This window comes from Antechinus flavipes, chromosome 1, assembly GCF_016432865.1.
Source record: "Antechinus flavipes isolate AdamAnt ecotype Samford, QLD, Australia chromosome 1, AdamAnt_v2, whole genome shotgun sequence".
In the NCBI taxonomy this organism is placed as follows: domain Eukaryota; kingdom Metazoa; phylum Chordata; class Mammalia; order Dasyuromorphia; family Dasyuridae; genus Antechinus; species Antechinus flavipes.
In genome coordinates this window covers 407,606,943-407,751,121 of record NC_067398.1, presented here as the reverse complement: position 1 = coordinate 407,751,121, position 144,179 = coordinate 407,606,943, and positions in this window count along the sequence as shown.

The window sequence follows — 144,179 nt, the reverse complement described above, 5'->3', positions numbered from 1 at the left end:
CAAGAGAAAGGCAAAATTTTTCATTAATAATAACCTATTCAATAATAACATTTTCCCATTGAACTTCATGGATCCCTCTCTCTCTCTCTCTCTCTCTCTCTCTCTCTCTCTCTCTCTCTCTCTGTCTCTCTCTCTGTCTTTCTCTTCCTACCTCTCCTACACACAGTTCCATGTCCTAGCAATGACTTCTTTTTGTTACACACAGGCACATAGACACAGATATACATAGACACAGGCAAAATTATCTAGACAAGATAATGCAAAGATAAAATTTGATATTAATACTACCCTGCAACCATTTGAAACAAATATCTACAATTATAATTGTCGTCTTCCTTGAATATGTTTTTGGCTTTGCTTTTCCTTTGCTTTTTTCTTTGTTTGTTTGACTGTTTACATATGAGGATCAAAATAGAACAAGAAAGAATTGGAAGAAGTTATTCAGGGTATTAATGAGTATTTTTCCCATCTAAATCTAGCTTATAGAATCATTTGTAAAATAAAATGAAGATAACTCATGTCATGCATGCTGTCTATTGACAGCCAAGTTATTAAGTAAAGTGAGGCTATGTTTTCTCACTTTGTTTTATAAAAGCTCAGGAAACTAAAATTCATCAAGACTAAATATCTTGCCTAAAAATATTGTCAAAGGATACATAGACACACACACATATACATTCTAGAACACATACATATATGTCTGTATATAACATATATTTTAATATAAACATTAGAATCTAATTTTTCTAGACTTTTACTTAGAAGTCATTGAGCCAAACTAATACTTCACCAAGTATCCTTTTGATAACTGAATACAAACTAGTTAAATGGCCTTTGGACTAAAGATTTCCAGTAAAAGAAAAGACATTAATTTCTGAAAATAGGTATTCTAATTTTTACTAGCACATATTCATACCCTCTATTGGGTTACAATCTTTCTCTGAACATTATACTGAGTGTTACTAGTTCTACCACCTGCTGTCTGGGAAAAATAAACAAACAAAGGAAGGAGGCAAAATAGGAAAAGAAATTATATCTATCTTCTGGAACTAACACCAATAAACCTAACAGGGTAAAAACCTAGTGAATCAATAACAGAAAAGTGTGAACTCTAATCCTTAATGTACTCATTGTACAACCCCCTCTGGCATCAGCTCCTAGTACTCTATCAGGGTTATATAACCTTCTTCCATTTACTTACCCCACCTGCTTTGTATTATCAACCTGTTCAGTAATTCCATTTCTTATTTCTTAACTTAAGTCGCTGCTAGGGCATTGCCTTAGGCCTGCCCTCATCTTATAGTTGAGCTTCCTTGTAAAATAAGTATCTTTCAAGACTCTATTTGGGTGCAACTGGAGAGTGATTTTTCAAAGCCCACCCCAACTTAAATCCAATTCACTTGGCATGTCATGGCATCTCCTCCCTGAGGTCAGTGTTCTCTTGGAGAATTATTTTTCCTGGAACAGCTGAAATTTGAATTAAAAAATCCAAAGATTTTTGGAACAAGAGTTTGGCCCTTTTTTTAGCTGATAAGGTTCCCCTAGAATTGATAGTACTTCACAAAAACCCAGCTAGAAAACAGTCATACATTTAATGGGAAAGCCCCATATTCCCTAGGCACAGGTGTGATCTTTATTGTTAAGACATTTATTTTTATGTTGTTGTCATATTGATATTGGAAGCCAAGAAGCTAGAGAAATTTAAGGAAATATCTGAAGCTGGTAGAAAGATATAAGATAAATAGGATTTAGAGTTAGGAAGATATGAGTTAAGGAATCACTTAAACACCCTGGATCTTAGTTTCTTTAATTGTAATATGAGTGACTGGATTCTAGGATTACTAAAATTCTTTACAACTATAGCAGAGTGCTGTTAAAAAAAAAAAAAAGTGTTAGCTGTTAGTTAGACATAGCTCAGCAGATTACTGTTTTATACAAGAGGATAAGAGATAGGAACTGGATCAGTGATTTCATCAGTACAGGGAATTCCCAAAGAATAAATATCTTTCCTTCTGTTGAGTAGCTAAGTGGGATAGTAGTCAAAGCTTTAAGATAAGATTAACAGGCATCAATAGGGTGGGCTCAGCCTTACATTCCCACCCACTGTGGATACCTTATTTTAACCAAGCAGATAGCTAAATTATGATGTCCAACACCTGAGGTTAAATTTCCAGCATAAATCTGCCAGTGGCCTATATACACCTTTTTTTGCTGAATCCTTATAAGGGATCAGCCTTCATAAGGTCCTGTCTTATGGTATGTCTTCTCTCCATACCTTATTCTCCATTTGCTTCATGGTGTGTTTTCTTTGTTATAGCTGACTCTTTTAGGGTGCTAAATATAACTCCCTTTATTTGCTAGCTGTAATATTATTCCTATTGCCCTCCCAAATCTATTTCATATTTACCTCTCCTGGTGTCTATTTTACCTCTTTATTTTGTTTATTACCTCTTATTATAAATAAAGATATGTTTCTCTTCAGTATGAATTCTCTCATGTGCACGAAGGCTCTCCCACATTCACTATATTATAGGGTTTCCCCTCAGTATGAAGTTTTTATTTGAATTAAGGCCTCCTTTCTGTCTAGATACATCTCCACATTCATAACATTTATAGGGTTTCAAGCCAGCATATATTTTCTTATGTGTATTATTCCTTAGAACTGAAGGCTTTTCCACATGATTTTTACATTTATAGGGCTTCTTTTCAGTATGAATTCTTTTATGTTGACTAGATACCTCCTCTGACTAAAAATTTTCCTACATATATTATATTATTTAAAAGGGTTTTCTTTTTGATGATTTTTCTGATGTACACTAAAATATGAATTGTAGCTGGGAGTTTTGTGACATTCGCTAAATTTATGAGATTTCTCTACAGTATGGATTCTTCCATGTATGGCAAAGCATGAATTACTGTGGAAGATTTTGCCACATCCATTACTTCCATGAGTTTCTCCTTGAGAAGGCACTCTGCAATAATGATTAAGCTTTAATTGTTAATTGAAAGCTTTCTTGTATTTATTAAATTTACAAAGCTTATTCACTATGGAAATTGTTATGTTTGATTAAGTCTGAAAACCATTCAAAGCATTTTCCAACTTTCAACTTTGTCATTCTTATGAAAACATTTTTTAATAGAAATTCTTCAGTGGAAAGTAGTTTTGTTTTGTTTTTTTCTATAATTGATTATTACTTCCTTAGAATGTTTTTGCAGGGTATCTGCCTTTCTAATCCAATGTCAAAATGCCAGAAACCATACTTTTTGAGTCTGTGTGGACAGCTCTCTTGCAGAAATGCATTGCTATGGAGTTGCCTCCTTAATTTCACATTCTATTTTCTCAATAGGAAAAGCCACTCAAAAGTTCTGAAGTCATTTTTACCTCAATTCTCTTTTCTGGGTAATGGGCAGAATCTTTAGATGTTAGCTCTTTCTTTGGAAGGTCATGACCTTTCTTTGGTGTTTTCTTTGAGATTCTGACCTTTCCTAAATCTTATCTCCCTGAAATAGATCTTTATACTGTGAACTTTGAGGGCAGGGCCTCTTTTAGCCTTAATCAGTTCCTATTGTCTAGTTATTTACATCTTCCTTGCTGGCACACTGTAGATAATTAATTAATGTTGGTTGCAGCTAGCCCTCTGGTAGCCCTCTTTAACAACTAAGGAAAAAAGTTGGGCTTAAAGGATTTGCTGAAGTCACTCAGCCAGATAGCCTCAGGACTCTTAGCCACTTTTCTCTCTCCCCCAACTTGAGACCCAGTCTCTTCTGCAGGGTTGCCCCAAACAAAAAGGCTCCCACTCACAAATATTTACCCATAGGGCCAGGACAGCTTTTTTTGAAAAGATTAAATTATTTAACTGAATTAAGGATTCTTTCATCTATAATAAAGATTAAACATTAAATCATTAAAAGCAAGGGAGCTAATACAATAATATTATAGTGATTCTATATTTTAGATTTTTGCTAGTGTTCCACTGTGACAAAAATCAAAGCTAACTTTATCTAAAATATTAATAAAGTCATTTGTGCTGTGTGGTTATACTAAAAGTAATCATAATATATCACTGTTCAGATGTAGTTTTCTCCATTTTTAAAATGTAAGGGTCAAATAATAGCAAGAAAAAATAAATCATAAATGTAATTATGGATAAATGTTTGCTGAAATTAAATCTACCTTCCCACTTCAAATATTATTTAGAAATTCAATGGGTGCATTGAGATTTTCTTCTAGCCATGATTCTAACTTGTTTGAGAAAACTGCATTTTAAAATTGATCTCAAGAGGAGATATTAAATTCTTTATTCATTGTGCAAATGTTTGAGTACTTCCTTGGATACAAAGGATTTGTGGACATTAGATTGAGGAATTTGGACTTTATTCTATGGACAGATATTTTCAGCTTTTCCATATGAAAATAATATGACAAGCTTGATATTGAGCTCAGGTAATAATCCTGCAAAGTTTATGGGGAGTGTAATTAGTGGTTGGGGCAACTAGACCAGCTAGGAGGCAGCTCCAGAAGAGGAAGAAGCAGGAATTCACTGGGGTGGGTACAGAGGTTATCACCATGGGATCAAACACTTGGAACTGAGATGAAAAGAAGTTCGGTCTATATAGAGGTGAAGGACCTTGTTTCTATCATAATGTTTAAGCAAGCTGCTTTGTAGCCCATAAAATGATTCAGGATTGCAGCTTAAGTGAGTTTTAGAGATTTATGACCCAGTTTAGGAACGATATACACAGAGATGATAAGCAAACTCATGGGATTATGCATGTGTGATTATTTATAGATGTATGTTCATATGCTAATGCATACATACATACATCATACATATATTTACATATATGCTTATGCACACACATATATATATATAGCACTTATATAATATGTAATGAATATACATCACATAAATTTATACATAACATGCAGACTATGTATATGTATACATATATATACATATGCATAATATATAATATATACAAATATATACTTATAAAAATTTCAATTAAATAATCCACCATAAAGAATATGCTCTCATTGTCTTTTTATCCTTGAGGTTGCAAAAGAACAATGATAAAATGCTTTAAAAGAAATGTAAATACCTTTTTCCAACTTAATAATTTCATCTTGAACAATTTCTCAGTGACATGACTTCCAATTATATTTTCATACCCTTTCTATCCCATTCCAGAAATACATATATTTCTTATAATCTATATCAATATTTATATCATTAGCTTTATCTCTCTCTATATATGCATATATACACTTATTTATCTATTTCTGTATCCAGTGGTAAGAAAGAATAAAATAATTAAATTGGAATATACATCTATACACTCATGTCTATTTTTTAATTTGTTTACTTATTTTAGTACTGACCTGTGATTTTTATTGTATTTAAGGATTTCAAATGAATTTACTTCTTCAGAGAGAGACCTGTATATTTTAAATAATTTCTTGTTTGAATGCATAATCTCAAGGCACTAAGAAGTTTATTGACTTGACCAGAAACACATAGCCAGTATTAGTCATGGCCAAAACTAGAATTAGGTATTCTTGTTTTCTAAGCCAGCTATCTATCTTTAGATTCGTACTGCTTCTGGCCCTAATTTACTTCCTTGCAGGTTTTATGTTCCAAATTACTTGCCATCTAGGTTTGTGTGGCAGAGGTATTCACTACCATATAGTTATCTCTTAATTACAATTATGATAATTTATCTCCTTCTCACCCTCCCCCCCCACTACCTATCTTGTGAATAGGATAATCTGAGTCAAAGAAAACTTAAAATATGCAGTTTGGATTATATTTACATCAGGATACCAGGAAGGCCATGTTAAAAGAATTTATTAACCAATTCAGTCAAACAGTTGGCTCTTCCTCTCCTAATGAATTAGCCATTTTGAATATAATTTGATGATTGAAGACAGAGGGCATAGTGTGCATTTTTATTGCGAATCAAATCATTAATATATGTGTGTTTTATGTACTTTATTCAATTATAAAATATGGCATTTAAAATGAGAGGCTTTCCACTTATATAAATTATACCACTTGTTTTTGTCAAAATAAGTCTTAGAATTTTCCTATGAGAGATTTTATCATATTTTCACATTTCTAAAAATTTTAATTTGAAAAAGATTGAGAGATACTGTAGTCTAAGATCTTATTTCTAAAAACATGGAAAACAAGATACAAAGGAGTTAAGGAAATTTTTCAGTCTCACAAAGCCAAATAACTGCAATCAGCCCGCTTTTCTGAACTTACATATCCTTCAGTGCCCAAGCAGTGTTCCTTACATCATAACATACTTCATCTCCTGAAAAATTTCCAAAGCTTGTATTACCATTACATACTATCCTAAATCAAGGAGGAGGGATTATCCAAAGAACCAAGAGCAAAAGACTACCATATTTCCTATTTGTTATATTTTCCCATCAGGATTAGAAGTAATATTTCCACATTTGATTAGGAAATGTTCTTTATATCATGAGTATACATGTTTGTGATTTTGAGTATAGAACTAGATTATTTTGATTTGTTTTATTATTAATGAGAGAATATTATTTTCTAAAAGTACCATTGTATGGAATGAATAACAAGGAGTTTTGTTTCTATCCAAAGGGACTATAGATAAAATTTGGATCAAATTCTTGAATAAATGGGGAATAATACTAGTATTAAACAGGTTAACCCTTGGGATAGTTATTCTTTTAAGAAGGAAGCTTGAGACATCTGTTAGCATGATTTCAGAAAAGCATCTGTCCATAAGAGAAGTGTAAGTTTTATCTTGTCAAGTAAATATTTTTGCCCAGTAAGGAGCTCAGAGTAACTACTCCACAGGGATACATGAAATGAATTTCCCTTCTGTCTTCCATGATCAAGGTACAATAAAAAGTTTCCTGTAGTGTTTGGAGAGGTTTAAACAGAAACACGTTCTTGAATTTCTATCATGTAAGAGAAGCTCCATGGAGTTGAAGCAGGAAACTACCATAAACCCAAAGTCTCATATCTATGTTTGCTATTGCTTTTGTTCTCAAATAGCAACAATGAGCACTTTCTCTACATGAATAAAACATTTTCTTAAATAAAATAAACTTTTTTTTTCTTTCTTTCTTTTTTCCCTCCTTTTCTCTTTCCCCTTTCTTTTCTCTGTCTCTGTCTCTGTCTCTTTTCTCTTCTTTCTTTCCCTCCCTCCTTTCTTCCTTCCTTCCTTCCTTCCTTCCTTCCTTCCTTCCTTCTTTCCTTCCTTCCTTCCTTCCTTCCTTCCTTCCTTCCTTCCTTCCTTCCTTCCTTCCTTCCTTCTTTCTTTCTTATTTTTTAGTGATACATCCACAGCACATTGCCATTTCTTTCATGGAAATGTTGATAATTAGTCTAGAAAAACTAAATGTGATAAATCACTTAATTTTTCTTACATGGTAAGATCCACCAATGAATAATTTTACATTTTCACATCTATGTGTGACTTATATTTTGCATATATTTATTTTTAAGCCAATGTAGATTTTAAAACTAATATCACATAATTCTAAAGATTTTAGAAAACGTTTTTTTGTTCATAAATGTTGAGTACTCTGATATTGACAGATGTGACTAAAGTGCTAGAAACTGTTCAGGCATTGTATTTGTATGATGAATCATGCAACGTTCCTCTTCAGAGTAGCCTCAGCAGAATCTTCAGTTCTTATCTGTAATTGTATTTCTAAATAACTCTAGCGAGAATAAAAATAGGTAGTCACAAAGACAATTAGTTGTCTTTTTAAATACATTCAAAATCTATGACTTCATGAATACAATTGCTTAATCTTAAATAACATGTCTTAATAAACTCTATGAATTACTAAATCCCTCTCATACCTTTCTTGTTGCCTACTTCCCAAAAAGTTATTAGGTGAAACACCTATTGATTATGATCCTTGGGTGATATAAACAGTCAATTAATAGATCATATTTAAAACCTTTCCAGGTTGAGAGAACTGGCTAGGTATCATGGACATTGTCAAATTGCATAATCAAAACATATAGAGTGTAGGGTTCTCATACCTCTTACCTAGACCTGTCAAAGACCATTTTTGGTTTTTCTGACTTCAGCCAACAATCATTCATCTTAGTATTTCTAGGATCCCAAATATAAATGACCATCACTCAAGAGCCCTTAGGATTTAAAGGATAATACTGAAGAGAAGAAATGTACTTACTCTACTCATTATTTCTTTCTAATCCTAGAAACTTTAATTGAGGTATTTTCTCATTTATGTTTTTATGCCTCCATAGAGTGTATGATAGTTGCTTTCCAAGCTATTTTAAATTACAGTACTTAAGGAACTGAAACATAAGCATTTACTTAACAAAAGAGAAAAATAAATAAAATGGTATTTATACTAATAAATTAAAATCAATGCATAAGTAGTAACATGAATCACTAGATAGATAGATAGATAGATAGATAGATAGATAGATAGCCTAGATTACATTCATTCACAAATCACAAATCTACCAATAGTCTGGTAACATACTTACCAGAATATAGCATTCAAGCAAATGAGAGAAAAACCCAGCTGCTCAGCTGCTCAGTGTAATTTATAGCTCTGGACTGCAGATGTTAATGCCATTGATCCATTCGGGAACATCTGCCTCACATTCAAACTGCTTCCCTGCTTACTACTTGCATACTGGTCCTTACTCTGCCTGTTGGGCAGATACTCTTCTCTACTTAAACATAATATTTACAAGATCTTTTGAAAAAGCCAAGTAGAGCAGTGCATAGAGCTTAAAGCCTAAAATCAAGAACACTTGAATTCAAAAACAGCTGTAGACATATACTATCTATATGACTGTAGAAAAGTCTTCTAATTTCTGCCTATTTAAATTTCTTCATCTCCAAAAGGAGGATAATCTTAGTATCTACTTTACAAGTGTGTTGTGAGGATCAAAGGAAATAATATTCATAAGGACTTAGCACAGTGCTTGGCATATCCTACACAGTATATACCTGTTAATTATCATTGTTTTATTATAATAAGAATAGTTGTTATTTTCAATATTCCATCACTCTTAAAGGGTTATTTAAAAATTGCTAGATATTAATGTAAAGAGTAGTTCTCTTGAAGAAAAAAACTACAAAATTCATCAAACTGTCTATCTCTGGTTTAAACAAATCAGCTCTTCCAGTTGATCACATGACTAATGTATTTTCTAATCAGAAAGGAGTTTAAAGAAGTTCGGGATGAATTTTTAAACCTGCTCACCAAGATAACAATGCAGGTACAAAGCTTCCTGTGCTTTTCCTTCTCAATGAAAAGATGGCATCAGAGAGAGCAATTAACATTTAGTAGAATCATTACCTCTTTCCACAACCAAAAGGGGCTGTAGGGAAAAAAAAAATGTCATTGAAACTCTTGGTATATGAAGTAAATTCTCTAACCAGCGAACAAGAATCATTCAGTTGAAGATTTCTCAAAGCAAACTACTTCCAACATTCATAATTCCAGGAAAGCAGGTCTTTATTTATGCTCTTACACACACACAGATTCTTATTTGCCTTCCTACCCAAACACACACACACACACACAGATTTTTTTTTTTATTCTCTTGCCCAAACACACTCATAAGAGCACACTGATCTGTTATCTCTCCCTCTCTCTCTCTCTCTCTCTTCTCTCTGCCTTCCTTGAGTTTTTCCTTATCCTCTCCATTTATCTTTTCTCTCCCCCTTCTCCTTCTCCCCTCATTACCCTTCCTCCATAATTCAGTCTTTATCTATCTGTTCCTCTCTATCTCTCCCTTCCCCCTTCTTCTTTCTCCCTCCCTTCTATTCTTTATTCTTAGGTTCTGATGCCAGCTTCCTCACTCAGATTCCCCTCCCCAGTTCTTTTACTTTAAGGAACTATATTTCCTCCTCAGCAACTTAACTGAGAACCTGGAGATTCTCAGCAAGAGAGACTTATCATTTAAAAAGTCACTGTTACCTAAATATCCTCTATAAAATTAATTGGATTCAGTAAATAAGTGCCAGACCTGGAGTCGGGATGACTCATTTTCTTGAATTCAAATATGGCCTTGATGAGAGTAAAACTTTGCTTGATCTGAGTGAGTCCTCTAAAATTATGTAGTATCACCAATAAAATATCTCCTTTGATCTACAAACCCAAATTATCTCGCATCCTCTTGGAGCAAGATAAGCTATCTTGGAGGAAGTTACTACCCCCATTTGAGACTTCCCTTAGACTCATGCATAAAATGGGTCATTCAGAAAATGACTCATTGTAGATCACTTCTCTCTTGAAAATGATGTACCCACCAAAAGAATCCCTCTTGGTGTTTCTATAACAATAAAGCTTTTTTTTTACCATAGCCTTTGGATTCAGCAAAATTCCTTCACCAGAACCCTGGCCTTGGAGAGCTGAACCTCACCCATTCCTGCCTAACTCTTCTTCAGTACCCTCATCCCTCATCAGCCTCAGACACTTTTTACCTCTGTGATCCTAGGCAAGTCATTTAACCCAGTCTGCCTTTAATTTCCTTATCTGTAAAATTAGTTGAAGAAGAAAATAGCAAATCTTTCCAGTATCTTTGCCAATGAAATCTCAAATAGGATCTTGGAAGTTAATTGGAAATGAATAATAGTAACAAGGTTATTAATCTCTATTTGATCCACTTACCATTTTTTCGTTTCTTTTGTTCTTTTTAGTCATAAAAAATATTTACAAATGAGATAGCATGGTACTTCGTGATATTGAAGGCTTCAATATATTTTCAATATACTCAAAACTAATTTTTTTTCAGTTGTACTTCTCCATTTTTTGATAAGTAAAATATCTTTCTCTGATTCTTTAAAAAAAAAAAAAAAGACTATTCCAATTAAGTTTGGCTTTATCCTCCATTATTTATTGTAGAGGATCACAGATAGTGGGGGAAATCTGGGTGAGGTATAGGACCCTCCAGCTCAGCCAGGGAACCTGCTGACATGGCTGATTTGTCTCCCCCATCCCCTCTGGGGCATCTTAGCTTTCCTGAGAAGTCAGGAGGCCTGATATCCTATGTTGTGATTAAAGCAGTTGCACTAAGTGGCAAACAGACATTGTTACACAATAGCAAGTGTATATGTGGTCCTGCTTGCACAGTATATAGTTAGCACATGAGCAGTGTGCTGTAGTTATGTAAGTGTGTCAGGGTATATAAGGCTGAAAGAATTTTGGATTAATGATTTCCTGTTTTGACCATCTTCAAGAGTTCCACCTCTTCACTCGTCACCCATGATCAGGTTTCAGGCTGGTACCACTCCAGTGAGCAGGTCTTGTCAATTCATAAAACAGCTTTAGTCTATATATTTTACTACCATTGATTTTCTTTCCAAATTCTTTCTGAAATTTTGTGAACTTGTATGCACATGTGTTTGTGTTTGTGTTTTAAAACAATGCTCTTATCATACTGAGGATATAAAAATATTTATAAATGAGACAGTATCATGAATTACTTTATAATATAAAAATTTTCAATCCCAAAAATATTTTAAAAATATTTTTAAACTGCTCCACATAGAAAGGGTGTTAAATTAAACTTTCTATCTTATATCACCATTAATTATTAAAATATAATATTTTTCTAGAGGTTTATTTTATCAAGTCCTTAGGATTGAACAGAATGGGGTTGAAATGAATGATAACAAATAAAACTATGGGTTGGAATAAAAATTCTTTGACTTTCTTTTCAATTATAAAATTTTGTATTCTGAGTTTTACTTGACTATATTTGTGATCTCAGAGTTTTTGTTGAATACATGTATCACAATTGTTTTCAATTTAATTTTTAGCAATTTTGTAAATATTTAATACTGTTCAAGTTTTATTTTTGCAAATTTGTTTACACATAAGCAAACCAAAAAAATCTGTTATTTAGATTATTGAATTAATCAAATCACATAAATAGTCCATTTTTAATTCTTTTCTTATCTCAACCACTTTAAATCAAACAAATCCAAACATAAACCTCAAATTTCTTTTATTAAGATAAATTTTCTTTAGTCTGATTAAATGAAAAAATATCATTCTGATCTTTTGAACTTTTTCTGAATTATTAAGAAAATCATTCAAATTTTGCCACTGCGTTTTTTCCTATTCACCATTTTTTTTTGTAGAAGAAAATGATATTTATATCCAAAAGGATTTGTAAGCAAAATATAAAATATGTATGTAAAATTTGATATCTATTTGAAAAAAAGCTAGTGGAATGACCTAAGGATCTATGCTTGTGACTAGTATTTAACAGTTTTTTTTAGTAATTTGAATAAAAACAAGTGATATGATTATTAAATTTGCAAAAGAACCCACACATTCAAGGACATAGCTTATAAATTATAAAACAATCAGGATTCCAGAAGACCTGAGAAGATTAGAACATTGGCTAAATCTAATAAAATGAAATCTAATAAGGATAAATGTGAATCTCTACAGATGGGTTAAAAAAAATCAAAATCTCAAATATTAAATACAGGAAATGTTGCTAGAACCATGAATCTAAAAGGGTTTTTTAAGGTTTTAGTTTTCTGTAAAAATAATCTAAATTAACATGGGATGAGATAGACAAAACTGTTTATGTGATCTTGGACTGCATGCCTTAAGAGGAAGAATTTCCATATGATAATCCTATCATATCATCCTGTTCAGAATAGATCAAGATCGTCTTTTGGCACATTTTAGAAAAGATAGATTAGCAAAATATTGCCCAGATGAGTGATAGAAGGGAGGATCAGTTGAAACATCTGGACAATTTAATCCTATAGAAAATTTATGAGGGGCATAATTACTGTTTTCAAGTTTTTGAAATGGTGTCAACATAGCTTTGTCGTATTTCTTTTTAGGATGGGAGCTCTAATTTAAATCCACGAAAGAATAAATACAGGCTTGATATAAAGATTTTTTTCTTTTTTTTTTGCTTAGTAGAAATAAACAAAATTATGTTGAGATGAGTCAGATTTACTTTTAATGGGGGAATCTTTTTTCCCACAGGGAGGTGTCTACTTATTAAGTGTTATAAGGAAATTGTAAAGGAAGGAAAAGTGCATATTTATGCATACTGTGGCTGCTCTTTTTGTGATAATATAGAATTGGAAAATGAACCAATGTCCATCAATTGGGGAATGGCTGAATAACCCTGGAGCATATGAAGATAACAGCATATTATTGTTCTATAAAAATGATGAACAAGCTTATGTTACCGTGTTTCCCCGATAATAAGACCTATCCCGAAAATAAGCCTTCCCCTTACTGTGTAATATTCCTCTAAAATAAGCCCTCCCCAGAAATAAGCCCTATTGAGATTGCTGCTGTAGTGAAGGTGATCCCCTGCACTACACGCTACATTACGGTACCCTCTGTATGCACCTTCCCCCCCTCCCCGGGGTGAAACGCAGGCTGCACTCCGAGCTGCATCCCATCAGAGCTGCAGCAGTGAGAGCGTCATCCTGTTCTTCCCCAGTGATTTGCTTGCTGGCACCATTGAGAGCAGTGCCGCGGAGGAGAGCTGAGGCAGGACAACATAAAAACCCGGTATGTAAGCGGGAGTGAGGGGGCATGATGGAGGATAAAAGAAGAACTCAGGGGGCATGATGGAGGATAAAAGAAGAACTCAGCCAGCACTCACCGTGCTAAAGAAATGAAGAACTTCCTTGCAGAGGGAAGAATAGATCAAGTAATGATCCCTGCAGGAATGACTGCCTATCTCCAGACCCTTGATATTGCAATAAACAAGCCATTCAAGAACCATTTGCGCATGGAAATCAATGACTACATTGAAAATAGAATGGAAAGAAATCAGCGTGGAAACTTTGTGAAGCCCTGTCTGCAAGAAGTCGTGACTTGGGTAAAGAATTGTGGAATAAAATTACTGACAGCTGTGTCGCCAAGGCATTACGAACAGGTTACCTGGACAATACATGTTCATTTAAAGAGAGCTATATTGCTGGACATGACAGATTGGGTCCACTTCTTCTGAAGGAAATAGAGGCGCAAGACATCCAGGATGGAATTCAGGGTATGGACACTTATGATGATGTTGTTGAAGAAGATGACATAATCATTATTGAATAAAGGTACTTTTTTTTGTTCACATTTACCTGTTTATTAAAATTGCTGTCATAAGCCCTCCCCTGAAAATAAGCCCTCTGGTGTTTTTCTGTACAAAAAAATAATAAGACAGTATCTGAAAATAAGCCCTCTGGTGTTTTTCTGTCCAAAAAAAAAAATAAGACAGTGTTTTATTATCGGGGAAACACGGTAGAAAGGTCTAGAAACATTTATATGAATTGATGCTGAGTAAAATCAGCAGAACCAGCAATATATTATATACAATAATAGCAAGAATATGTGATGATCAACTGTAATATTCTCTTTAAAATGTAATGTTTTCTGTTGAAGTTTTCTTGGGGTCTCTGGAAGCAGCCTTCATTTCAGTTCAGTAATCACCACACAAGTAGCCAAGGGTTAAAGTCCAAACCCTATAGTGTCTCCTTCAAAGTCTTGTCTCCTTCACTTGGATATCTTGGAGTTGGGCCCTCCTCTCATTTCCCAAGGTCAGTCTACATTCTGAGGCCCAGTGGAAGCCCTTTTGGCATTTTGGACATGGGGTTGTGGGTCTTCTCACTCTATCTCTTTGCTCTCAGATGTCATTGATTCCACATTGAAAGCATCAACAAGTGTCTCTAGAAGTCCGTTGCCAAGGGAGATCCTGTCTTCCCATGTTCATCACAGTCTGGGTATAAAAGGCATTTGTGCCTACTATGGCACAGTGTCTTATGATCTCCTCTAAAGGAGCATCTTTGTGTAGTCCCCATATAATTCTTCTGCAAACCTCATTGGCATTTTCCTTAGTCAGTTGTCTTATCATTATTTCTGTAGCTGCATTTTCTCCAATAGTTCTTGTGACAGCTGTTTGCAAATGTCCCACAAAATCAGCAAAGGTTTCATTGGGACCTTGCTCTATTTTTGTGAAGGCTTCCCCATGATCTTTTCCTGGGAGGGAACCCCAATCTTTTATTGCAGCAGTAGCAATTTGTTCATAAGCTCTTATGGGGTAATTAATCTGTGCTGAATTCTGTGCATACTGACCTTTACCTACTAGTTGGTCAAAAGTGATTTGTATGTTAACTCTGGTTTGCTTATTGCATTGGGCTTGAATCTTGCATAATTCACTATACTCCAAAAACCACAACAAGTTTTATCCAGGTTCTAAACATGTCCTTGCTATAGATTTCCAATCACTAGGGATTAAGATTTCATAAGCCAAATTCTCTAGTAACATCTTAACATAAGATGATATAACCCCATAAAGAGTGCAACCCTTTTTTAAATCCTTAATTTTTTTTCCAGATCAAAAGGAGTATATCTTCTCCTTTGTTGACCTAAAGAGTTAAGCTCTTCAATCACAGGGTATAGATTTATTTAATCAGATATATCCTGCCCTTCTTTTTAGCCTTTTGTAAACTTGTCATAAGCTGCTTCATAGATGGTGCTGATTGTGTTACTGCCTCTCCCCTCCTCCTTCTCCCTCCACCCATGAAGGCTTAATTGAGGAATGTAGGTCAGGGGATGGGGAATGCCCTAATGGCTTCTGCTGTGAACTACAACACTCAGAATTGTACGTAACCCCATTCTTCTCTGATTCTTCATCCTTTTCACCTAGTTTGTCTGGATCCTCCCTCTCCTGCTCTTTCTTCTTTTTTCTTATTCTAATGCTTACATAATTTCTTAAAGCCAGTTGTATTAAATAATATGTATAAAGTGTTTCTTTGGAAATTGAGTCAGGTCCATAATCATTGTAGTATTGACATAGTTGCTCTCCTACTAATTTCCATTCCTTTAGATCCATTTTTTTTCTTTAGAAAACCAAGGAAATGTTTCTAAAAGTTCAATGATCTGCTCCCAAGTTGTAATTAAACCTTGATTTTTTATCAGTCTGATCAAGCTTCCTTGAAGAGGAAAAGAAGGCTGTTTTCTAAACATCTGTCCCATTTTAGCTGAAGTACTACTTTAGTCCTTTATCAAAGTTTCCTTGTCTATTTTTGTACTCCCCCTAATTTCTGAGTCACAGACGAAGGTTCTTGGCCCCACATTGGGTGCCAAAAATATAATGTTTCTTTCAGAATTTAATATTCTCTGTTGAGGTTTTCTTGGGGTCTCTGTAAGCAGCCTTCATTTCATTTCAGTAATCACCACATGAGTAGCCAGGGGTTAAAGTCCAAATCCTTTATTGTTTCTTTCAAAGTCCTATCTCCTTCACTTGGGGATTGGCTGGTTTTCTGGAGCTCTTCTGGAGTCTTAATTTCAGTGGAGAAGTGAAGGAGGAGAGCCTGCCATCAAGGTTGTGTGAGATGGGATAAATCTGTCTTTGGCTTGTGCTCCAGCCCTCAGCCTCCAGCATCTTCTTGTCTCTGAATCTCTCCAAATGTCAAGGATTTGTGCTTCAGCTTCCAGTCACAACAAAGATAGAATATGGAATGTATCTGTCTTCAATTTGTTTGTCCTCTTTGCCCCTGAAAGCTTCTAGCTTATATGCTCCACACAGAGTATACACCAATCATTATATCGCTAGGAAATCATTATTTGTTGTAGTATTAAACCAATGCTAAACTAGATTTAACCATTGTCTCCTCAATTCCACTTAGTATCTTGTTTCAAGTTCTGGCCCATAACATCTCCTTGTAGGATGAAATCAATCATATTGAACCATGCTAAATTAGATAATTACTGTCTCTATCAGTTCTACTGAGTTAGTACCTTGTAAGATTCCTTTGTTTCAAGTTCAGAGTTCTGGCCCATAACAATCAACTATGAAAGACTTGTTTCTTCTCAATGGTACAGTGAACTGAAGCAATCCAATAGACTTTGGACAGAAAATGCCTTCTATATCCAGAAAAAGATTTAATCTTCTAATTATATTGAAGTTGGAGAGAGGAAGAACAAGCAAATGATTTCTTATTTTACTGAGTTTAAAATAAAAAGGGGGGGGAATATTATTTGATTATTTTAGAGGCTTTTCTTTGAGGAATTGTTCATAATTAATTAGATTTGTATCTATTAGTCAATTAATGTTTTCTTCATAATGTCTTCTGATACAGATGTTTGGGGAAAGGTGCAGATTATTCACAGACATATGTACCCTGGGTTTCGAAATGGCTGAACAGAATACTAATATGAAAAATGTTGATGTCGTGCATTCCTTTGATAATTATCTTTAATAATCAGTTCAAAAGAGAGGACACTGGAATTACTCTTTGGAGGTGTTTTTATTTCTGGGGAAGTTTTATGAAACTTTCAAGAATTCTCCTCACTTGAAGAGCTATGTTTGCAAATGATTTGTTTCTAATTTTTGTTAATTAGAACAAACATATTGCCTGCAGGGTATCTGCACTTGTGTGGATTTCAAAAGGGCTCATCTTCTCTAAGGGAAAATTAAGAAAAAGGAGACATTTGTTTTTATTAGTCTCAGAACCACAAATAACAACATTTGGTCCAATTTATTGAGGGGACTCAGTAGTATAGTTAAAAATCTTTGGGGTCTTTGATGCAGGAAACACTTCTGCATGATAAGTAGAAAGAATTATGGACTGAGACTTTATTTTACTTGCACACTAATATGAGCTTCTAAGAGAGATGGAGGTAGAATTTTCTATGTAAAACAACTTTCATGAAATATTCATCTTTTACTTTAGCATTTTTAAATAAATTCATCTTAAGATTAAATAAATGGTTTTAACACATGAGGCACTAACAAGAATTTGTTTCTATATAGTACTTCATATTTAATATGGTATATCTTTCACAACAATGGTGTGGGATATGTAGTAATTATTTTTTCTATTTTAAACATGAGCAAACTGAGGTTTAAAGAGGTCCATTAGTTTATCATTACCATATAACTAGTAAATGGTGGAACCCCAGTCTTCTTACTCCAAAATTTATGTCTTTCATATTCTTCTTTCTTATGTGAAGAAGTCCATAATCAATAATTATTATGTATTCTTACATAGCCTACATATTTGTTCCTCTGGTTTTGCTTTGTTTTGTGTAGGAGGAATCTCCCATGTGGAAACTCTATCCACTAATATAGAGTGTTGGAATCTTTACAAACTGCTAGCTCATTAGAGTTGATAGATTATTGATCTGATCTTACAAGAAGATTACTAAGTAGAACTAATTGATACAATGCTTGTGTTCACACCTTTACTCATTGGAGTTCACACATTTGGGAGATTTCAGGATTTAGTATGAGATATCTGAATTCACACCTCCCTTGAAGCTCTTAGGGCCAGAGAGCACTATGGGAGAAAATCCATAATCCCTCTCTGTGATATATAAGAAGAAAGCAGAGGCCCAGTGAAGGGAGTTCAGCTGAATTACATTGGAGAGGAACACTCTGGGCCAGACATAGAGCACTCTGGGAGAGACAGAAGCCCTCTCTCGGAGGCAAGAAAGATTCATTACAACTTTTACCTTGGTGCTGGCTGGAGGCAGAAGCAGAAGCAAAGGACAAAGCTTCAAGAGCTCTTGGGACCAAGAGGCTGAAGGACAAACCTTTGGATTTGGAGACATTCGGAGGGGTGTCTTGGAACCAAGCAGAGAGATAGGCCTCTAAGCTAACCGGAATATATTGGAGACAATAAAAGATCTGAACTTTTATCACCTGGCTATGTTTTGAGCTGATTAGTACTTTCAACTGCAACTAAGGCTGCCCCCAAAAAATATCCCCCAGAAACCTGCTCTCCCCCAGAGAGAACCATTATATTATTTATTTTAAAAGAAGAAAAACACCAACAACAGAGCATTGTAAAATTAGTAATCTATAATTACAAATTCAAATTTGTTAACTTTTTACTTGGCAGTGACAATCCATATCCAAAATAACATACTTTTCCATATATACTAAAAATACAAATCAGTTCTATACTGTAGAAAACCCAAATATCTATGGAATGTCCCTAGTGATTATTTTTAACATTAAATTCTATACCTATTTTATACTTGTATTTCTCTCACATCTTAATAATTTGGGATAAGAATTCATGGCTGATATTGCATAGATGATTTTACTGTATTGTAAACATGTACTTTATTTCTTTTACAAAAGAGAACCTTAAAATTTTATATTTTTTTTTTATTAAGATATTCTCTGATTGCAAGATTCATGTTCTAATCAAGTCTGGCTCTTATTCCCATCTCCTCCCCTCTCCCCCCCCCATTCCTGCTGAAACCACACTAGTAGAGTCCTTCATTATGACTTTTCTAGTTTACTGCAATAGCTTACTAACAGATGTTCTATTTTTCCACTTTTTCTTCTCTAATAGAGGGATTTTTAACTCTGGGTATGTCATGAAAACTTTTGCAGTCTGGTATAAACAATAAACTCCAGTTCATAATATTCTTAAATATATGAAAAATATATATATTAAAAGTAAACAATTTGTATTGAAATAGTTATATATACATATATACACACATGTACATATATCTATATACAAGCATATATGTGTATAAATATATAGCCAGGTATCTAGGTATCTATACATAGCTACATATAGGTATATAGGTTACAGGTTCAAAATCACTGCTGCACTTCCACACCTGTATTTTGCTCAAATTATTCTCAGTTCCTAGAATGTTCTTCCCCCTTTCCTTCTCTACCTGTGTGATTTTTTCTATCCTTTAAAGCTCAAATGAAATGTCATCTTTTAAAGGAAATTATCCTAATTACTATGGTTGAAATGAAATATGGGCCCTTGGAACTCACCTAGTACATTCTTTTCTTGTTTGTTAACTTATGAATTAAGCATTGCTTTGTACAATTCTATAGTTATTTATGTTGACAATAACATGCTCCATGATGGTAAGATAGTACATGTTTATTAAATCTTGGATGAATCAAACTGAATTTAATGGAAAAGGAAATAATATTAAAATATTCATATTTTCAGATCAAAAAAGTCTGTGACATGCTATGATCAAATCAAAATTCAACTGACAAATTTCAATCTATCTTTCCAGGTATCATACATTATTCCAATTTGCATATTCTATGTTCTTGTCATTTTTGTTTTTTGTCCATTTTTCACACATGATGCTCATTATCAAAATAATAATAACTATTATTCTGGTGAAAGAAAGTCTAACTTTTTTATATTTCCACTTTTTTGTTCCTACTTGTGCTAATAGTTATCAAAATAAAAGTACAGTAGGATCTTATTGTCTCTTTACCTTTCAATCAACTGAATGATTTTTAAAGATATAGTCCATTGTAATATATCATTTACTAAAGTCTATTTATTACTCTCTCATACTTTCATATGGCTGCAAATGACAGAATATTTTTATTGACTTTTTTTTTTTCAAAACATATGCAAGGATAGTTTTTCAACATTGACCCTTGAAAAACCTTGTCTTCCCATTTTCTATCCTTTTCCCCCACTCCGATACCTAGATGGTATGTAATCCAATATATAATAAACATGGTAAAATATATATTGAATCTGATACAGGCATACATATTTGTACAATTATCTTGCTGCACAAGAAAAATCAGAACAAGAAGTAAAAAAAAAAAATGAGAAAGAAAATAAAATTTAAACAAACCCACAACAAAAAAGAATGAAAATGCTATATTGTGATCCATCCTTAGTTCCCACTGTCCTCTCTCTGGGTGTAGATGATTCTCATCATCACAATATCAATGGTACTGTTCTGAATTATTTCATTGTTGAAGAGTTCCATGTCCATCAGAATTGATCATCATATAAGCTTCCTGTTGTATACAATGTTTCCCTTGTTCTGCTCATTTCACTCAGCATCAGTTCATGTAAATCTCTTTAGGCCTCTCTGAAATCATCCTGCTGGTGATTTCTTACATAACAATAGTATTCCATAATATTCATATACCACAATTTATTCAGCCATTCTCCAATTGATGGGCATCCACTCAGTTTCCACTTTCTTGCCACTACAAAAAAGGGCTGCCACAAATATTTTTGCACATGTGGGTCTTTTCCCCTCCTTTAAGATCTCTTGGGAAACAAGGCCAGTAGAAACACTCAAAGGATATGCACAGTTTGATAAGTCTTTGGGCATAGTTCCAAATTGCTCTCCAGAATGGCTGGATTAATTCACAGTTCCAACAACAATGTATTAATGTCCCAGTTTTCCCACATCCCTTCCAACATTTGTCTTTGTCTTTTCCTGTCATTTTAGCCAATCTGAGAGGTGTGTAGTGGTATCTCAGAGTTATCTTAATTTGCATTTCTCTGATCAATAATGATTCGGAGCACTTTTTCATATGACTACAAATGGTTTCAATTTCTTCATCATAGAATATTTCAAACTTCAAAAAAATTCAAGTTGCTGATCACCAAAGGCCACTAATAACAGCCATGATAATGACAGATTTTCTAAATGGCATATCTACTAAAAAGAATTAAAAAGAGATATGATATAATGTCTATCATTAGAGAAATAAGTAATACATAATTAAGCTGGACAAATCATGTAATGAGGGATAACTGTTAAAAAAAATCTGACATTTTGTTAGGAACCATGAAATATCAAGAGATTTTTGAGGGAAATCCCCAACATTTTTAATGTATCTTTTGGGAATGATGGAAGGACAAAGCCAAGGTATAAAAAGACAGGACAAAAATAATGAATATATTTCATTGTATATTGTTGGAGGGAAAAACTATATTCTTGAAGTTACAGATTTATAGAAATATGGCAATTTAAATTATTGAAACATATTGAATATTATTAAATTTCGGTCTTAATAGAAACCAATGGTATCTTTATCACTGAGAAAAAATTCATATTTGCTCATTTGACAGACTACCATACTCAGACAAATAGAGAATAACATTTAGAATTACATAAAATGAAAAAAAAAAGAGATATATGCACCACTCATTTTATTAGGTACTTAAAAAAAAATTCAGTCAATATAAGGCAAAAAATAGCTGTGGTGACCTCTGAGTTCTTGCTGTTTTAGTATTATATGATTTTGAATTATTTCATCTTTCAGATATATATTTTCAGAGGAAGCAAAAGTATGTTTCTTTAATGGAGCCTGAAATAGAACTTTGATTTTATCCTCTATAGAGGCAGGCTATTTCATTAAAGCATATCCTTCTCTATGATGATTTATAAAATAACAGGTATTTCTTTCTTATATTGATTTTTTCCATTCATAAATCCTTCTATAATTCTATAAAACATAATATCTTTGAATAGGTTTGATATAGGTTATCATTAAAGGATAAAAATGAACTTTATTGTATATATCCCAAATGATGCCTTATGGGCCACATTTATACTATTATTTCAAATAAAATCTGAATGCACCTTAATGACAAGAGAGTGTGCATAAAAAACACTGAAAACACTTCATTTGAAATAAGAATTTCAGGAAGTAGCAAATAGACATTTCTTTGAACCAGTTTTCCAAACAATTGCCTCATAAATAAAGGATTATATTTAAAAAGTGGTGAGGACTTTGAGACAAGTCCTAAGTAAACAGAATTCTGTTTCTTGTTAGGCATTGAAAAGGAAGATTAGAAACATATAATTACTATAAATTTTGTTTTCTTATTTTGATGAATAATTATTTTTGCTTACATAATTGTTTTTCACTGTCATGTGCTCAAGAGAAAAAAGATAACAATTAGGAACAAATGATGGACCAGTGACTAGACCATATTTTTCCACCTCTTATCACTAGAAAAATCAAGATGCTCACCCTATACCCAAAATCTGACAGTATTGATCTTGAAACTGTAAAAGAAAAGAATAATTACTAAGTGGTACACAAACACACTAAATTGTATCTTTTCTCATGGACTAATTTTTCTGGAGATCAAATCCTTTTTTTCCATGACACACAAAGGGGAGGCCCCCTTTCCCACTGTCTGATGAAACTGGATAAGCTGACTTCCAGATGGAATAGTGAAACTGACTTTGGATTATAGGAAACCACCACTGAAGAGGTAGTTAAAGTTGTACTATTTGGGCCATGACAGACAAAACATTGGAGCAACTTCTGTGAACTGAATTTTTTCTATGATGACAAAGAATATTGACTAATGAATTGGATCCGACTCAAAGCCAGAGCAGCCAATCAATGATTAGTATTTGGAGAACAGTCTATCTAGTTTGAGCCCCTCATTTCTGAGAATTGTAATCAATGACAGTTGAAGCTCATTCTGTTTGGGTCAATGGTCAGGCTTTCCTTTAATATGTATACTATTCATATCTACTATTCAATCAGAATCCTAGCAACGATTGTCCCACTAGATCACTCCTTTCTTCCGCTATTTGTTTGATACTTGGCTTAAAGTTTTTTGCTCTTTTCCAACTCCTGATCTCATACTAGAGAACAATAAATATTGATTTTCTCTTAAATAGGCTAACCACTCAGTTTTTCAAACTATTCATCTCTTATGATTTACTACTCTATCCCACCTCAGCACATACACAAATACACACTCACATAGACACACACACACACACACACACACACACACATACACACACACAAATGATTATATTTTCCATCTCACCATTAGCCACAAATGTGTCACTTACATTTTTAAGATTTCAAAAATCCTCTTATCCTACCCAATGTATTACCCTGTAACATTTTCCCCTGCCATTCCTTATAAAACCCTACTCTTCATTCTTATAATGACCCCCACACCTTGTTATCTCAATTTTCTTCCAGAATATCACTTTATGGTTTTTATTCTCTGCTCTTCCCCTCCTCTGTATTGCTTGATGACATTTCAACTCTACATTGTCCTCCTCCTTTGAATTTCTAGCCTCCCTATTATCTTTCTGATAATGCTCAATGAAATCTCAGTCTTGCATTATTTTCACCATATGTCATCTTGTGCCTACACATGTGGTGCTGAATAATGAAGAAGAAAATCATATAAGTGTTCTAACTGGGGCCACTGGAAATTTATTTTACATAACCACAATAAAGTACTCCCTGTAAGTAGTTTCCCAGTAATCACCCAATCACCCAGTAGTTTCCTTTTCAACTCACTGTCACATTTTACACAGAAACTGTTCAAAATCGTGTCATCCCTTCTCAGACTTCACATTCTTCACTCACTGCACAGCTCAGCTGAGTAGTTGGTCTCATATTTTACAGGGAAAAAAATTACTGTATGTTCAAAAACATTTCTAGCACCTCTTTTGTGATGGTGAAGAATTAGAAATTAGGGGAATGCTTCTCAGTTGGGAAATAGGAAAAGTTATGGTACATAATTATGATTGTGATATATCACTATTGTGCTTTAGGGAATGATCAAGATGCCTTAAGAAAATCTAGAAAGACTTACATAAACTGATGCAAAATGAAGTGAGCAGAGCCAGAGAACACTGTCCACAGTAGTAGCAATTTTGCACAATGATCCACTGTGAATGAGAATCATTCTCAGAAAGATCTAAGAAAATTATGAAGAACTTATTTTTGATACAAATTCTATCTCTAGAAAATGAATAGACAGCATCTGGATCCAGATCAAAGAACACTATTTTTACTTTATTTTTATGGTGGGTTGTTTTGTTTGTTTTCTTTCACAATATGACTTATGTGGAAATACAGAAGGGAGAGAAAGGATGGAAGAAGAGAATTTGAAGTCCAAATATTTTTTAAATGATGTTAAGTTTTTACTTGTATTTGGAAAAAAATAAAATAATTTTTAAAAGAAAAAATATTGAAGCAATCTGCCGTGAACTCTCTTTTTCACTGCACTGACTTATCTTTTGCCATTTTCTCTTCCTTACTGCTCTTTCACATGATGAAGTGGCTTTGTTATTTACTAAAAGTAACTTTTCTACTTAGTTGAGTGATCCTATTCTATCCTCTCTCCAAAAACATGCTCCCCACTGTCACCCATAGCCTTTCATTTTTTCTTTACTGACTCATTTCCTACTGTCTACAAACATCCCTGTGTTTTCCCTGTCCTGAGAAAATCCTCACTTACTCATTTCATCCCTGCTACCTATCATTCTTCATCTCATCTGGACTTGATGGCTAAACTCCTTAAAAAAATCATCTTCATAAAGCCCCTTCAGCTTTTCTTTTGTCTTCTTACCCCCTTACCACTTCTGATTTATCATTCTATGGAAATTGATCTCTCCAAAGTTACCAAAGTTACTTAGTTGCCAAAGTCAATGGCCCATTCTTCTCATTCTCCTTGACCTCCTTGCTGTCTTTGATTTTGTTGATCACTCTGTCTCTAAGTTTTTAGGGTACTATTGTCTCCTGGTTCTCCAGTAACATTTCTGATGATTCTTCCTTTGTCTTGTTTACTAGATCTTCCTACAAATCATGTTTTGTTGCTGTAGGTCACTATTAGAGCTCTGTCATACGTCCCTTTTAGGATCTCTCTTTTTGGATCTACTTCATGTAGTGATCTCATCAACTCTCATGCATTTAATTATTGTTTCTATGCTATTAATTATCAAATCTATCTTTTCATGCCCTAATCTCTCTGCTGCTCCAATTTTGCATCTTCAACTGCTTTTCACTCATCTCAAGCTGTATGTCTTGTAGATAGCTTAAACTCTATGTTCAAAAGAGAATTCATTAACTTTTCTCCTATATCCTCTCCCAATTCTATTTTCCTTAGTAAGAAAGAAGGCAAAATTATAGTTCTTATTGCTTAAATTTGTAACCTAAGAATTATTATGGATTTCTTATTATCTCTCATCTTCTATATCCAAGGTATTTTTAAATTCTGACAATTTCACTTTTGTAATGTCTCTCAAATATGTATGACCTCTTCTGTCCCTTGACACTGATATCTCTCTAGTCCTAGGTCTTCATCACCTCACTATTATTGCAATAGTCTCTGATGAGTGTGTCTGCCTTACCTATCCCCACTTTAATTCATTCTCCATTCAGTCACTAAAATGATTTTCCTAAAACAGAGGTTGATCATGTCATCTCTTTATTCAATAAATTTCTGTGACTTCGTATTGCCTTCAGAAGCAAAAACTCTTGTTAGATTTTCAAAACTCTTCATAGGCTAGGCACTAGCTACTTATATTTTCCTTCCCATCCCATATCCTAAGATCCAGTGACTGGTCCCTTGGCTGTTCTATGAAAAAAGACACTCCAATACTCTCAGTTCTCATCATTATCTGTCTGATCCATGTGATTGGAATGATTTCTCTTGTTCTCCTTTTTCTTCTTCAATTACTGACCTCACTGACTTCTTTTAAATCTGAACTAAAATTCCATTTTTCTTAATATTTTTGACTGCTTTCTTTATTTTAATTATTATCTATTTATCAACACATAGCTTGCTTTGCATGTGGTAGTTTGCATGTTGTTGTACCCTAATAGACGGCAAACTTCTTGAGAGCAGGAATTGTCTTTTGTCTCTTTTTATATCTTTAGTCATTTGCATAGTACCTGGCAAGTAACTGTAGTTGTTGCTTATCCTTCATTCTTGAAGAGAATCAAGATAATAGGGAGGTAATGTCATGAAGGCTATGCAAGGTCAATTGCCTCACTTTCCCCTCTAGAATTATTTGGGTCCAATGGACAGATATAGATCAAGACAAGTGGAGGTGGCCCTGGGTAAAATGGGAGATGGGACTTTTTAAACTAAGGTCTTTAACTGGTCTCAGTCTGACTGTGATTGCGCACATTTAATGAATAAGGCTACGTAATAGACATTTAATGGATGTTTATTTATTGACTGGTTAAACTGGGCCCTGGTCCCCAACAGTAATTTTCTCTTGTACTTTTGATATGTTAAATAAACTCTATTACAGCCAAATAGCATTTCCTTGAGTTTTAGGGATAAGGTGGTTCATTAACAGAGAATAAGAGACTTCCGGTTAAGATGGCGGAGAGGAGGCTCACTTCTGCATAAGCTCCACGCTTACTCTCATTCTCCACTTCATTACAAGCCTCTGAATTAATGCTTGACTGAAAAAAAACCCACATATAGTTACCAAGAGAAGCCATCCTTGAGATCCACCAAGAAAGGTCTGTCTTTACTGGAGGGCTGGGGCGGTTTTAGATCGGGCGCAGGCGGAGGGCAGCGGCAGTGAGAGCACGGGAGCAGACTGGAGAGGGGGTGGGGAGTGATCGCAGCCGTCTCTGCAGGGAGAGCTTCGCTACAGGTTTGGATACTTTGCTCTGGCAGCAAGTCAGCAGCCCAGCAGAGAAGCTAAAAACACCGGGGTTGAAGAATACAACCCCAAATAGCTGGAGTCTCTCAGGACCTGGCCGCCCCCCTTCTTTCCCCCCCACAGTGACTCAGCACGCTCTGGGATCTCAGAGTGCAGGCGCAACAGAGTCCTGCTAGTGCCTCACTGCTGCCTCCTGCAGTCTGTAGAGGAAGCTCGATAACATACCCAGCCCCTCCCCCAAAGAAAGACTCCAGTTTTTTCTGTTTTTCTTTGGTAGTTTGTCTCTGATTATTAGACAGAATGAGCAAGAAGCTGAAGAGGACTTTAACCCTTGACAGCTTCTATACAGATAGAGAGCAGACCCTAAATCCTGAGGAGACTAAAAACAGACAATCCCCAGGTGAATCCCCAAAAGAGGAGATCATCTGTTCCTCAGCACAGATGAACCTCATAGAAGTGATTAAAAAGGCTCTCACAAGGGAGCTAGAAGAAAAATGGGGAAAGCAGAGTGAGGCTTGGGAAAAGGAGAGGGAGGCTTGGCAAAAGAGCCTGGAGAAAGTTAAAGAGAGAGTGGATAAAGAAGTAAAATCCTTGAAAAATAGGATTAGTGAACTGGAAACAGAAAACAGCTCTCTAAAAAACAAAATTGGCGAAATGGAAAAAAATTCCACAGAACAAAAGAACTCAAATGGACAATTAGAAAAAGATTTTAAAAAATTGAGTGAAGAAAATACTTCACTGAAAATCAGAATGGAACAAGTGGAATTGAATGACTCAAGGAGACAAGAAGAATCAGTCAAGCAAATCCAAAAAAATCAAACAATGGAGAAAAATGTGAAATACCTTCTGGGGAAGACAACAGACCTGGAAAACAGATCCAGGAGAGACAATCTGAGAATCATTGGAATTCCAGAAAAACATGATGAAAAAAAGAGCCTGGACACTATTTTCCAGGAAATTATCAAAGAGAACTGCCCAGAAGTCATAGGAACAGAGGAAAAAATAAACATTGAAAGGATTCATCGATCACCCACTGAAAGGGATCCTAAAATCAAAACACCAAGGAATATAGTGGCCAAATGCCAGGACCCTCAGATGAAGGAAAAAATATTGCAAGCGGCTAGAAAAACCCAATTCAAGTATCAAGGAGCCACAATAAGGATCACCCAGGATCTGGCAGCATCCACATTAAAAGATCAAAGGGCCTGGAATATGATATTCCAAAAGGCTAAGGAACTTGTTATGCAACCAAAAATAACTTACCCAGCTAGAATGAGCATCTTTTTCCAGGGAAGAAGATGGACATTCAACGAAGTAAGCGAATTTCATCTATTTCTGATGAAAAAACGAGAACTTAACAAAAAGTTTGATCTACAAATATAGAACTCAAGAGAAATCTAAAAAGGTAAAGATTAATCTTGGGAACTATATTTTGACTATATATATGTATAAAGAATACATATATACCTTATTCTAGAAATTGATGTGGAAAGGACATTGTATCAGAAAAAGGGTAAAGTGGGGGTAGTACATCTCATGAAGAGGCATAGGAAACCTATTATATCTGAGAGAAAGAATGGAGGGGGATGAATATAGTGGGTATCTTACTGCCTTCAGAATTGGCTTTAAGTGAAAAATCTTAAGACATATTCAATCTATGGTGAAACTTCTCCCACCTCATTGAAAAGTGAGAAGGGAAAAGTGAAAAGGGAAGGAATAAGCTAAGCGGAAGGGAATACGGGAACTGGGAGGGAAAGGGGTAAGATAGGGGGAGGAACTCTAAGGCGGGGGAGGGATACTAAAAAGGGAGGGCTGTGAGAAGCAAGTGGTGCTCACAAGCTTAATACTGGGAAGGGGGGGAAAGGGGAAAGAAGGGAGAAAAGCATAAACCGGGGTTAACAAGATGGCAAGTAATACAGAATTGGTCATTCTAACCATAAACGTGAACGGGGTAAACTCCCCCATAAAGAGGAAGCGGTTAGCAGAATGGATTAAAAGCCAGAATCCTACAATATGTTGTTTACAGGAAACACACCTGAAGCGGGGAGATACATGCAGGTTAAAGGTAAAAGGTTGGAGCAAAATCTAGTATGCTTCAGGTGAAGTCAAAAAAGCAGTGGTAGCCATCCTGATCTCAGATCAAGCTAAAGCAAAAATTGATCTAATTAAAAGAGATAAGGAAGGGCACTATATCTTGCTAAAGGGTAGCATGGATAATGAAGCACTATCTATATTAAACATATATGCACCAAGTGGGGTAGCATCTAAATTCTTAAAAGAGAAACTAAGAGAGCTGCAAGAAGAAATAAACAGTAAAACTATAATAGTGGGAGATCTTAACCTTGCACTCTCAGAATTAGATAAATCAAACCACAAAATAAATAAGAAAGAAGTCAAAGAGGTAAATAGAATACTAGAAAAGTTAGATATGATAGATCTCTGGAGAAAATGTAATGGAGACAGAAAGGAATACACTTTCTTTTCAGCAGTTCATGGAACCTATACAAAAATTGACCATATATTAGGACATAAAAACCTCAAACTCAAATGCAGTAAGGCAGAAATAGTAAATGCATCCTTTTCAGACCACGATGCAATGAAAATTACATTCAACAAAAAAGCAGGGGAAGTAGACCAAAAAATAATTGGAAACTAAATAATCTCATACTAAAGAATGATTGGGTGAAACAGCAAATCATAGACATAATTAATAATTTCACCCAAGAAAACGATAAAAATGAGACATCATACCAAAATGTATGGGATGCAGCCAAAGCGGTAATAAGGGGAAATTTCATATCTCTAGAGGCCTATTTGTATAAAATAGAGAAAGAGAAGGTCAATGAATTGGGTTTGCAACTAAAAATGCTAGAAAAGGAACAAATTAAAAACCCCCAGTCAAACACTAAAGTTGAAATTCTAAAAATAAAAGGAGAGATCAATAAAATTGAAAGTAAAAATACTATTGAATTAATTAATAAAACTAAGAGTTGGTTCTATGAAAAAAACAACAAAATAGACAAACCCTTAGTAAATCTGATTAAAAAAAGGAAAGAGGAAAATCAAATTGTTAGTCTTAAAAATGAAAAGGGAGAGCTCGCCACTAACGAAGAGGAAATTAGAGTAATAATTAGGAGTTACTTTGCCCAACTTTATGCCAATAAATTCGACAACTTAAATGAAATAGAAAAATACCTCCAAAAATATAGCTTGCCCAAACCAACAGAGGAAGAAGTAAATATCCTAAACAGTCCCATCTCAGAAAAGGAAATAGAACAAACTATCAATCAACTCCCTAAGAAAAAATCCCCAGGACCAGATGGATTTACATGTGAATTCTACCAAACATTTAAAGAACAATTAATTCCAATGTTATATAAACTATTTGAAAAAATAGGGATTGAAGGAGTCCTACCAAACTCCTTTTATGACACTGACATGGTACTGATACCTAAACCAGGTAGGCTGAAAACAGAGAAAGAAAATTATAGACCAATCTCCCTAATGAATATTGATGCTAAAATCTTAAATAAAATATTAGCAAAAAGATTACAGAAAATCATCCCCAGGATAATACACTATGACCAAGTAGGATTTATACCAGGAATGCAGGGCTGGTTCAATATTAGGAAAACTATTAGCATAATTGACTATATCAATAACCAAACAAACAAAAACCATATGATCATCTCAATAGATGCAGAAAAAGCATTTGATAAAATCCAACATCCATTCCTAATAAAAACACTTGAGAGCATAGGAATAAATGGACTTTTCCTTAAAATAGTCAGGAGCATATATTTAAAACCATCAGTAAGCATCATATGCAATGGGGAAAAACTGGAACCTTTCCCAGTAAGATCTGGAGTGAATCAAGGTTGCCCACTATCACCATTATTATTTAATATCGTATTAGAAACACTAGCCTCGGCAATAAGAGTCGAGAAAGATATTAAAGGAATTAGAGTAGGCAATGAGGAAACCAAACTATCACTCTTTGCAGATGATATGATGGTATACCTAGAGAACCCCAGAGATTCTACTAAAAAGCTATTGGAAATAATTCATAATTTTAGCAAAGTAGCTGGCTACAAAATAAATCCCCATAAATCCTCAGTATTTTTATACATCACCAACAAAATCCAACAGCAAGAGATACAAAGAGAAATTCCATTCAGAATAACTGTTGATACCATAAAATATTTGGGAATCTATCTACCAAAAGAAAGTCAGGAATTATATGAGCAAAATTATAAAAAAGTCTCCACACAAATAAAGTCAGACTTAAATAATTGGAAAAATATTAAGTGCTCTTGGATCGGCCAAGCGAACATAATAAAGATGACAATACTCCCTAAACTAATCTATTTATTTACTGCTATACCAATCAGACTTCCAAGAAAATATTTTATTGATCTAGAAAAAATAACAACAAAATTCATATGGAACAATAAAAAGTCGAGAATCTCAAGGGAATTAATGAAAAAAAAAATCAAATGAAGGTGGCCTAGCTGTACCTGATCTAAAATTATATTATAAAGCAGCAGTCACCAAAACCATTTGGTATTGGCTAAGAAATAGATTAGTGGATCAGTGGAAAAGGCTAGGTTCACAAGACAGAATAGTCAACTATAGCAATCTAGTGTTTGACAAACCCAAAGCCCCTAACTTCTGGGAAAAGAATTCATTATTTGATAAAAAACTGCTGGGATAATTGGAAATTAGTATGGCAGAAATTAGGCATGGACCCACACTTAACACCATATACCAAGATAAGATCAAAATGGGTCTATGACCTAGGCATAAAGAACGAGATTATAAATAAATTAGAGGAACATAGAATAGTTTATCTCTCAGACTTGTGGAGGAGAAAGAAATTTGTGACCAAAGATGAACTAGAGACCATTACTGATCACAAAATAGAAAATTTTGATTACATCAAATTAAAAACCTTTGTATAAACAAAACTAATGCAAGCAAGATTAGAAGGAAAGCAACAAACTGGGAAAACATTTTCACAGTTAAAGATTCTGATAAAGGCCTCATTTCCAAAATATATAGAGAATTGACTCAAATTTATAAGAAATCAAGCCATTCTCCAATTGATAAATGGTCAAAGGATATGAACAGACAATTTTCAGAGGATGAAATTGAAACTATTGCCACTCATATGAAAGAGTGTTCCAAATCATTATTGATCAGAGAAATGCAAATTAAGACAACTCTGAGATACCATTACACACCTGTCAGATTGGCTAAGATGACAGGAAAAAATAATGATGAATGTTGGAGGGGATGTGGGAAAACTGGGACAGTAATGCATTGTTGGTGGAGTTGTGAACGAATCCAACCATTCTGGAGAGCAATCTGGAATTATGCCCAAAAAATTATCAAATTGTGCATACCCTTTGATCCAGCAGTGTTTCTATTGGGCTTATATCCCAAAGAAATACTAAAGAAGGGAAAGGGACCTGTATGTGCCAAAATGTTTGTAGCAGCCCTGTTTGTAGTGGCTAGAAACTGGAAAATGAATGGATGCCTATCAATTGGAGAATGGCTGGGTAAATTGTGGTATATGAATGTTATGGAATATTATTGTTCTGTAAGAAATGACCAGCAGGATGAATACAGAGAGGACTGGCGAGACTTACATGAACTGATGCTAAGTGAAATGAGCAGAACCAGGAGATCATTATACACTTCGACAATGATATTGTATGAGGACATATTTTGATGGAAGTGGATTTCTTTGACAAAGAGACCTTAGTTTCAATTGATAAATGATGGACAAAAGCAGCTATACCCAAAGAAAGAACACTGGGAAACGAATGTGAACTATCTGCATTTTTGTTTTTCTTCCCGGGTTATTTATACCTTCTGAATCCAATTCTCCCTATGCAACAAGAGAACTGTTCGGTTCTGCAAACATATATTGTATCTAGGATATACTGCAACATATCCAACATATAAAGGACTGCTTGCCATTTAGGGGAGGGGGCGGAGGGAGGGAGGGAGGGAAAAAAAAATCGGAACAGAAACGAGTGTCAATATAAAGTAATTATTAAATAAAAATTAAATTAAAAAAAAAAAAAACAGAGAATAAGAAACTCCCCAAAGGTTGTAAGGAGTCTGGTATCACCGATTCTATATCCTTAATCTGTTAATTTTGCCCGGGTCAACCATTTCTTAAATTTAAAATCTAGTCAGTGAGTACTTCTTTGCCTGGAAATTTGCCATGTTGGGCTGCTAGTGCATTTACATAGAATCATTTGCATCTGAATCAATAGTTCTTGAAAGGACCATGACCTAGTCACTGGGGTAGGATTGCATCTGCTGGTCAAATGTTTAAAATATGCTTCAATTTAGGCAAATGCTATTGAAGTATCTTTTCTTTCTATAAGCTTATGGAACAACTTGTGTTGGTTGTTTTCCCTACAGTAGCATCTCAAGTTCACTCACCAAGTGGACAAATAGCCTTTACTATATCACTCTCAGGTTTTATACTGCTTCCCAGTTTACATATTCTGGCTTTTTTTTTTTTCTTTTTTGCTATATCTTAATGTTAACCATTTTATTAAATAATGATTCTCTGATTCCAGTACAGGGAAAATCAAAATAAGTTTTGGGGATATATGTTCTTATTTCCACTTTTTGAGTCATGTAATCTTTTGAGAAAATGTGGGTTTTCAATTTTAGAAAATTGAAGTTATATTTATAGCTTTGTCCTGTTTCAACCTTTAATTTCCTTTAAGCTCAGTACTAAAATAGTACTGAAAGAAAAAAAAAAAAAAAGAGTACTCGATCTCATGGAAAACATTACACACACACACACACACACACACACACACACATACACACACAGGAACACTTGTGTATATGTATATATGTATATGTGTGTTTGTACATATTCATGTATATGCAATATATATGTGTGTGTAAATATATATATAGAGAGAGAGATACAGAGTAAATTTATTATATATGTATGTGTGTAAGATACAGAAATAAAAGTTTTAATTTTCAAATTAACTGATCTTTCTATTATATAATTTTACATATAGTATGTATATTAGTAAATGTGTATCTATATACATACCACACACATATCTCTGCTTATCTGTATATGAGTATATAACTATATGTTTTTTATATACATATACACATATATTTAAATATCCATATGTATCCCATATCCATATATATCCATACTGTGTTTGTATATATCTCTTACCTCTTCTTCCCACCCTCGCAACTATGGCCCTCACCTCATAATTTACTGAGGAAATAGAGGCTTTACCTTGGAGTTCTCTTTTTCTACTTTTTGCATACCCCTAAATATTATGAGATTCTCCCCTATGTTGTTCTCCATAATTTCAGCTCTGGACTAAAAGTTGTCCTGTTCTGCTCATTAGGGCCATCCGAATTTAGCCTACATTCTATTCTATCTCAGAAGTTTGCTTCTAAATCATACCTCCCCTCTACTGATCTTTACTCTACCAGAAAATATTAGCATTATAGATTTAAACTTGAAGTTACTTTTGAGGTCACCTAGTTCATCTTCCCCGTTTTACAGGAAGCTGATAGGAAAAAAGATTTGGGGCCTTGTATAAGGTACCATACGTAGAGAATACTTGATCTTTGGTTTTATTTTCATTGTACCCTACAGTATTTTCCTCCAAATTTGTTCTTTTCTTCTTTGTTGCCTGTAAACACACCTTCTCCATCTAAAAACAAGCAATTAAAGAATGAAAAAGTGAAAATAAATAAGCCAAAAGGAGAATTCTCACTTGCCTCTACTATTTTCTAAAGCTTTCATCCTCTGGATTGATGACCAAGTACTTCCAGAGCATAAAGTTATCCTTAATTCCTCTCCATTCATTCAGTTCTCAATCTTTTATAAAATGATATCATTTTTATAGTTCTTTAAACTGAGCAATGAAAACAAATATTAAATCTGATAGTGTTTTCTCGATTTTCATTCTTCTTGTCCTTTCAGCAGCATTTGTCAGTTTTTTTGACTCTCCTTTTTCTTGATTTTTTTTGACATTTCTCATTTGCATCTTTTTTTTTTTTTTTTTTTTTTTTTTTTTACCTGAATGACATCTTCTTTTCAACATGTTTTGTTTGGCCAACAACCAAATTGCACTTTATTACTGTTGAAAATATTCATCATACTAAGTATTACTAGAATTTATAGGACTTTCCAAAACATTTTACAGATACGATCTCATTTTACCATGACAGCAACCCTATGATGTAGGTACTATTATTATTATCAGAGGTTAAGTGATGTCCTGAGTCACAAAGTCCAAAATTGAAATTGATATCTTTCTCACAAACTTCACTCCAAATTTTGATCTTCTTTGTTTCTGTCAAGTGTACCATCTTCTAAATTACTCAGGTTCCCTATCTCAGAGCAATTCTTAATTCTGTTTTTTCTTACTCCATGTATCCATGAATTGTTCTGTCTTGTCAACTTTACCTGAACATCATTTGACATTTGGTTACCATTCTCTCTTAAAAAAGAGCAACAATCCTAAATCAGACCTTCACTATCTCTTATATGTAATATTACAATGCCCTCTTAATAGTCTTACCTATCTTAATTCTCTTCCCTTCCTAATCCAATCCCTATATAATCTGTCAAAGTTATGTTTTTTTTAATCTCAGGGGTGCCTTAGTTATTCTTCTGCTCAATAAATTATAGTGACTTCCTACTGTATTTAGGTTTTACTTCAAATGTTAAAATGATCATCACATTCTATTTGATTTATTCCTGATCTTAAAGAAATTATGTATGTATGTAAGATTATGTACAGAAAAAAGATGGGAGGATATAAAGCAAAGAAGAAATAAACATTATCAGTAAAACAATATACACAATTTCTGTAAAAATACAAAAAGGTAGAACAAAGATAAGTCAATCAAAACTGAACGCTGTAAAATTATAAAGACACAATTTTGTCTAAAGAAGTAACATTTATATTATTTTACTCTTTGTAGAAGTGATGAACTATGAGTGTAAAACAGTAAATATAATATTATACTTGATTTTCATTTTAGTTATTTTTTTATGAATGGTCTTTTTCCCCTGATCCTTTATTTGTTGTTATCATTAATGGCTAAAATTAGCCATTTCAGAATAGAATAGGCCAGATATATATTGGAAATTATAGTCAAAAATGTTTTAAAAATATTTTATAGAAGAAATAAACTAGAGCAGCAATTATAACAAGAGGTTGCATTGAAATTATGAGGTTTTTAAAAATCATTTGGAGATAGGAGATGAGAGCAATAAAATAATTAAACATAATAGAAAGGATTAAATATAATAGAAAAGTAAAGTTAGAAAAAGAATTAGGTTTAGGAAGATGAAAAATTGTGGATATTTTGACAAGTTGTAAAAACCTGTGAAAAAATGCTCCAAATCATCATCATCACCACTACTATCACTAACAACAATTATAATAACAAGACAATTCAAAACAATTCTGAAATTTAACCTCACATCAAACTGAAAAAGATGATGAAAGACTTAAATGTAAAATCAATTTGGAGTAGTTCCATAGAAAGAGGTACATTTTCTGTGATTGTTGGTGGATTTCACAGAACTGGATTCATAATGCCTTTAGGTAGGCCTTTGCTTAAAGCATATGTGTATTCACATAAAAAAATGAGAAAAATCATGGCATAACAAAAAAAAATATTATATGTTTAATCCAAAAGCCTGATTTTTAGTCCTATTTCCTCTACTTAGTTATCCACTTTCAGTCTGTTTCATCTCAATAGTAATTGAAACAAATAGTAGTATTCCAAATAAGTAGCTATAAAAACAATCAAATAATATGATATTTGTGAAAGTTATCTAATATTAAACACTGAAATAGAAATTATGATCATTCAAAATCTTATTTAAATTTTTCTGACAATGCAATTTTTATCCTTTTTTTTTTTAACTCTCTAAGGAGGGAAAAAAAAACATTATGGATCACCATTTTCATAACATTTTAAAGACTATTAAATATTTCCCCAGGCTTCTTTTGTAGGACAATAAGTATAATTTGTATGATCAGACATGTATAACTGGATGAGCTCTCAGAAGCTTTCTGTTATAATACCTTTCATTTTTCAAATGAAGAATAATAGGTTAAATGACTTGTTCAAGACTGCACAGGTAGTAACATCTGAAATAGGATTTGAATATGTTTTCTGATTGTAAAAGTAAAACTCTTTCTATTCCACCATGCCTTGACATCTTCCAAAAAGTAATGTCAACTAGTGCTTTAATTATTGGTTATAGAATCAAGAAGAATGATGTCCAAGTATTGTTTCCAGCATGAAATATGCAACTAGCAAATCACTTAATCTCTGTATGTCTCAGTTTCTTTATGTGAAATTGAGGATTACTATGCCAGTAATATTTACTTGGCAGGGTTGCTGTCACGTTCTCATGGTACAATTCTTGCAAAGTACTAGGCAAACATTTACAAAGTGCTGTATAAATGTCATTCATTTACATTAATATATAAAGAAAAATGGGAATAAGTATAGAGCAATTTACATAAGGAGAGAGAAAAAGAAAATTGCCATAATTATCAGGTGGAGAGTGACCAGCTAATTGTCATAATGGATGGAAGGTCCCCCAGGATTACTGTGAACTTAAATATAGGAGTATTAATTTAATGTCAAAAGTAACTCAGAATTTATAATGAACTCAGTAGGATAGGAAAAAAAAAAAAAACTGTAGGAACCAGATAATCTTCTCACCATTTTGATATTCCATTGTCATGTTTCAGGCATCATAAGTGAAGAAAGCTATAAAGAGATAATGTTTTATTCTATTTATTCCTGTGAACTTCTTACAAGTTTTCACCTTGAAAGAAAGCTTGAAAAACGACAACCTTTTGGGGGGCCTTTCTTATAAAAATAGTAAATTGTTCCTGTCTCACTTCAAATAAGCTCATACAATTTTCAAAATTGCTCCCATATAAAAAGCAATTTATTGAGTTCTCACTGAAATCATTGTCATAATAGAATTTTAGAATTTAAAAGTGAAAACATGAATTTTAAAACCAAAAACATATTTACTATTTGAAACTTTTTTGCTATTTCCTATCACAAGTATTGACTGTTCAATGATATTAAAGTAGCATTAGTGATTTTATAAAAACAGTCACATCCCCATAAAGAAAGAGTCATTTTGGTTAAATACATGAATTTTTTTTTTATTTTTTATTAAAGCTTTTTATTTACAAAGCATATGCATGGGTACTTTTTCCAACATTGACCCTTGCAAAACCTTTGGTTCCAAATTTTCTCCTCTTTCCCCTCACCCCCTTCCCTAGCTGGCAGATAGTCTAATATATGTCAAATGTGTTGAAATATACATTAAATCCTGTATATGTACACATATTTATACAGTTATCTTCTTACACAAGAAAAACCAGACAAGAAGGAAGAAAAAGGAAAACTGAGAAAGAAAACAAAATGCAAGCAAATAACAACAGAAAGAGTAAAAACCCTATGTTGTGTTCCATACTCTGTTCCCATGGTTCTCTTTTTGGGTATAGATGGCTCACTGAATCATCTCAATGCTGAAGAGAGCCATGTCCATCAGAAGTGATCTTTTTTATAGTCTTGTTGTTGCCATGTATAATGATCCTCCTGGTTCTGCTCATTTCACTTAGCATCAGTTCATATTACATGAAATTCTTAAGTTTCATTGCCTCTTCCAGAGGACAATGTTATGTGTATGAAATTTGTAACCAAAGATAGAATTTACTTATTTACATTTTACTTCCAGTTCATAATATTGTTTGTATCAGATCTCCACACATGAGTAATTTTCCTAAATGACCTTTCCTCATTGATTGTGGTTGGCATCTGTACTTTCCATTGACCTGATATATTGAATTTAAAAAAATCTTCCCACAAATACTTTGCATAACTCCCTTTAATAAAACTACATTAAGCAGACATGGGCTGAACTAATTTTGTTTTGTCTGTGCTTGCACTTAAAACCATTCTAAAGGGAATGCACAAGCCCATGCATATGGCTCAAGTGCAGTAAGGTACTGAGTTTGCATGTAAATTAGAATGCATAGGCAGTATAGCCATCTGTCCACAAAGTCCTTCCTGATTTGCTTGTCGAAAATGTTACAGGCTTAGTTTGAGCAGGCAACACCAGGGGGAAAGCTAAGCAAGACAACTGCCTCTTCTCTGTAACTGAACAAGACAACATTCTCTAACAGAAGGTTAGATATGTCTTACCTAATCTTAGAATCCTCAAATGGTTGCTCAGCAGTCTACCCATCTATCATTGACATGACTGAATTCCTGAATTTTTATCATGCATGAGTAATAACTAATCCTTTAACTACATTCCAGATGAGATTTCTTGCCTTTTTATAGTTCATGAACAGCTTCAATGAAAAAAGTAAACAGGCCTCGGGTGCAATTGACTTTAGATGACAGTAATAAAATATGAACACAGCACACTGAATATGATTTTTAAATAAAGATCTATAAGGGATGTCTCATTTCTGCATCATGGATTTAGATCACACAAACTTCAGTAATATGTCACTAGGCTGTGTATATGATCTTTTAGAGCACTATAAATGTGGAGGGAGAAATTGGAAACAGGAAATTTGCTGTCATAGTCCCCACTACTTTTTTTTTAATTTGGTCTCTTCTATCTACAACTGAATGACTTAAGTATAATACAAACCAGTTTTGTCAGGATATTTATCTCTAATTTGTTCTCTTGCTAAGAAATTTTAGTTCAGAATAAATGGCTTACTAATTATGAGAATAATTAAAATTGTTGAAGTAGGTAAGCTGTGAGGTCTCCAGCCCCAGCACAGAAGGCAACTTTCAATCCCGGGAATCTCAGCACAACAGGCAAGAGAAGACTGGCTTACTCTCACACAGTGGGCAAGTCCAAAACATCCGAGGCCCCAACATAGAAACCTAGGAACAAAACCCTGGTCTGCAGTGCAAAAATGTTGGGATTTTGCCCCCTGTTGTCCAGGAGAGGAGCTCAACTTTAACATTTATGAAATAAGCTAAAAAATGAGTAAGAAACAGAAAAAAGACCCTGATCATAGCAAGATAGTATGGCAAAATGAAAGATCAAAACACAAACTCAGAAAAGAAAAATGGTGTCAAAATGCCTACATGTGAAGCCTCAAAGGAAAATATGAATTGGTCTCAATCCCAAATAGTCCTCTTGGAAGAGTTCAAAACAGATTTTAAAAATTAAAGGAGGCAGAAGAAAAACTGAGAAGAGGAATGAGAGTTACGTGGGAGAATTATTTTTTTTAAAGTTAACAACTAGGAAAAGGAAAAGCAAAAATTGAAAATATTACTCCTTAAAAATAGAATTGATCAATTTTTTTTTTTAATTCACTGAAGAAAATAACTCCTTTAAAAATAAAATTGGCTGAATGGAAAAGGAGGGGCAAAAGCTAACTGAAGAAAATAGTCTGTCAAAATGCCTACATGTAAAGCCTCAAAGGGAAATATGAATTGGTCTCAAGCCTAAATAGGCCTCTTGGAAAAGTTCAAAAAAGATTTTAAAAATTTAGAGAGGCAAAAAAAAAAAAAAAAAAAAAAAAAAGCGAGAAGAGTGAGTTATGTGGAAGAGTTAACAGCTTGGAAGAGGAAATGCAAAAATTAACAGAATATTACCCCTTTAAAAACAGAATTGGTCAAATAGTTGGCTTTTTTTTTTAATCCACTGGAGAAAATTTCTTCAAAAATAAAATTGGCTAAATGGAAAAGGAAGGGCAAAAGCTTACTAAAGAAAATAGGTCCTTAAAAATTTGATGGGCAACTAGAAACTAATGAATCTATGAGACATCAAGAATCAGTCAAATAAAATCAAAAGAATGACAAAAGAAGAACAAAATGTAAAATATGACATTAGAAAAACAAACGAACTGGAAACTAAGTCCTAGAGAGTTAATGTTAGAATTATTGGATTACATGAAAACCATGATCAAAATAAGAGCCTGAACATTTTTTGAAGAAATTATCACGGACAATTTCTATAATATACTAGTCTAAAGGTAAAATATTGAAAGAATCCACTGATCATCTCCTAAAAGGATATTCCAAGGATTAACACAGCTGGATTTCAGAATCATAAATTCAAAGAGAAAATACTGCAGAAAGAAATAATTCAAATATGGAGGGAGCCATGGCCAGTTATGCACAGGACTTCCACATGAAAGAATCAGAGGGTGTAAAGATGATCTTCTGGATTACAACCAAGAATCAACTCTCCAGCAAAGTTGAACATAACCTTTTAGGGGAAAAGATGGATTTTCAATGAAATAAGGATTTTCAAATGTTGCCAATGAAAAGAACAGAAGTGAACAAAAAAAATTGTTCTTTAAATACAAGATTCAAAAAAGCATAGAAATGTAAACAGGAAAAAAAGAAAAAAAAAACTCACATGTTATTCAATAAGATTACCACTTACATGGTAAAATGGTACTTGTAACATTTGAAAGTTGTATTAGGATAAGAGAGAGTATACAAGTTCACTTTGATGTTATAATATGTAAAAAAAAATAATGTAAATAAGGATTTTACTAAGAAAAGAGGGAAGAGAGACAGAAAGGAGTAAATTATATTACATAACGAGGCATAGAACATCTGTTACACTAGAGAGAAAGAGAGGAGGGGTGAGCATTATTTGAACCTTAAAATCATCTGATTTTTCTCAACGAGAGAATACCTTTCAGAACATATAGAAAATTTCCCTTACTTCTTAGGATTTTATATATAGTAGGGTAAAAAGGAGAATAAAGGTGAGAGCTTAATAGAAAAGCAAATTGAGGGAGGTGATGGTCAAAAGTAAAACACTAATGGGGAGGGAAAGGGTGAAAGGAGAGAAAAAAAGTACAATTGGGAGAAAATAAAAGGGAAGGAGTTATAGTAATGTTAACTGAGAACATAAATGGGAAGAATACACCTATAAAATGGAAGTAAATAGTAGAGTGGATTAAAAGCCAGAACCCTACAATATATTGTTTAAAAGAAACAATTTGAAGCATACACACACACACACACACACACACACACAGTAAAGGTAAAAGAAACAGAACATATTATGTTTCAGCTTAAGTTAAAAAAAAAACTTAAAATTAAAAAAAAATAGTAGTAGCAATTCTGATTTCTGAAAAAGCATGGAACTTATTAAAGTAAATAAAGAAGGAAATTACATCTTGCTCAAAGGTACCATAGACAAGTACCATTGTAATATTAATACTAAATGTAGATGCACCAAGTATTTCATCATTCATATCTTAGAGAAGTTAAGTGAATTATAAAAATAGACAACAAAACAATATTAATGGAGGACTATAAGCTCCCTTCCCTTCCTAGGAACCTAGTAAATAAATCTAATAAAAAAAAAAGTTAAGAAGCCATTTTTAAAAATTTAAATATGACAGTCTTCTAAAATCAAAGTTTATTGACAATAAAGAGATAACATGTAATATAAAAGACAATTCTGCCTAAATTAATTAACTTATTCAAAATAATACCAATTACACTACCAAATTTTTTATTGATTTAGAAAAAATAATTAATTCATCTGGAACGACAAAAGTCCAATAATAGCAAGTAAATTCATGAAAAAAGCCCAAAAAAGATGGCTTAGCTATACCAGATCTAATACTAAAATAGCAATCATCAAAACTATTTGGTATTAGCTAAGAAATAGAATCATAGATCATTGGAGTTGGTTGTGTACACAAGAAAAAATAATAAATGATTATAGTAACTTATTATTTGATAAATCCAAGACTCCAGTTTTTAGGATAAGTATTCACTTCATCAAAAACTTCCAGGAAAACTGGAAAGTAGTGTTGCATAAACTAGACATAAACCATCATCTCATGTCTTATACCAAGATAAATTTGAAATGGGTGAATGATTTGAACAAAAAGGTTGATACCATAAGCAAATTAGGAGAGGAATAAATAACTTGTCAGATCTATGGGAGGGGGAAGGATTAATGGACAAATAAAACATGGAGAACATCATGGAATCCAAAATGGATAATTTAAATTTCATTAAATTGAAAAAAAAAGATTTTGCCAAAACAAAATCAAAGTAACTAAGATTAGAAGCTAAGCAGAAAGCTATGAAGCAAAGTTTAAAGCCTATTGAAAAATCTTGCCATGAAAACCCTAGTTATGCCTAAATTCAGAATTTAAACTACAGATGATTGGACCACAGATGGTGAGAAGGTTGAAAATACTATAATGATAATAGGTTGCTGGATTATCCAGAAAGGAACCAGAATGACCTAGAACACCATGAGCTGAACTGGAATTAAATGAGGATATTGCTTATACTATTATGCTACATGCCATCTTTAGGCAAGAATAGTATCTATAGATATATTACCTTCCTAAAAAGAACATTGTGTTTGGGTCAGGAAGACATCATGTTTTGTTTTGGATACTTAACTAGTTCTATGTTTCTTTATCTGTGAAATGGGGATAGTAATGGAACCTACTGCACATGGTTATTGCAAGAATCAAATGAAGATATGAAAACTACTTCATTAACTATATTTAAGTGCTCTACAAGAGTAGAGTGCTTTGCAATCTTAAAACACTATATAAAATATAGATATGATTGCTATTGTTTATTACCATGTGTATGTGATTCTTACTTGTGACTGAATCAGATATGTGGAATTATGTATCATGCATTTGTGATTCTTGAACAAATAATAGCTCTAGAACTTGAAAGTGTTTTATTTATTATCTAGTCCAATTTCTCCAGGTTACAATTGGAGAAAGTGAGTTTTGGAAAGATTAAATGGTTTGCCCAAATTTAACCAATAAGAAGCAGAATTGATTTTTGAAAGCATATCCTGACTACATTATGTCACTACTGTCTGATGGACTTTTAATGCAATTTTACTACTTGGTAAATAATATAAATTATTTTTAAATGCATGTGACGTAGCTGGGTGATTGGTATTTCAGCATCATATGTACAATGATGCACTTTTCTGGAGTTATGTGAGACTCACATCATTATTGATTTTCCTGAGAAGAGAATTTCTGGGTGAGGTGTTTTCACTCTTAATTAAACTGTTCTCTGAGGATTGGCTTTAAACTTTTATTAAATAGAATTGCCCATCAAAAAAACAGTTATGACTAGTATTGGGCAAGCATTAAATTGAATATTGTCCTGATGTTATAACAATTAAACTAAAATATACAACTCACAGAGAAATCATCTGAATTGACATATATGTTTAACAGGTGAAAGAGAAGGATTTTTTTTGAAACTTCATTCATCATACTATTACCCACTTTGTAACAATACTCCAAGTATTTCAAAAAACTATGTTTTCAGAGATTAGAGAGTTCAGACTACTCAATATCACTGTGGAAAAAATGTTGGCTATAAGAGTCAGGAAGACCCGAATTCCAATATTGACACATTAGTAATGACACTGAACAAGGCTTTGACAGTCTTAGTTTCATTATCTATAAAAAGAAGATAATTTCAGAGTCTACCCCAATGGGTTGTTGTAAAAATTAAAGGGATAACATATAAGCTGCTCAGTAATGTTTAAATCATTATATAAATGTCTGCTGTTATTATTTTGCATTTTTCCTTCATCTATATCTTCATATCATTAGTCTAAGGATTTAAATAACTGTTGCTGCTGGGACAGAAGGCAAATTAAGAAGAAAGAAGGCACAAATTGGGACTAAGGAGGATGGGGGATAATACACATATAATATAGATAATCAGGACAAATAAAACTGTGTGAGTTGGCAATGATTTTTTATAGATTTTATAAAGTCCCTTCTATCTAGGCAGGAAGGTACTGAAAAGAACTAAGGAAAACAAAAGGCATTCTTATTCTTGAATTTCTCATCTAGTAGTGAAAGCACTTTATTCTGTTGTGACCCTTTTCAGTTTCTATTAACCTATACAGTTAGGGCATTTTGCTCTATGTCCATCTAAATTGTTCTGCTTGTTCTATCTTCCAAATTGGGGAGAGTAACTGATTTCCACGCACTCTGATAAACTTACTTGGACACTAAATTGCTCTCATCCATTTTTGCTGCAAATAAAAATCATTTTGTATGTTTTACATAATCACACATTTATAGCCTATATTTGATTGCATACTATCTCAGGGAATGGGAAGTAAAAGGAGAGACAAAATTTGGAACTAAAAGCTTTAAATAAAAATGGAAAAAAAGTTGAAAAAATCATTTTGTCTAATCCTACTTCTAAATTTCTCACTTTCTATGCTAGTATTTCTGCTTCCTCTGCATAAAATCATGGAATCTCAGAATTGAATGATTTCCTAAGGCTCATATAGTTCAACTCTTATCCATGAATCCTCTTACCCTACATTTCCCATAAAGTTTCCCCAGTGAATATATTTGCTGAGAGTAAAGTGTTAATTGGTTTTGAGATTGGAATACTGGATATGGGCTTTAAAAAGATATGAGTTTGAATTCTGTGTTAGGTATTTCTTAACTTTGTATCCCTAAGCTAGTTATTTAATGTAGTCATCTTCAGCTTCATCATTTTTTTAAAAATGAGAATAATAATAAAGCCTACTTTGTAGGATTTTATGAGGATCAAGTAAGATGATTTATATAAAGTGCTTTAGAAATCTTAAAGCATGATATACATGCTATCAAGCTACTATTAACTAACATTATACTAATTAACTAATATTATTAACTAACTGAATTTCAGTGTTCCTATTTTGGAAAAAAAAAAAAAACTAAACTAAAAAGCAAGGGATATATTTGCCTAAGATGAGGAAATAACATTCCAGAGAGAGAGAGAGTGTGACACTCAAATACCCAAATTAATAACAATTCTGTCAATTTCCATTAAGTCACTATTGGATACTTTTGATAAATCCTGTTTTGTTTTTGCACAGATTGGCTTTTGTTTATAAGTAATAACAAGTATGGCCTCTAGTTATTTTTTTAAATAATAACATTTCTAAGTGATTTTTCAAACCAGCAAATATCTGCATTATTTGCCAAAAATGGTAACCTCAATTCATTTATTTATATTGAATATGAAGAAGTTACTGTGCTTATTTATAATTAATTTTAGTTATCATGGACTTATTAAAAAACATTCTATTTATAGTCTCTTTTTGTGCATGAAGAGGATTTTTGAAGTATGACTTAGGTTTTTGTAAATAGCAAATGAGCAACATAAGGACTAGACCTGTGACTTAATTGGAATAATAAATGCCTGGGTAAAGAAATTTATTTTACTAATTCAAATTGGAACCATCTTTGTAATTTATCTTAAACATTGTTTAGACAGTGAGAAGTTTTATAACTTGCCCATGGTTCCAATAGCTAGCATATGCTACAGAGCTGGAACTTGAAGCCAAGTCTTTCTGGTTCTGTGGCTACTTTTCTATCCATTATAGTATAATCAAAATTATTATCATTATTATCATTATCCTAATAATAATAATAATGAAATGAGAAGCTCAGTTTCTTTCTCTGTTCCCCTTCTCTTTCCATTCTCATTGCAATTATGTAGATTATGTTACTCTTCTTCTTACTTTTTTTAAAATTATAACTTTTTATTGAAAGAGCCCATTCCTGGGTAATTTTTTACATTATCCCTTGCACTCACTTCTGTTCCGACTTTTCCCCTCCCCCAGATGGCAAGCAGTCCTAAACATGTTAAATATGGCACAGTATATCCTGGATACAATATTTGTGTGTGGAACCGAACAGTTCTCTTGTTGCACAGGAAGAATTGGATTCAGAAGGTAAAAATAACCCAGGAAGAAAAAAATTGCAAACAGTTTACATTCATTTGCCAGTGTTCTTTCTTTGGGTGTAGCTGCTTCTGTCCATCATTGATCGATTGAAACTGAGTTAGATCTCTTTGTCAAAGAAATCCACTTCTTTCAGAATACATCCTCATACAGTATCATTGTTAAAGTATATAATGATCTCCTGGTTCTGCTCATTACACTTAGCATCAGTTCATGTAAGTCTCTCCAATCTCTCTGTATTCATCCTGCTGGTCATTTCTTACAGAACTATAATATTCCATAACATTCATGTACCACAATTTACCCAACCATTCTCCAATTGATGGGCATCCATTCATTTTCCAGTTTCTAGCCACTACAAACAGGGCTGCCACAAACATTTTGGCACATACAAGTCTCTTTCCCTTCTTTAGTATTTCTTTGGAGTATAAGCCCAGTAGTAGCACTGCTGGATCAAAGGGTATGCACAGTTTGATAACTTTGGGGTCATAATTCCAGATTGCTCTCCAAAATGGTTGTATTCATTCACAACTTCACCAATAATGCATCAGTGTCCCAATTTTCCCACATCCCCTCCATCATTCATCATTATTTTTTCCTGTCATCTTAGCCAATCTGACAGGTGTGTAGTGATATCTCACAGTTGTCTTAATTTGCATTTCTCTGATTAATAATGATTTGGAGCATATTTTCATATGTCTTTAAATAGTTTCAATTTCTTCATCTGAGAATTGTCTGTTCATATCCTTTGACCATTTATCAATTGGAGAATGGCTTAATTTCTTATATGTTAGAGTCAATTCCCTATATATTTTGGAAATGCGGCCTTTATCAGAACCTTTGACTGTAAAAATGTTTTCCCATTTTATTGCTTCTCTTCTAATTTTGTCTGCATTAGTTTTGTTTGTACAAAAATTTTTCAATTTGATATAATCAAAATTTTCTATTTTATAATCAATAATGATCTCTAGTTCTTCTTTGGTCATAAATTCCTCCCTCTTCCACAGCTCTGAGAGGTAAACTATCCTATGCTCTTCCAATTTATTTATAATCTCATTCTTTATTCCTAGGTCATGAACCCATTTTGAACTTATCTTGATGTACAGTGTTAAGTGTGGGTCAATGCTTAGTTTCTGCCATACTAATTTCCAATTTTCCCAGTAATTTTTGTCAAATATTGAGTTCTTATCCCCAATATTGGGGTCTTTGGGTTGGTCAAACACAAGATTATTAAAGTCATTGGCTGTTTTGCCTTTGAACCTAACCTATTCCACTGATCAACTAATCTATTTCTTAGCCAATAACAGATGGTTTTAGTAACTGCTGCTTTATAATATAATTTTAGATCTGGTACAGCTAGGCCACCTTCATTTGATTTTTTTTCATTAATTCCCTTGAAATTCTTGACCTTTTGTTTTTCCATATGAATTTTGTTGTTATTTTTTTTCTAGGTCATTAAAATAATTTTTGGGAGTCTGATTGGTAAATGAATAGATAAATAAATAGATTAGTTTAGATAGTATTGTCATCTTTATTATATTTGCTCACCCAATCCAAGAGCATTTAATATTTTTCCATTTGGTTAGATCAGACTTAATTTGTGTGGAAAGTGTTTTGTAGTTTTGCTCATAACGTTTCTGATTGTCTCTTGGCTGGTAGATTTCTAAATATTTTATGCAATCAGTAATTACTTTAAATGGAATTTCTCTTTGCAACTCTAACTGTTGGGTTTTGTTAGTGATATATAAGAATGCTGATGACTTATGTGGATTTATTTTGTATCCTGCAACTTTGCTAAAGGTGTGGATTATTTCTAATAACTTTTTAGTAGACTCTCTGGGATTCTCTAAGTATACCATCTTATCATCAGTGAAGAGTGATAATTTGGTTTCCTCATTGCCTGCTTTAATTCCTTTAATCTCTTTCTCAACTCTTATTGCCAAAGCTAGCATTTCTAATACAATATTGAATAGTAATGGTGATAATGGGCAATCTTGTTTCACTCCTGATCTTATTGGGAATGGTTGCAGTTTGTTCCCATTACATATGATGCTTTCTGATGGTTTTAAATAGATGCTACTGATTATTTTAAGGAAAAGTCCATTTATTTTAATAGTGTTTTTAATAGGAATGGATGTTGAATTTTATCAAATGCTTTTTCTGTATCTATTGAGATGTTCATATGGTTTTCGTTAATTTGGTTATTAATATGGCTCATTATACTGATAGTTTTCCTAATATTGAATCAGCCCTGCATTCCTGGTATAAATCATACTTGATTATGTTGTATTATCCTGGGAATGATTTTCTGTAGTCGTTTTGCTAATATTTTATTTAGGATTTTAGCATCAATATTCATTAGGGAGATTGGTCTATAATTTTCTTTCTCTGTTTTCAACCTGCCTGGTTTAGGTATCAGTACTATGTCTGTGTCATAAAAGAAATTTAGTAGGACTCCTTCATTCCCTATTTTTTCAAATAGCTTATGTAGCATTGGGGCTAATTTTTCTTTAAATGTTTGGTAGAATTCTATGTGTTACTCTTCTTGAAATATTTACTCTTTTCATAGGTTATTTCTCTTAGCCAAAAATGGTATATCACTTCTACATTAATGTATATATAGTCATGGTGCATTTCATTGTATTTAATCCAAGTCTATTGGGATTTCATTTAGTGAAAAATAAAGGAAAATAAAATAATTGATAGCATCTTACACCCAGGATGGGAGGAGGGAAGATAATTATAGTGGTTATATATATATATATATATATATATATATATATATACACATACACACACACACACACACACACACACACACACACACCTATGGTGACAGAGAGGTTGATAATTATAGTAACATTTATGTATCACCTTAATGTTTGTAAAGTACACATATGGCTTCATTTGATCCTCATACAAAACTGTTTTTAGGTACTATGGTTATTAAAACTTCATTTTATAGATTTGAAATAAGATTGAGGGAAGTTAAATGTCCAAACCAGGATCACATACCACTTGTAGCTAAGAGAAAGAAGTGTGGTTCCATTCTAAGTTTTCATTTTCTTAAGTTTCACTTAAAGGATGAACTGTATCTACTATATGAATCTGTCTTACAAGTCATGAGGATGAAAAAAAAATAACATTCTAGTGCATTTTTTTGTTCTCAATTAGATATTCTGGAATCATTTGCAAATAATTTTTGAAAGATATAGAATAAAACATTGGATTAAATACTGGAAAATAGGAAAAGCTAAAAACTCTAAAATACTATTCCCATAAAGTACAAACACACATAAATATAGGTATAGGTATATTTGCATTATGTATATGGAAATGTGTAGACATAGATACACACATGTTTGTGTATACATACATAATATAAATTTATGTAATGCATATAAATATATACATGTATATACATTTTACTCAATGCAAGAATATGATTAAGTTTCAACTAAACTAATTCTAATTCACCAATGTGATAAAAATTATTCATTTGAATACAAATCCAATTAACTATTTAATGATCTTAGGTAAGTATCACTTATGGGCTTTGATATTTTCCCCATAATTGATTCAAGTTGAGAAAAGCATAGATTCCCCTGGTGGAGTTAATAGATTTAATTTTAACTTACTTATGTACAGATTAAAATAAGTTTCTAAGTGAATTCTGAGGAAGTAAAATTTCTTTCCTCATGACACAATATTTGACTTCTAATTTGTCTCTACTATTTATGGTCTTCTTTTTATATAATGAGGCATCTGTGATCATTTTGTTTGCTCTACCTAAATGCAATGAATCCAATTTTGTCAACTCCAATAATTTCTGCTTCATAATTTTAAGATTTTATTTTGCTTTTTTCATCTGCATGAACATTATCCAAAACATTCCTTTACTTTCATAAAGATAGATGAATTCTAGCTTTTTACCTTCATTAACTTGAACTTTAAGAAGTCACCACCAACAGGCAAGTGTTTATTGGGATTATTCCCTTTTATTTGTGACAGTTTATGAAATGAAGGCTTATAATGTCACAGCAAAGAGGGACGCCATTGAGCATTTATTTAAAATTAAAAATATTCACTTCTACATCCCATATATGAAATTTTTCTTATTAGGCTTGTTGCCCTCCTTCACTTTTTTCTTAGGAATGGAGAGGAGAGATATTATGGATTTTTGGTTTTGTTACTTTTATTCGAGTCTCTACTAGAAAGCTTCTTAAACTGTGGGCACAACCCTATGGGGTCACATAAATGAATGCAGGGGCATCACAAAATTATGATTTGTTGTCAGTGAATGCTTGATGTGTATACATGTTTTATATATTTTATATCCCAAGTCACATAAATAATTTTCAGACAAAAAGGTATTATGATTGGAAAAAAAAAAAAGAAGCACTTCTCTAGACAATTTCCTGATAGAATTTGTACTGGCAACTCCAGATAGGGAAACTCCCTCCACTAAATCAGGAACTTAGGTAATTTAAAAATGTAGGAATTGTATTTAAAATCATAAAAAAGTCATGAGGGCAATGAAAATTTAAATTTTCCCATGACAATACATTATGTATCAGAGTCAGGTAAAGGGGAAAAAATAAAATAAAAAGCCCAATCATACAAAAATTTCCTTGACTTCAATGACCTTGCATTGAGTTGAGGAAAATAAAACAGGTAGAAAGAGATAAATATTACACAATTTTTAGGGAAAGAATTAGATTTGACTTGTTGGACAGCCTAATCTATTCTCTAATGTAATAAAAGTGTTTTATTGTGAGGCATTGGCTGTAGTTTAAACTGAAACACAAACTACATTGAAGATTATTCCTCTTTGAAAACTCACTTTCAGGCCTTTAGAGTTTCATTTAACTTGCTCAGATATACTTAGTATGTAACTAGGTAAATTATTAAGGAGAATGTAGGTTCTTCTCTTAAAAATAATTTACTGTGTCTTTATCACTAAAATATGAGGCATTTATTTCCTCTTGCTTTTCAGGAATTTCAAGTATCATTTATTTTCCTTGGAAAAAAATTGTGATGATAATATCCTATTTTCAAAGATGTTGCACATAACATGAAAACAGAATGTGATTTTGGTAGTTATATGTGGTAGTCTAAAGAGAGTGGGGAAATCTTATTAAAGTTTAAAAATAATAAAATAAACTATAAACTTTCTCTAAAAATGCTTTTTGTTATATACTCAGAACTTTATAAATTTTATTTTCTTTGGGGAGTGAGAAACTACTTGCCCTTCAAGTAATTTTGAATCTTAATTTTTATATTAATTTTGTATAAAAAGCACTTAGATTGGTTTCTCTGGAAAGAAATCTTTGCAGCTGTGTGATTGATTGATTTTATAGCATTTTTCTCCAGAGAAATTCAATGCATTATCCAGTTCTAAAACCTTAAAGGCTTATGCTTAGCTAGAAAATCCCATTAAAAGCAAACTTCTTTAAAAACTCATTCTACAATGCAGTCTGTCCATATATTTTTTTTTTTTTTAATGAGAAGAAAACTTAATGGATAAGAATAGCAAATGTTTCAATTTCAACTCAATTCAATGTTGAATAAAAAAATTAATGGATGCAAAAATATGCATTCATTTTACTTTTGTCTAAAACACATGCAGTTTTGGCCTGATCTCTTTAATTTCCTATTTAAATTTCCTAATATTTGTGAAAAGAGGAAATATTACCTCAAAAATGCACTATTCAATGACTAATTTTCTCTTTTGTAAATTACTTGAAGCACATAAAGAAGACCATTTTAATATAAAGGCTATATATTTGAGAATACACAAGTTACAATCTAGTTTAAAGAATTTAGAATTAAAAGTCTGGAATCCTGGGAAAACAATCTGAAATCTATCAGTAACCTAACATTTCTTCTTGGTCAGTACTTGCCCTATGGTTTCTTTCTGCTCCAAAACTCTGATAATGAAGAAATAAAAATTCAAATTGAACAGTATTACAGGGGGAAAAAGCACAACTTTTCCCCCTATATGAATGTTTTTCTTTCTCCCCTATAAATTAAATCATACCACAAATGTATCAAAGCAACTTACAAAAAAAAAAAATTGGAATTGACTATAGGTATTGAATGTGAATCAAAACATAGTATTTTCATGTTTTTGTTTTCATTCTCATTTTTTCTCCTTTTTGATCTTATTTTTCTTGTGCAGCATAATTATGGAAATGTGTTTAGAATAATTGTACTTTAACATGTATTGGACTACTAAGGAAAGAGAGGGGGAGAAGAGAAGGAGAAAACATTTCCAATGTAATTTTTTTCAAGAGAGAATGTTGAAAACTTCAGCATATATTTTGAAATTAAAAAAAAAAAAACTATTATTAAAAGAAAAGCAGAATTTTTCTATGGATGACTATACAAATGTTCACCCCTGAATTATTTATGATACAAATTCATGTGTTTATGTATTGTTAAATTATGATATTTTGATTTGGATGTCAACAAATATACATAATCACCTCATCTTTTATAACAAATGCCACTCCTTTAAAATTTCCTTATTTTAAAAATCAGCATGTTTATTTGTCATTCATGAAGTTTGACATTTATAATTCAGTTTAGAAAAAAAAGTTTCTATTAATTAAATTCTAAATATTCATCTCAAAATTAGAGGGTCTTTTACTATTCAAATCATAGTGGATATTCACAATTGGTATTTATATTTCACATACAGAAGTTTATATAGATTCAAGGTTCTAAAAGGCTGTTCAGAAACCTCTTATTCATAGGTTAATGATTCTTCTATTTCAGAGAATGGTTTTAGCCCTTCAGAACTCATTTAATATTTTATTTGCTTTTGATTTTTTTCCTTTTTTTTTTTAACTTTAAAATTCTCTATGACATTATTGTCTATCCTTGTTGACATTAGCATTGCCTTTGTTCTATAGAGCCTGATGAAAGGTGGGAGAGAAATATTACCAATTAAAAGCCTTAATTATTCATCCCAATTCAAAAGCAGATAAATGATGTAAACACACCTTTAGAGAAATTCACTCATTTATTTTGGTATCAATTTTGGGAATTATCTTCACTCATTGTCCAATTTCCCCATTACTACCTAAACTGCTTCTAATTGCTGAATACCCAGTTTTACAATCTTAAATTTCATTTGGGCATTTATTTATTTATTTTTTTATCAACTCTCACAACAACTCAAATTTGAAATATTCCAATTTTTTGGAATTTCAATTGTTCATTTTTGACATGTGTGTTGTTATTATGCTAGCCCACCCCTACATTATTTTACACCTGGTTTGCTGGCAGTAACAACACCAGTAGGCTTCCATAATTAAATTTCATCTTTTTTGTAATGTCATGATAAAAAGAATATTTAGAGATTGCTGTTTGCTCTCTCTCTCTCTCTCTCTCTCTAAGAGATTACAAATAAGGAATAGTTGTCTTGGTCTTCGAATAATGGAAATAAAAATTAGTCCTATAGTATAGAGTGACTCCAGGCAGGGGTCCTCAAACTACAGCCCACGGGCCAGATGCGGCAGCTGAGGATGATTAATCTTCCCACCCAGGGCTATGAAGTTTCTTTATTTAAAGGCCCACAAAACAAAGTTTTTGTTTTTACTATAGTCCGGCCCTCCAACCGTCTGAAGGACAGTGAACTGGCCCCCTATTTTAAAAGTTTGAGGACCCCTGTGACATGTGATTACCAAATGCTCTGATATGGGATGCAGAACAGATTTATATTCAAGTGCAGGGGCTAGAGACTCATATAAAGTTCAATGATAAACTTGATCCTCATACCATCATTCTGGATCATAAAGTACTCAATAGGTAAGGGCTTCAGTTAGAATATATGGCCTATGGAAAGCGAGCTAAATTAAAAAGTGAAGTAGAAAAATTGAATGAATAGAGGAAAATAGGATAAAAGGAAGGTTTGTGAAGAAAAATCTCCTGTAGTGAGATGAAGGGTGTGGAAACATACTGGGGCCAGGCAGAGAGATTGGATTAAGGACTCTTCAAAGTTTATTGATCAGAAGACCTACATGGACTGATGCTGAGTGAGATGAGCAGAACCAGGAGATCATTATATACTTCGACAACGATATTGTATGAGGATGTATTCTGATGGAAGTGGATTTCTCTGACAAAGAGACTTAACTGAGTTTCATTGGATAAATGATGGACAGAAACAGCTGCACCCAAAGAAGGAATACTGGGAAATGAATGTGAACTATTTGATTTTTGATTTTCTTCCCGAGTTATTTTTACCTTCTGAATTCAACTCTCCCTGTGCAGTGGGAGAACTGTTCGGTTCTGCAAATATGTATTGTATCTAGGATATACTGCTACATATTTAACATATATAGGACTGCTTGCCATCTTGGGGGGGGGGAGGAGGGAGGGAGGGGAAAAAACGAAACATAAGTGATTGCAAGGGATAATGCTGTGTAAAAATTATCCTGGCATGGATTCTGTCAATACAAAGTTATTATTAAATAAAATAAATAAATAAATAAAAGTTTATTGATCAGAGAGACATATATATATATATATATATATATAATATTTAATGCTTATAACTTGACACAAAGTACACTCTTTGACATTCCTATAGTTTTCTTTAACAAACAAGATCTACTGAGATGTAAATGATTAAGTTCTGAATCTTGGTTAATTAGATAGAGATGCAAATAGTTGAGATACATATCAGAGTAAAGTTGATCATACTATTGTCTCAAGTATCTTTCTCCCAAATGCATTTAGTCTCTATTGTGGGCTCTTTTTCCTCTCCTAAATTCAAAGGTCTTCTTTAATCCAAAGAGAAGTGTTTGTATTTTTCTTCAGTCACTAGATTATCAATTTATTATATGTTGACAAGCAGTCTCTGCTATTTCAATAAAGAAGTTTTGGTGAGCCAAGTTACTGTAAAAATCAAGATCTGGAATAGATTCTTACTTCCTGGCCCTCTATAGCTCTTAAACAAGTTTCACCCCACTTTCCCTTAGGTTTGATACAACACAGCTAATAACTGAATAATGTTCTTTCCATATTCTCATGATTGAATATGTATTATGTATGAAAATATTTATGATCTGCATTGTGGAACCATATCCATCTCTTTAATTCTACTTCATTTTGTTTTCCTTGAATAAAATGTCAATATCTTTTTGTCAGACCACCTTCAGCTTTCTTTTCCAAGAGTCATTTCCCCTAGATTTTCATAATTTGGCTTCCAATTTACTTTGCTTTTTATTACATTTTTCCTTGATTGTGTAAAAAAGGGACTAATCGTTAGCTAACCAAATAAGCAGGGAGTTTCATATAGCAGAATTTTAGTAATTCACAAGCCCAATACTAAACATTCAAGTTTGGGGGAATACTGGACTCAGGAGCACCTTAGAGATCCTTGTACATTTGTATAGAAGGAAACAAAGAGCAGAGGAAATAAGTCCAGGAAGAGTACTGTATTCCCCCTTCACACTGATTTAGTGATGATTTTGTTAAGTTGGAAATTTAAGAATTAACATCACATTTTCATTACTAGTAGGTTCTTTAGAACATCAGTGGTTGTCTGATAGCCTTTTCATCCAGAATTAGATGCATTGAGACCAAAATAGGTCCATCAAGAAAAAAGCAAGTTGAGGACCTGACACCAACTAAATACTAACTTTTTGAAACCAGAAAAGAATTTTATATAATTAAATAAACATACCTGATTTCACAAAGCAAGAAACAGTTTTCCAATATTCAAGAAATACAAATTCACTACTTGGTGACACACTGTCTCTTTATTATATTACATAGTCTCTACTACTGCAGAGATTTGCTTTGTGTGCACACTCTTGTTAGACTGTATATTCATGAAAGTGTATGCTTCAGATTTTCAAAAAGATTTTTTTTCTTTTTCTTTTTTTTTTTTTTTGTTTTAATAACTTTTTATTGATAGAACTCATGCCAGGATAATTTTTTACAACATTATCCCTTGCATTCACTTCTGTTCCAATTTTTCCCCTCCCTCCCTCCACCCCCTCTTCAAGATGGCAAGCAATCCTTTACATGTTGAATAGGTTACAGTATATCCTGGATATAATATACGTGTGCAGAACCGAACAGTTTTCTTGTTGTACAGGGAGAATTGAATTTAGGAGTTATAAATAGCCCGGGAAGAAAAACAAAAATGCAAGCAGTTTATATTCATCTCCCAGTGTTCTTTCTTTGGGTGTAGCTGCTTCTGCCCATCTTTGATCAATTGAAACTGAATTAGCTCTCTTTATCGAAGAGATCCACTTCCATCAGAATACATCCTCAAACAGTATCATTGTTGAGGTATATAATGATCTCCTGCTTCTGCTCATTTCACTTAGCATCAGTTCATGTGAGTCTCGCCAGTCCTCTCTGTATTCATCCTGCTGGTCATTCCTTACAGAACAATAATATTCCATAACGTTCATATACCACAATTTACTCAACCATTCTCCAATTGATGTGCATCCATTCATTTTCCAGCTTCTAGCCACTACAAACAGGGATGCCACAAACATTTTGGCACATACAGGTCCCTTTCCCTTCTTTAGTATCTCTTTGGGGTATAAGCCCAGTAGAAACACTGCTGGATTAAAGGGTATGCACAATTTGATAACTTTTTGAGCATAGTTCCAAATTGCTCTCCAGAATGGCTGGATGTGTTCACAATTCCACCAACAATGTATCAGTGTCCCTGTTTTCCCACATCCCCTCCAACATTCCACATTATCTTTCCCTGTCACTTTAGCCAATCTGACAGGTGTGTAGTGGTATCTCACAGTTGTCTTAATTTGCATTTCTCTGATTAATAATGATTTGGAGCATATTTTCATATGTCTTTAAATAGTTTCAATTTCTTCATCTGAGAATTGTCTGTTCATATCCTTTGACCATTTATCAATTGGAGAATGGTTTGATTTCTTATAAATTAGAGTCAATTCTCTATATATTTTGGAAATGAGGCCTTTATCAGAACCTTTGATTGTAAAAAATGTTTTCCCAGTTTATTGTTTCCCTTCTAATCTTGTCTGCATTTGTTTTGTTTGTACAAAAACTTTTCAATTTGATATAATCAAAATTTTCTATTTTGTGGTCAATAGTGATCTCTGGTTCTTCTTTGGTCAAAAAGATTTTTAATAGATCATTCCACATGTTGATTAGCAAATAACCTTTCTAAAAGCTAAAAGTCTAACTGATAATCAGCAGAAGCAGAGTAGGAAGAGATCAAGATCAGAAGTACTAGAAAACTTGAATAACTTGGTTTGAACCTTGGAATGCTGAGAGAATATTACTCTCACTTTTCTTAGAATTAATTTATTTATTTTTAATATATATTGCTTTATGAACTATGCTGGGAGAGAAAAATGAGAACAAAAAGGAAAACCAAGGAAGAAGAAAACAAAACAGAAAAAAAAAAAAAAAGAAGTGAACACAGCATGGATTACATACAATTCCCATAGTCCTTTTTCTGGATGCAGAAGGTATTTTCTTTTCTTTTCTTTCTTTCTTTTTTTTTTTTTTTATTATAGCTTTTTATTTACAAGATATATGCCTGGGTAAATTTTCAGCATTGACAATTGCAAAACCTTTTGTTCTAAACTTTTCCTTCCTTTCCCCCACCGCCTCTCCCAGATGGCAGGTTGACTAATACATGTTAAATATGTTAAAGTATAAATTAAATACATTATATGTATCCATGTCCAAACAGTTATTTTGCTGTACAAAAAGAATCAGACTTTGAAATAGTGTATAATTAGCCTGTGAAGGAAATCAAAAATGCAGGCAGACTAAAATAGAAGGATTGGGAATTCTAAGAAGTGGTTCATAGTCATTTCCCAGAGTTCTTTCGATGGGTGTAGCTGGTTCAATTCATTATTGATCTATTGGAAATGATTTGGTTAATCTCATTGTTGAAGAGGGATAGTGTTGTCATCTTTATTATATTTACTTGACCTATCCAAGAGCACTTAACATTTTTTTCCAATTGTTTAGATCTGACTTTATTTGTGTGGAAAGTTTTTGTAGTTTTGCTCATAAAGTTCCTGACTTTACTTTGGCAGATAGATTCCTAAATATTTTATACTATAGACAGTTATTTTAAATGGATTTCTCTTTGTTATCTCTTGCTATTGGATTTTGTTAGTGATATATAAAAATGCTGATGATTTATGTGGATTTATTTTGTATCCCACAATTTTGCTAAAGTTGTGGATTATTTCTAGTACTTTTTTCAAAGAATCGCTGGAGTTCTCTAAGTATACCATCCTACCATCTGCAAAGAATAATAATTTTGTTTCCTCATTACCTATTCCAATTCCTTTAATTTATTTTTCATCTTTTATTGCCAAAGCTATAATTTCTAACACAATATTGAATAGTAATGGTAATAGTGGACAACCTTGTTTCACTCCTAATTTTATTGGAAATGCTTACTTATGATTTTAAATAAATGCTACTGACTATTTTAAGGAAAAGTCCATTTACTCCTATACTCTCTGGTGTTTTTAATAGAAATGAATTGTTAGATTTTATCAAATGCTTTTTCTGCATCTATTGAGATGATCATATGGTTTTTGTTAATTTAGTTATTGATATTGTCAATTTTGTTAATAGTTTTCCTAATAATGAATCAGCCCTGCATTCCTGATATAAATCCTACTTGGTCGTTTTGTATTATCTTGGCGATGATTTTCTGTAATGTTTTTGCTAATATTTTACTTAAGATTTTTGCATTAATGTTCATTAGGGAGACTGATCATTCTCTATTTTCATCCCACCTGGTTGTGGTATCAGTACCATGTCTGTGTCATAAAAGGAATTTGGTAGGACTTGTTTAATCCCTATTTTTTCAAATAGTTTATATAGCATTTGAGTTAATTGTTCTTTAAATATTTGGTAGAATTCACATGTAAATCCATCTGGTCCTGGGGATTTTTTCTTAGAGAATTGATTAATAGCTTGTTCTATTTCTTTTTTCTAAAATGTGAGTATTTAATTAATTTATTTCATCCTCTATTAATCTGGGTAGCCTATATTTTTGAAGATATTCATCCATTAACGAATGTGAACTATCTGCATTTTTGTTTTTCTTCCCGGGTTATTTATACCTTCTGAATCCAATTCTCCCTGTGCAACAAGAGAACTGTTCGGTTCTGCAAACATATATTGTATCTAGGATATACTGCAACATATCCAACATATATAGGACTGCTTGCCATCTAGGGGAGGGGGTGGAGGGAGGGAGGGGAAAAATCAGAACAGAAATGAGTGCAAGGGATAATGTTGTAAAAAAATTACCCTGGCATGGATTCTGTCAATATAAAGTAATTATTAAATAAAAATTAAAAAAAAAAAGATATTCATCCATTTCATTTAAGTTATCAAATTTATTGGCATAAAGTTGGGCAAATTAACTCTTATTTATTTCTCTAATTACCTCTTCATTAGTAGAAAGTCCTCCCTTTTCATTTTTAAGACTAACAATTTGATTTTCCTCTTTCCTTTTTCTAATCAAAATTTATCAGTGGTTTATTTTGTTGGGTTTTTCATAGAACTAACTCTTAGTTTTATTTATTAATTTAATAGCTTTTTTTTTTACTTTCAATTTTATTAATCTCTCCTGTTACTTTTTATAATTTCAACTTTAGTGTTTGATTGGGGTTTTTTATTTGATTTTTTTTCTAGCTTTTTAATTGCAAGCCCATTCATTGATCTTCTCTTTCTCAATTTTATTCAAGTAAGCCTCTAGAAATATAAAATTTCCCCTTATTAGCACTTGGGCTGCATCAGACAAATTTTGGTATGATGTCTCATCATTGTCATTCTCTTGGGTGAAATTATTAATTGTGTCTATGATTTACTGTTTAACCCAATCATTCTTTAGGATGAGTTATTTAGTTTCCAATCATTTTTTGGTCTATTTTCCCCAAAGTTTTATTGAATGTAGTTTTTATTGCACCGTGATCTGAAAAGAATGCATTTACTACTTCTGCCTTTCTGTATTTAGTTTTCAAGTCATTATATCCTAATATATGGTTAATTTTTGTATAGATAACATGAATTGCTGAGAAGAAAGTGTACTCTTTTCTGTCTCCATTCAGTTTTCTCCAAAGATCTATCATCCCTAACTTTTCTAGTGTTCTATTTACCTCTTTGACTTCTTTCCTATTTATTTTGTGGTTTGATTTATCTAATTCTGAGAGTGCAAGGTTGAGATCTCCCCCTAATATAGTTTTGCGGTCTATTTCTTTTTGCAGGTCTTTTAATTTCTCTTTTGAAAATGTAGATGCTATACCACTTGGTGCATATATGTTTAATGTTGATATTGCTTCATCATCTATGCTACTTTTTTGCAAGATATAGTGTTCTTCCTTATCTCTGTTAATTAAATCATTTTTTTTTCTTTTGCTTGATCTGAGATCAGGATATCTACCTTTGCTTTTTTGACTTCAGTTGAAGCATAGTAGATTCTGCTCTAGCCTTTTACCTTTTCTCTGTATATATCACCCTGCTTCAAGTGGGTTTGCTGTCAACAACATATTGTAGGATTCTGATTTTTAATCCAGTCTGCTATCTACCTTTACTTTCTGGGGGAGTTTACCACATTCACATTTATGATGAAAACTACTAATTCCGTATTTTCTGCCATCTTGTTATCCCCAGATTATGCATTTCCTTTCCTCCATACTCCCCTCCCCAGTATTAAAATTGTGAGCACGACTTGCCTCATGCAGCCCTCCCTCTTTAGAATCCCTTCCTCCCCCTACTCGCTTCCCTTTCCTTAAACCTTTCCCTTACTATTTCTGTATTTCCTCCTATTTAGCCTATCCTGTTCCTTTTTTCTTTTCCTTTCCCACTTATCAATGCAGTGGGAGAAGTTTCTCTGTAAATCAAATATGTCTAATATTTTCTCTTTGAGCCAATTCTGATGAGAGTGAGGTTCACACTATGTTCATCCCCCCCATCTTTCCCTCGGTTTAGTAGGTTTCCTTTGCCTCTTTGTGAGAGGTAGTACTTCCACTTCTCCCTTTTCTTGGTACAATTGTCTTTCCACCTCTAGATTCTTTTTTATATTATAACAGTAAAATGAAATTATACATGTACTCTTTATGTATACCCATAACAGAAATATAGTTCTCAAGAGTTCTGTCTAATTGTTGGTGGAATTGTGAACACATCCAACCATTCTGGAGAGCAATTTGGATCTATGCTCAAAAAGTTATCAAACTGCGCATACCCTTTGATCCAGCAGTGTTTCTACTGGGCTTATACCCCAAAGAAATACTAAAGAAGGGAAAGGGACCTGTATGTCCCAAAATATTTGTGGCAGCCCTGTTTGTAGTGGCTAGAAGCTGGAAAATGAATGGATGCCCATCAGTTGGAGAATGGTTGAGTAAATTGTGGTATATGAACATTATCCTGTAAGGAATGACCAGCAGGATGAATACAGAGAGGACTGGCGAGATTTACATGAACTGATGCTAAGTGAAATGAGCAGAACCAGGAGATCATTATATACCTCAACAACGATACTGTTTGAGGATGTATTCTGATGTAATTGGATCTCTTTGATAAAGAGACCTAATTCAGTTTCAATTGATCAAGGATGGACAGAAGCAGCTACACCTAAAGAAAGAACACTGGGAAATGAATATAAACTGCTTGCATTTTTGTTTTTCTTCCTGGGTTATTTATACTTTGTGAATCCAATTCTCCCTGTGCAACAAGAAAACTGTTCGGTTCTGCACACATATATTGTATCTAGGATATACTGTAACCTATTTAACATGTAAAGGATTGCTTGCCATAGGAAAAAATCGGAACAGAAGTGAATGCAAGGGATAATGTTGTAAAAAATTAATCTGGTATGGGTTCTGTCAATAAAAAGTTATTTTAAAAAATAGATTAAGGTTGGCACCTAATGGTGACAATATTCTTCCACCCGTTAACAAAAAAAAAAAAAAAAAAAAGAGTTCTGTTTACCTTTTTATGCTTCTCTTGAGTCCTGCACTTGGAAGTCAAACTTTTTGTTTAGTTCTTTTTTTTTTTTATCAGAAATAAATGGAATTCACCTATTTCATTGAATGTCCATCTTCTTCCCTGTATAAAAATGCTCAGTTTGGCTGAGTAAGTTATTCTTGGCTGCATACCAAGTTCCTTTGCCTTTTGGAATATCAGATTACGGGCCCTTTGATCCTTTAATGTGGATGCTGTTAAATCCTAAGTAATCCTTATTGTGGCTTCTCAGTATTTAATTTTTTTTTTTTTCTGGCTGCTTGTAATATTTTTTCTTTGGTCTTGTGAGGGATGTGGAAGACCCTTACCCAAAATGACTATTCAAAGGTTACTCAGTAGAAGGCAGAAAAGTTGTTTATTGAAAATCTCCAGAGGATGAGCTGAACCATCATGAGATAAGAAAGAGAAAGCTCATGGTAGGAGGGCTAAAGAAGTAGTAAAGATACATAGCTTTTATACAAGAAATTACATCACAAGTAAGAGAGCACTGAGACTGGGAGGGGGAAACATTTAATTGGTTGTTGCTATTTGGAGAGGTTTCTGTTTCTCTGAAATCTCCTGATTTCTAGGAAACAGAAAATCAGGCCTTCAGACTTAATCAAGAAGACAGTGGTCCAGCTAATTGACTAAATATCAATAAATGTCAAATACTAATAAATGTCATCAGCTCAGGTTAAGTAAATATGTTTCTAAACTGGCCAAGGCTCAAGTAAATATGAGTCTGCACATATTATACAGGTCATAGGGAAACACAGAAATAATGAAAATAAAATACAGAAAAATAATTCATACATTCCTGTAAGTTCTTCACCTTATCTCTCTCTATTCCATACAGTTTGATTGATAGTTCTGGAATTTAACTGCAAAATTTCTTGGAGTTTTAATTTTGGGTTCTCTTTTAGTACATGATTGATGAATTCTTTCAATGGCTATTTTAATCTGCTTTTATAACATCTGGGCAGTTCTCTTTGATGATTTCCCAAAAAATAATGTCTAAGATCTTTTTTTCATCATGATTTTCAGGAAGTCCAATAATCCTTAGATTATCATTCCTAGATCTATTTTTCATGTCTGTTGTTTCCCCAAGTGGGTGTTTAACATTTTTATCTATTTTTTTCTTTTTCTTTTTTTTTTTTTTTTTATATTTTGCTTGACTGATTTTTGGTGTCTCCTCAAGTCATTCATTTCCATTTGTTCAATTCTGATTTTTAATGAATTATTTTCTTTATTTACTTTTTATTTATTTTTGTGTTGGTCCAATTGAGTTTTTAAATGAATTGATTTGTTCTATGGATTTTATTTTTCCATTTTGCCAATTTTATTTTTAAGGACTTATTTTCTTTTTCCAATTCACAAGTTCTGTTTTTCAGGGAATTGTTTTCTTTTTCCACTCTATAGTTTAATGAGTTATATGCCTTATCCAGAACCTCTTGCAAATATTTCCTTTCCTTTCCCCATTTTTTTGTCTAACTCTCTTTCTTTTAAGCTCCCTTTTTATTTTTTTTCTACGGCAGCCTTATATGGTGGACATCAGATCATAGCCCCTCTTTGGGGTGTTTCCTCAGGGATTGAATCTGCTGTCTTTCAGTATATTTGCTATCTATAGTTAGAGACCACTTTTCCTTTTTAATCATTTAAATAAAAAAAAAAAAAACAAAAATAAACAAACAAAAATACTGCTGCAGTCTGCTTATGGGGTAGGGAGATATTCCCAAGCTGCCTCTACAGACAACAGGAAGTAGCAGTGAAGCGATAGTGGGACAGCAGTGGCTGCAATGGGATTAGCTGTTTTCCAGTGGTTACACACAGTCCTTCTGGTGCCTGATGGGTGTGGCCAGGTCCTGAGACACTCTAGAGTTTTGGGGTTATAGTCTTTACCTCTGTGTTTATAGCTTTTCTACTGCTCTACTGGCTTGCTGCCAGGGCAGAGTAACTGATACTGTGGTAGAGTTCTCCCAACAGATTTTCCACAGGCAGAGACCAACCTCCAACCCCCTGAGTAGACACTCAGCATGAGCTGTTCTCTGTGCTCTCACAGCCTATTTGCCTGAGTCTGTGCTTGGACTAGCCCCGTTCTGTCCTCACACATGAGCAAAAACAGACCTTTTCTGGAGAATTTTGAGATTATCTTCTCTTGGTAATGTGTTGTACTCCCAATATTCATGGGTTCTGATAGTCAAGCACTAATTCAGAGCTAAGTTTCATAAAACAGTTTGAGAGTGGAGGAGAGCTCAGAAAATGCGTTGTGTCCTCTCAGACATCTTGACTTTGCCCCCTCTTATTCCATTCTAATCTTGGCTATGTTGCTTTTGTTTGTGCAAAATCTTTTTTTATTTAATGGAATGGAAATTGTTCACTTTGCTTTCATAATGTACTCTAATTCTATATTCATAAATTCCTCCCTTTTCCAAAGATCTCCATAGGTACATTATCCTTTGCTTTCCTAATATGTTTACATTATCATCCTTTATGCTCAAATGCATTTTGACTTTGTTTTGGTTTGGGGTGTGAGATGAAGGTCTATGCACAATTTATGACATGTTATTTTCCAGTTTCCCAATTAATTTTTGTCAAATATAGAGGTCTTCTTCCAGAAGTTGGAGTTTGGGGATTTTGGGGGATTTTTTCAAATACTAGATTGCTACTAGCTTTGATTATTGATCCACCATTCTATTTTTTAGCTAGTACCAAATGGTTTTGATGATTGCTGCTTTATAAAATAGTTTTAAGTTTGGTATTGCTAAGCCACTATCTTTTATATTTTTTTCCCTAATTCTCTTGACATTCTTGAACTTTTCTTCTTCCAGATGAATTTATTAATTATTTTTTCTGGTTCTATAAGATTATTTTTTTGACACTTTGATTAGTGTAGTACTGAAAAAGTAGACCAATTTAGATAGAATTTTCATTTTTATTATATTAGCTTAGTCTATCAATGAGGAATTGATATTTTTCCAATTGTTTAGATAGGTGACTTTATTTGTGAGTGAAGTATTTTGTAATTGTGTTCATATACTTCTTGGGTTTGTGTACTTCTCTCTAAAGACCCAATTAAGTGAATGGGAGTTCCATTTCTATCCTCATGAAGGGTGGGGTAGTAGAAGGCATGAAATATATTATGTCCTACAATGCTTTATTATATATATATCATGAAATGTGTTGTTTCTTAAGAATTTCTTGATGAAATAGTGCCTATATGAACTTTACTAAAAGATAAGACATTTTTTTTCTCTACTGTTTTCTTCTTTACTGTAATTTTAAAGGTTGGCCTTTCTCCTTTGACAAAGCCAAACTTTTCACATGTACTACATTATTTTCCATCTCTGTCTTTTTATTAGTTCCTTTCCTGATGTTAATAAACATATCTATGTCCATCCTATTCTTTACAACTTTTATTTCATATTATCACTTCTCATAGTTTTGTCCTGATACCTTTCCTTTTAGTGGCTAAACTCTTTGAAAAAAGCCATATCTACAAAAATACCTCTACTTCCTTTCTTCTAAGCCCTCTAAAATCTGGTCTGAAATTGAAAGTGCCCTAATTCGAATTCATCTTTTAATTAATAAATTTAATGATACTTTCTCATTCCTGTAATGGGCCAGAATTCTGGAGAAATATACTTGAAACAAGGATCTTAGAAGGTATTAACTCAGTGAAATTGATAAGACAATGGTTATCTAATTTAGCATGTGAGTTCTCTAGTTCAGTAATTAGTGGAGGATAAAACCAAGACCCCTTTCTGGTTTACATTACACATTCCCTATTTTTCACAAACTCTCTGCTGTATTTGACATCACATCTTTCTTATACATATTTCTACATTCTAGATATTCATGAAACTACTCCCTAATTTTGTTTCACCAATTCTTAACATTTTCTGATATTTCTTCATTCTTTCCATTCCCACTGTTTCCTTCCCTAAAGCTCAATCTTAGATCCTCTTTTCTTTTTTCCTCTGTATTTTCTTACTTGATTATCTCATCTAAACTCGACAGTTTCATCATCTTTGTGCAGATAAAAGCTAAAGATATCTATATCTAGAAATGTACTTGTCTAGCTAGTTAACTAGCCCTAGTGTTTCTCCTGAGTGACAGTTATCTACTTTCTCTTAGACATTTTCTATCAGATGTATTATGGTCATCTCAATGTCAACATATTTTGTTTTGTTTGATTAGATATAATAGATGCAAAGGAATTCTTTTTTATTTTTAAGAGCTGATGAATGGAGGGAGAGAAAATTAATATATATTATTTAAATAAAATAAAATTTTAATTCCACATATGCAAATCAGAACACATTTTTTTCCCCACTTTCTCTCTTTCTGAAATTTTCTGTTATGGTTGAAGCATTACTTTTCTCTATGTTATTCAGACTCATAATTTTATTATAATCCTATATTGCTCAGTATCAATAACTGCACAGAAACAATCCATTGAAAAATCATGGTACTTCCTTGACAATGACTTTAAAGTATATCTCTTGTTCTCCATTAAAACAACCACAAGCCTAGTTCTAGTTTCACATTATTTCTTGCCTAGAAGTATCATCCCACTCCAATTCCTATTATCCTTAACTAAATTATTTTTCTAAAGTATGAATCTAATGATGTAGTTTTGCTCCTCAATGACCTCCAGTAGATTCCTATTACCTCCCAAATCTAATATAAATTCCAATATCCATCATATAAGGCCAAACCATTCCTCTGCATACATATCCAGGGTTCTCACAATTTTTTCTCTTAAACACAGAAAAATCTAGATCTATTGGCCTATATGTAGTTCTTACAGGACAAGACTCTCATCTATTTTTATGCCTTTGCACTAGATGACTTCTAAGCTAGGCATTCTCTGTTCCTCCTCTTTATCTCTTGTATTCCTTATATTTTTAAGACTCAGATGAAGTCAGAATTCTTTCTTAGTCACCATCAGCTGCAACTGCCTTTTCCTTAAAGATTATCTTATATTTACTCTGCATATATCACATATATCTAGTATTTTAAATGTCCCTCACATCAGAATTACTATCCTTCAAGTCAGGGATTCTTTGTAGTTTTTTTTTTTTTTTCTTTTTTTGTACTTCTGATTCTTAACATGGTCCCTGGAAGATAATAAATGCTTAACAATTTTTGGTCGACTAAAAACCAAAGCATATTCCAAATCAAATACTATTTTATACAAACATTTAATATGGCATATTTCTTTATGAATTTTGAAGATTGTGATTCAGAAGGCATTTGAAGTTATTTTAGAATTCATAGGAAAAATCATTGCAAATAAATGGATCACTGAACTTGGAGAGAGAAGGAATTGAGCTTAAAATTTGTCTTTGATACGTTTTAGCAGTGTTCAAAGTCTAGTCACATTTAATATCTGTAAAACTTTAGTTTTCTTATATGCAAAATAAGAATAGTATGATAACTGCGTATTTTAAAATCAAAGACAGGAATTCAGGTTAAGAGAAAATCCTTGATCTTTATTCTTTGCAGAGGTGAAGGGGGGATGGTGATACGAAATGAGAGCAGTTGCAACACTAACCCAGCCAGCAGTGCCTCTGCTTCTCTCACTCCACCCACCAAATCATCTCTACTTCATTTCCTATACAACGTATCAAAACTTTCACAGAGAGTGGGTGGGGCCATTCTTACTCCAAGCATATATTAATAGAGTATTATCCAATTGCTATTTAGCCTCACATGCTTGGGACCTCAGTGCATCAACTCGAGCTTCAGCCCATTACAGAAAAGTAACACGTATTGTGATGACCTAACAGGGTAAATGCAAGACCTAAATAATTCATAAAAATACTCTCAAATTAAGTGTTTTTAAGACCTGATAGTGTGATTTAAATGTTTATACAACCTTGCTACCACCCATCTGAGGTGCATTCCTGATAAATACCCCTGTGACATTGAATATTGAAAATTGGAGATACAGAAAGGGATAGAATAGGTTCTGATTTTAAAAGAAATCTCTACATTTATGACACTAGGTAAGTGGAGAAGAGACTTCCTCAGAACTGAAAAGACTTCAAAAAGAAATGGAGAAAGAGATCAATAGAGAAATTTCTCTTTTAAATGCTGGACGAGCTATTTCTGTGAAAAAACACACATATAGAGAATTTGACTCTCATATATTTGATTTTCATCCCTAAGGATTGCTACCTTAGATTAGCCCAAACACAGACAGAGAGAGCATTCTTTGTTATGAATAGTTCATTTATTCTTGTATGTTCATTCTTCTATAACTTATGTGTATCATCTCCAATTTCTTTTTCTTGCTAGCTTTGATAACAAAGTATTCTAAACATAGGTTTTTTTTTTTTTAATTAAAAATGCTTAAAAAAAGTGTACTATCACATCCCTCATATCATTGGTGGTTTTCAGGTTGATATTTTCTTAGCCAATACCCTATTTGAAGACAGGAGAGTAAAGTAGGGATGGCATAGCCATAGCTTGATAAGATCCTGCTTGTCCCTCCGCTGTTTCCATAAGTTGTAAAATAAGGCTTTCCTGATTCTTGATCAGATGTTTACTCATCCATGACACATATGGGCCAGCTGTTTTATGCTACATAATGATTGGGGAGATTAAGTCCAGAATCATGACTACATTCATTTTTTTGTTTTAGAATTTGCATGCAAATTAACACTTATATTAGGACCAGTACTAACATTACTATGGGATATTTTCCCTATTCATTAAATCTATATGATTCATGTTTATAATGTAACATATAAAAATAAAAAATCTACCAAGACATACGTAGAATACATTTATAACTAAAGACTCAGATATGTGTGTTCTGCACAGATTTATTACACCATAACAAGATCCTCTTATTAATGAAACAAATTATTTTAATCATTATTTCTTATCTGACTAGAAAAAAATGAAGACTTGAATTTCTATATGTTTCCTCCTCTTCTTTTTTCTCAATAGTATCTTATTTTTCCATATATATGTATAAATATGTATAGTTTTCCATCCTCCACTTTTGTAAGACTTTATATTTCAATTTTTTCTTGCTCCCTCCTTTACTTTCCTCCCTAGCAAAAGCAAGACACCAAGCAATCTATTAGAGGTCAGATATATGTAATCCTTTTAAACATATTTCTATAATATGGGAAAGAAAAACAAAGAATTAAGAACACAAACAAAAAGCAGCAAAAATACTATACTTCAATGTACATTCAGTCTCTATGGTTCTCACTCTGGATGCAGATAGCATTTTCTACCCCAAGTCTATTAGAATTACCTTGGATTACCACATTATTGAGAAGAACCAAGTTCATCACAGTTGATCATCACATAATCTTGTTACTGGGTACAATGTTCTCTTGGTTCTGCTTATGTCACTCAGCATCAGGTCATGTAAGTCTAATCTTTTCTGAAATAGCCTACTTGTCATTTCTTATAGAACAGTAATGCTTCATTCCCCAAATAATGGGCATCCATTTAATTTCCAATTCCTTGTCCTTACAAAAAGATCTGCTACAAACATTTTTGCACATGTAGTTCCCATTCCCTCTTTTATTATCTTATTGGGATACAGTACTATTAATGATACTACTGGATCAAAGGATATTCACAGTGTGACAACTTTTTTTGGCATAGTTCTAAATTACTCTCTAGAATGGTTAGATCATTTCACAACTTCAACAACCATATATTGGTGTCCCAGTTTTCCCACATCCTTTCCAACATTATTATCTTTTTTTATCATCTTAGCCAACCTGAGAGAGGTACAGAAGTCACTCCCTGACTTTTCATTGCTATGGGGCTGATGATGATGTAGGCTTTCAGACTGAATTGAGTTGGTCTAATTTAGTCTCACCTATTATGGCAGTGTTTGAGGGCTCACAATTTGTCTGTTGTGGTTATACTGGAGGTCTCCCATATGATCTTCTTAGACACTGGCTTTCTGAACATGATAGATTAGCTAACATTGTTATACTATGCCTAAGAACGTTCAGTTAGATTTCCCATTGTACACCTCACCAAGATAGACCTGTGCTGAGTCATGTTCCCCTCTACCCAATTTAGTCAAATGTTTCCTGACATCTTTCCAAGCTATCTTAAGCTGGAAAATTGATTCATTCCAAATGTTTGTACATTCTGTCAACTTAATCTGTTCAGAAGTTTAATCTAGCATTTTTTCTGAGGGAAGTTGGAAAGTGTTCAGGCAATGTTCTGGCTTCTCTTGAAAATCCTAATTCTGCCATCCCATTATTTCCTTCTAAACATAAATGTGAAAGCTTTCTTTATTTCATCCCTGATAGTAAGGTATAATGTATACTTTTCATCTTTAAAAGAATAAGTGAAGGAAAGTAGATCAAAACTTTCTTATGTAGTCAATTGTTTTATGGGAAATTATCAAAAACAATGTGTCACAACAATTCTTTAAATGTGACTTTATTAACAGATACTATTATGCAAATTAGTCATGAAACAAGCAAATCTATAACTGGTAAATTTAACTAATAAATGTTTATTGCTTGTTGGCCCAATTCTCTGTTACATTCCCATACAATTTAGATTACTATGCTAAGGCAAACAAGGCATAAAAAGGAATTATCTGAAGCCTCAACTGACTTTTTCCAAGCAACTTTGCATGAAGTCAGAAATACACTGGGATTATGCAGTTCTTGCAATGAGACTAAAAATATAACTCTTGCTCTGAATGGCCTGTCTGTGTCAAACATGACAATGTGCAGTAATCCTAAAATAACCCATATATACAAGACAATTAAAATTTTAGAAAAAAGAACAGAAAAAAGTAAACTATCCTTTACTAACTGAAAAAAGATTATTTCCCCCCAAATTTAGAATTTTAATTTAAAGCTTTTAGTTCCAAAATCTATGCTTTTATAACTCCCTCCAAGCCTTTCTTTATAAAAGGGCAAGCAATTAGATATGGGTTATACATATCCAATTAGATAAAATATTTCCATATTAGTCATTTTGTATAAGAAGACATGAATTAAAGGAAAAAAAAATGAAAGACTGAAAGTGAAAAATGCCATGCTTTAATCTCTATTTGGACAACATCAGTTCTTTCTCTGGAGGTAGATAATATGTTTCATTATTTCCTTGCTGAGAATAGCTAAAAGTATCCATGGTTTTTTATCAAACAATATTTATTCAGTCCATATCAAACTATAAAAAATTATTTTATAGGGCTAGAAACATTAATAACAAAATTCATCTGGGAAAACTAAAGCTCAAAGATATCAAGGGAATCAGTGAAAAAATGCAAAAGAAGGTAGTTTATCTATATCAAATCTCAAATTGCATTATAAAGCAGTAATTATCAAAACAATCTGGTACTGGCTAAGAAATAGAGTGCTGGATCAGTGGAATAGATTAGGTACAAATTAAATGATCACTATAATCATGTATATAATAAACCAAATATCAAAACTTAGGGAACAAACAACTATTTCCCAAAATTCTGGGAAAACTGGAAAAGAATATGATTAAAAACTTGTGATAGACCTACATTTCATACTGTAAACTAAGATTAATTTTATAATAGATACATAGTTTACACATAAAGGTTGACAACATAAGTAAATTGAGAGAGTATGAAGTTATTGATCTATCTGTTTTATGAATAAGGAAACAATTCAGAGCCAAGGAAGATATACAGAACAATACAGAATACAAAATAGATAATTTTGATAATATATTTTTAATTGCACAAAAAATTAATGGAACCAAAATAATTTCAAAAGCAGAAAATTAGAGGGGTGCATTTGCCAGAATTATCTCTCAAAAAGACCTTATTTCTCAAAATATATAGATAACTGAGTCAAATTTATAAAAATACAAATTGTTTCCCACTTGGTACATGGTCAAAGGATATGAAGACTAAAATTCTAAACAAAAAATCTTTTTCCTGTGGCTGGCCCTAAAGGAGAGATATTGTTGCTGATCTTTCCAAGGTATGAAGCCCTACTGTTGAGTTGCTATGGAAATAACATCTCTGCTGGTAAGCCCAAGGGGAATTTGGGAGGGATTGGAGTAGAATTCCTTCCTCACTCCACCATCATGGTATCAGAAAAGAAAAAATGATTATTAAATAAATGCATTTCTTGTATGTTTTTAAATCAATTACAATATCAATATCAACACATTTGAATATTGTAATTGGGATTTTTGTAACATATCTTGTGTATAGATGACAAACTTCCTTTGTATTTTGACTGTGATCTAGCTGAAGTAATAACTATGTTCTCCCATGTATAAGCTACGGATCTTTTTTTTTTTTTTTTTTTTTTTAAGTCATCCAAAAATTTAGGATGTTAAATATTATATAATTGTAAAATACTATAATTGGATTAGAGTTAATAGTCTAGTTTTATATCAAATAATACATTCATTCATTTCTTATTTCCTTTTTAAGTTTCTGCTGGGAGCATTGAAGTTGGCTTTTCAAAATAAATATTAATGTCCTTGATTATCTACATCCACTGATAATTTGAATACATCTTCATTAGTTACCTTTTTATGATGCTAAATGAAAATATTTCACATATGTTCATGAAAGCATAATAATATAGACTGAGAATAGTCTGGGAAAATACATTTATTTTAAAATAGATATTATCAATATTTATGTTTCTAGGTCATGGGGTTTCTAATTAATGTTTATAATTTACACACTTTCTTTAGAAGGTACTGATGATGAAACTTACAATCAGAGAAAACAAATACTGATGATGAAAGGACATCATAAAAACATCGAGTTCATATCTTCAGCCAGTTACTGGATCATCTGAGAAAAATTCAAAGCCAATATTTATATTATGCTTCTAAATTGTTTAAAAAGTACAGTTGTCAAAAAAAAACTTAAAAAACTTAAAAAAAACTTAGGGACAGAGCCAAAATGGCAGAGTAAAGGCAGGAACTTGCCCAATCTTTCTCCCAAACTGCTCCAAATTCCTTTAAATAATGTTGCTAAACAAATTTTAAAGCATCAGAACACACAAAAAGAGTGAGTAGAAGATTTTTCAGCTAAAGGCAATTTACAAGTTCAGCAGAACCAGGTTGGAGTCCTGGGACAGAATTTGTTAGGACAGTGCCAGACCCAGACACAGCCTGGGCAATCTCTGAATCTGCAGGAGTACTGGTGGCTTCCAGACCTCTCAGCCCAGAGACACCAAAGGGTTACTAGAAGGTCAATAGAAAAGATCTCTGGAACCAGAGTGGAACTCCAGCATGAGACCCAAGTGTAAGACCCCCCTTGTGCAATTATAGCACAGGCAAGTCTCAGGTACAGCCTAGATCTTAACATCAGCAAGATGGGTCTTGTGAATCAGCAACAGGATACCACAGGAAGCACTTCCAAGATCAGTGGAAAGGACCTGTGGCAATGGACTGGAGGTCTGGTGTGCAGACTAGATCTGCCAGCACACTAGATATTCTAGCTTTGGTGGGATTGGAACACATCTAACAGGTACATGGCAAAAAAGTGCTTGTGGTCAGATTCCTAGGATTTGTGAAAACAGCTGCATAAAACACTTGAAGCTTGGGACAGTACATCCTCAACCCTGGAAACAGAGCCCTACTTTAACAATGAGTTTGAAACTGAGTAATAGACTAGGAAAAGATCACAAACCAAAACAAAATTTTCTGACCATTGAAAGTCAGTATGGTTCCAAAGAGGATCAAAACACAATCAAAAGATGATAGCAAAGTCAAAACTTCTACATCCAAAGCTTCCAAGAAAAATAAAAATTGTGATTAGGACATGTGAGAGCTCCAAAAGGACTTTAAAAATCAAGTAAGAGAGATAGAGGAAAATTAGGGGGGAAATTGAGAGAAGTACAAAAAATACAAAAAAGTAATAAAGAGAATATCTTAAAAAGCAAAATTGATCAATTGGGAAAAATAGTAAAAAAGCTTACTAAGTAAGTACTAAGTAAAAAAAAAAATAGAATTGAGCAAATGTAAGCTAATTACTATATGAGAAATCAAGATACAATAAAACAAAACCCCAAAAAGTGAAAAAAAATTAAAAATGTGAAATGTCGCATGGAAGAACAACTGATCTGGAAAATAGATCCACAAGAGTTCATTTAACAATTATTGGTCTACCTGAAAATCATAATTTAAAAAAGGGGCCTGAAGATCATCTTTCAAGAAATTACCATAGAAAACTTCCTGATAATCTAAAATCAGAGGGCAAAACAGAAATTAAAAGAATCCACCAATTATCTCCTGAAAGAGATCCCAATATAAACACTCCTAGAGATATTATATCCTAGTTTCAGAACTCTCACATCAAGGAGAAAATATTATAAGCATCTAGGGAAAAAAAAAATTAAAGTTTAGTGCAGCCACAGTCAGTATAACACAAGAATTAGTAGCTTCTATATTAAAGGACTGGAGGACTTGGAACATAATATTCTGAAGAACAATGGAGCTAGGACTGCAACCAAAATCATCTACCCAGAAAAACTGAATATAATCCTTCAAAGCAAAAGATGGTCATTCAATGAAACAGAAGATTTTCAAGCATTTGCAATGAAAAGACCAAAGCAGAATGGAAAACCTGATTTTCAGTCTTGGGGTAGAGCCAAGGTGGCAGAGAAGAGACCCATTTTTATCTGAGCTCTTCTTGATGTCCCTCAAATCAAGCCTCTGACCTGGTTTTGAAGTGACACAACCAACAAATATTTGGAGTTTAACAAATTTCCAGCAGAAGATATTTTGGAAGAACTTCAGAAAAGGTCTGTCTCATTCAGGCACAGAGGGAGCCATGAGTACAGGCACAGTGCAAAGACCCAGGACAGTGTGCACTCTATGTGCGTGGGAAGTATAACAAGAGGAATCTACAGCAGTGTTGGCTACTCTTTTTTGGTTGCAAGCTAGGAGATCAGCAGATTAGCTATAAGACATACAACACAAATACAAAAGGCAAATAATGAATCCCTGAACCCAGCAAAACCTGGAACCTGGCTATACCCATCCAGCACCAGAAGTTAGTAAGCACCAACCAAACTCAGCCACGGTTACCTATAGATTAAGTTTGGACAATTTTCCCTTTGCCCTAAAAGCAGATCTCCACTTTTTAAAAATGAGTAAAAAAGCAAAAAAAGAAAAGAAAAGAAAAGAAAAAGAACTCAGGCCATTGATAGTTCTTATGAAGACAGAGGAGAACAGATTTCAAACCTTGAGGACACTATGAATTGGTCCCTAGATCAAAAGGCTCTCTTAGAAGAATTTTTAAAAGGTCTTAAAAGACAGTTAGAAGAAAAATGAGGAAAAATGAAAACTTTACAAGAGGATTTGGAAAAGGAAACAAAGAAATTATCTGAAGAAAATTCCTTAAAAATAGATTTAGTGAAATGAAAAATCCAATTTTCAAATATAGAATTTTGGAAAAGAATAAGGAAGTAATTGGGAATGTGATAATCATAAGGGACTCAATAAATTTTATCTATTTACATTCCTACATAGATAGCTGTATTTCATCAAAACTTTCTCATTATTATGGCAGTTAGAAGGAGTATGATGTAGGGCATATGTGTGAGCTGAATATGAAGGGAAATATCTAAAAGATTAAAATAAAGGAGTGAAGCTAGTTTTTCTGATGGAATTTTATTGTTTTCTGGAAAACGATGAGCTGAATGCTCTCAGGAAAAAAAAATCTTGAAAATCATCCATGATTAAAATGAAATATACTACATGCAAGGTAATAGCAATTTCTGGGATGACAAGCTGTAAATGATGTTTTTATTCCCAGTAGTACAATGATCTGTCCCTATGATGAAAACTTCTATTCATACTGAGAGAAGGAACTGATTGAGTCTAATTATAGATGAAAGCATTCTCTAGTACACTCTCTATCTCTCTTAATTTTTGACTTAATTTTTCTTGGGAGTTTTTATTTTCTTTAGGATGGGAGATCTATGTTTTCTTCACAACTTGGATGTTAGGGAATTTTTTTTTTTTTGTATAACTTCTCATGTGGTTACTTAATTGTGGTTGGTGATAAGTAAGAGAACCTAGAACTCAAAAATCTGAAAAACAAATTAAAAAAAAAAAACTTTTGACTGTAACTGGTGAAAATATTAAATATAATTTTTTTAAAAATTAGAAAAAAAGATCCTTCATTTATTAGAATGAATAGTAATATTAGTAACAGTCTTTATCCAAGAAAGAAAGTACATGAAATTGCATTTGTTATGGTGTGCGCATTTTTGGGTGGTTGACACTTCTTTGGATTGTCACAAAACAGATGGTGCTTTTATGATATCTTTAGGTAGATTGACTCTAAAAATTAAAAAATATATACATTTTTCATAAAGAATATATATCTAGTTTCATTGCATATAAAATAAATATATCATATATAAAATAAATTTAAATATTTATATTAAATATAAATAAATATAAAAATATAATGTTATATACAATGAAAGCTAGATTTCTTTTTAAGTGAATTGAACATTTTTACTTTTCAAAAATTGATAATATTGAGTACAATCCTAGGCATTGACTTTATGGCTATACAAAAATGCAAACATTTGCAAGCTTTCATTAAACCAATGCTTCCTCTCTACGGGCTCTCAGAAAAAAAAAAAAAAAACAGTTTTGTTTGCTGATTTTTTAATGCATTCCACATTCCTAGTCTGCCAGAAGTAACTTGGTCCCAGGAATTAATTGGAAATTTGTTTTTAGAGTACTGTGCTGGTAGGTATGGTCCTCTGGGACACCAGTTTTTCTATGCTATGTAGTAACAATCTTTATCATAACACAAAAGCATCACAGAACCATAACATCACCTTTCTTGAATCCCCTTTTCTTCTATTTCACCCTCTTTCTTCTATTGCTTCCTGAAGACATAGGATAGACCTTGTGGAACATATAACTGGACTAATGCTATTTTGCATCATTGACTCCCTCAGTAAAATTTAATGTAGTTGTGGTATTCCCATTAAAATTCTGTAGCTCAAAAATGTTTTATTATATCTTCCTCTTATACTATTTTTCCCAAGTATCTTTACATTTTTTTCTCTTATCTTCACATTTATACTACCATACAGGCACTACATTCTACTTCAGAGTTTGATATGATGATTCATTTGACAAGTATTTATTAAGTGCCTATTGTGGGCATGCAGTGTACCAGGTACTGAGAATATAAAGATCAAGAATGAAACATCAATTTCTCTGAAGGATCTTCAATTGAGAGAGATAAATTGTACATATATAAATATAGATGGAATACAAATAAAATATATTCAAGGTAATTAGGAAAAAGAGGAATTCAGATAAATGATTTTTTTCAAGCTTACCTGACATTTTGCCCTTATTTTGCTATGTATGCTTAGCAATATTATGAGAATGAGAAAAGGGGGGAAAGCCAAAAAAGCCAACCAAACAAACCTGGATAGGAATATCTTCAATTTATAAAAAGCATGCAAACGTCACTGAAAGTGGAAACTATATAATGAGCAGCATACTTGTTAGCAGAATATGTCTGAGTTAGCTAGTATGAAAGTATAAAAATAGGTTCTTCAAAAGCTCTGAAAATTTGAAGGGGCATCTAAAATCTTTCAAGATTATGTGGTACACCACTTAAATTAGTTTATATTAAACAAGTCTTGGAAATGGTTGTTTTTATTAAATAATAGCTTTTTATTTTCAAAATACATCAGAGAGTTTTCAACATTCACTCTTGCAAAACATGTTTCAAATTTTTCTTCCTCCCTTCTCTCCTTCCCTTCCCTAGACAGCAAGTAATCCAAAATATGTTAAACATGTGAAATTTTTTCAAACATATTTCCACATGCATCATGCTGCAGAAAAAAAAAATCAGAGCAAAAAGTAAAAAAAGGAGAAATAAAAATGCAAGAAAACAACAAAAAGGGTGGAAATACTATATTGTGATCCATGTTTAATTCTCATAGTCCTCTTTTTGGATGCAGATGACTCTCTCCATCACAAGTCTTGTGGAATTGGCCTGAAGCACCTCATTGTTGAAAAGAGTTATGTTCATCAAAGTTGATCATCATGAAATCTTGTTGCTGTGTACCATGTTCCCTTGATTCTACTCCATTCACTTACTATTAGTAGTAAGTGTGGATGTGACACATCCAGCCATTCTGGAGAGCAATTTGGAACTATGCTCAAAAAGTTATCAAACTGTGCTGCTACAACCTGGTTGTACATGTGGATCCTTTTCCTTCTTTTAAGATTTCCTTGCAATACAGATCAATAATGGCATTGCTGGGTCAAAGGATATACAGTTTTGTAGCCCTTTGGGTATACTGAATAAATTATGGTATAAGAATGTTACAGAACATTGTTGTTCTATAAGAAATAATCAGGAGGATGATTTTAGAGAAGCCTGGAAAGATTCAACATGAACTGATGCTAAGTGAAATGAACAGAAACAGGAGATCATTGTACATGACAACATTAATATTATATGATCATCAATTCTGATAAATGTGACTCTTTCTAACAATGAGATGACTGATGCTATTTTCAATGATCTTGTGATGAAGGGAGCCATTTACAACCAGAGAAAGGACGATGGGAACTGAATGTGGATTGGAACATAACATTCTCATTCTTTTTGTCATTGTTCATTTGAATTTTGTTTTCTTACTCATTTGCTTTCCTTTTTGAACTGATTTTTCTTTTGCAGCAAGAGAATTGTATAAATATGTTTACACATATTGTATTTAACATGTATAACATATATCATGGTTAATAGACTACAGCTAAGAAGTGTTAAGCATCTTAGGTCAGATTTGAACTCAGGTCCTTCTGACTTCAGGGTTGTTTTATCCACTGTGCTACCTTGCTGCCCTACCTATACTATTTTTTTTTTCAGTTTGCTGATTCACTTCCAGGCTTGGCTGAATCATTTTAATTACATATTATTAAAATTATCCATCTTACATTTTATAATGTTTTCTAGTTCTTATTTGGCTATAAATTTCTTCCTTCTCCACAGATCTGAGAGATTGAGAGATTGATTATCCCTTATACTCCTAATTTGCATTTACTATCACCATGTACTTGAATAATGAGGTTATTTTGACCTTATCTTAGTATAGTGTGTTAGGTATTGGTCAATGCCTCGTTTCTCCCATACTATTTTTTAAAAACTTTCCTAGCAGTTTTTGTCAGAGTGAATTTTTATCCCCAAAGCTGGAGGCTTGGGCTTTATTTAACACTAGATTATTATCAACCCTGAGTATTGTGTCTTATGGACCTAACTTGTTCCACTGGTCCACTACTCTCATTTTTATCCATACAAATGGTCTTGGTGACCGCTACTTAATAATATAGTTTTAGGTATGGTACAGCTAAGCTACCTTCCTTTGTATTTTTTTTTTTATAAATTCCATTGAAATTCTTAACCAGATAAATTTTGTTATTATGTGGGAAAAGGTTATTAGCATTCTAATCCTTTAAAATTATTTAACCCTTCATTTTTTGCTCATTGGTTTAAAAACTTATAAATACTTGTTACAGATCCACTACCTAAGTGAGTTTAAGCTGGTAAGGGCTTAAATATAACCATTCATTTCCTTTCAATTTTTTGTGTCTTAAAAATTTGAGTCATGGATTTATTATTAGGGAATTACTATATGATGTATCTGTTAATATATGTAGAGTAAAACTTAATTAGTAATTTAAATTACATCAAAGTAGAACATTTTAAATTTTCAATTACAATTAACAGCAAAGCAATAATTAATTCAGACTTATTACTCAGAAGCTTATTTCTGATTCCAGATGCTGACATTTTCAAACAAATAGTTGGTGAATTTATGTCATGAGTAACATAATCAGAGGCTTTATGTCAGCTATTTATTCATTACAAAGATCTTAAGATGTTTCCATCTGGTTTGCTTTGGCAGTAATGAGGAGCTTACAAATAATATCATCAAATCAGCAATAAAATAATATTAAAAATCTTACATTATTCTTCAAGTAAGAATAAAGCTGAATAAAACCCCATACTGATTAAATGAATTTATACTATTAGAATGGGAAGTGAACAAATATTCAAATTTGTTATCTTGAATATTCATTAAATATAAACAATGAATCATTTAGAATCAATGGTTCCCATTACATATGATACAGCAGTTCATTTATCCCAATCGATTTGTTTAAAATGTTTCAAAATGGATGTTTCTAAAAAATGTAAGAATGTTGTTAATATTCAATGAACATAAAAATGCAAGAAATAGTTATGTTTCTGATCATCTGTGTTTTCTTTTCTGGGGAATTTTTTTTTTCATTTTTCATTTGCAAATATGAACATTTCTTATATATTTCAAGCAGAACCAAGATTTTTCAAAGTCGTCTACTTTAATCATTATTGTTCATTGTTCTCACATACAATTCTCATTCTTTCTATAGGCCCAACCATTTCTTTGAACTTCTTATGGTATCCATGATTTATTTAAAATACCTTATCATCATCATTTAGACAGTACTCCAACAGTGATATCTTAAATGTCTTTAATTTTTATTTATTAAAAGACAAGTTTTTAAATTAGTCACTTAATAATAGTCATTTTAAATTTATGAAATAAAACAAACATTTTCATAAAAAAATATAAAACTGTGTATTTAAAAGTACAACTATCCACATATTGCTATTCTTTTCAAATAACCATCCATTTTTTTTCTTTTTTTCCTTTCCCCCATTACTAGAGATGGCTACTATTAATTTATAATCTCAATTATTTAATTTTTAATTTTTTATCATGTGATAAAATACCCTGTAGGCAAAAAAAGATACAGGCACAGTTTCTTAAGTCAGTATCAGCAGTCCTAAATCTAAGGACTTGTGGTGTTGATTACTATGATTATATACTGAAAAATTCTGAAAAGGAAAATAAACAAACTTGTTTATATACTGTTTACTTTACCATAGACTTTACTAAGATATATATAAAGGCTTTATTTTCTTTAAAATCATCTTAAACACACCTGTTTTATACATAACATTTACATTTTTTTGATATTTTACAGCAAACTGAAGACCTTTAGTAGAGATCTAGTAGTGAGCATTAGATGTTGCCAAATCCTGAATCTTTGGGGAACCTTAAACTGTTATTAATACTGGGGAAACTTCAAAGATCAAACTTAAGCCTATGTAATCTGTAGCCTGCTGTTCTGAGCCATTGACAACAATATAAGATAAAACTCTTCCAGGATTTTATTTATCTCTCAGGGTTAGATCTAGTTTAATAATTAATGAAAAACAGAAGAATTTGATTTATTAGTATGAGTTTCAATCCTTATTCTGTGAATTATAATTCTCTAAAAATGGATGAATCACTTAATTTTTATTGCCTTCTGTTTGCTTATCTATAATCTGAGGAAGAGATTCAGATGTCTTTTGGTTTTTAACTAAATGATTTCCAGAATTTTTGGAATATATCTAGTCTTCAGTAAGATAATATACCAATATAAATTGTTGCCAATAAATTTATAAAAGAGAATTAAAGCAATTCAGCAAACTAAGAAATGTAAAACAATTCAACTCAGGATATCCATTAAATTCCATAACAATAAGAGTTATCTAATTCTAATTATCTATTAATTATCTAATTAAAATCATCATATCGGATCTATGTCTTTTTTGAGTCTCTTAAAATTATGAGTATACCACTGCAACTTAAAAACTCTATATCATTTCTTTAGTTCTTACTTAAATATCTAGAACATAAAAACATTTTCTTTGTGTTTGTTGACTTATTACTAGGTATCACGCCTCTACCTTTATTGATGTTGCTTCTGGCCTGCCTTTTATTATTATTGACATGTTGAAGCCTATTTACACTCATGAGGCATGTTTGTAATATGTTTTTATAGATCATAAAGCCAAAGATATAGATGTCAGGGGAAACAAAGTCAGAAATGCTAAATAGCTTACTCAAAGCTTTTATGGTTACAAAGTCAGAATTTTTTTCAAGTGCCTCATGATGCCAGTTAGGGAGTCCTTTTGGGGACCAAGAATCTTCCTCTTAGAAGATTATGTAATTATAAGAATCACACCCAGGTATCATCATCAGGAGTACAGTTGTAAAAAAAAAAAAGAGAGAGAGAGAGAGAATAAACACAAAAATACATCTTTTTGACCCAAGAAGAAACTTGTTGATATCATCATATGCTTTTTTTAAAATGTGATTTGCCTTGCTACTTTCTTATTTTTGAATACTCTATGTAGCATACTGTCTAACCACAATATCAATTTTAGATAAAATATTGATTAACCATATCAATAAAATGTCTATCTAAAGTAATAACATTACCTCAAAAACAAGTGTTTTTTTTATCACACATTTGAAAAGCAACTCATTTCAATGTTTTAAAATATCATTTTTGTAATATTCTCTGATGAGCACTGTCATCTGCAAAGTTCAGCATTTAGAATGCCTTTCTTCCATTTGTACTTTGAGCTCAATATCCTGCATGAACATGGTAAACATTTTATGCCCCATTTCTTACTAAAAATGAGAAGGCCATAGAAATATCTCCATTGTCAAATATGTCTGCTATTTTAAATTATGTATAGAAGAAACTTGATTGAGAAGAGACAAATTAATTTTTAAGTCAACAATAAATACAGCGAGAGTTTGAATTTCTTATAACTTTTTGATCAGTTATGTTCCTTAAAAGATGTAATGTTCTGTCCTTTGTCAGTTTAAGTAACACTGTTGAAGGAAAACTAACTGGAATCAGAGGGTCATAGATGATTGATTTATAGCTGGAAGGTTATTGGAAGCTTTCAAAATTAGTCTTCTTATATAATAAATGAGATTACTAAGGGAGATAATGGTTGATTGATTTGCTCAAAGTCATGAAGCCATTATATGTCAGAGACAAGCCTTGGTATTATTGACACTTCACCACATCTCAATATATGTGTTGATTATTGCAAAAAGGTTTTTTGTAGAGTTGATCAAGAAGTCATGAGACAACATTTATTGAAGTCCTTTTCTGTTGGAGTTCAAAGAAATGTGGTGAGTTCAAATGTTGGAGTTCTTGTTCTTCTCAAAACACAGCTGGTTTAGCTTAGAGCCCTCCGAATATCTCCAAATCCAAAGGTTCTGTCCGTTAGCCTCTGCCTCTGCTTTCTTCAGCCTCCAACCAGCACAGAGATGGAATGAATCTCTTGTTTCCTTCTCTTGGGGCTCGGCTAGCTTTCTGGTGAGTCTTTCAGACCAGCTTGGTCTCAGTGTGGGGCGTGCAGGAGCTCAGCCACCTATCACAGTGGTGTGAGATGAAGATGAATCTGGTTGTCCACTGAACTCTCACTAGTAGCTTTATCCTCTGAAAACTCTTCGTCTGCCACCAGAGTCGCTCCTCTCCAGTCCAGCTGAACTCTCCTCTGCGACCAGCCAGCCAAGTGGAAAATGTATTCTCTCTTGCCTTGCCTCGGAGAGAGGGCTTCTGGTGTAACTCCGCTGAAATCTCGACTTGTTGCTTCTTCACTCTGAAAAACTTCTTTGACTGGCCCATTGAAGCTCTATTTATGCTCCTTCAAGAGAGGGATTGTGGGTTTTCTCCCATAGTGCTCCTAGCCCAAAGAGCTTCAAGGGAGGTGTGAACTCATAAAGGTACAAAGTTTACTTTGTGAAGCTGGCATACTTATGAACTCCAATGAGTAAAGGTGTAAACATAAGCATTGTACTAATTAGTTCTACTTAGTACCTTGTTTCAGGTTCTGCCCAAAACATCTTCTTCTAAGATTAGATCAACTCTAATTAGTTAGCAGTTTGTAAGGATTCCAACACTTTTCAGCACAACAAATATAACTATTTTTCCCAATTAGAAAATCTTTCTCATTCATATAATTTGAGAATCAATCCTTCAATATTCCCAAAATTTTATCAAATCAAGCATGCATTGACTCATGTATCTAGTTGATATTCTCTATTTGGTTATAATACCAGGACAAATCCTATCTTAAAATATCTGTAAATACCTTTTCAATTTTTATTAATTCACTGCCTACTTTAAGGATTCATCCCCCCAATGTCTCTGAGATATGACAAAATTGTAAATATCTTACGTTAAATTTTGCAAACTAATTTTTCACCCAATACTCTTATCTTTTATTTTTTGAGATAGTATGGTTGAAAAACTTTCAACACATTAAATGGTACGATTTTAGTATTAAGTTTATTTTATAAATATATATATATATATATATATATATATATTTTACATCTAGTCACTATATCTCTTTTACTGTCAAAGAGATTAAATATTTTCTAGTTAAGACAACTTCTAGTCTCTTTGGCCCTATGTATATTGCTTTCCCACATTTAAAATTCTATGAAAATATTCTTTTTCTGTCCTCTTGCTAGTTTCTCAATTTTGAAATTTATGTATTGTATATATACATATTTTAATTTTATTCATATTTTCTATTTTTTCTGATTTGTTATTAATTTGGAACTTTGTTTTAACAAATTAATATTCTGATCACATAAAGACTCCTGATGTGGAAATCGCTTCCACTGTGAGAACAAGGATGGTTTTGTGGATTAGTACTTAGTTTATGCTCAGTTTCTAAAACATTCAGGCCATATGACCTTGAGTAAGGAATGAATTTTTTTTTTCATTTTAGCATTGAAATTGCAGAAGAATTGTATTGGGAGCAGTAATTCCCTGCAAATAAAATCCTCTATCCACTATCCTCTAGCTCTTTACTTCCATGTCAAAAACCAGGCTTTCCCCACCTATTATGATATGTGTTTCTCCAATTGTAAGCTTCAGGAGAAAGACTACTATTATAGAAGTTTGCTTGATTTGTTTTGTTTTGTTTTATCTGAGAATTGTTTAACTTTATTTAAAAATAGTTAATTTTTAAAATGAAGATAATAATAAGCATTTTAAAGTTTACAGAGTACTTCACAAATTTGAGTTGATCCTTCAAGAACACTATTAAGCATTTGTTGTTATTATTTCCATTTTTTAGATAAGGAAACTGGCTAAGAGTGAAATTAAGTGACTTATTAAATGAATTATTTACATTCAATACATATTTGAACTCAATTCCTTACTGCAAGTCTAGTATGCTAGAAATTACAATAATTATGGTAGTGATGATGTCCAGGGTTCTACACTTTGTCAAACCTTGTGATTTTTTTAAATTAATGAACATTTATTTTCTTTTTATACCATCATCCCTCTTCCCCAGTTCAAAAGAAAAACATGTAAAATGATCAAGAAAGATGATTGCTCATTGCGCATATCAAAAAATATATATATTTCTCATCTTGCAACTTAAATTCACCAACTCTCTGTCAGGAGGAGAGCAATATAAATGATCATCAGTTCTCTGACATCATGGTTGTTCATTTTCATTCTTTTTTTTTCTAAATAAGGGTAACTTTCTTCAATGCATTTCACATTTATCCATGTCTATATAAATAAAAACATACTAAATAGAAAGGCCAACATTGACATTTATCTTTTGATCCCAAGATCTGTGCTATTTGCTATGTGACACATGACTTTTCAATTATGAGAGACTTCAATTACTTCATTTAAATGAATGAAAAAAATATTATTGTTATTGAGTCTAATAATACAGAATAAAATGAGTATAAGTACTATTATAAATCAAAGAAAAGCCAGTAAGGAAATCTATCTTTGACCCTAAGATCTGTGCTTTTTAATATGTGACACATAGTCTTATAGCTTATTGGAAGCTTCAACTGCTTCATAAAAAAGAAAAAAAAATAATGTAGACTCTAATAAGATAGAATAAAAGTACTGTTAAGTACTATTATAAATCAAAAGTCCTTTAAGGAAACATAAAAATGTTACTACAAGCTTGATATATAAATTTCTAGTAAATAGCACGAATAACAGTTGCCCAACATTTTCTTCTAACTACGGAAATTTCTTCAATATCTTTTCTTAATTGAGTTTTATATTTATTGAAAGGAGAATGTTTCCAAGGACACATTATATGAAATTATTCAAATAGAATTTTATTGAATCAAATATTTAAAGGTAATTAGCTTAGGACAAGAAATTAAAGTAATTATTTATTATTGCTTGATGTAATTTGAAGATGTAATTGTATTAACACCATGAAATGCATATCAATTGACTAACTTTTCTTTTTGATCACAAGTAGAATAATATATAAGAAATACACAATCCATGATTATTTAATCCACAGCATATAAATGAAATAACACATCTTCATGAAAACTGGAAGGATTATTAGCATCTTCCAGACTTTAAATATTAGTCTGATTAGAATCTGACAATTCAAAAGTACGCATACAGATACCTTTCTAAAATTGTATTTATCTTTTCAATCACATATATTGAAATCTCAAAATTATTTTCTAATAAAAATATAAAGTAAGAAAATATTAAAACTAAAGACATCACAATAAAATATATTTTCACTTCTTCTGTCTCCTGAATTCTCTTCATTTAAGTTTATTAATTCATTTAATAGATTTAGGAAAGTTATACTGAATGCAGAATACAGCATCCAGTCAAAGAGGTATAGCAGACATTCAATTCAATTAAAATTGTTAAGCATCTATTATTAGGATACACTGACAGGCTCTGGGAGCACTCAAATTCAAATGGGCCTATAAAATTATACAAGAGTTCTGCTCATAGATGCAGATTAAAACCTATGCATTACTGCTTCTTCAGTGTTACCTTTAAACATTTTGGCAAAAGTTTGCTTCTAGGTATCCAACCAAAAGGGTCCTTTTTTTCTTTCTTCTGACATCAAAGTACTAGTTAAACTTTCTGACTGAAAATTATACTGAGGGGAAACCAATTCCTTTATAAATAGCTCATTTAACTTCATATCATTCTAATTGTTCAATAATATATTCATTTATCATATAGCTTTTTATTGACAAGATATATGCATGGATAATTTTTGAGCATAAATAGTTGCAAAATCTTTTGTTCCAATTTTTCCCCTCCTTTTCCCCCTCTCCCAGATGGCAGGTAGATGAATACATGTTAAATATATTAAATTATATGTTAAATACAATATATGTATACATATCCATGCAGTTATTTTGCTGCATGAGAAGAATCAGACTTCAAAATAATGTACAATTAACTTGTGAAGGAAATCAAAAATGGAGGTGGACAAAAACAGGGGGATTAGAAATGGTATGTAGTGGTTCACAATCATCTCTCAGAGTTCTTTCACTGGATATAGTTGGTTCTCGTCATTATTGAACAAATGAAACTGATTTGGTTCATCTGATTGTTGAAGAGAGCCACATCCATCAGAATTGATCATCATACAGTATTGTTGTTGAAGTATATGATGATCTCTGGGTCCTGATCATTTTACTCACCATCAGTTCATGTAAGTCTCTCCAGGCCTTTTTGAAGTCATCCTGCTGGTCATTATTTACAGAATAATAATATTCTATAACATTCATATACCAAAATTTATTCAGCCATTATCCAATTGATGGTTATCCACTCAGTTTCCAATTTCTGACAAGTACAAAGAGGGCTGCCACAAACATTTTTTGCACATACAGGTCCATTTCTTTTCTTTAAGATCTCTTTGGGATATAAGCCCAGTAGTAACACTGCTGGATCCAAGGGTTTGCCCAGTTTGATAACTTTTTGAGCATAGTTCCAAATCACTGTCCAGAATGGCTGGATGTATTCACAATTCCACCAACAATATATTAGTGTCCCAGTTTCCTCACAACCCTCCAATATTCAGCATTACCTTTTCCTGTCATTCTAGCCAATCTGGGAGGTGTATAGTGGTATCTCAGAGTTGTATTAATTTGCATTTCTCTGATTAATAATGACTTGGAGCACCTTTTCATATGGCTAAAAAAAGTTTCAATATCTTCATCTGAAAAAATGTCTGTTCATATCCTTTGACCATTTATCAATTGGAGAATGACTTGATTTCTTATAGAGTCAATTATCTCTATATTTTGGAAATGAGGCTTTTATCAGAACCTTTGAGTGTAAAAATGTTTCCCCAGTTTGTTGTTTCCCTTCTAATCTTGTCTGAATTAGTTTTGTTTGTAGAAAAGCTTTTAAATTTGATATAATCAAAATTTTCTATTTTGTGATCAATAATGATTTCTAGTTCTTCTTTGGTCACAAATTCCTTGCTCTTCCACAAGTCTGAGAGGCAAACTATCTTATGTTCTTCTAATTTATTTATAATCTCATTCTTAATGCCTAGATCATGAACCCAATTTGACCTTATCTTGTTGTACAGTGTTAAGTGTGGGTCAATGCCTAGTTACTGCCATACTAATTTCTAATTTTCCCAGCAATTTTTGTCCAAAACTGAATTATTATACCCCAAACTGGGATATTTGGGTTTGTCAAACTTTAGATTATTAAAGTTATTGATTATTTTGTCCTGTGAACCTAATCTATTCCACTGATCAACTAGTGTATTTCTTAGCCAATACCAAAATGATTTTGGTGACCACTGCTTTACAATATAGTTTTAGATAACGTATAGCAAGGTCACCTTCATTTTATTTTTTTTTCCATTAGTTCCCTTGAAAGTCCTGACCTTTTGTTCTTCCAAATGAATATTGTTGTTATTTCTTGGTATAGCACTAAATAAATAGATTAGATAGTATTGTTATCTTTATTATATTTGCTTGCCCTATCCAAGAGCACTTAATATTGTTCCAATTGGTTAGATCTGATTTTATTTCTGTGGAAAGTGTTTTGTAGTTTTGCTCATATACTTCCTGACTTTCCCTTAGCAGATAAATTCCCAAATATTTTATACTATTGGCAGTTACTTTAAATGGAATTTTTTTTTTTGTAACTCTAACTGTTGGATTTTATTACTGATATATAAGAATGCTGATGACTTATGCATATTTATTTTGTATCCTGCAACTTTGCTAAAGATATGGATTATTTCTAATAGCTATTTAGTAGAATTTCTGGGGTTCTCTAAGTAAACCATCACATCATCTGCAAAGAGTGTTAATTTGGTTTCCTCATTATCTACTCAATTCCTTTAACCTCTTTCTCAACTCTTATCACCAGAGCTAGCATTTCTAATACAATATTGAATGGTAATGGTGATAGTGGGCCACCTTGTTTCACTCCTGATCTTACTGGGAATGGTTCCACTTTATTCCCATTATATATGATTCTTACTGATGGTTTTAAATAGATGCTACTGATTATTTTAAGGAAAAGCCCATGTAGTCCTATACTCTCAAGTGTTTTTAATAGGAATAGATGTTGGATTTTTATCAGATCCTTTTTCTGCATCTATTGAGATGATCATATGGTTTTTATTAATTTGCTTTTAATATGGCCAATTAACTAATAATTTTCCTAATATTGAACCAGCCCTGCATTCCTGGTATAAATCCTTCTTGACCATGGTATATTATCCTGGGGATGATTTTCTGTAATCTTTTTTTGAATATTTTATTTAAGATTTTAGCATTAATATTCATTAGGGAGATTGGTCTATAATAGTCTTTCTCTGTTTTCAACCTACTTGGTTTAGGTATCAGGACCATGTCTGTGTCATAAAAGGAATTTGAGAGGAGTCCTTCATCCATATTTTTAAAAATAATTTATGTAATATTGGAGTTAATCTTTAAATGTTTGGTAGAATTCACATCTAAATCCATCTGGTCCTGGGATTTTTCTTAGGGAGTTGATTGTTCTATTTCTTTTTCTAAAATGGGACTATTTAAGCAATTTACTTCCTCCTCTGTTAATCTGGAAAGCCCATATTTTTGAAATAGTTATCAATCTCATTTAGGTTATCAAATTTATTGGCATAAAGTTGAGTAAAGTAACTCCTAATTATTGCTCTAATTTCCTCTTCATTACTGGAAAGTTCTCCCTTCTCATTTTTAAGACTAACAATTTGATTTTGTTCTTTCCTTTTTCTAATCAGATTTACCAAAGGTTTATCTATTTTATTGTTTTTTTTTTTTTCATAAAAGCAACTCAATTTTATTTATTAGTTTAAGAGGTTTTTTTTTTACTTTCAATATTATTAATTTCTCCTTTTAATTTTAGAATTTCAAGTTTAGTATTTGATTGTGTGTTTTTAATTTGGTCTTTTTCTAGCTTTTTTAGTTGCAAGCCCAATTCATTGATCTTCTCTTTCTCTATTTTATTCAAGTAAGCCTTTAAGGATATAAAATTTTCCCTTTTTACCACTTTGGCTGCATCCCACAAATTTTGGTATGATGTCTCATCGTTGTCATTATCTTGAGTGAAGTTATTAACTGTGTCTATAATTTGCTGTTTCACCCAATCATTCTTTAAGATGAGATTTTTTAGTTTCCAATTACTTTTTGTTCTATTTACCCCTAACTTTTTGTTGAGTGTAGTTTTTATTGCATCATTATCTGAAAAGAAAGCATTTACTATTTCTGCCTTCCTGCATTTAAATTTGAGGTCTTTATGTCCTAATATGTGATCAATTTTTATATATGTTCCATGAACTCCTGAGAAGAAAGTATATTCCTTTCTGTCTCCATTCAGTTTTCTCCAAAGATCTAGCATACTTAATTTTTCTAATATTCTATTTACCTCTTTAATTTCTTTCTTGTTTGTTTTGTGGTTTGATTTATCTAATTCTGAGAGTGCAAGGTTGAGATCTCCCATTATTATAGTTTTGCTGTCTATTTCTTCTTGCAACTCGCTTAACTTCTCCTTTAGGAAGTTAGATGCTATACCACTTGGTGCATATCTTTTTAGTATCAATATTGCTTCATTATCTATGCTACCCTTTAGCAAGATATAGTTTTCTTCCATATCTCTTTTAATTAGATCAATTTTTGCTTTTGCTTGATCTGAGATCAGGATGGCTACCCTTGCTTTTTTGATTTCATCTGAAGCATAATAGATTCTGCTCTAGCCTTTTATCTTTACTCTGTATGTATCATCCTGCTTTAAATGTGTTTCCTGTAAACAACATAGTGTAGTGTTCTATCTGCCTATGTTTTATTGGAGTGTTCATTCCATTTACATTTATGTTTAAAATTACTGATTCTGTATTTTCTGCCATCTTATGGTCCACAAATTATGCTTTTCTTTTTCTTTCCTCCCTTACTCACGTCCTCAGTATTAAAGTTGTGGGCATCACTTGCCTCACACAGCTCTCCCTCTTTAGAATCCCTCCTACACACTTTGAATCCTTTCTGCTTTCTTATACCTTTCCCTTATTATGTTTTTCCTTTTCCCTTTTCCTCTACCACTTTTTAATGAGATGAGAGAAGTTTCTCTGTTAAACAAATATGTATATTATTTTTGTTTGAGCCAAATATGATGAGAGTAAGATTCACACAATGTTCCTCCCCCTCCCTAAATTCTCTAAGAAATGATAAGTTTCCTTTGCCTATGTGTGGGATGTATTTTCCCTCTTTTTATCTCTCCTTTTCCCTTTTTCTGATACTATCCCCTTTCCATTTCTACTTCCCTTTTTTATATTATACCAGTAAAATCAAATTATAACATGCATCCTTTAGTGCTTAGTCATGAACATAGTACTCTAGTAGTCTTTACATGACAAATGCATTGAGGCAATCTCTTCACAATTCTGGATTATACCTCTCTTAATGTAGGTTAACATTATATTAATTATTTTAACTGCTATATTGATTTGTGAGAGTGAAAAATCAAGAACTTTTGGAATACCAATTCTGTAATTTGGTATATTAGCCATCCATCTTTGCTTTGTGTTACCTAATAACTTTATTATTATACCAGCTATGCCTTTATCTATATTATTGACAAAAATGTTAAAATTCTTAAAATCAAGCACTAATAACCCTGGCATTCTCTACTATCTCCTGCTACATTGAAATTAAAATATTAATGAATAATCATAGGGGAATAATTTGAAAAATTCAAAATTTATCTATTTTTTCCTTATCATATATGTCATTTCTCTTGATCCTTCCCCAAGAATGCATTAATAGCAAAGGAACCACAAAAGTTCTCATAAAAGACATTGTACTGGGTATGCTGATATTGAATTGAAGAAAGCTAATGTATCAAAAGTTTAGTAACCATTTCTGAAATTTTTATTTTTATATCACATTACTTTTAGAATTATTTGAATGTCCATATGAATAGGGAATCTCCATTTTATTAGTAAGTTCATTTCAAATCATTGTAAGAATGTGACTTTCCCCATGTGAACCTAATCGCCATCCGAACCATGTGAACCCAATCTCCATGTGAACCTAATCTCCATTCAAACCATGTGAATCCAATCTCCATGTGAACCTAATCTCCATCCAAACCATGTGAATCCAATCTCCATGTGAACCTAACCGAGGTAGGACATGACTCCTATGGGAACTTGACCATTCCCTAACCCATAACAACAGGTGTTTTAGCTTTTACTCCTATGAGAACTTTATCATTTTTTTAACCTATAAGCTAGGCATGTTCCACCTGTGTTTTAGCTCCAAATACGTCATTCCAGGAACTCACCACTCCTTGGAACCGTTGCTGTTGATAAGGACTGGCCCCCTTGTCAATACAACATTTGACTATAACCACCTGGAATCCTTGTTGGTACGTCTCTGTCTTACATGAGGTCTTCATTTGTCCCAAAGCCTTCTTTGTCCTGATTCCTATAAAAAGCGGGCAAAGCATTCTCTATTTTGGAGCCTCACCCACGGAGATATTCATCTACCTGGGACCCACTTTTCCCGATCGAGTTGAAGGCTACAGAATGGGGCCCCCAGCCACTCTAATGCCTCGAATTGGTGAAGTATTATCTATCTCTTTCCTCTATCCTCATCATTCTTTGTCTGTTATGTGTTATTTGCTGTATTAGTTGTTATTGCAAGCAATCTATTCTGTGTATTGTATAATTAAATTTTACTTTCACTTTAACTGAGTTCGAGAGTATCATTTTGTAGGAGCAAATCTGAACCTTTCCCTAAAATCACAAAACACCATATTTCTCAACTGTTTCTTTCTTGACATTTTATAAATGGCTATTTCACTTTTTTTCTTGGTTAATAATGAATACATTTTTAAGAAATTGTGTGCTGAGTAAGCAATGTCAATCAAACCGTTACAAATTTTATATAGATAATTTGTGTATGTATCTTTAATCAATGTGTGTAAGTGAATCATGTACGAATAGTTCTTGACACATAATGGGCACTCAGCAAATGTCTATTAAATTTAATAAAACATACATTTCAAAATGTTTATATGCAAAAAAAAAAAATCACTGAATCTCAGAGTTTTGATGGGACTTTATATGACACCAATTAATCCCTAATTTAAGTTTACCTGCATGCTAAATGGAAAAACAACCTTTGTTGGAAGTCAAAGAGAATGTATAAACACCACTACCACCACTACCACTGTCATCCCTGACAACTCATTCATTTTTTAAAAGACACTTAAGTATTAGGAATATTTTCCTTTCATTGTGCCTATATTTATATGCTTGAAATTTTCCAACCATTACTCCTATTTCTTTCATCAAGAGTCAGGCAGAACAAGACTATTCCCTTTCTACAAGGTAACTTTGCAAAAAATTTGAGCTATATACCATATTTCTTGTAAGTCTTCTCTTTTTTAAGGATGAACATTCCCATTAGCCATTTCTTGCAACCAATGTTTAAATTATATCAGTGTTGTTCACCAACATGATTACCATAGAGGAACTATTTTCAGATGCTAACTCTAACTTGCCATCCATGAGACATATCATATTTTCCTTTTCCTTGCCACTTAATCCAACTGCTCTTTTGGCTATGTATCTCCTTCAATTATTCACATATTGCTGTCTATTCTCATGGCCACACATATCTTAATTTCCCTTTGAGTGACTACCAACTTTAATCCTTTGGAAACTTGTATCATCTAACTTGATCTTGAAGAAAATACAGACCTTTATTTTAGAGATTTTGGGGGTGTTGCAAGATTTTCCCCATATTATCTATACTCCTACTCTGAAGTCAGCTCATTGTCCATCTGCATTGTTTGTCTAAAATATATGCAATCATGTAAATTATGCTACCTTCTTACCTGCTTCTTCAAGAATATTCCCTCAGCTAAATGTTATTATACATGGTGATGATCCAACTCTAAGTATTCACTGTATCATATAATAATGGCACAAAATACAAGCCAGGCTGGATTTGTTTTCACTAAACATTTCTTCATCAAAACGTTTCTAAGACACTTAATTTGAAAGGTGAAGTAAAAATGAGCTACTATTAAGGGATCTAAAAACCTGAGAATGTCTAGCGCAAGTGTATTTCAAAACGAGACCATTTTCCATCTTTCTTTTTGTTTATTTTGTTTGGCTGCTTGAAATTGTCTTTATTTCCTCTTAATGTAAAACATATCATCCACTTATATATTTCTTTGTCTACATCTTTTTTGTTTCAATAAAATAATTCTGAAGTTATTGTTTGAATGAGTTGATTAGCCAATAAGAAAGAATATTTTATGATACTTATCAATTCTCTATATTGTGTGCGAACCTAATTTTTTTTGAGGTCACACTTGCACACCAAAGGAGAAGAGAATGTATAATAAGATAGATGGTATAGAGTCACTGATTTCAGGTTACCATATAAATATAATACAGTTTCCCAACGATATCAAGAGTCATCTTATAAGACAGACAAACTCTTGTCTTTGAAGTGTCAAATAGAATCTTGACATATATGTGTCATGTTGTAGAATGGATTTCTACTTCAAGTGAAGGATTACTATAGATGGTCTCTAAGACTTGTTCCAACTCTGTGGTTTTATGTCTATGATTTTATTTTGTTATGTCATTACATGATAAAAGGGGAAGTATATCAAGACAGAATATGATAAAGTTTGGATACTTTACCTGTAGTGCTGGAAGGACTGTGGCAAAACAAGCCATCTAATAAGCTGCCTGTGGAATAATATCATCTGATATATCTGGACAATTCTTGTTAATATGAGAAAAAATGAATTAATTCCATATTTAGTCTTTTCAGTCTATCAATTCCAGTATTTAGTATATGCCCCAAGGAAGTCAATGACAAAAGCAAAGGGCTAATTTGTACATACATAGTTATGAGAGCCTTCTTTATAGCAACATAGAAGTGCAAAAAAAATGAGAATTTGCTCAGTAGAAAATTGAAAAATCTATAGCAAATAAAATTCATGAAAATTTATTTTTGAGGAAAAAAAGACAAATATGAGGAATTCACAGACATATAAAAACATTTGTGTAAAGTAATGTCAGGCACAATAACCAATCAAGATAAAATGACTAAAACAATAAAACAATAACAATGAAATATTTCTAAAAAGAAAATCTGATGACTCTTCTGGGGGTGAAGCCAAGATGGCAGAGAGGATACACATTTCTTTCTGACCTCCTACAACACTCAGACTAATTAGCAAATCCAGCCTCTGAATTAGCTCTAGATTGGCACAATTCACACATATTGGGAGTGCAACAAATTACCAGCAGAAGATAATTTTGAAGATTACCAGAAAAGGTCTATATCAATTGGAAACTGGAGGGAGGCTGGCAAGTGCAAGCAACTGAGTACAGATGCCAGCAGAGACAGTGCAGAATCCTGGTGTGGTGTGGGCTCCAGGTGGCAGAAAATCTGGGGGACAGATGGAAAAGGTCTGTTTCAATCAGAAATGGAAGGGAAGAAGCCAAGCACATGCAGGCTGAGCATAAACATCAGCACACACAGTGCAGAGTTCCAGAGTGGTGCAAGCTCTGGGTGGGAATGAATCTGCAGCAGTGTTGGCCACTCTGCCCTGGGTACAAGATAGTAGATCAGCAAAGAAGTTATAAGACATCCAATTCAAACACAAAAGGTAAATAGTGAACCTTCACGGGACCTGCTCATGCTCCACTCAGCACCGGAAGTGAGTCAGCTCTGACCCACACAGTCATGGCACTTATAGAGAAAGATCAGCTTGTATAGGATGCTTAGAAAACTCCCTGCCCTAAAAGAAGTCCTTAACATTTTTTTTTTTAAATGAGTAAAGTGAACTCTGAAAATAGACAGCTTTTATGGTGAAAGAGAAGAACATATATCAAACCCTCAAGAGAACAAAGGCAGATTGTCTCCCAATGAAGCCCCAAAAAGGTGATATAACCTGATCTCCATCCCATAAGGCTCTTCTAGAAGAAATTTAAAAGGATCTTAAAAGAGAGCTAGAAGAAAAATGAGGAAAGGAAATGAAAACTTTGCAAGAGGGTTTTGAAAAGGCATATAACTCATAAAAATTTAGATTTGATAAAATGTAAAAAGAAAACAACTTCCATAAAAACAGAATTTGTGAAACAGAAAAAGAAAATAACTCCTTAAAAGCATAATTAGTGAAATGGACAAAAGAAAATAATACCTTAAAAAACAGAATTTTTTAAAGGGAAAAATTATCATAGAACAAAACAACTCTTTTAAAAATTCACTTGGACAAGTACAAAAAGAAGTTAAAAAAGTAAATGAAGAAAATAATTCACTAAAATTCAAAACTGAATAAATGGAAATGAATGACTCAATAAGACAATAATAATCAGACAAGCAAAACCAAAAAAAAAAAAAAAAAAAAAAAACTAAAAAATTAAAATACCTAATTAAGAAAACAACCAATCTGGAAAATAAATCTAGGAGAGAGAATATAAGGGTTATTGGATTTCCTTAACTACATAATTAAAAAAAGAGCCTAGATACTATTTGTCAGGAAATCATAAAAGAAAACTGCCTGGATGTCATAGAATCAGAGGTAAAATGACCATTGAAATTCACCAAACCCCAAAATTAAGAGACCCCAAAGAGACTCCAAAATTAAAACCCCAAAGAATATTGTTGCTAAATTTCAGAACTATTGGACCAAGGAAAAATTATTACAAGTAGCCAGAAACAAACAATGCAAAAACTAAAGAACCACAATAAGTACTACTCAGGATGTAGCAGCTTCCAATTTAAAGGATTGAAGAGCCTGGAATCTGATATTCCAAAAGGTGAAAGAGCTTGAAATGCAGCCAAGAATAAATTACAGTGCTAAACTGAACATTTTCTTTCAGGGAAGAAGGTGGATGAATGATACTGGTGAATTCCATTTATTTTTTATGAAAATATCAGAACAAAACAAACAAACAAAAAAATATATCCACATATAGAACTCAGGGGAATCATGAATAGGTAAAAAGAAAAAAAAAAAAAAACCTCTTGAGAACTATATTTATGTTATGGGTAAACATAGAGAGTACATGTACAATCTGATTTAAATGTTATAATAATAATAATAAATGAACTAGAGTTAAAAGGGGGATTGTAGCCAAAAAAAAAGGGAAATGGAAGGTAAAATGAGGGAAATTAAAACTCAGGAAGAGTCAAAGAAAATATATTATATTTGAGGGAAACAAGGGAGGGTGATGCATATTGCGTAAATCTTACTCTCATCAGATTTGGCTCAAAGAAAGAATATTAGATATCTTTGGTTTCCCCGAAACTTCTATAACCCTATAGAAAAGTGGCAGGGGAAAGGGGAAAAGAGAAAGGGCAGGGTAAATAGAAAGGAAAACAAAAATAGTAGGGGAAAGGTATAAGAAAAGCAAAGGGTCTCTAAAGGGGGAGGGCTACTTGAGGCAAATAGAGTTCATAACTAAATTACTGGGGAAGAGGGAAAGGGTAAAAGGAAAGAGAAAATGGGTTTAATAATTTGAGAAGAAACATGGAATTATTAGTTTTAACCATAAATGTGGATGGGGTGAACTTTCCCATAAAATGTAAGTGGATAGCAGACTGGATTAAATGACAGTATCCTGCAATATGTTCTTTATAATAAAAACATTTAAAGTGAAGAAATACATACAGAGTAAAGGTAAAAAGCTGGAGCAGAATCTATTATGATGCTTCAGGTGAAGTAAAAAAAAATCAGGTGTAACTGTATTGATCTCAGATCAAGCAGAAGCTATAATTGATCTAATTATAAGAGATAAAAAAGCAAATTATATCTTTCTAAAGGGTATCTGTTGGAATCCTTACTAACTGCTAAGTAATTAGAGTTGATCTAATCTTACAAGAAGATGTTTTGGGCAGAACCTGAAACAAGGTACTAAGTAGAACTACCCATAATCCCTCTCTCTGGAAGGAGCATAAATAGGCCAATGGGCCAGTCGGAGAGTTCTTCAGAGAGAGGAAGACACTACAAGTCGAGATTTCAGCGGAATGACATGAAGACTGGAGCTGGCTGGAGGCTGAAGAAAGTAGATGCAGAGGCTGAAGGACCAGACCTTTGGATTTAAAGACATTTGGAGAGAGCTCTTGGAACCAAGCAGAGAGATAGGCCTCTAAGCTAACCGGGCTATACTAGAGATAATAAAAGATCTGAACTTTTATCACCTGGCTGTGTTTTGAGAAGAAAAAGCTCACCACATTTTGGCGCCCAACGTGGGGCTAACAGACCCCCTCAGTGGATTTCAGTGGAAAAGCTCCGATCCTGATTCAAGTGGAAAAGCCTCTGATCCTGATCCAGTGGAAAAGACTCATCAACCCAGAAATTAGGGTGAGTGCAACAAAGAAATTTTGTTAAAAGAGTTAAAGTAGAATTTCAGCTAAGATGGGACAGATATTTAGAAAACAACCTGTTTCTGTTCAAGGAAAATGTTTAGAGAGCATTGTCAAAATTATGGAAAGCCAAGGTTTAATTATAAGTTTACAGCAAATCACTGAATTTTTACAAACTGTAAAGGACATATGTCCTTGTTTCTCTCTTGATAAGGAATTAGATCTAAATGAATGGAAATTGGTTGGAGAGGATCTTTGTCAATTCTATGATAAAAATGGGCCTAACTCAATAATTAATACATATAATGTAATACAATTGGCTATAAGAAGTTATTTAAGTGATAGAATGATGAAAAGGAAAGTACAGGAGGAAGAAATGCCAACTTTACTAGGTGAAAAGGAGGACAAATCAGATGAGAATGGAGTTAATTACAATTCTGAGTATGATACTTCACAGCAGGAGGAATTAGGTGATTCCACATCTCATGACCCTCCCCCTGCAATTAACCCTTCATGGGTGGAACAAGGGGGAGGGAGAGAGACAGAAACACAGTCAGCTTCTCCTGTAAAGCAGAATTTGACAAGATTAGAAAAAGCATTAATTAAAGCAAAAAATGAAGGAGAAGATATATCTGATTTTATAAATGCATATCCTGTGATTGAAGAGCTCAACTCCTCAGGTCAAAAAAGGAGAAGATACACTCCTTTTAATTTGGAAAAAATTAAAGATTTGAAAAAGAGTTGCACTCTTTATGGGGCTACATCATCTTATGTGAAGATGTTACTAGATAATTTGTCTTATGAAATCCTAACCCCGAATGACTGGAAATCCATAACAAAAACTTGTCTAGAACCGGGACAAAATTTATTGTGGCTTTCGGAGTTTCATGAATTATGTAGGATTCAAGCCCAACGCAATAGGCAAACAGGAGCTATTGTACAAGTTGCTTTTGACCAACTAACTGGAGAAGGTCAGTATGCAGAGAGTTCAGAACAGATTTATTATCCCATAACAGTGTATGAGCAAATTTCTAAGGCTGCAATAAAAGCTTGGAATTCTATCCCTGGACAGAAAGATGGAAATAATGCTTTCACAAAAATAGAGCAAGGTCCCAATGAACCTTTTGCAGATTTTGTGGAACGTTTACAAACAGCTGTAATAAGAACCATTGGAGACAATGCAGCAACAGAAATAATGACTAAACATTTGGCTAAGGAAAATGCCAATGAGGTTTGCAAGAGAATTATATGGGGGCTAGACAAAAATGCTTCTTTAGAGGAGATCATTAGACGCTGTGCCACAGTGGGCACAAATGCTTATTATGCCCAGACTATGATGAACATGGAAAGACAAGGTCCTTCTTGGCAGAGGAATTCTAGAGAAACTCGTCGATGTTTTCAGTGCGGAAAAATTGGACATTTGAGAGCTCATTGTAGATATGGAGATAGAGTGAGAAGACAGGGTGAGAGAAAACCCAAAACCCCATGTCCAAAATGTAACAGAGGCTTTCACTGGGCCTCTAAATGTATATTGACCCAGAGGAATGAGAGGCAAGGCCCAGCTCTAAAGTATCAATCAAAGGACAGGTGGGGCATGATAGCAGCTGAGGTTACACCCAGAGAGACTTTAGAAATTCAGGATTCTGATGTCATCAACCAACAGAAAAGCAATCAGGATTACAGTTGGGAAGAATACAGGCCTTTTAAGACAACAAGACAATATCCAATGCAAACGACTCCAATGTAATTACCAGATGATGAGGAGAAATCCCAAATTTGGTAAATAGAAGGGAATTAGATTAACTGCTTGGGGAAGAGGATCTGCTTATATTTCCACAGATGGAGAAAGAAACAGATGGCTAACAATGAGACTGTCAAAAGAACTTTAAAGGAGGGGAGGAGAGACTTTTGGGATGGCCATTGCCACGGTTGGCTCAGCTCACATCTCTCTCTGTTAGCTGATTTGTTTCTCTTTCTTCTTTTTGCTTTTGCTGCTTTGGACAACTTTTTCTGTTTGTTAAGTGTCTGAGGCTGGATTTGAACTCAGGTCCTCTTGACTTCAAGGCTGGTGCTCTTTCCACTGAGCCATCAAAACTGTTAAAAAGACTTTTAAAAGCTTCAGGAATCATTGGATTTCCTAACACAAGATGAAACTGTTTTACTTCTTGAAAAACCAGCAAGAATCATTGGGTTCCCTGAGATGAAAAATTGTTGATGAGACTTTTGCAGTACTTCAGGGCTTACAGGAACTATTGGATTCCTGGCACATGAACTAATGGACAATGGAATCCTATTGGACTGTTTCTAGGACTTATGGACATGTGTAAATTTTTAGGTTGATTCATGTTGTTACATTACTGCTAGCCTGTGTTATATTGCTATGTACTTATGTAAATTATGTATAATGCCTCCCATATTGATGGATTTATGTATACCATGTATATCTGTTACAAAGTTCTGGCCCATATTGATGGATTTATGTGTACCCCCTCAGAAACCCCCTATGTTTTAAAACAAAAAAAAGGGGGAGATGTTGGAATCCTTACTAACTGCTAAGTAATTAGAGTTGATCTAATCTTACAAGAAGATGTTTTGGGCAGAACCTGAAACAAGGTACTAAGTAGAACTACCCATAATCCCTCTCTCTGGAAGGAGCATAAATAGGCCAATGGGCCAGTCGGAGAGTTCTTCAGAGAGAGGAAGACGCTACAAGTCGAGATTTCAGCGGAATGACATGAAGACTGGAGCTGGCTGGAGGCTGAAGAAAGTAGAGGCAGAGGCTGAAGGACCAGACCTTTGGATTTAAAGACATTTGGAGAGAGCTCTTGGAACCAAGCAGAGAGATAGGCCTCTAAGCTAACCGGGCTATACTAGAGATAATAAAAGATCTGAACTTTTATCACCTGGCTGTGTTTTGAGAAGAAAAAGCTCACCACATTTTGGCGCCCAACGTGGGGCTAACAGACCCCCTCAGTGGATTTCAGTGGAAAAGCTCCGATCCTGATTCAAGTGGAAAAGCCTCTGATCCTGATCCAGTGGAAAAGACTCATCAACCCAGAAATTAGGGTGAGTGCAACAAAGAAATTTTGTTAAAAGAGTTAAAGTAGAATTTCAGCTAAGATGGGACAGATATTTAGAAAACAGCCTGTTTCTGTTCAAGGAAAATGTTTAGAGAGCATTGTCAAAATTATGGAAAGCCAAGGTTTAATTATAAGTTTACAGCAAATCACTGAATTTTTACAAACTGTAAAGGACTTATGTCCTTGTTTCTCTCTTGATAAGGAATTAGATCTAAATGAATGGAAATTGGTTGGAGAGGATCTTTGTCAATTCTATGATAAAAATGGGCCTAACTCAATAATTAATACATATAATGTAATACAATTGGCTATAAGAAGTTATTTAAGTGATAGAATGATGAAAAGGAAAGTACAGGAGGAAGAAATGCCAACTTTACTAAGTGAAAAGGAGGACAAATCAGATGAGAATGGAGTTAATTACAATTCTGAGTATGATACTTCACAGCAGGAGGAATTAGGTGATTCCACATCTCATGACCCTCCCCCTGCAATTAACCCTTCATGGGTGGAACAAGGGGGAGGGAGAGAGACAGAAACACAGTCAGCTTCTCCTGTAAAGCAGAATTTGACAAAATTAGAAAAAGCATTAATTAAAGCAAAAAATGAAGGAGAAGATATATCTGATTTTATAAATGCATATCCTGTGATTGAAGAGCTCAACTCCTCAGGTCAAAAAAGGAGAAGATACACTCCTTTTAATTTGGAAAAAATTAAAGATTTGAAAAAGAGTTGCACTCTTTATGGGGCTACATCATCTTATGTGAAGATGTTACTAGATAATTTGTCTTATGAAATCCTAACCCCGAATGACTGGAAATCCATAACAAAAACTTGTCTAGAACCGGGACAAAATTTATTGTGGCTTTCGGAGTTTCATGAATTATGTAGGATTCAAGCCCAACGCAATAGGCAAACAGGAGCTATTGTACAAGTTGCTTTTGACCAACTAACTGGAGAAGGTCAGTATGCAGAGAGTTCAGAACAGATTTATTATCCCATAACAGTGTATGAGCAAATTTCTAAGGCTGCAATAAAAGCTTGGAATTCTATCCCTGGACAGAAAGATGGAAATAATGCTTTCACAAAAATAGAGCAAGGTCCCAATGAACCTTTTGCAGATTTTGTGGAACGTTTACAAACAGCTGTAATAAGAACCATTGGAGACAATGCAGCAACAGAAATAATGACTAAACATTTGGCTAAGGAAAATGCCAATGAGGTTTGCAAGAGAATTATATGGGGGCTAGACAAAAATGCTTCTTTAGAGGAGATCATTAGACGCTGTGCCACAGTGGGCACAAATGCTTATTATGCCCAGACTATGATGAACATGGAAAGACAAGGTCCTTCTTGGCAGAGGAATTCTAGAGAAACTCGTCGATGTTTTCAGTGCGGAAAAATTGGACATTTGAGAGCTCATTGTAGATATGGAGATAGAGTGAGAAGACAGGGTGAGAGAAAACCCAAAACCCCATGTCCAAAATGTAACAGAGGCTTTCACTGGGCCTCTAAATGTATATTGACCCAGAGGAATGAGAGGCAAGGCCCAGCTCTAAAGTATCAATCAAAGGACAGGTGGGGCATGATAGCAGCTGAGGTTACACCCAGAGAGACTTTAGAAATTCAGGATTCTGATGTCATCAACCAACAGAAAAGCAATCAGGATTACAGTTGGGAAGAATACAGGCCTTTTAAGACAACAAGACAATATCCAATGCAAACGACTCCAATGTAATTACCAGATGATGAGGAGAAATCCCAAATTTGGTAAATAGAAGGGAATTAGATTAACTGCTTGGGGAAGAGGATCTGCTTATATTTCCACAGATGGAGAAAGAAACAGATGGCTAACAATGAGACTGTCAAAAGAACTTTAAAGGAGGGGAGGAGAGACTTTTGGGATGGCCATTGCCACGGTTGGCTCAGCTCACATCTCTCTCTGTTAGCTGATTTGTTTCTCTTTCTTCTTTTTGCTTTTGCTGCTTTGGACAACTTTTTCTGTTTGTTAAGTGTCTGAGGCTGGATTTGAACTCAGGTCCTCTTGACTTCAAGGCTGGTGCTCTTTCCACTGAGCCATCAAAACTGTTAAAAAGACTTTTAAAAGCTTCAGGAATCATTGGATTTCCTAACACAAGATGAAACTGTTTTACTTCTTGAAAAACCAGCAAGAATCATTGGGTTCCCTGAGATGAAAAATTGTTGATGAGACTTTTGCAGTACTTCAGGGCTTACAGGAACTATTGGATTCCTGGCACATGAACTAATGGACAATGGAATCCTATTGGACTGTTTCTAGGACTTATGGACATGTGTAAATTTTTAGGTTGATTCATGTTGTTACATTACTGCTAGCCTGTGTTATATTGCTATGTACTTATGTAAATTATGTATAATGCCTCCCATATTGATGGATTTATGTATACCATGTATATCTGTTACAAAGTTCTGGCCCATATTGATGGATTTATGTGTACCCCCTCAGAAACCCCCTATGTTTTAAAACAAAAAAAAGGGGGAGATGTTGGAATCCTTACTAACTGCTAAGTAATTAGAGTTGATCTAATCTTACAAGAAGATGTTTTGGGCAGAACCTGAAACAAGGTACTAAGTAGAACTACCCATAATCCCTCTCTCTGGAAGGAGCATAAATAGGCCAATGGGCCAGTCGGAGAGTTCTTCAGAGAGAGGAAGACGCTACAAGTCGAGATTTCAGCGGAATGACATGAAGACTGGAGCTGGCTGGAGGCTGAAGAAAGTAGAGGCAGAGGCTGAAGGACCAGACCTTTGGATTTAAAGACATTTGGAGAGAGCTCTTGGAACCAAGCAGAGAGATAGGCCGAACAGGGACCGACAAAATCCTGATTCCAGGGAAGGCACCCAGAGAGAACTTTTATAATATTTTATAGAAGAACAAGAACCCCACATTTGAAGCTCACAACAGGTATCATAGAAAATGACGTTATATCAATATTAAACATATATGCACCAAGTGATGTACCATCTAAATTGCTAAAAGAGAAGTTAAGAGAGTTGCAAGAAGAAGAAACAGATAGCAAAACTATAATAATGGAAGATCTCAACCTTGCACTCTCAGAATTAGATAAATCAGACCACAAAACAAATAAGAAAGAAGTTAAAGAGGTAAATAGAATATTAGAAAAGTTAGGTATGCTAGATCTTTGGAGAAAACTGAATGGAGACAGAAAGGAGTACACTTTCTTCTCAGCAGTTCATGGAACCTATACAAAAATTGACCATATATTAAAACATAAAGACCTCAAAATCAAATGCAGAAAGGCAGACATAGTAAATGCATTTTTTTCAGATCATGATGCAATAAAAATTACATTTAATAAAAGACCAATGGAAAATAGAACAAAAAGTAAACCAAATAATCTCATAATAAAGAATGAATAAGTAAAACATCAAATCATAAACACCAGTGGTTCTCAATTTGTTCTCAGTATCTTCATGTTGTTAAAAAAAACTATCGAGGATCTGTTCAAAGAGTTTTTGTTCACATGGGTTGTATTTATAGCTATTTACTATATTAGAAATAAAAAAATGATTTTGAATTTGTAGACTCTCTGAAAGGGTTTCAGAGACCCCAACAATTCTTTGGACTACACTTTGAGGACTACTGAACACAATCAATAATTTCACCCAAGAGAATGACAATAATGAGACAACATATCAAAATTTATCAGAGAAATGCAAATTAAGACAACTCTGAGATGCCACAACACAGCTATCAGATTGGCTAAAATGACAGGAAAAGGTAATGACCAATGTTTGGGGGGATGTGGGAAAACTGGCTCACTGATGCATTGGTGGAGTTGTGAATAGATTCAACCATTCTGGAGAGCAGTTTAGAACTATGCTCAAAAAATCATCAAACTTTGATGTAGCAGTGTTTCTACTGGGATTATATTCCAAAGAGATCTTAAAGAAGGAAAGGGACTCACAAGCTCAAAAATGTTTTTGGCAACCCTTTTTGTAGTGGCAAGAAACTGAAAACTGAATGGAATGCCCATCAATTGTAGAATGGCTGAATAAGTTATGGTGTATAAATATTATGGAATATTATTGTTAAGAAACAACCAGTGGGATTATTTCAGAGAGCCTTGTAGCAACCTACATGAATTGATGCTAAGTGAAATGAGCAGAACCAGGAGATCATTATACAGAGCAATAAGAAGACTATATGACAGATTCTGATGGACATGGCTCTTTTCAACAATGAAATGATTCAAACTAATTCCACTTGTTCAGTGATGAAGATAAATATCTACACACAGAGAGAGAACCCTCGGTGCAGAGTGTGGAACATAACATAGCATTTTAACTATCTGTTTTTATTTGCTTGCATTTTGTTATCTTTCTCAGTTTTTCTTTTTCTTCTTTCTTGAACCAATTTTTCTTGTGTAGCACAATAACTGTATAAATATGTATACACATATTGGATTTAATATATATTTTAACATAATTAACATGTATTGGCCTACTTGCCAATTAGGGGAGGTGGTGGGGGGAAGAAGAAGAGAATTTGGAATAAAAGGTTTTGCAAAGATCAGTGTTGGAAAAATTACCCATGTGTATATTTTGTGAATTAAAAACTTTAATAAAAATAAAATAAAAAGTAAGTCCAACTCTCAGTAATTGGAAAAAAAACAACATAACGGAATTCCCATGGAACAAGTTGCTTATAACATAGAGATGGAGGGTGAGAAAGTAGGGAATTTTTTTTTATTTACATGTTCATTTATACCTATGCCATTTTAATCTATTTATCTATGCATATTGAGACATATAGTCATTATATCAAATATGTTTTTTTGTTACATGGGGAATTTCATAGGGAGACATTCTAAATGAAAAGGCATTAAAAATTTTTAAACAGAATTTTGGAATAGTTTAATACAATTTATTTACCTTTTTTTTTTGTTTTAAGACAGTCAATGATGGAAAATATACATAGGACATAAAAATTGCAAAATGTTGTCTCTCAAATTAAGTATTATGAGGACTGTGCCTTTTCAGCAGGAAGCTTATTTGAAAATGATAAACAGAATATTCCTCAATGTTCCATAACAGCATTCCATTTTCCAATATAACTAAAAGCTAAATTTACACAGAGATACAAAAATTTGTAAGAAAGAAAATCATTTTTGAGTTGTGAAAAATGTTTGTAAGTTATATTAGAAACACAACATACAATATTAAGAAAACAGTTAAACTCCATTGTTTTTAAATTATATGTGTTAGATATAACCTGCTGGTTACTTTAGGGAAGGAGGAATATAAAACAAAGAGAAAGCCACATTTCTTAATGAAATAGAGGCAATTTAACTGAGAATATCAAATGTATAGATGAAATGATTATAAGTGAACATGACATATTTTAGTAATTTATTCTTCCTCCATTTAGTAAGAATGCATGACTGATGACTATTATCTATAAACCATATATTATAAGTTAGTGCTCATTTAAAATAATTATTTTTAATGTAAAATAAGTAAAAAGTAAAAAAAAAATGTAAAGAAATGTAAAAGAACATAAAATAAGTAAAATGTTTCTTTTAATTATAAAAAAGAAGAAAAGCTTTTATTATTATGAAACAAAATTGACTATTACCTAATCATAGCAGACATGACTATAATGATCTAGTGGTTGATAAACCCAAAGACTTCAGTTTCAGTGATAGCTTAATATTTGGCAAAACTTCCTGGGAAAACTGGAAAATCGTATGGCAGAAACTAAACATTGACTAACATGTAACACCTTACACCAAGATAACGTCAAAATTTGTTCATGATTTAGACATAAAAGATGATACTGTAATCAAATTAGGAGAACAAGGGATAGTCTACCTTACAGATTTTTGGAGAAGTGAGGAATTTATGGCCAAAGAAAAACTAGAGAACATAATGGAAGGCAGAATGGAAAATTTTGATTATATTAAATTAAAAAATATATATTTGCACGAACAAAAGCAATACAGCCAAGATAAGAAGAGATTGAGAAAGTTGGGGGTGGGGATTTTATAGTCAGTGTTTCTGATAAAAGCCTCATTTCTAAAATATATAAAGAACTGAGTCAATTTTGTTAGGATACAAGCCATTTCCAAACTGATAAATGGTTAAGGATATGAACAGACAATTTTCAAATAAAGACACTGAAGCCATGGAATGGCTTTATGAAAAAAATACTCTGTCACTATTTGATAAGAGAAATTAAGACAGCCCTGAGGTATCACTATATACCTATCAGATGGGCTAAGATAACAGTAAAATATAATGATAAATGTTGCAGGAGATGTGGCAAAACTGGAAGCTGATGCATTGTTGGTGGAATTCTGAAGTCATCCAATTATTCTGGAGAGTAATTTAGATTTATGTCCAAAGGACTATAAAACTTTGCTTCTCTATCGAGTCTCTACTGAGTCTGTATCTCAAAGCGATCATAAAAAAGGGAAAAGGACCTACATGTACAAAAATGTTTTGTAGTGGCAAGAAACTGGAAACTGAGTGCATACTCATCAGTTGGGGATGGTTGAATAAGTCAAAGGCATATTTATGTAATGAAATATTTATAAGAAATAATGAGCAAGCTGATTTCAGAAAAGCCTCTAAAGACTTATATGAATTAACACTAAGTGAAGTGAACAAAACCAAGAGACATAGTACACAGTAACAATAAGATAATGTGATGAATAATTATGATGAAGTTGTTCTTTTCAACAAAGAATTATTTCAAAGTAATTCCAATAGATTTGTGATAGAAAGATCTATCCATATCTAAGGAGAGAGCTATGGAGACTAAATGTGGATCAAAGCATAATATTTCAGCTTTTATTGTTGTTGTTATTTGCTTTTTTTTTTTTTTTCCCTTTCCCACATTTCCCCCTTGGATATTTTTTTTTTGGTACAGCTTGATGAATATGGAAATATATTTAGAAGAATTGCATATGTTTAACCTATACTATATTGTTTGGTATCTTGGGGAGAAGGTAGAGAAGGAGAGAGGAAGAAAAATTTGAAAAACAATATTGTGAATATTGAATATTATCTTTGCATTTGTTTGAATGTATTATACTTGATTGTTGTTTCTTATTTTTAATATTAGCAGGGAAAACATGACAAGATGATCAAGTCTGAATTGAATGTTTTTGCTTGTTTGTTTTGTTTTGTTTTGTACAAATATTATTTTCCAGATTTTATTCAAATGGAAACTAGAGATAAAACATTGTACCTCAGTGAATATTTGAAAATGTCTTTATTAACAAAATTTCATCTTCAACAGATAAATAAACATCTTTTCAAATCTGAACCATGATTGCATATTACCCATCATTATACATAATTTTCTTAAGATGATGATGATAAATGAACTAGGGAACAAACTCCCTGAGCAATATACACTTAATGATTACAATCAACCAAAATATTAAAAAGAAAGGGAAAAATAAAAAAAAAAAAAGATTAATCTTCAACCTGGAGTGAGAATTAATGTCTATAGAATTGGGGATTAAGAGATCTAGTCTAGAGAGACCTCAAAGAAAATTGGTTTTATTCTATATATAAATAGGAATGTATCTTTTTATAGCATTCCTAAGACATGCCTATGTAAGTTGCACATGAAGGCATGTGGTTAGGCATGACCTTTTCAATGTACTTATTCTGATTTTCAACAGTTATAATCATTAGGAAGGCAGTCAGGTAGTTCAGTGTATAAAGCATTGTCCTGAAGTCAGGAAGACACATTTTCATGAGTTCAGACATTTACTTATTGTGTGATCCTGAGAATGTCACTTAATCTGACTTACCTTGGTTTTTTCATTGCTAAAATGAGTTATGGCATGGGAAATGGCAAACTACTTCAATATTTTTGCCAAGAAGAACTCAAAAGGGATCATGAAAAGTTGCACATGACTGAAAACAACTAAACAACAATTAACTTTAAAGCTCTCCTTTCATAATTCTTTATATCCTCCTTTCTACCTCTTCCCTCCAACTTTTTCCAATACATCCCCCTTTCTGATCCCCCTAATTTTATATTTTTATTTATTTTTTATATGAAACTATAAACATATATTTATAGAATTTCTTTTTTAAAAAGGCTTTGTCAAATTCTATACCATAATATAAACATTCCCTTGTTTATTCTTAATCCCTTCTAAATTCTCTTCCTCTTTCCTTGGTATTTTTTCTATATATATATATATATTTACAAAACATATGCATGGATAATTTTTCAACATTGAATCTTGCAAAACCTTCTGTTCCAACTTTTCCACTCTTTCCCTCCACTCCTTCTCCTAAATGGCAGATAGTCCAATACATGTGAAATATGTTAATGTACATATTAAATACAACGGATGTATACACATTTATACATTTGTTTTGTTGCACAAGAATAATCGGATCTAGAAAGAAAGAAAGAAAAAGAACCTGAGAAGGCAAAGAAAAAAGCAAGCAAAAATAACTGAACGAGTGGAAATGCTATGTTGTAGTCCATACTCATTTCCCACAGTTCTCTCTCTGGGTGTAGATAATTCTCTTCATTATTGAACAATTGGAATTGGTTTGAATCATCTTATTGTTGAAGATAGCCACATCCATCAGAATTGATAATCATATAGTATAGTTATTGAAGTGTATAAAGATCTCCTGGTTCTGCTCATTTTACTTAGCATCAGTTCATGGAAATCACTCCAGGCCTCTCTGAAATCATACTGCTGATCATTTTTTTACAAAACAATAAATTTTATAACATTCATATACCACAATTTACTTAGCCATTTTCCAATTGATGGACATCCATTCAATTTCCAGTTTCTAGCCACTACAAAATGGACTGCCACAAACATTTTTGCACGTTCCTTTCCCTTCTTCAAGATCTCTTTGGGAAATAAGCTCAGTAGTAAAACTGCTGAATCAAAAGCTATGCGCAGTTTAATAAACTTTTGAGCATACTTCCAAATTGCTCTCCAGAATGGTTGGATTCATTCACAACTCCATCAACAATGTATCAGTGTCCCACCCTTCCCACATCTCCGCCAACATTGATCATTCTCTTTTCCTGTCATCTTAGCCAATCTGAGAGGTGTATAGTGATATCTCAAAGTTGTCTTAATTTGCATTTCTCTGATCAATAATTATTTGGAGCACCTTTTCATATGACTATAAATAGTTTCATTTTTTTATCTGAAAATTGTTCATATCCTTTGACTATTTATCAGTTGAAGAGTGGTTTTATTTCTTATAAATTTGAGACAATTCTCTATGTTTAATTTTATTTTTTGCAATTATCTCAGCATATTCATCTTACACTCTTACACTGTATCAATGTATATATATTTCTAACTGTCTTAACAATTTTAACATACTTAGGAGTTACACTTATCATTTTCCAATTTAAGAATACAAAATTTAATCTTATTGATTCCATTATGATTTCTTTTTTGTGTTTACACTTTTACACTTCGTGTGAGTCTTGTATTTGAAATACGAATTTTTTATTCCATAAGTGATATATCAATACTGAAATTCTCTAAAATTTCAGGTTTGGAGGACCAAATTTAGAAGAATTGTATAAAATTAAATTGTCTTTTTTGTGGTAGATTTTGATAGATTTTAATCTAGGAGTCTCTACAAGTAATTTTGATCCCAAAATTAGAGCCTTTTCAGAGATGTCCTCAAAATTAAGCCTATTGTCCAAGAGAAGATGATCCAGAGACATGAGACATCTTGAACTTAAAATGTCTTGATGAAATGGATATTAAGAGGGAGTGGTATGATCTAAAGAGAGATGTAATCATTGTTCTCCAGGCTTGTTCCATCGTCTTTGCATAAGAAGGGGTTTTTTTTTTTTTTTTTTCTCCCTGATAGCCACTAGAGCTAACATTCTGTTCCTGGGACTGTGATGATATTCTCCATTCTTTTGCAGACACAATTGCTGTTATACATATTCTTCTCCACCCATAACCAAAAACCTTCTTTTCTTGAAGTCACAGATATTATCCCTCTTTTTGTCTCTGACTCTGTGAACTGGAACTGGAACCGATTATGGGAAATGCAATATAATCCTGAATCCAAGGCTAACAAAAGGTCCCCTGCAATCTCCTTCAGATGATCTGTCCAGCACTCCCCTTTCCAAAACACACACATACACACACACACACACACACACATACATACACATATCATTCTTCCTGAAAGTTCTCAATCTCCTGATACTGTTGCTAATGCAATTTCTTCCAAGTGCTGCTGCTGGCTCCCTTTGCATACTGTGTTGATCCCTTCTTGTGTAGCTTGACTGGCATTCCCTGAAAAAAAACATTTTCCAGACTATCTCTTAAACTGTTTTGGAGTAGAAAACTATTTAATCTATCATTTTGTTACTTTTGCTGCTCTATAATTTGATTTGAGGCATCATTTTTTGTTTCTTAGAAGAGAATTTAGGAAAGCTTGGCTGAGTGCTTCTTTCCTTTGCCATCTTAGTTCTATCTCCTGTATATTTCTTCAATATGTGACATAACAAGGCAGCCATTTCTCTATCTGTTTCTGCTTTAAATAATGTTATAGGATGATTTTTTCAAAAAAAATATGAATAAATTTGACCACAAAAAGATATCTAATTACAATGGAAGGAGTATTCTAATAAATAAATGACATCTTAATATTATTACAAAAATTGTATATGGGATTTAAGAACTTTCAGGACTATGAACACACTTTAAATGTTAACGTAATTATCAAAGTACTTTTTTATAAAGAAAATTACAGTATCAACATAAAAATTGAATAACAATCTTTTCCCCACCCCATCCCATGTCCTAAGAATGCTAAGCCATGTTATGCCTACAACTCACACTAGGCCATTCTTTTTGAATTAAATGTTTTCTTTTTTGCTCTGGTAAGTATTTTTTTTTATTTTAAAAACAACTTTTAATTTATTTTTGAATTCAATAATAAAAACCAACATTTTATTTTAAAGTATTTTCATATCATTTTCTTATGATTTTATGGCATATTTTGAATTAAATTCCAGAAATATCATGATTGAGTTTTAAGTTTCTTTTTCAGTCTTCCATAGCTCTCAGAAATAATGTTGTTCTTTACACAGGCAGGAACACATAATTTTTTGGGCTGATTGCAAAAAAGATGAGGATATGAGGGAAAAGCAGATTTGTCAGAGATCTATCACAATTGACTAAAAGAGATCTACCATTTCCTCCCTTTGTCCTCCATTCCTCCAATATCCTTTAGGTTCCAAGCATCTCTTTGGGTGATCCAAGTTCAGCCTTGTATCATATATAAGAAAATTAATATTACATAGCAAATATACTATGTTGTCTCCTACTTAAACATATTTCTAGATCCTTATTCAAATTGAGTAAAAAAAAAAAACTACTTTAGATTATGTGAGTAGTGATCACTGTTGCATAAAGCTCTGAATGAGTAATAGCAAATATTGTAAACTCTAATTTTAGTTTCTTGTTTTGTAAGTCCAGCTTGCTTTTCACTGTTCTCAACCCTGAGGAATGATACAGGAAAGATATTCAATTCAAATATTTATCAATTAATGGGGAATCTATTCTCCATACTCAGTTTAGACCACTAAAGATTTAGGGGGTACCTAATCTATAACATAATTTGAGATCATTACCCAGTTTTGCTGATTCCTATTTCAACTTCAGATCATGTTTGAACTCTCTTTCTTTCTCCTAGTGTCAGAAAAGGAAGACCTTTTCTTCCAGAGCTCTAATTGTACATACTCCAATCCATAGCATCAGAGAGTTGAAAGGAACCTCAGAAGTCATCTAGTCATTCCTGATTTGGAACTGAGATAAGAAACATCAATATCTCTCTATTATTCTCTTTCTGAATTTCAAAAAAAATGAATATTCACACTTAATTTTTATGTATAGACAGTATAGTGTATTGTGCAACACAGAAACTTCAAATGAAAAATTCATGAAAAAAGAATAAAGGGAAACATATGCTTTCCACAGTTTAACCATTTGGGATATCAATATTAGTGAGATTATGGGTAGTAAAGTTGAAATTTGCCTTTCTTTCCAGGAAAATAGCTTTATCCTGATTATAAACTGATTTGATATATTCCTAGGCAGATAGATAAATAACTTGTAGTTTTAGATTGAGATCAACCTGTTAATATAGCAGTTATGAGCAAGTTAAATAAGAATTAAGATGGTAATTAGTAGAATTGCTTTGGCATGAAGGCTATGATGAGAGATTCATCAGTCAATCACTATTGTTTGGTCTATATGATATCCCTCCTTGAGGAGAGAATTAATTTAAGAATAGTATATAAATCTCTTGAACATATCATTTAGTCTTCCCTTTCATAATCTTCAGAAATGAAGAACTTGTAGTTGTGAGTCTTAAGGAAGAACCCAGAATGGGTTCCCTTACTGACTAGCTGTGTAATCTTAACTTCTATTTGCCTCTGTTTCCACAGTTAAAAATGGAATAATACTAGTACTTACTTCTCAAGGTTATTGTGAGGATCCAATGAGATAATATTATAAAGTGCTCAGTCCAACACCTGGCACATAAGTGATATAACCTTCCCCCGCCTCAATTTCTTATTTTAATTCCTAATTTGACTGCATTAGTTTGGTTTAGGCAAAAGTTATTTATTTTCATGTAATCTAAATTATCTTTTTTACTTTCTGTGATCCTCTCTGCCCCTTATGTGGCCAGAAATTTTTATCTTTTTCACATATCTTTCAGATAAATTTTCCTATGCTCCGAGAATTTACTTACGATATTATCCTTTATGTCTAAACCATATACACCAAGATAGCTAGATGGGACAGTGGATAGGACAAGGTTTGGTTTTAGGAAGTCTTCGATACAAATCCAGAATTATGAAGGGCTCAATTCCCTGTGCCATTTAATAATTTCTAAAGTATTTTTTCATATGAGCAGCAATTAGGCAAATGACGCTATTTATGAGGTAAGGGAGAGTTGGGGGTATGGCAATTTTTATTTTATTTTATTTATTTAATTATTCTTCTATGTATTTATTTATCTATCTGTTTGTTTATTCATTCATTTATTTGTTTGTTCATTCATTCATTTATTTGTTTGTTTATTTATTCATTTATTTTTGTTGTTGTTGAGGCGATTGGGGTTGTGATTTTCTCAGAGTCACACAGCTAGGAACTGTTAAGTGTTTGAGGCCAGATTTAAATTCATATCCTCCTGGTACTATATCCACTGCATCAACTAGCTGCCCCAAAGCTTTTTTATTTTCAAAACATGCATGGATAATTTTTCAACTTGACCATTGCATAACCTTATGTTTCAAATTTTCCCCTTCTTCCCCCAACCCTTTTCTCTAGACAGCAAGCAACCCAATATAAATTATACATGTTAAAATATATGTTAAATCCAATATGTGTAAATATATTTATACTATGATCTTTCTGCACAAAGAAAATGAAATCAAAAAGGGAAAAAAGAGAGAGAAAGAAAACAAATTGCAATCAAACAACAACAAAACAAGTGAAAATGTTATGTTGTGAGTCACATTCAGTTCCCACAGTCCTCTCTGTTGGCATAGATGGCTCTTTTCATCCCAAGATAATTGGAACTGGCATCAAACATTTCATTGTTGGAAAGAGTCACATTATCAGAACTGATAGTCGTATGATATTGATATTGTCATATATAATGATGTTCTGGTTATGCTCATTTCACTTCACATCAATTCATATAAATTGGTCCAAGACTCTCTAAAATTATTCTCTTGATCTTTCTTATAGAACAATAATATTCCATAACATTTATATGCTATAACATATTTCATCCATTCTCCAACTGATGGGCATCCACTCAGTTTCTGATTTCTTGCCATTACAAAACCTAAGTTTGCCACAAACATTTTTGCATATGTGGGTTCCTTTCCTTCCCTTAAGATGTCTTTGGGAAACAAGCCCAATAGAAATACTTCTAGATCAAAGGGTATGCACAGTTTGATAAAGCTTTGGGCAAAGTTCCAAATTGTTCTCCAATATGACTGGATTCATTTACAATTCCATCAACAATGTATTAGGGTCCCATTTTTCCCACATCCCCTTTAACATTCATCATTATCTTTCCTTGTCATCTTAGGCAATCTCAGAAGTATGTAGTAGTATCTCAGAGTTGTCTTAATTTGCATTTCTCTGATCAATAGTGATTTAAAGCATCATTTCATATGATTAGAAGTGGTTTTAATTTCTGCATCTGTAAATTGTCTGTTCATATTCTTTGGCCATTTATCAATTGGAAAATGGCTTGAATCCTTATAAATTTGTATCAATCACATATTTTATTTTATTTTTATTTATTTATTTATTTATTTACTTATTTTTGCTGAGGCAATTGGGGTTAAGTGACTTGCCCAGGATCACACAGCCAGGAAGTGTTAAGTGTCTGAGGCCAGATTTGAACTCAGGTCCTCCTGACTTCAGAGCTGGTGCTCTATCCACTGCGCCACCTAGCTGCCCCTCAATCATATATTTTAGAAATGAGGCCTTTATCAGAAGCTTTGAATGTAAAAATTATTTTCCAGTTTATTGCTTCCCTTCTAATCTTGCCTGCATTAGTTTTGGTTGTACAAAATCTTTTTTAACTTAATATAACCACAATTATCTATTTGGTGTTCAATTATGAGTTCCAATTCTTCTTTGGTCACAAATCCTTTCCTTCTCTACAGATCTGACAGGTAAATTACCCTATGTTATTCTAATTTGCTTATACTATCACTCTATGTCTACATCATGGACCCATTTCAACTTTATCTTGATACATGGTGTTAGGTGTAGTTCAATGTCTAGTTTTTGCCATACTGGTTTCTAATTTCCCCAGCAGTTTTTGTCAAATAATGAGTTCTTATCACAAAAACTGGGGTCTTTGGGTTTATCAAACACTAGATTGCTAAAGTTCTTGATTATTTTGTCCTGTGAGTCTAACCTATTCCACTGATCTACTACTCTATTTCCTAGCCAGTACCAAATGGTTTTAATGACTGCTGCTTTATCATATAGTTTTAGGTCTGGAACAAGTAGGCTACCTTCATTGGCATATTTTTAATTAATTCCCTTGAAATTCTTGTCCTTCTGTCCTTCCAGATGAACTTTGTTATTTTTTTTCTAGGTACATAAAATAATTTTGGGGAGTTTGATTGATATGGCACTAAATAAATAGATTAATTTGGATAGTATTGTCATTTTTATTATATTTGCTTGGCTTACATGGTAACTTTTATTTTTTTAAAAAAGTGGTCAGGGAAAGGCAATTATGTCAGAATTCCTTCTGGACATAGAATCTTCCACAGGTGACAACTTTGGAGGTGGTATAAGAATATGTAGGCAAATAGGCAATAGATAGTTGTAAATCAGATAGTTGTAGCAATTAGAGACAAATTTGGGCTTTGTAAATATTTATATTTATAGAGAGTTAGAGATTTATCCTACACATAATTATAGAAAAAGTAACGTGTATGAATGGGAACACAAAGTATACATAATTACATCATTGAAAGGCTATAGAAGAAAAGGCCTAAAACTGGGATATTGAACTTCAATATTAAAATATCTTTATGAATGATTCCAAGTTTCATAATTGAAAACTCATAGCTAACCTAAGACAGAGCATTGAAAATATATCAGTAAAGACAAATTGACTGCAGAGTTAATGGATATTGAAAAAGTAAGTATTTGAGCTAAAATTCTACTCTAGAGAAAATGATAAAATAATAACTTTAAGGATAATACAGATAAAAGGATAGTTTTGTTGTTATTTCTTCTCAGGGATGACAAAATTATAATCAAATGATAATAAAGTTTCAGAGCATTGTATTTACTTTTTATTGTCTTCATTTACTACAATCTAGGACAACCACTGAAGCTATAATTCTTTATCGATATGGAAAAAAAATTCATACATTCATTAAAAATTCTACCATTCTACCTACTATTGTCATTATAGTGCTCAATCCTGGAAATTCCAAAAGAAAAGAAAGTATTCCCTGTTCCTAAAAACATTCATAGAAATTGAAGAAAATTATATATTTAGATAAATGAACACACAACACCACACACACCTACACACACGTACATCTGCATATGCACTCATACAAACAAATTCACACATTATAGCTATATATGTATATATTTTTGAAGGAACAAGAAAAATTAATAGGCAAAATAGGAATACAAAACATAAATAAATCCTTGTATTATAAAGGTGAATGAATTAATTATGTATCCATAAAGTAAACTGTCAGATGCATGATTAATAGGACTATAGGTAAAACTGTTGAATGAACCACATTTTTTTTCTTTCTTGGTGCTTGTGTTGCTATTCACACTTTGTATTATGCCCATAATGTAGTGGGGGAAAGTATAAAAAATTATGATATATTCTGTGAGAAATATTTTTTTCAAAAGCAAAGAAATGGAAACATGACAAAAAGCTATAACTACCACTAAAACATAGGCTTCTGTATGTGTTCAAACCGATTTTTTAAGCTAGGACTTTTATGTTTGGAAATTGAACTAAATATACTCTTGATAGTATTACAATTTTCCAGTTGTGCAAGAGTAGTATTAATGAAGAAAATATACATCATAATTTTTTCCATTTTTATAAATAAAAAGACACTACTTTATAAAGTTATTAATTCATCAGAGTAGAAATAATTAGTAAATCTATTATCACTGAGAAAGTGACAATATTTTCCAAAAAAAAATATTCCATAAATCATTTTTAAAAGAAGCATCATTTAATTATTTAATGTTGCATAAAAATGAAGGATGGGAGGAAATGCCTTTGAACTAGAAAGGCCAATATTTCTTTTCCTATGATTGACCCACAAAATATAAGTATTACAAAACAAAACAAAACAACCACAACAAAAGAACTAGAGTAAAGTAGTATTATTTTGAATGAAGAATTGGACAACTGTTAGATTCTGTAAGAAGCAAATAGGAAATCAACTAAATTCATTTCTCATTTCATATTTATGACTGAGTTGTTAGATAATCCTACAAGTTATGACTGATTCCTATAATAACAGCCATAGCAAATGCACCTTTTAAGAAAAAAAAAATTTGCCTTCTACTTCTATGGAAGACCTCTTTCAGTCCACATAATAGAGCTCCAGAAGGAATTCACCAGTAGGAGAGGGGGGAAGGTCTGGTACAAGAATATTCCAAAATTAGAAGACTGAAAAATTATCATATATTCCATAATGTGGAAGTTCCAGAACATAAGGTAAGTTTCAGGTTAAGATATTAGCAGTCATATTTTACTTTGCTTTTTTAATTAGAGGAGGTCAATGATCAAAACAAGCTGTTGCTTTCCATTGCAGAAATAAAGAATTTCAGAGGAAATCAGAAGATCTTTATTAATTGATACAAAGTAAATTAAGGTTAGAGAACAGGGAATGAAGCATAATATTTTTATCTTTGTTTGCTTTTTTCTTTTTCATGTTTTGTTTCCCCCTTTTGATCTGATTTTCTTGCACATGACAAATATAGAAACATGATTTTAAAATAAAAATAATAAGTAACATGCTTGCTGATTAGTTTTTCTATGATTCATAAACAGAAAATAATAGAGACAATATTTTATTAGAAACATAGAATCTGGTGTTTCTGACTCATATGGGATCATTGAAAGTACTTCACTATTAACCAATAGGCTGTAATGTTAACACAGACAAAATCCATCCTAACAGGACACTTGCCAGTGCCAAGTCAATATTTATGAGTACATTCAATTATCTCTATCTGATATAATACTTGATATTGGCTTTGGAACATGACTTTTTGAAACTATTTCTATATACTTAGCACATGATAAAAATTGACTTTCAATTGAATTTTGAGTGTGTATTTAAATGACACTAATTGTTCTAAATGTGCCTTCTTCTGTAAAAACAAAAACAAAAACAAAAACAAACAAACAAACAAACAAAAAAACCGAAGGCATAAGAATAAAGCCCTGCTGATTCCTTTGTTTCTTTTGAATTTATTCTTTTTTTGGATTAAATGAGGAACATTGGAAACAAAATGTTCTAGAATGTGGCCTTTTAAGCTTCATATATTTAGGAAAGTCACTTGAAGTTCAAAAACAGGGCACATTCCAGTAATGAAACGGACCCTGCAGCTGATATGAAATGTTTTGGAATGACTTCAAATGTCATGCCTCATTCAGAATATACCTTGGTTGATTGATTGTTTGCTTCATACCAAATCCTTTAAATTTGACCAGAGATAGAGGTACTTTGGGGGAAAGTGTTCTTTCAGCTGGAAGAGAAGCAGTTTTCTACTCCTTGCTTTATGTTATCATAATTTCTTCTCTGTAAAAGTTAATTCATATTAATTATATTGGAATAATATTGGAAAATAATATTGGAATATGAATCACTAGATCAATCAATGTTATGAGGTAGATACTAATTATTAATTGATGACTGATATTGGAGAGAACACTTTAAAATGTATTCTCAAGACAATAGCAAGAGGGGGAAAAAAGTACTTTAAGCTTCTGATAAATACCCCCAGAAACTAACATGAGATGATGCATTGCTCTGTGAATTGTCCTTATCAGTGAGAGTTGGAACTTATCTAAAGACCCCTTGTGTTAATAGCTAGGACCCCCCAAGGACTTGATTTATTGATGAGAATAACTCATGACAAAGAACCCCTAATCTTCCATGGATTACATTACACATAAATCAGATACAATAAAAAGGATGTCTTGACTAAGTTATTATGCTCAGACATGTAATTGCTAACACTAAAGAACAAGAATAATTTTGGCCTTTTAGACCTTTTATCCAGATGATTGTTATACCTTGATTTTAAATATAACATGATTTTTAAATAAATATATTCTCTTAAGTATAGATTAATACTAGTGAAAAAAGCAGAAAAAAATAGCAGAAAGACAAAGAAGAAAGAGAATGAAAGACAATGTTTATAACTAAATATAATCAGGTTATAAGATATAACTTATATTTAATAGTTGATTTAAAATTCTATGATTAATTAATATTTAATCAATATAAATTGGGCTTGAAAATATGTCAAATTATTTAAGAATGAAATAAAGAAAACATCTAAATAGCAAGAAATGTGTAAATTAAAGGTATAAATCAATTAACAAGTATGTATTGGGGATGTGATAAGAAAATGTTCAGGTGTAAGTTCTAATATTATTCAGGGACAGGGGGACTGTGACATTAATTTCTAGTGATTCATATTCCAATATCATTTTACCAATTAGCATAGGACAATTCTATATGTCTATCATATAGTGGATCCAATATACTTAGCATCAACTACTTTCTTTTTTCTCATTTTATTTTCACAAATGGAATTTTCTAATATCTAATTTGGATTCTGGGTAGATCAGAATTATGCAATCTGATAGATATGCCTATCTTTACAAATTAGAAATTATCATTTTTCTTCCCTCATTAGCCATTCATGATTTTTAGATGCACTCCCCAAAAAATGATACTAAATGTCTTTTATCATTCTCTAAATGATATATAGAAATTTGATTTCCCAAACCAGAAAGAATGAATAATTCAGATCTCACTATTATCAGTACTTACAATTAATAACATTCTATAGTAGCTTTCTAGTATAGGAAGTCTAAGAAATGAAGACAAAAATAAAGAATATTTTAGATATGTGTAATAGCTTGTGCAGAGAAAAAAAGAGTAGAAGTTGCATGATATGTATGATGTACCATAAATTTGACTTTTCACTATAATGTAGAATGAATAAAAATTCACTATAATAGGTGCTTTGTCAAAAAGCTACAGGAGGTTGTACAGATATAACTTTGATAGAAGTAAACTAATATCATTTAGATTTATTTAATATGGGTATAATTAGGTTAAGATCATGGAATCATCAGCATGAATCTACTCAGTGGTCATGTTCTTTATGTAAGGTGAGGTTGCTTCCTGTTCTTTTTTTCTATGGAGATTGTGTCTCAAGGCATTGATACTGTTTCTAAGTATTGAAGAGACATAAGATCAAGGAATCTTTGTAGATTTGTGACAAGTGGAAGTAATCAAAAACTGTGATCTGGAATAGTATAAATATGTTATTGAAACTCTTTGATATTGTCTAACCTGTATTCTGTTGACTCAGGAAGTGACTTGAAGTCAATGTGAGACTGTCTTTATGAAGTAAAATTTTGAATAACATAAAATAATTAGTAATGGTTTTTAATAAATTATTACTAATTATTTTATGTTATTCAAAATTTTACTATGAACCAGGTACTATGATTAAAAACTGGAGATAAATAGAAAAACATAACTAATCCTCCCCAAAAATAATTTGTAATATATCCATGGAAATTTCATTCAAATATATAAACAAATACAAGATATATCAATAGTAACACACAATTTCAAGGGGAATTATTATCTGAGGGAATGAAAAAAGAAATCATAAAGAAAATATAACAATCTAATCTTTGAAGAACGTTAGTGATTCTACAAGGCAATGTTGATGAGAGAGGGAATTTAAGACTTGGAATATATTTGATAAAATCACTAAGAGAAGGAACAATTTAAACTTTATAAAGAAAAACAAGGATGTTAATTTTGGTAGGGAAAAAACTGTTTGAAGGCAAATTCTGTGGTAACTCAAGGAAGAGAGGTTGGTGTCAGATTTTAAAGGGATTTGAGTAATAAAATGATGGTAGTGTATTGAATGTTAAAAACAACAGGCACCCATTAGAGCATTTTGAGCTGGAAAGTGAAATAGATAGGAAGCTATCCTATATCCATACTATTATAGAAGCTACTTATCATACAAAGTACATTGTAAAAATATACATTGCACAGTTTTCTGGCATATCAACTCAAAGTACCATAATTTTCTGACATTGTGGGCAGGACAGATTATAAAGGTTAAATTATCCTAATTAAAAATAATAGAGAAAAATGACATAAAAGTTGATGCATAATAGTTGAAAGAAGATCCAATTTAGAAAAAATCTCATGTTTCATAAAACATTATATATCTTACTATACTGATAAGTATCCAAATTAAATAATGAAAATCTCTCATAAACCACTAAAGTTCTGAAAACAAAATAATAGCAAAAAAAGATAAACAAATATTGCATAGCACCATCTGTTCAGGTTCCAATTTAATGTGCCAAATCACATTTTGAGAATAAAAATGTTTCTCCAAACTGTGCAACGAAACTATATAATAATAAAATCTTCTTTTATCCTGGAGTTATATTAGACAATATTGTCATGACAAAAATGCAAGGGGGAAGAATGAACAGAGGAAATATAAAATTATGGTAGAAAAATAAACGTTAAATCCCATGATTCTGCCTCTAATACTTGAATGAAAATGGTCTTATTTTACAAATACCTTAGTAAACTGCAATTTGTTACCTTTCAGCCCAATATCAAATGTTCAAGTTCTGTGTCAAATGATGTAGGATCAAAATTAAAAAGTTTGCAATTTCATTATTAGAAACAGTTAATGCATGTCTATGTGTCTACCAACTAAATATTAAAAGAAAAAAAAACATTAAGACACATAATTATAACAATGTTCAGATGAAAGAATCAATTCTAATCTTTAGGGGGCACTACCAAACATTAGAATTCCAAATTGTAAGGTTAATGAACTTTGTGACCTGATGTACACCAAGGAATGCTCAAATCAGTGGCTCATACATAATAGATACTTAATAAATGCTTATTTACTACCTGAAGGAAGACTATCTTATCTTTTACCATCTGTCATTCTGACTGATCAATCCAATTCATTAGCATAGACTGATCTGTCCTCCAGAATCTTCATCTGTTTTTAACCGGTTCTGCCATCTCCAAGGCCCATTCCAAACTGATTTATCTATCATTTTGATCTATCATTATCATTTTGGAATGTCCATTTGTATTCAATAAACCCTACTACATACTTAAAGAAAAAAAAAACTATAGTTATTATTTCACTTAGCAGAAATATCCTGTAAAGATCGTACAAAACAACACAAAATATAATTCTTGGGAAAAGTTAAGGAAAGCTACCTACCTAAAGAATGACTGAGACTGGCACCATATTTTACTTTCCAGTTTTGCTGCTCATGATGTCATAGATGAGAGGAAAAATATATTCTGTAACATTCATAACTTGATAGCAATATTATTTATATTTGAACTATATTACTATTTAGACTTATTTACATTACTATAAAAGTGATGTAAACAGACTTAAAGGTTTGGAAGAAAAATTACTCATTTACAGTCAGGTGAAAACTTGGAATTCTCCTTCAGCTACTTACTAGTTGCCTGGTTAAAGAGAAATTTGTCCCAGGTTCATCATCTATTAAAATAAATCCTGTAGGCAGTTGCTTTTAACATTGTTGTGAGAATCAAGTTTTTAATACCATATATTAAGTGCTCTATAAAATTTGAAGACATATAATCATGTCAGACTATATGTGTGTGTTGGAGGTGTGGGGAAATGAACCTGAGTTCAAGTTCAGTTTCAAACAACTATCAGTTATGTGTCTCTGAGCAAGTCACCTAGTGTCTCTTAGAGTCACTTTGCAAATCTGTAAAATGGGGATAAATAATAACATTTATAAATATGGGGAATCAAATGATATATAATGATTTGCAACATTAAATAGCTATATAAAGGCTAGATAATATTATGATCACATTTCCTTCAGATATAAAAATGAGTAATTATAATCCACATTTCTATGACAAGTTATGGATTACAAATCAGTTCATTAATAGTTTCCATATGATATTATAGGCAATGTATATGTTACTAACACTATTTTACAAAGGGAAAAACTGAACCACATGTTTAACTGAATTGTCCAAAATCAAAACACCAGTAAGTGATAGAAATAGATATTGAAATTGATAACTAGAACAATGTTAATTTTCATTATATTGAAATGATTTTCTCATAACAATAAGGTTCCTATTCTACTTTCTCATTTTAAAATGTTTTGAGAAAAGCACTTTGTACATTGTATTTTAGAATTGTTCTTGCAAGTCTTCCACTAGCTGTAATTCTCAGTTCAGTTAGTCTGGCTCTGAATTACTACAATGAAAAAAAAAATATTGATGACCAGGGATAAAGAGGTCTAGAGCATAGAGGTCAATGGTAGCATGGCAGTGAGCTGGAACAGTCAGTCTCAACAAAATATAGCTCAATTTCATGGGACATTTATTATAACAACATTCAAATATGGGCCAGATTCAGTTTGGTAAAAGCAACCAAATACCTTCAGAAAGTATTAATACCTTTCCTCTTTCTTTCATGCAGGACTCTATAAGCCCTTCAACATCTTTCCATCTGTCAAAAATATATTTTAATTGCTGGTGTTCCATGGCGGACAATATTTCTTTTAAATCTTACCTAAATGTAATCAACATGAGAATAATGGCAAATACTGTAGCATTTTATAGGGGGCACTTCAAGTTTCCATACCTTACTCAGAGAATCATGACAAAAATCCCTTTGTTTTGATTTTAAGATTCTTAACTTTAATAGCTAAGCTGAGCAATTTTGTAAATATTTAATTGTCTTGCAATTAATTTTTTCTCAACTTAGAAATTTCTAAAGGACAGAGATCATGCCTTTTTATCTTTTTTTTTTAATAGCTTTTTATTTACAAGATATATGCATGGGTAATTTTTCAGCATTGACCCTAGCAAAACCTTCTGTTCCAACTTTTCCCCTTCTTCCTCTCACCCTTACCCCAGTTGACAGGTACACCAATACATGTTAAATATGTTAAACTAAAGGTTAAATACAGTATATGTATACATATCCATTTAGTTATTTTGCTGCACCAAAAAAAAAAAAAAAATCAGACTTATAAATAGGGTAAAATTAACCTGAGAAGGAAATCAAAATGCAAGCAGACAAAAACAGAGAGAGTAGAAATACAATGTTGTGCTTCACACTCATTTATCAGAATTCTTTCACTGGGTGTAGCTGGTTCTCTTCAATATTGAACAAATGGCAATGATTTGGTTCATCTCATTGTTGAAGAGAGCCACGTCCATCAGAACTGATCATCATATAGTTTTGTTCTTGAAGTATATAATAACCTCCAGGTCCTGCTCATTTCACTCAGCATCAGTTCATGTAAGTCTCTCCAGACCTTTCTGAAATCATCCTGCTGGTCATTTCTTACAGAACAATAATATTCCATATCATTCATAGACCACAATTTACCCAGCCATTCTCCAATTGATGGGCATCCATTCAATTTCCAGTTTCCAGCCACCACAAAAAGGACTGCCACAAATATTTTTTTTCACATACAAGTCCCTTTCCCATCTATATTTCTTTGGGATATAAACCCAGTAGAAACACTTCTGGATCAAAGGGTATGTATGCACAGTTTGATAACTTTCTGAGCATAGTTCCAAATTGCTCTCCAGAATAGCTGGATGTAGTCACAATTCCACCAACAATGTATCAGTGTCCCCATTTTCCCACATCCCCTTCATCATTCAGCATTATCTTTTAATGTCATCCTGGCCAGTCTTAGAGGTGTATCTCAACTCTGAGATATGTCTTAATTTGCATTTCTCTGATTAATAATGACTTTGAGCATCTTTTAATATAACTAGAAATAGTTTCAATTTCTACATCTGAAAATTGTCTGTTCATATCCTTTGACCACTTTTCAATTGGAGAATGACTTGATTTCTTATAAAGTAGAGTCAATTCTCTATATATTTTGGAAATGAGGCCTTTATCAGAACTTTTCACTGTAAAATGCTTTCCTACTTTATTGTTTTCCTTCTAATCTTGTCTGCATTAATTTTGTTTGTACAAAAGCTTTTTAATTTGATGTAACCAAAAATTTCTTTTTTGTGATCAATAATGATCTCTAGTTCTTCTTTGGTCATAAATTCCTTTCTCCTCCACAAGTCTGAAAGGTAGGATAGCCTATGTCCTTCTAATTTATTTATAATCTCATTCTTTATTCCTAGATCATGAACCCATTTTGACCTTATCTTGGTGTATGGCGTTAAGTGTATGGTGGGTCAATGCCTCGTTTCTACCATACTAATTTACAATTTTCCAAGAAATTTTTGCCAAATAGTGAATTCTTGTCCCCAAATCTGGGATATTTGGATTTTTCAAACACTAGATTATTAAAGTTATTGACTACTTTGTGCTGTGAACCTAACCTATTCTACTGATCAACTAGTCTATTTCTTAGCCAATACCAAATGGCTTTATAATATAATATTAGATCTGGTGCAACTAGGCCACCTTCATTTTATTTTTTTTTTTCATTAATTCTTTTAAAAGTCTTGACCTTTTGTTCTTCTAGGTGAATGTTGTTGTTATTTCTTGGGAGTCTGATTAGCATAGCAATAAACAAATGGATTAGTTTAAGTAGTATTATCATCTTTATTATATTCTCTTGACCTATCCAAGAGCACTTAATATTTTTCCAATTATTTAGATCTGACTTTATTTGTGTGGAAAGTGTTTTGTATTTTTACTCATATAATTCCTGACTTTCCTTTGGCAGATAGATTCCCAAATATTTTATACTATCTACGGTTATTTTAAATGGAATTTCTCTTTGCATATCTTGCTGTCAGATTTTGTTATTAATGTATAAAAATGCTAAGGATTTATGTGGATTTATTTTGTATCCTGAAACTTTGCTAATGTTGTGGATTATTTCTAATAGCTTTTTAGCTGATTTTCTGGGGTTCTCTAAGTATACCATCATATCTTCTGTAAAGAGTGATAATTTGGTTCCCTGAATACCTACTCTAATCTCTTTATCTCTTTTTCTTCTCTTATTGCCAAAGCTTGCATTTCTAATACAATACCGAATAGTAATGTTGATAGTGGGTAATCTTGTTTCACTCCTGTTCTTATTCAGAATGGTTCCAGTTTATCCCCATTATGCATGATGCTTACTGATGGTTTTCAATAGATCCTACTTATTGTTTTAAGGAAAAAGTCTATTTATTCCTACACTTTCTAGTCTTTTTATTAGGAATGGGTGTTGAATTTTATCAAATGCTTTTTTCTGCATCTATTGAGATGATCTTTTTTGTTGTTGTTAATTTGGTTATTGTTGTAATCAATTATGCTAATGGTTCCCCTAATATTGAACTAGTCCTGCATTCCTGGTAGAAATCCTACTTGGACATGGTGTATTATCCTGGAGAAGATTTTTTGTAATCTCTTTGCTAATATTTTATTTAAGATTTCTGCATCAATATTCATTATGATAATTAATCTATAGTTTCCTTTCTCTGTTTTTGCCCTGCCTGTTTTAGGTATCAGTACTATGTCTGTGTCATAAAGGAATTTGGGAAAGGTCCTTCATTCCCTATTTTTTCAAATAGTTTATATTGTATTGAAGTTAATTGTTCTTTGCATGTTTGGTAGAATTCACATGTAAATTCATCTGGTCCTGGGGATTTTTTCTTAGGGAGTTAATTAATAGCTTGTTCTATTTCTTTTTCTAAAATGAGACTACGTAAGTAATTTTTTCCTCTTCTGTTAATCTGGGCAATCTATATCTTTGTAAATATTCCCCCATTTCTCTTAGATTGTCAAATTTATTGATATAAAGTTGGGGAAAGTAACTCCTAGTAATTGCTCTCTTTTCCTCTTCATTGGTAAAAAATTCTCCCTTTTCATTTTTGAGACTAACAATTTGATTTTTCTTTTATCCTTTTTTCTAATCAAATTAACTAAAATGTATCCATTTTGTTGTTTTTTCATAAAACCAACTCAGTTTTATTTATTAATTTAATAGTTTTGTTTTTTTTTTAGTTACAATTTTATTGATCTTTCCTTTTATTTTTAAAATTTCAAATTTGGTATTTGATGGGGGGGGTTAATTTGTTCTTGCTCTAGTTTTTTTTTTTTTTTTTTTTTTTAGTTGCAAGCCCAATTTATTGATTTTCTCTTTCTCTATTTGATCCAAGTGAGTATCTAGTCTCTCTATTATTTTTTGTTGTTAGATTTACTTAGTTCTGAGAAGGGAAAATTAACATTTTAATGATTATTGTACTACTACTTAGAATTCACTTAACTTTTCAAATTTTAGATGCTCTTTTATTTGGTGTAGTATTGATATTGCTTCAGTGTCCATGGAAAACTATTATCAAAGTGAAGTAATACTGTATTTTTCTTTTAATTATATCCATATTTTGCCATAACTTTAAAATCATAATTGCTAAGCCTGCATTTTTTCAGGTACTGAAGCAATGTAAATTCTACTCCTGTTCTGATTTTTAAATTGTGTACATCATTTCATTTGGAAATGTATTTCTTATAAAGAAGATATTGTTTAATTCTAATTTTAATACATTCTGCTAAATATTTCTATTTTCTGATTAAATTCATTCCATTTCTATTCAGTTATAACTTTTATTTGTGAATTTCCTTCCATTTTAGTTTTACCCGTTATTTTCCTTCTCAGTCTCTATTTTTATCCAATCTACGTTACTTTATCTTTCCCCCTTACTCTCTTATTCCTTATTTTATTCAATCCTATATTTTTCATTTACTTCTCCCTTATCCTCCTATATCTTAATCTGCAAGACCTTCTAAAATCCTTTTGTTTTCCTTTCTCCTAGACTGCCTATTTTTTTTTAATTTAGATGACATTTACATCCTTTTACAAGTATCTTTTTTTTCACTTAATTTCTGCTTATGTTCTTCAAAATATTTTTTTTGAGATTTGTGACTATTTGATGTTTTTCTACCTATGACTGGGTTATTTTTCCATTCCTAAGCTATATGTGTGCATGTGTGCATATGTTTGCATATATATTTTTTCAAGCAACTTATTATTTTGATCAGATTTTATTATTGAGTTGTGAATAATGTTGTCTTGGGCTTCATTACTCTTATTTTCTGAATTCTCTCCTGGGGCTCAAATTTAGGCCCTCCAATCCTCCTATACATTCTAAACCTCATGTCTATTTTTATGTCTATTTTTAAGAGTTTTTTTTTTTTTTTTTGTATTTTTGTTTTGTTTTTGTTTTTAGTGGAAGAGTTAGTTTGAAGAAAGAGAGATTATGCATAAATGTTTGAATGTTTATCCCACATTTCTATGCACAAGAATGATTTTTAACAGGATATATCAAGGAAAACCAGTCACTGCATTTCACATATTCAATAATTTATGATGAGAGAAATAATATTAATATATTAACATTTATTGTTTGTTAATAAAATCTTAGTTGCTCCTAATGTTACATAAGCATATTTGTGCAAGTACATATATAAAATGATATCTAACACATGCATATTTATAATGGGTTCAATGATTTTCACAAGTGATTTCTTTTTTAGATATCCAGAACTGAGATTTCACCAGCTAGAAACTCCTAAACAAGAAAACTCCTACCAATACAGATCAGAAATAGTTCAGCAAGTAATATTGTCTTAGATAACTTATTTGAGAGAGGGAATTTAAATGATTTTCTCATTTTGCTGGTAGCTATCAGAGGCAGAACTTCAACCCACTTGATCTGGAATTCTAGACTGACTCTATTCTCTAAGATTCATAGTCTTTACTAATGAGAGTGATTTGTATGAAATACTAGGATCAAATCAAGTAAACATTCTTAATTTTTAAACAAATACTCAATCTTTTAATATGTGCAATAAAACTACATAACAATTTTAAATTTCACAGAGAGATAGTATGGCATAGTGTATAGCAGACTAGCCTTGGGGTCTGAAGACCTCTCTGAATCTCCCTAAGAAAGACACCTATCATGTATGTGCAGAAGAGAAATTTTATGAAAGCTTACTGTCTTTTTTCAGTAAAGGGAATTTCCTTGTGTGGGAGTGCTGCATAAAATCATAGAAATAGTTCACATCTTCAAGTCCCTATCATTTTAAATAAATAATTTAATGTACCTCACAACATCTTTACAAAGATTATTTTCCATTTCACATTTCAGAGGATAGGTTAAATGATAAAGTTAAACTCACAATTACTTAGGAATATCTTAGCATTTCACTTAGTTTGAGGCCTTACATTAAAAAAAAATTAACAAACAATTCTAGTGTAACTATTATATTAGTAATAGATCTAATCCCTAAAGTTCCGTTTTTCAAGAAATTCAGAAGTCCTACCAATAAATCAGTTAAAGAATTTCTCTTGCTTCCTTTCCTGGGTATGGCATCACAAATACATAACTCTATCATACATTACTTTTAATGGTTTGGGTGATTAAATCCCCGCATCATTGTCTATCTCTAGTCTTCTACCCCAGTAATAAAATTATACCCATGTGTATATTAATATTGATTTATGGCTACTAAGAAAAAGAGAAAAGGACAAAAGTCCCATCCAACCAAATGAAAACCTCATTCCCTGAAAATGACATTCTTTATTTGATATATACTACTATATCCTTCTTGTTCCAATTCTATTTAAAATGTATTTGTCCTTTCCCTGATGAATCCATGCTTGAAGTTTTTTGACATCCATAAGCAAGACTGGCTCAGATAAAGTTTGCAATAATTATCAGGCTCAGTTTTAGAAATCCTTCTTTATCTATTGAATATGTTACACTGAAATATCCTCTTTATTTTTTATGAAATATGGTCCTAAACATAATCTTGATACTTTTTTCATATATGATATATTTAACATTTAAAATATATAGCACTAAAATTATATTTCCTCTTACTGTTTGCAGGTTATCTTGAAAGGAAACAAGAACACAATATATAATTATTTAACTTTTAAATATTTATGTCGCTACCTCTACCAGAATAAGAAATATACATTCCACATGTATTTCTTGATTAAAATTTCTTTAATCCATTCTAAAATGTTTTATAGATACAGATTTTTGCCTAAATAATTTGCTGTAAATTAAATCTGCAGTGAAATTTAAATATTCAATAGATGATTGTACAGAGGAGGAAATGGTAGCAAAGAAGAGAATCCATTTGCAAACTCATTTTTTCTTCTTTACAAATATATAAAATATCACTATTCTTATTTTAGCTCTTTTATCACCTAGAATCCTTAGTCAATCAATAGCATATGTAAGTTACTTCTCCAGTATTTGTTGAGGTGGAGATCAAGATTTTACTTTGCCTATCAATTTACTTATGTTTATTCATGCCATAACTTTAAATGAAAGGTAAGTAAAGAGAAGTGAAACTGAATAATTCTCACATTTATAACACAATTCCTGTGATAAAATCTTTTGTCTATGGAAGACTGGGCATTTTCATTTTTAAGAGAATGGAATTTAAGGATACACATCTTATTAATGCATAATTTCTCATTCTAAATTTGAATAATTTTAGAAAGAAAATCACAAAAAATTTGTGTATCCTTAGCACAAATGAATAATTAGGCTAAACTCTAGTCTTTCAAAGAAATGAAGTATTATAAATCATTCTTAATCATAATAAGGAAATCTACTGTGATCTTGGGGCCCAATGCATTGTTCTTCAGCAATATATAGACAAAAGTGTTCATATTTTAGTGGTCTGAAAAATGTTTTTTAATATATATGCACACACATATATATACATGCATTATATTTATACATACATACATATGTATATACATGTGTATATTGTATATGCATATATTATATATGTGTGTGTGTGTGTGTGTGTGTGTTTTAGATATTTAAAATGTGTATGGCCTTCACAAAAATTCAATTAGGAGAAATCTTCTACTGATTACGTACCTGAAGTCAGAGTACAGTTTAATGGATCGAAGTTAACTTGAATAACTCTCTTGGGTATATCTTTTATATGGCAATTACTTAAACACACATGCAGATATCATCCATCCTGAATCTGCAAGTACTACAAAGGTAAGATGGTGTCTTACTACAATGAATGACCAAATCAGTATCTGAAAAGCTCTTGACAGGATAGGCTGATGATGGCATTCTAATAAGATCAAATTCAGCACAGTTAAATGTGAAACTGTACAATTGGCTTTTAAAGATAAACTGAATAAAGATGATCTTAAGAACAAATTTATCAATAACTGTGTCTTTGATAGAGATTTGGGCATTAACATAGTGTCAATGAAATATATCAACACTATGGCATTGGGCCAGAACATTAAAGCATTTTATGTGTAAGTCAAAAGAACTAATGCTGTTTTAGTTACAAGCTTCCTGATTTTATTTTCACAATGTAGAGCAAAACTGTAATAAAAAACCTTGCCTACTTTTGAAATACTGTAAACATAGAACTTCAAAAGCACCAGATTGGAAGATGGGTGAGCCTGCTATTTCTGTTTTATACAAACACTTCCCATATACTACATTAGTTATTACCCTTTTCAACTGCTTAGTCTATGCAGTTTGTTATATAATTATTCTACAATTAGCCTTCACTGACAAAAGAGAAAAAGCAATAACAAATGACTGCCTAAAAAAACCTATAGCTAATCTTGGATAAAGAGGAACCATGTGCGCTTTTGATGGGAATAATGGAAATATTCTCCATCCATATTGCATTATAATACATGATTTCTACATTTTCTTAAAATACAAAATGATACAAAAAGATAGTTCCATACAAGGCTACTGGAAGACTTTGATGTTTTACATGCTGCTGTATAGGGTCAGAATTTTGGAGAAGTATACTTGAAACAAGGATACTTATAAGAATGTGTTAACTCAGTGGAATTGATGAGATGATCATTCTTTAGTATATATCTACTTAGTACTTAGCATGGTGATATAATGTTTGTCTAGTTCACACATATATAGTGTGCTGTAATGATGTAATCATACCAAGGTATTTAAGGACTGAGAAGGACTGGAAATGAGACATTCCATCTTTGACCATCCTCCTGATGGCTCTCTTAACTACTTCACTCCATTAAAACCAAGGCTGGTCCCAAGGTCCTCCAGAGAGCTAGTCCAGATGTTATAGTTTGGTGCCCAACGTGGGGCACTGAAAGAATCACACTATATCTTGAGGCTCTGGACATAAGAGCCTACACTCAGCAGTTTGACTGATATGATCATAAACTCAGAGGAGAAGTCTCTGTGATCTGGAAATAGGGTGAGTAAACTAGTCACTTTCGTTTTTTTAGCTAAAATGGGACAAATACTAAGAAAAGAGCCTTCCCCACCCCAAGGAAAATGTGTAGGAAGCATAGGTTAATAAAGAAACAAGGTTTGTTGATAATGTGGGAGCAGATCAGTGAACTCTTAGAAATATTAAAGTACCCATTTCCTGGGTACACATCTCCTTGGTTCTCTAATGAAGAAAAATTAGAACCAAATAAGTAAAAACTCATGGGACAGAAACTAATTTAATAATACAATGATGATTCTGATTCAATTCCTAAGGAAACATTCTATATATACAACATAATACAATTGGCTTTAAGGAATCCCACAAATTTTAAAGTAAGGAAAAAAAATTTAATATGGACAGAAAAGGAAGTGTGAGGAGAAAGAACAGGAGGGGGATAGTACATACATACAATTCTTGAAAAGTATGAAGAATTGGACAAGAAAGGAGTTAAGTACAGTGTTGATGAGTTTAAGGAATGTGGTGCTTCTCATCCAGTGCCCTTAAAGAATTTCTCTTCTCCTAATCCCTCCCCCCTCAACTTCGCTTTCATGAGTAGAGGGAGGAGGAGAAGTGAGAGGGGCAGTGATACCATCAGCACTACCCATGCAGCAGTTTTGTCTACCTTCTATGACAAGATTACAAAAATCATTGGATAAAGTTTGAAAGGAAGGATAGAATACATGTGATTTGAGAATAGAAGCATACCCTGTGATTGAAGAGTTTGACACATCAGGTCAAGAAAGAAGAAGATACATTCCTTTTAATCTAGAAATTATCAAAGATCTGAAGAAGCCTTGAACTCTTTATGGGTTTACATTATCTTATATTAAGATGATATTAGAGAATTTGGCTTATGAAATTTTAACCCCTAGTCATTGGAAATCTATATCAAGGACATGTTTAGAACCTGGACAAAACTCTGAGTATAGTGAACCCTATAGAATACAAGCCCAATGAAAGAAGCAACCTGGAGTTAATACACCAGTCACCCAACTGGTCAACTAGCAGGTTTAGGTCCTTATGCGGACACTTTAGCACAGATTAATTACCCTACATCAGTATTTGTGCAAATTGCTTCTGCTGCTATCAAAGCATGGGGCACTCTCACAGGAAGAAAAGAGAGGGAAAGCCTTCATGAAAATAGTGCAAGGTCCAAATGAACCCTTTCCTGATTTCGTGGGAGTTCTATAGACATCTGTCATTATTGGTGAAAATGTAGCAACAGAAATTATGATAAGAAAACTTGCTAGAGAAAATGCTTATCAAATTTGTAGGAGAATTATACTAGGACTACAAAGGATGCTGCTTTAGAGGACATCATAAGACACTGTGCCACAGTGGGTACAAATACCTTTTATACCCAGGTTATGATGAACATGGGAATACCGGATCCTTTTTGGCAAGGGACTTCCAGAGGGACTCATCAATGCTGTCAATGTGATAAAGTAGGGCATCTAAAAGCTCAATTGTAAAGTTCTCTTGTTTTGGTTTTCTTGGGGTTTCTGAAAGCAGCCTTCATTTCAGTTCAATAATTATCACATGAGTAGCCAAGGGTTAAAGTTCAAATCCTTCATTATCTCTTTCAAAGTCCTATCTACTTCACTTAGGGCTTGGCTAGTTTTCTTAGAGGCCTACATATCTCCTTGGTTCTGAGAGCTTGAGCTCTCCCCTGTCTTCCCTGCCCTCTGAATCTCTCCAAATCCAAGGGTTTGTGTTTCAGCCTCCAGCTACCACAAAGATGAATGATAGAATAAATGTCTCTGCTTTTGTCCGAGTTTGTCTGATCCTATATGCTCTCTATGGTGTTATGGGCCAGAACTCTGAACTTGAAACAAAGTATTCTTACAAGGTGTTAAGTCAGTGGAATTGATAAAGACAGTGGTAGTTCAGTACATGTACTTGTACTTAATATAGTTCAACAAGATTCACACCTATGATGAGAGAAAGCATATAAGCTCAGACAAACTCAGCCAGAGTTCCCCATTGTTCTTATTATTACCTTTTAAGACTCTTTTTGAATACTTGCAAAAGAGCCTTTTGAGTTGATAACCTCTTAGTACCCTTTGAGGTTTCATCTGGAGAAGTTTGCCTTGTGTCCTGAGAGTCTGAGATCTGTTTTCCCAGTCTCCATAAAAGCTATCTATAGTCAGAGCTTGTTTTTGTTGTTGTAACTTTTTTTGCTCCAATTTAATGGTTGAGTTCTGCTCTTAGGACAAAGGGATCATTTTATAAAGCATCCTGTATAGGCAACAACAGCTTTAAACTATCCTGGGGTTGGGGCTGTTGGATTTCTTCTCATGCAGGTTGGGCATGATCAAGCCTTGTTTGATATGCTAGGAGTAAGGGGCTCACTATTGGCTTTTTATAGTTGTGTTGCATATTCCATAGCTAATCTACAAATCCATTGATTACAAATCAAGACAGAGTAGCCAACACTGATGTATTTTAGCTGTCTCCCACTAAATTACCATGCAGAAGCCTCTCTTTCTTTGGCCTCCTTGCACTGCACTACACTGAGCTTCAATGAACCTGAGTGGCCTAAAACTATCTATCCCTGCTGCCTGATTGAGATAGACATTTCCTGAAGTTCTTCCAAAACATCTTCTGTTGGAAAATTTTCACATTCCAAATATTTGTGGGTCCTATTACTCCAAAACCATTAAGAGGCTTGATCTATTGTTGATATGAGAGAAGTTAGGAAGAGCTCAAAGACCTGTCTACTCTTGCCATCTTCACTCCATTCCTAAAATGGGAGCTTTTAGTGTAAGAAAAGTTCAGTGATTTGCCCAGATTTATGTAGGTAGTAATTAACTGAAGTGAGAGCAAAAGTCTGGTCTTCCTGACTCCAGAGCCAGTATTGTATCCACTATATCATGTACCATTTGAAGATAATTATTAATAACAACAACAACAATAATAATAATAATGCAGACACACACACACACACACACACACACACACACACACACACACAGTATTTTTTAAAATATCCACATAAAGCCAAGCACCCCATGTTTGGAGCAAAAAACACAAAGACAAAAATTTTTTAAAACATCTTATTTTCAAAGAACTCTACAGGAGAACTAACATATACACATGCATTTATAATTACATTCTATGTATATGTTAATTTTCTACTATGGAAAGCAGTCTGTAAAGAGTAAACTAGTGATTTTATCACAGGTTTCTCTAACACAGAACTTTTTAAACTGTTTCTATTCATGACCCCTTTTTCACCCAAGAAACTTTTACATAAGCCTGGGTATATAAGCATGCAAATCAAACATTTACTGATAATAAATCATCAAGAAATTTACTGTAAAACAATTCTTTTGTATTCATATAATCTTATCATTTATTAATATGAAAGGAAATTTGCAAATTAATGAAAGGAATGTACTTGTTTATTTTTATATAAAAAAAAATCTTGGCAGAATATTTTTCTGTTTCCAACATTTTTCTGTTGCCAAACTTTTTGAGACCCCCACACCTTCAGTTACACAATCTTATTATGGGATTGCAACCCTCAGTTTAAGAAGCTTTGCTCTGAAGTGTGAGAAAAGGATACAGGTTTATTTGATCATATCTTCCATGCCCATGTTATAGACATATCTCTATATTTGATCATATCTTCCATGCCCATGTTATAGACATATCTCTATATTATATATATATATTGATCTATCTAGATACACATATAGATCCGTATAAGGGTCTCTCACCAATACAGATGATCCTTACTGATGCTTAATTTTCATTCATAAAACTAAGGTAGATGTAAGATAGTTATTAGAGTTAACATCATGCTCTACAAAGATTTTATAAAGATTATCTTGCAGGGAAATTCTAGCTATGGCCTTTTAGACTGATAGTTACTTTTACAAAATCTCAATTTATTGAACACCATAATAGACTTTTGTGAGAGAAATTATTGTATTTTTAGCATTTTAAAACAAATCCAAAGTTTGCTACAAGATATTTAAGTGATTACTTCATTAATTATTTTTTTTCAAAATAAGCAAAACACATCTATATTATGACAAGAGGTCCTATATTCAGGTACTTTTGAAACTAGCTAAATTGTTTTTTCATATGTTTATTTGGGAAAATTGACCCATTTTTATTGAGTTATATTTTGTGTATCTTTTAATGAAGATTGAAAAATATTTACATACATATTTAAACATGTGCACAGATTTTAATAGTTTAGTCTTTTGATATCGGAAAAACAGGGATTTCTTCCAGTTTTTACCATAACAGCTTTAATGGCAAAATTTCACATTTATATTCATTACATGAATAAAATTCTGTTGGGATAAAAAGATCTAGATCCAGGTGTTAATTCATTCACTGAGAAACACTAACTAGATACCTACTAAGTGATAATGATAATGCATCTAACTCAGATTTAGTACATTGAGATTTACAAATTTGTTATGAGGCAGGAAAGCTAGTATTAAATGCATTTTGCAGATAAAAGAATAAATCTAAAGATGTTAAGTAATTTGACCAATTTCAGACACATGACATATATTAGTATTTTCATGATTTTACATTTGATGGTCTTTAGATATAGCAGTATTTTAGTCAGGAAATGTTTTGTTTTTGTTTTTGTTTTCCAAATCCCATTCATACACTCACAAAGTCAATGATCCTGAGCAAGTAAAAAAGTCCTATAACTTATTTTTTCATGTTCATAAAATTAGGAAAATAAGATCTACAGTAATGTTATTATAGAGATTATATTAGAAAGAGCATGCACTATGCAATGCTTAAATCACATAAAATAAAGTCATAGTTACTACTATTTTTATTCTTTTACTGTTACTTATTAATATGTTGTTTTAAGTTTGATAATCTTTAGATAAAGCAATATCTAGAATTGGTCTTAGTGTTAATAATTATATTTAAAATCCTGGTGAGTGAAGCCAAGATGTTGAAAAGGACACTCATGTTTTTCTGAACTTTCCCCTACCCTCAAACTAATTTATGAAACAGCCTCTGAATTAGTGGTTGACTGTCAGAATCCATGAATATTGGGAGTACAACACATCACCAACAGAAAACAAGCTCAAAACTCATCAGAAAAGGTCTGTTTTTGCTCATGCGGGACAGAACAGGGCTAGGTGAGGCATGGACACAAGCACATAGGCAGTTAGAGCATGAAGAAGAGCTCATGCCGAGCAGACTGCAGGGGGGAGGAGTAGGGGAGGAGAGAGGGGAGTGGACTGTGGTGTCCATGGAAAATCTGCAGAAAGAACTCTACCACAGTGTCAGCTATTCTGTTCTGGCAGATAGCTAAAAGATCAGCAGAGAACCTATAAACACAGAGGGTAAAGACTATAACTCCAAAACACTAGAGTCCCTTGGGACCTAACCACACCCATCCAGCACCAGAAGGGAGTCAGCAGGATCTCAGCACTCAACCACTAATTCCAATGCAGCCACTGCTGTTCCACTGCTGCTTCACTGCTATTTCCTGTTGTCTGTAGAGGCAGCTTGGAAATACCTCACTACCCCATAAGCAGATTGAAGTATTTTGTTGTTGTTATTGTTGTTGTTTTTTAAATGAGTAAAAAGGCAGAGTGGGCTCTAACTATACATAGGTTCTATATTGAAAGAGAGCAGGTTTCAAAACCTAAGGAGACTAAAAAGAGTCTGTCTCTAGATGAAAACCCAAAGGTAGATATGATCTGGTCCCCACAACATTAGGATCTCAAAAATAAATTAAAAACGGATCTTAAAAGAGAACAAGAAAAAAATGGTGAAAGGCAAGGGAAACTTTGTAAGAGGGTCTGGATAAGGCCCTGGATAATAACTCATTAAAAATAGAATGGAAAAAAGAAAACAATTTCCTGAAAAACAGAATATGTGAATTGGAAAAAGAAAACTTCTTAAAAAAACCAAATTGGAAAAATGAGGAAAAAAAATTCCATAGAACAAAACAACTCATTTAAAAACTCAATTGGGCAATTACAAAAAAATAAATAAATAAATAAATAAAAAAAGTAAATGAAGAAAATAATTCATTAAAACTCAGAATTGAAGAAAGGGAAATGAATGACTCAAGAAGGCATCAAGAATCAGGCAAGCAAAATCAAAAAAAAAAAAAAGAAAGAAAGAAAGAAAGAAAGAAAGAAAGAAAGAAAGAAAGAAAGAAAGAAAGAAAAGAAAAGAAAGAAAGAAAGAAAGAAATAGAAAAAAAAATGTTAAATATCTACTTGGGAAAACAACAGACCTGGAGAATAGATCTAGGAAAGATAATCTAAGGATTATTGGACTCTCTGAATATCATGATGAAAAAAAGAGCATAGACACAATTTTCCATGAAATAATCAAAGAGAACTGTGCAGTTGTCATAGAATCAGAAGGTAAAATAAACATTGAAAGAATTAATCGTATACTTTCTGAAAAAGATCCCCAAATTAAAACTCCAAGAAATATTGTGGCTAAATTCCAGAACTATCAGACCATGGAAAAAAATACTCCAAGCAGCCAGAAGAAAACAATTCAAATACTGAGGAGCCAGAATAAGGTTTACTCAAGATCTAGCACATTAAAGGATTGAAGGTCTTGGAATTTTAAATTCCCATGGGCAAAGGAACTTGGTATGCAGCCAGGAATAACTTACCCAGCAAAAGTGAACATTTTCTTCCAGGGGAGAAAATGGACATTCAGAGAAATACATAAATTCCATTTATTTCTGATGAAAAAATCAGAGCTAAACAAAAAGTTTGACTTCCAAACAGAGGACTCAAGGGAAGCATAAAAAAGTAATAAGAATTCTTGAGATCTATATATTTGTTAGGGATATACATAAAGAGTACACATATAATTTGGTTTTACTGTTATAAGAAAAGACATAGAAGTGGAAAGGAAATTGCATCAGAAAAAGGGAAAAGTGAAGGTAGTGTATCTCATGAAGATTCAAAGGAAACCTATTATATCTGAAAGAAAGAAGGAAGGGAAACATAGTGTGAATCTTACTTGTATCAGAATTTGCTCATAGAGAAAATATTAGACATATTCGGGTTACAGAGAAACTTTTCCTACCTCATTGGAAAGAGGGAGGGGAAAGCAAAAAGGGAAAAGGTAGGATGAATAGAATGGAATATAGAAATAGTAAGGGAAAGGTTTAAGAAAAGGGGAGGGACTCTAAGGGGAAGGGAGGCATTCCAAAGAGGGAGGGCTGCATAAGGTTGCATGAGGAACTCATAAGTGTAATACTGGGGAAAGGGATAAGGGAAAAAAGAAAGGGAAAAAGATAAATTGGGAATTACAAAATGACAGAAAATGCAGAATAGTAGTTTTAACCATAAATATGAATGGGGTAAAGTCCCCCATGAAGCAGATTTGGATACCAGACTGGATTGAAAGCCAGAATCTTACAATATGTTGTTTACAAAAAACACACATGAAACAGGGTGATACATAAAGAGTAAAAGTAAAAGGCTGGAGCAGAACCTACCATGTTTCAGGTGAAGTCAAAAAAATAGGGGTACTCATCTTGATTTCAGATAGAGCAAAAGCAAAAATTGATTTAATTAAAAGAGATAAGGAAGGACACTATATCTTGCTAAAAGGTAGCATAGATAAGGCAGCATTATCAATACTAAACATATGCACCAAGTAGTATAGCACTTAAATTCCTAAAGGAGAAGTTTAGAGAGCTGCAAAAAGAAATAGCTCGCAAAACTATAATAGTGGGAGATCTCAATCTTGCACTCTCAGAATTAGATAAATTCATCTACAAAATAAATAAGAAAGAAGATGAAGAGGTAAACAGAACACTAGAAAAGTTAGGTATGATAGAACTTTGTTTTTTGTTTATGTATTTTATTTATCTTTTTAATTTTTTTTTTTTTATTATATAGCTTTTAACTTACAAGATATATGCATGGGTAATTTTTCAGCTTTGATAGCAGCAAAACCTTTTCTTCCAACTTTTCCCCTCTTTCCCCTTCCCCCCTTCCCCAGATGGCAGGTTGACAAATACATGTTAAATATATTAAAGTATGTCAAATACGATATATGTATACATGTCCATACAGTTATTTTGCTATACAAAAAGAATCGGACTTTGAAATAGTGTATAATTAGCCGGTGAAGGAAATCAAAAACTAAGGCAGACAAAAATAAAGGGATTGGGAATTCTATGTAGTGGTTCATAGTCATCTGCCAGAGTTTTTTCGCTAGGTGTAACTGGTTAAATTTAACACTTCTCTGTTGGAACTGATTTGGTTCATCTCATTGTTGAAGAGAGCCACATCCATCAGCATTGATAATCATATAGTATTGTTGTTGAAGTATATAATGATCTCCTGATGCTGCTCAATTCACTCAGCATCAGTTCATGTAAGTCACTCCAAGCCTTTCTGAAATCACAACACTGGTCATTTCTTTTTTTTTTTTTTTTTTTTTTTTTTCTTTTTTTTGCAGACAAGGTAACTTTATTATTTATTTTATTTTATTTTATAATAACTTTATATTGACAGAATCCATGCCAGGGTAATTTTTTTTTTACAACATTATCCCTTGCACTTGCTTCTGTTCCAATTTTTCCCCTCCCTCCACCCCCTCCCCTAGATGGTAAGCAGTCCTATATATGTTAGATATGTTGCAGTATATCCTAGATATAATATATGTTTGCAGAACCAAACAGTTCTCTTGTTGCACAGGGAGAATTGGATTAAAAAGGTAAAAATAACCCAGGAAGAAAAACAAAAATGCAAATAGCTCACATTCATTTCCCAGTGTTTTTTCTTCGAGTGTAGTTGCTTCTGTCCATCATTTATCAATTGAAACTCAGTTAGGTCTCTTTGTCAAAGAAATCCACTTCCATCAGAATACATCTTCATACAATATCGTTGTCGAAATGTATAATGATCTCCTGGTTCTGCTCATTTCACTTAGCATCAGTTCATGTAAGTCTCGCCAAGCCTCTCTGTATTCATCCTGCTGGTCATTTCTTACAGAACAATAATATTCCATAACATTCATATACCACAATTTACCCAGCCATTCTCCAATTGATGGGCATCCATTTAATTTCCAGTTTCTAGCCACTACAAACAGAGCTGCCACAAACATTTTGGCACATACAGGTCCCTTTCCCTTCTTTAGTATCTCTTTGAGGTATAAGCCCAGTAGTAGCACTGCTGGATCAAAGGGTATGCACAGTTTGATAACTTTTTGGGCATAATTCCAGATTGCTCTCCAGAATGGTTGGATTCGTTCACAACTCCACCAACAATGCATTAGTGTCCCAGTTTTCCCGCATCCCCTCCAACATTCATCATTATTTTTTCCTGTCATCTTAGCCAATCTCACAGGTGTGTAGTAGTATCTCAGAGTTGTCTTAATTTTCATTTATTTAATCAACAGTGATTTGGAACA